Genomic DNA, 144,179 nt, shown 5'->3' with positions numbered 1-144,179 from the left:
TTGTTTATTGCTGTTCACATCATGGTTATGCCACATGAATTCCCTTTCACCTCTAGATTCAGGTTTCAAATACACTTTCTTCTGGATACGTTTCAAAGCCAGTAAGCCAGGGGCTTATAGTGCTGAAGAGGTTAGTCATAGCTTGGTCCAACTCCTGAACAATGATTAAGCTTATGATTTCTGAAATGTTTATGTGATCTGTGTCTTGTATTGTTTATTGCTGTTGTTGACACTAACACGTATGGTCCAGATGACAGAATAAGATCTGCATTTGAGATTATGTGATGTATTGTAAACTCAACTTTGCAGATGTACTTCTAACTAATCAAAGACAGAGGAATTGCTTTGAGTCACATGTTGGAAAGTTAATAGGGATGTTTAACGCAACTCTTCCATTTCCAGCTTGGAGAAGTTGACAGACACAAATAACTGGAGGCTTAGTGAGGCATTTCTGAAGCTACTAAAAGGCTCCTTTCTTTGGAAAACCTTAAGTGCAGCTGGAAGATACTGTACGAATTATTTACAAAATAAAATAGTAATTAATACCTGCTGGTGGGAGCAGACTTAATAAATACTGAGTGTTCTGAAAAGTGACCTAAACTGATTCCCTCACAAGAGTCCTATGAAATATGATAAATATGTGACTACTCCCATGGTGCAGATGAAGAAAAAGATGTGGACTTTCATATCATGGGGACATGACTAAGCCCAGAGCCTTGTTACCATGGTTTCCCTCTCAGTCTGCAGGGACAGCTAGATTCTTCCAGAAGCAGAAGGTTTGCCACTTCTTTACAGGCTGAGCCATGTATGTCTCCGAATAGGAGCATGTTTCACTCCCATTGACTTTTGAGAAAACTGTGGTCTGAACCAAGTATCTTGGATTTGTGTTAAAAACATCTGAGAGGTGGAATTTCAGCACTTTCTTAGGTGCATAAACTTGTACTAAGAAATTGGCATAAGACAAGAAAGTAATTTTTAGCAGAAAACAGTCAGAAAGTGCAGGCAGGACCCAAATGTAGTGCTCCCATTCAGCCAAGGCGGCCTTAGGGCAGGATAGAAAAGTTAAGTCTGTTCTTGAATTGTCAATACTTCTATGTCCAGTTCATTCACACTTTCTGTTGGGATTGCCTTCCTTAGCATTAGTATTTATTTGCAATTTAATTTTTATTTCATTTTGAGCTTTGCTTAACTGATCACAACAGTCTTGCTAGCCAGCTGCTAATGAAATCAGTTCATATCATGGCCCTGTGAACGGTGATGAGGTATCATCTGTGTCTGTAACAATAACAACACCAGCAACAACAGCAACAAAACCAGCAGAGTCAGGGTTGTATTTAATCTCAGCTGGTATTACAGATTTAGAATCTTTCAAGTCAATCTGAATCTACTCTATTGACATTTATGATTTTACTTGACTCGAAATAGCTCAATCAATAGCTGCATACCTCTAGGAGATAACTTATTTTTATGATGAATGATGGGAGACGGGTAATATTTTTCTGAAAAGGAACAACAAAGAAGTCAGTAAACTAGATTTCTGGAAAGGGTTAGGATCTGCAGTCTGGAGTGGTTGTTGTACCAGTCTGAAGAGGTTTCATCCCTAGTTTCCTGTGCAGCTCATCTTTGTTCTTATCTTTGTCGGGTGGCTGCTGGACATCCTCTGCACAGGGAGGTGACCTGTGCCAATTCCCCCCCTTCTTTTTTCTTTCCATGAACAGGGAACCATTTAGATTTCCTGTTTTTCCTGTTACACTAAGCTGAATGTTCTACAAACTATAATTTAATTAAGATCCTCTGTCCTGAAAATGATTTATCTGTGATAACATCTGATATAATTTAGCACATGGAACAGTGCATCTCTTTATGAAAAATATTTAACCTCTTTAGCTGTACTAAGGATTTTGCACAACAGAAACTCATCCTGTTTTCTACTTATCTCTTAGCTCTTTTTAGAAATTATCTACTTCTGATGTCAGTGCTTTTTTAATGAGAAATGTAGTTGTCATGCCTTTATTCTGGTGTTAGGATAGCCTTTTTATGGCAGCATAAAATTTGAGAATTTTTTGTTTATAAACCACATTGCCTTTCAATAAATTGCAAACGCAGTTTATACAGGAATAAACCACAGCCTAATTCTCAAAATCTGGTTCAGCCTTCTCTCTTACAGCTTTTGTTATAACTGTAGTATTGATAAAGCTTTAAGAAACAAAAGGAAGCACCATTTTTTTCTTAATAATTAACACCAGCTTTACATGTGTTTATGTGAAAAGTATTATGTGTTATGAGCAATCAAACAAAATAAATCTCAGTAGCAAAAGCCCCCCAAAGCCAAATGTATATATTTTGTTCACAGTCAAACATTTTGATTTATTAACATTTTAACATTGTTATGCAGAAATCACCAAGAATCTCCAGGTGCTAACATATTTATGAAATTTAGTTTTACCACAGTAAACATAGCAACTAGAACTTTATTTGGATTTCACTTGTATGGTTTGAAATATGACCTTGTAAAACTGGGTCACATTTCACCGTTTGTTTTTACATATCTCCCTTCAAATATAAAATCGAATTATACAATCAGGCTCTGTGAAACACATTGTTTTAGTACTAAAGCATTTCTCTAATCTCCTTTGCTGTTTAGTATGATTTGTTTTGTAAATATTTACAAGTTTGTTTCTAAAAGCAAGAATTTTAAATGAGGTAGGAAAGACAAACACAACAAAAGTAACAAATCAGGAAAGTATTTTTCCTTGGCTACAGACTGATTTGCTTCAGAAGCTGAGTGTTGCAACATCACAGTTGCAGAGAGGTAGGGGTTCCCTTTATCTGTCCTCCACAGCAGCTACATCTGTAAGTACAAGACATTTGTATCTTTGTCAGCTCATCTTTACATTCAATCACATTCTACAGCAGGTCTTTGTAGCTACTCTAGGATAGCAGAGCTCAGATGTTAACACAAACTTCTCCATCATTTATATTGGAATACATTGACCTTTTAAAGGACAGTTTGTCCTCCTGTTTTGAGAGAAACTTTTCTAAGTTATCTAGAGAGGAGTTTTATTTATTTGTATGTTTATGTTTGATTTCTACCACTTTTCATGAAAATTACATTGTGACAATTTCAACAAGACTGGTTTTCATGCAGAAGTTACTTATTATGTTGAAAGTCTAGCCAGAAATGTCTACAGAGATTCTTCTGAAAGAGAACAGAAGAAACTTCCACCAGATAGCACGCCATCTAGCACGTAAACAAGCTCTAGTGAGTGAGACTGTCCAAGAGGATAAAACTGAGTGGGCTTTATTCCATCTGAAAGAGGCAGAAATTCTATGTGAAATAAACAGGAGAAGCACTTGGAAAACTGCAGAAAGGACTTGTTGGCACTGGGAGAGCATGGCAGCTTTTCGCAAAAATTGGGGATGTGGCTGGACAGAGCCCGGTGAATATTGCTCATAAATATTTATTTGACTCAAAGGTGCAGACTCTGATTCATTCTCTTTTTTTCTCATTATTTGCAGCATTTTATGAGTAAAACTTTTTTTTTTTTCAGAAGTATCCATGGAGGAAGAATCCATTACTGTGTGGTGGATTTACTCATGCAGTCACATAGGAAGTATAGGCAAGCTCATTTTGAAAGTTTTTCATTTGTTTGAGGATCATGACGGTGGTAAAATCATATAAATCACACAAACAAGCCCACTGAATTCTGCACAGTGTAACTCCAAGAGCATGGACATTATTTAACAAGCAAAAGAAATGGCATCAACAATTCACGTATGTTTTAAAATGAAATAATTGACAGTAATTCATGATGGAAAAATGGCTAAAATATTTAATTTCTTTTTGGTATCCTTCAGGAGAAAGAACTCTTCCTGGATGGCACTGTAGCCTATTGTTTTCTGAGCCTCTCTTTGTAATAAGCTATATCCTTTTAATGGCAACTTCACAGCAGCCATTACAGCTTTTCATCTACTGTGCTATGTTCTGCTTGCAGCTCATGTTTCTGAGAAGACATATGGGATGCAAAGCCTTTCTTCTTCACAAGTGATTTGTGTTACTGTAAGAGTAGTTTTATACTTTAGCTAAAACTCACAGCAGCACTTGGTCTGTTCTTACATCTTAACTAGTCTCTTCAACCTAGTTTTCTGAAGGTCCTTCTCTTCAGCTCCACCCCACCTTGCCGGCAGACTAGGTTTTGCAGGGCTGAACCTTCAAGCCTGGCTGCAAGACTAATTCAGCCAAGTGGCTCAGCTTGTATATGTTTTCCTTCTTGACAGTCCGCTGGAGGTAGTGTCTGGGGTGCAATGCTAGGCTGTTTGTTTAGCTTAAGGCTGTTTATTTTCTTGATTTGTTTTACTTAGTCATTTTGTCTGACAAAATGACAAGATGGTAGCAAATGTTTCTTCAGGCAGAAACAGCTGCTTGAAGTCACCTTTTAGGGCGGTTAATTTGTAAATAGGGTCCCAGCTGCTCTGGTGCTGGGTGATATGAAAATTATATTTCTTCTTAAACTGCTAGATGCACAATGGCAAACACAGAGGTATCCAGCTGGTCATTAGCTCTCTTGCATAAAACTAAATCTCCTTCAATCTCCCCATCATCAGCTCCTTCATTCTCCTCCTTCCCCTCAAAATGAAGAGGAAATGTTAACCAACTTTAGACCTTTTGTCAGGGACTGCCTGGGAGAACTGCTATGTATAGTAGCAGATCCAGGAGATCACTTTATTCAACCAGTATTAGACCAAACAAGCTCTGGGCTCTTAAAACTCACATATACACACTTTGGGCCTATCAACAGGTGAGGTCTTGGGTGAAAACCTAGACAGAAATATGTCAGATTTAATGTTAGCTGTGAGCTTACAGAATCCTCCACAACCTTTTTGGTTTAAGTACAGTTTAGATATGGCTGATGCTTCTATAGCAATAGACTAAATGATCTCTGTTTCAGTCCTGTTATCTGGGATTCCTCTTTTCTGTTTAAAGAAATTATCCCAGAAAAGCTGGTGAGAGAATATTCTTAAAGTGCTTTCTCAGTATCTGCTTTCTCAAGTATCTGGTATGTTCTTGAGCCCACTCAAAACTGTTAAATACCAGCACTTCGAGGTTACCAATATGCCTCAGCTCAGCCTAGAGTATGGGTGTTTTCAGTTTTTCCTTCTTTATCCTCTTACATAATCACATTAAAGAACATAAAGATAGAAATATGTTGACAGTAGCCTCAGAGGCCAAGTTTTGCTGACCTGGGATGTGTTCCTAGTGTTACGGTTTTCAGATAACTGGCATAGAGCCGAATTCAACAATGTGGGCAGAAAGAAGTATACATGCACATTCCTTGTACAAAGCAACCAGTTGGAGATATACTTGAACTTAATTCTGTATAAACAGAAGTAACAAAGAACATAAAATAAATGCAAAGAATATCACATGCTCCTCAAGATATCATCCATTCCCAAGAAGAGACTTGGAAGCAGCAGGCAGGCTACATTTACAGTTGCCTTGAAAGTATGTGTGTGGGAAAACTTGTGATGGGGGACCTACTGTGGGGACAGAAGTGGAGGCACACTAGGAATGGTGGAGGAAGGACAAGTTCCAACACCCCATGGTGAAACAGAGGGAGCCTGTTTAGACACTAAATACGAAAATACAGGGATCATTAAATCTAGGTCTATAAGAGTTTAGTGAGAGGAAAGAATGATGACTGGTCATTGTGCTTGGATATGTGGGCAGGTAACACTGCCCACATTTGATAAAATGATCAGGAGTTAATTTCTGGCTATGCTATTTTCATTAAATGACTCCAGCTACCTCATAGCTTTATGCTTATTTTTCAGTGACTCAAAACTAGATGGTGGCTGGTGAAGAGAATACCTCAGAAACACGTGGTGGAGCAAACTACCCTCCTCCAGTTCACCTGGAGGGTGACATGTCTAGAGGTTAGGCCTGGTGTGGCTGATTGATCATTACCCTCACTGTGTTCTACCTACTCTGTAGAGAAAACGGTGGCAAACTCCAGGACCATCGAGCCCTATTCCTATAGGTTATGTCCATTTAGCAACACAAAGACAGGCTTAGTTTTCACATGTTCCACTGTGTGTGCTGACTAAAAAGGAGGAAAGTTGGAACTGATGATCGCTGAGGCAACAGAAAGACAGGCAACTTCTTGTCTTGTTCACAGCTTTTTCATTTTCCAGAGGACAAAACTCTGCTCTAAGAACTGTTGATCCTATCTCCATTTCGACATTTGGCTCTCTGCCTATACACAGGAACGTTAAATATAAAGATCACATATAAACACTAATCTACAAAGAAAAGAACAGAATGTTGCAATGACTCAAGAAGAATCAAAATGATTCTTCTGGGGGTTACTACCAGGATATTTTCATATTTCACAGTCAGTATGAAAAACGCTATAGTTTTGTTTAGGTATAAACAGTTCTTTTGTTGAAATAAATAAAATTATCTCATTTTCTGTAGGCCAGATTAGCATTGTTTTCAAGCCCTGAGTCTGAATAAACAGCAGACTGTTCTCATTCAGAAGTGAAATCATAAATTGTTTCCCCCCTTAAATGTCCCTGGACTTTTTGAAATGACATCACCTGCGCATTCATCAAAGCTCTGTGTTTGGCATATTTTTTCTGGTTTGGCAAAAAGTAAGCAATGACTTGAACATGGTTCACTTTGTATAAAAAAATGACTTAAAAAAGTACATGTGTTTTAAATTTGTCTTGAAGGCTTAGTAGCATTAAAGTTTTTATGCCATTATTTCCATACTTCTTTTCCCTCCTCAGTTTTTTTGGAACGTGGATTGTGTAGGATCAGAAATGTTTTCTTATTGAGCAATCTGTAAATCAAGGAAATAAACTGCCCAGAAACGTCCATGTTTTCCCTATAACCTTGTTTGGGAAAATGAGTGTTCACTCAGGCTGTGCTGTGGTTTCTGCCTGATGAGTGGATCAGCTGTGATGGGAGTATCTCTCCAAGCAGCTCTTGAGCAGATCATTGCTGAGAGGCCATGCAATAGGCAAGAGGTGTTTCCTGCATGCAGGATCAGACCCATGGCACTCAGCATGAGAGTGGGCATAGAACTCAGCTTTTATTCTGAGCTTAAACCCACCTCCCCCTAGCAAAAGGCAATAGCTCGAGTCTCAGGGTCTGCTACTGGATGAAAGAGCTTTGTCTAAATCCTGATGAGGGTGAAAAGGATCCACTGGCTCATCAGGCATTAGGTGTATGCCTCCGTGCAGATGGAGAAGCTGCATGCATTTAAGCTGTTTGGTGGACTGGGCACAAGTGTGCTGAACGTCCCTACCCATTTGCCTGCTGCAGGAGCTGCCTGCTGATGTGGAAGAGTGGTTGTGTCCCTGCTGACCAGGTCATGTCAGTGTCCTGATGTCACAGTAGGAGGAGGTTTTCTCTGAAGCAGCAGCAGGAGGTCACTGGGAGTCATTCTGTCCACTTGGAGTAATTTCCTCCTGCTGGCCAGTTCTGCAGATAAGAGGCACAGTGCCCTCCAATCCTTTACTTTCTGGTGCCAGCAAAGGGAGGTAGCAAACAATTCACTAGCCTAAATAAATAACTAGATTAACTTCTGGGTGCCAATATAGCTTAACATGGGAAAAGTCCAAATTTCACTCCTCAGTTTTTCTTGGTAATTAGATAATAAACATAAGCTTTTATTTTGTTTGATTACTTTTTAGTTTATGTAACATTACTGGACAATAAGAGACAGACTGTGGGCAAGTAACATTCTGTATTAAATTAATTAAAAAGGCCAGGCTGGAATTATGTAATCTTCATTCCTCATAACTGAGAGCTTGGTAAAATAATTAATTCTTTTCATAGCAGGTTTAGATTGGACCCAGAAGGCCAGCTTATTGCTGGAGTTAATGAAACCAGTATTGTTGCTCTGTAAAGTCAGATGGCTAAAAGCTGTGGGCTCACTGGACCAGGTTTTTCTTCTTGCTTGCACTTCGTAACGTAAGAACTGCCGTAATGAATCAGAGCAAAGTCAGACTAGCAAAACCTCATCTCCAACAGTGACCAATACTTCATGTTTAAATACAACACAAGAAACAGGGTTTGCTAAGAAATCTCTTTCCTTCTGTATTTTTATACTGCTTTTAATGAAGCTTGGGCTCAAATTTAGGCATTGTCAAGGCTGCATCAGGCAGTTTAATAGTCACTTGCAGAACTGCCTTTAACATCTCAATAACCCCATGGACTTCACTGGACTTAATCCTGCTTCTGTAGAAGGATGCCATGGCTGCATGTAACTACAGTGATAACAGTTTCTTTGTAATTATGTAGAAAACTCTTTCATTAGAGAAGCCCAGACTGGTTTCTTAATGTAAATGAACATTACTCCAACTTTGGGTGTTTGTACCTGTCTTTATTCTGCTTCTCTTAATTTTTCTTTGGACTGGGGAGGAGAAATCAGCTTCAGACTTTTGACTTACTAGAGCTGAAGGTCCAAAGAGTGACACAAAGCATATTAAAGACTGTAGTTGGTGAGCACCTTTTGAATTAGAATCTTTCTCTGTGGCCCTGAGCGTTGCATTTGAGTGAGCAAATATCCAGGATGGATGATAGACTTCTGGCGGAATTATGTCCTTTGACAAGAGAAGGTTCTTTATTCATGGGGAGAGTTAAGACTCCTTATTAAAAGTAGTGTCTGATGGGCTTAATAGCTGAACTGGAGAAGCCAAAATGACATTTGGTTTTGAGGGTGAAATTCATAGAACCTGGCTACATCTTCCACTCCTGTTTGCTGTTCTGACACATTTTTATTTGTACATAATAATCAGATTGACTTCTCCATAAATGCTTTCCTCTGGTTTTAGTTACATAAGATTTCTTTCCAGTGTGTTGCTAGACAGCAGCATGTTGGATCATGTACAGTGACATTTCTGCATGTTGAAGAGGACAAATCAAGCACCTGCCATTTCTCATACAGGTAGCTATAAAAAAAATAAAATTAAAATACTGTTCTTTGTGTGGGAGAAGAACTAACAGTGAATTTATGTGGCAGAGATACTGCCAATATCTAAAATATACTGCATTTTGTCCATTGCTTCACAATAGAGGAGAGCTTCATAAGAAACATTTGTGTTAATATATGCAAAAGACAGATGGGACATTCTTAATTACAATAAATTTCTCAACTGGAAGAAGTTACAAATATACTTGTTGTGTGAATTTATCTAAAATTGTGATTAAAAACAAATGTTATTTTAGAGCTGATGTCAGCTTTATTTTTTTTAAGTGTTATGTTCCTTATTTTAGAACTGGACAGCAAGTAACATGGGCATTTGGAAAACATTATTAAAAGGAGGCAAATGGTCAATTTTAAATACAGTAATTTTAGTTACATTTTGAAAAATAAACTCTGATTCTTGTTCTCAGCAGAAAATATGGAGAAAGTGCTAGGACATGTGGTGTTAGTGATTTCGTAAACCCCGTATTAAATTGTAAAAATGAGAAGCACAAGGGGAACATGGATAAAAGTAAGTGCATAACGAGCAAGAGGACACAGAAGCAGTGCTAGCTGGCACTGCCACCACTGAGAAAAGTGGGCTGGGAAACACTGGGAGAGAAAAAAGGTCATTTGGCAAATACGAATCCTGGTGAAAGAAAAGCAAGGACAGAAGTCAGATGAGTAGGAAGATACATGACAGAACAGAAAGAAATTGAAAGGGCAAACAGTGTGTCTCTTAAAGGGAATGTCATGATGGAGGACTGATATAGGAAGAAGAGAATACTTACAATAGAGTGTGGCACTCATGTAACAGAACCGATAGGTCCTTGTCTTTCCTCTATATTCTTTTTAATGTGTATTTTAAACCTCATTTATAGATTTAAGAAAGTTTTAATTTTTTTTTTTAAATGGAACATGTACTATCTAAAGAAAAAAATTAGGAGCAATGTTAGACTGTAGCAGTTTTGTAGTGGACCCTATAATTTGTGTGTTCATTTCTCCCTTCTTTATGATATTCTTTGCTAATCTTTCATTTTTGGTTTTTGCTCTCTGCACTTCCCAGTCCCACTGGGAAAATTCAGAGAAGTTTGGAGAAATACTTCAGATTTTTTTCTCTTGTCCTCCTCCTCCCCCGAATTTATAGGATAATGAAGCACAGATGCAGTCTTTTTTATAAGATATAAGCCTCTAACATGAAATCAAAATTAAATAGGGAAAATATCTAGCAAGTGGGGAAAATATTAAATTGTGTGGCCATCACTCTGTCAGAATGTTCTACTTTTGAAAAGCATTCAAGTGTGATTGCTTGTCATCTGGCCATTTTTTCTCTTTTCTCTGAGTGCCTACAAAGGAAAAATGCTCTGAATATAACTGAATTAGTAGCTAGTGAATTATACCCTGTCATAACTCAGGTCCTAGTGAGGTGGCTTTCTTCTGTCATCTCTTGGTTCTTTGCTTCACCCTAATGTGACCATTGACTATTCAGCAGCATCATTGCAGAACATTCAAAAAAGAAGAAACAGCTTCTTAAATCTGCATTCAAAGTCCAGTCTAGAGAGCTAAATATTGAGACAGTTTGGGGTTAAACTGGTTACATCAGAAAGCTCTTCTACTGTAACCAGTAATTGTTCTAATAGAAGTTCTCTGACTTTGCAGAAGAGTGGTCATTCCCTGAGGATACAACAAAAAAGAAGGGTGTCTAACTCCCGCACGGACCTTTGAACTCCTAAATACCATCTATCTCTCATAAAACATATATTCCAGTTACATCTATCAATTGATACACTGATGTCAGGTTGAATTCTGAAATGTGAAATGAAAGGAAACTTTGAAGTAACAAGCGTCTGGCCAAGAAGAAATAACAAGATTTGCACCAGAGCAGGATCCTGACAGTACCTCAGCAAAGAAAATTAGCAGCAGAAGCAGTAACCTTTCATACTAAATGGAGAAGGCACCAAAGCTGCCCAGTAGCTAGCAACCAAGGCAACATCATTAAACGTAACCACAGGAGCTAAAGGCTGACACAATGCCAAGTACGTAACCACAGTATCCACAGTAGCTAGTGAGTGAGGCAGCACAAGTAATGAGGCCACTTTCCAGTTATGCTCATGCCTTTTTATTGCCCATCAACATAGCCTACAAGAAAACCAGACAGATTTGGAATTTCTTAAGTAGCCTGCTACCTGTATTACAGTTGTGCTCACTCATGTTCTTCCTCACCTGGTGAGGAACGACTACAACATGCATAGCTTTGGGTACAATACAGAGTTGCATAAGTACAGGAACACAAGGCAAGTTTTAGTGGGATGAAGTTGAAATTAATGTATTTAAGAAAAAATGGTTAGTTAAACTTTCCCCCTCATCTTATATTTCAATAGCATAATTACTTCCATTACAAATAAACATAATGCATTCATTATAATACATGAGACATAACTACAAAGAACAATTCACTCATTTAGTGACTTGTCCTCATTATGGATACTACAGTATAGACTGCATCTGTTATGATTTCCAGCAGAACTGTATGAAGATCATATTTTTAAGAAGTGTAAAATCTCAAATCAAGGTCAAAACGTCTCATCAGTATGTCCTCATTGTGGGTTTTTAAGATTTAACATTGAGTAACCTAGTTAACAATTGAAAATAGCACTAAAACACAAACAGTATTATAAACAATTTATCTTCAACCATCTTGGTGTCCCTGTTTCCTTTTCAGGCTGACATATACATGCACACACTTGCCTTATTAAGGATTTAAAAGCTCATTGTTTATGATATTAAAATATTGCAAGTAGTAATTCTTATTTAGTTGATAAGAAGTCTTAAGCTTTTGCAGGAACAAGTTTGACTTTAGCTAAAGAAACAGATATAGAATGCTGAAATCTAGGGAAGATTAGTATCTATTAAGGGTTGCTGAGATGAGAAGAATCATTTGCCTGGACTAGCCAGAGTAAAAGAGCAGAAAACTAAAAGAAGTTTTGAAAGCTATTTCATTCACTGAAAAACACAAGATGCAGTTTCAATCAGAATTACTTGAGAACTCATGCAGCAGTTAGGGGATAATTTTGATTGAGAACTCATTACTTTTCTTTTTCCTGTAAAAGCTACACTTTTAATTTCAAAGGTCTCCAAATGGAAATGAAAAGTCAGCTTGTCACACAGCTCAGCCTCTGAGAGGTCAGAAGTGGGTACTGTACTTGTTATAGTGTTATGGAATATCATTACAAAGATTACACTAAGAAAAGAAAAAGACTGTGGTAGAAGTACACCAACTATTTTTACCTCATGGTGCGTGACTTGATCGAGAGTACTTTGTCTAATAGTATTTTGTATCCTGGTTTACTCTGTGACTGAGCACACTTTTCTTGAATAAAACTGTCACGTGAAAAGTGCGTGCTGTAACAAATACCTTATAATGAAATCTGCCAAGACTGATTGAAAAAGCAACAGTTCAAAAGGAGGTTGAGAAAGTAATTCTGACCAGGATATCCTATTTTGCTGGTTTGACTGCTCTGATTGAAACCGTCTGTGAAGGAACAGCCTTTGCGTGATAGGACCAGACACAAATTAATAAAATGACAGTCTGTTGACCTACTAAGCAAAAAGCACAACAGCCCAGTAACTACAAACAGACGCAGTTATTTTACTGCTTTGTCACCTCCACACCCCCCCTCCCCTCCCCGCCCAGACTGTTGTGTTGTGGCTTCTTCTGTCTGTATGCATATTATGCTGTGAAAACATAAACCTCCCCAGACAATCCCACCTGTGAATGATTGCATCCCTTAACCCTGAGGTTACATTTTCTCCTAGTAGTTCACCAAAAGGGGTGTTATTTTCTGTTTTGTTTTTAAACAGCTCAGTGGTTATACTGTATAAACCAAACTGGATGCTTGGGAGCTTGATTCCAAGGGCCAAACCTTTAAAGGATATACACCAGTTCTCTTCTCCTGGAGACCTCTAGTTGCTATTATGCTCTGCATCAGAATTATGTCATGCAACAAGTTAGGGTTAACACAACGGTCCTGTAATTTGAATAAAATTAGCAAGATACTGTAAAGATTCTGTACCCTCAAGGAATAAGTGAAATATATTTTTTATGTGATTTAGCACAAAATCTTTTATAGCATCAGAGTAGCTGTTAATCTGTTTCTAGTGTGCCTATGACAGAAGAACCCAGTATTGCCTTTGTCTGTGCATGAGATGTTACAAGCCTGCTGCCAGAGATATGGACACCCCAGCACTCTGGACATCATGTGTTTGACAATTTATTCCACTGAACTTGAACAATGTTTTTTTCATTATCCCTGTGTTTCACTGAAGTTTTTTATAACATTGTCTAATCTGTCTCCTAATGATATTTACAGCAGACAGTATATCTCAAGTGCCTTTTTTGCAAGATAGCTGAACACCTGGATAAGATCAATCTTTTAATAGTAATTCAGTTTTTAACTCTTTTGTTTCTAGCTTTTATTTGAAAAATCTAATTGTCAATATCAAGAGAATTAGACTGAACACATAAACAGTCATGAGAGCTTCCAAGAAATGCTTTCATAAGTTATATACTCACAGAATGGGGAACCAAACCAAATTGTTTCAGGATTTTAAGTATTAATCTCATTGTCAAATAGTCTACTCAATTTATGAGTTATTTTTTTCAATTTCTAAATTCCAAATTTGATTGGACTAATAGTTTCCATATTGAAGGTGTTTCACAGTATAAACAAAGCAGGCATTTTCCCACAAAAAGAAAACTAAAAAATTGAACAACATTGATCAGGCATGACAGAAATGAGAAGATGCAATCCCTCTCTGAACACAGAGGTCACGCAACCATGTGCCTATTCCATTCAGAACACTATGTGCCAAACTAGTTGATGCTCAACAACAAGACTCAAGGCACCAGTAAATATTAGCCTAAAACTGTCCAGCTGTGAGTCCTGAGAGTGATATGGGGGTTAATAAAGTGTCTTATCTATTTTATTTAAAAAACGTCATGGTATTTTAAATACTGTGTGAGGCTATAAGAGGCTATGATTTGAGATACCTGCCCTCCTGCAAGTGCATTTGGGAAGACCGTGTTGGAGACAAAAAATGCTCTTAGAGAATTATGCATTCAGGGTTTCAGTTATATTCATTCATATTATGCAAAAGAAAAAAAATAATGCAGAAAAAAACGTTTTTAAAATGTTATATAATCCAGTAATGTCCTAGGCTTTGATGAGAGATAGTTGATCAGTTCTAATTAAAAAAAAATGAAATATGAAAGAGTAAATACAGCAAGAACAAAAGAATTCATTTTCGGTATTTTTTTTAAAAGCTGTTTTTCAGTTTGACAGTTCCTGGAATTCCCAGAAGAGTTTTGCTTTGAGCAAAGAGCTTTCAGATAAGGAATAGCCTGCACTATTATTTTCGAATGTATGTTACTACACAAATTGAAGGGACTGTTACTGCTGTCACTGCAGCAGTCCCGCATGGGATAGAGCTACATTAATACATTTATCACACTCATCTGTGATATGCTGGTATGCATTCAAATCCTTCCTCTGGCTTGGAAGACATGTTTTGGTCCTGGACCTCCCATCGTTTGAGACGTGGTCTGTGCCTCTGCATTGAAAATTAATGTTTAGACTCTAGTGGTGAAGGTGTTTTATTTCATTGATGGTACATAGGAATTGGTTGGGCCAGAAGGAATGTGGTGGTGACTGCATTTATGGTGGTGATGCAGAGACCCAATCCTGAAACATTTTCCAAGCTGAGCAGTAGGAGTGTTTGGAGCACACTGTCCTGCATCTCAGATACTGTGATGTGTAAGCGGAGAATTAGCTCTTTTTAAATGTAAAGCCTGATCTGATTTAAAATGCCAAACACCAGGAAACAGTTCATTTCTGAGAACGCACATGTAGGTTGTAGGGTTAAATGTGTAGTCTCTTGAGGAAGATGAAGCCTAGAAATGCCTTTTTTTTTTGCCTTTTTTAACTTAGCCCTTGCTCAGTGCAGGAATTTCAGTGTTCATACCTCACAATTCCTGTTTTAACTGCTGTGATACAAATCATAGAACCACTTGAGAGCTGCACTTTATTGACAGCTTTTGAAATGTCTTTCATAACACAGAAATTAATTTTTTTACAATCTCCAGTGATAAGCACAGCAGAGCTCTCAGCAGCATCTGCCCATTCAGTCAGCTCTTTATGTTACTTGTGATTGAAAACTTTTGAGGCAACAAGTTCAGCAAAATGCCAATGGTTTTTATTTGTAGATGATGAGCCCTCCAGTGTCAGTAGGATTTCAGCACAGGATCATAGGATCATAGGATCAATGTCAAGCTGGAAGGCTGAAAGTTAACTTTAAGCTTAAATTCTTGGTTGACTGTAAACCCTTAGCATGCATATGTTGGGATCTAAACAGTCTTCTGTGGCATCCAGTGACCCGCAAACACATATTAAAAATCCCAACCATGTTACAGAGCAGGAAAGCAAGGTCTGGAGAATTTATGAGAGTGGCTCAGATAACACAGGAAGCCAGAACTAGAATGTAGCTCCTGACTTTTAATGATATTGACTCTTGACTCGGCTTTTGTCATGGTGATATCCACCACTACAGGAATGAAAACATGGATTTACTGATCACCAAACACACCAAGCACATTTTTGGTTGTGTAACACTGCTGAGAATATTTGAGTTTCAGTTAAACGATCACAAGCTAATTGATGTTTTAACTGTCACTTGCTTTTAATTTCTGGGGGCATGTATGTTTTTTTACTTGGTATATTGAAAATTAAAAAAAAAAAATCCAAATCAAATTCAAACAAATAGAAAGACTCTAGCCTGTGGAAGTAGGGGAGATCTATTATCTAAGCAAGATGTTTATCTCAGCAGAGAGTCTGACCAACCCAGCAGGACTAATATATACCTAAGGTAGAGCAGTGGTGTGACATTTTTCATGACACAAATAAGCATTACGTACGCATTATATGACAGTTGAAATATGGTACTTCCAGCAGTCTGGTATTTCTAATTCTGGCAATAAGCTGACATTAACCACGAAAGGAAAATACATCTTCCTGTAACTCCCAGGCTCTCTTATCTAATTTTAATTTGGCCTGAGTCCAGGACTTAGTTTATGACCTCTGATGAGCTCATACTAAAAAGCAGAAAAGACGTGAATTTCATAGACATAGTCTTACCCTTTTCCCTTTTATTATATTATTTCTCACTGTTTCTGAAACTTTCCATGCTTGTATTAACATTGCACAATTTATTGGCAATGTAGTTTAATTACCGCTTTTTATTAAGAATTAGTTGGTATTGGAACTCCATGCTCTGGGGTTACTTGTAAATGGAAATTTTAGTTTTAATAACTATGAAAAAATAACAGTGTGTAAGTTGAACTCTTTTTATGTGGCATATTTTGTAGGGGTTTTTCCTATCTCATCAACTACTAGTCAAAAAGCATTTCATGACATTAAAAAAATGTAAGTGGAGAATATCTGATGACATGAATATTATTTTCTTAAACCATAAGTTAAACTTAGTGTTTTAACATCATCACCTATGGTGGGTACATTAAGACATCTCACACCTTTCTCAACTGCATGCCAAACTTTATTTTTCCTATTCCTCTTCTTATTAAAATAAGATTCTGGTGTAATTTAATCCAAAGCAGTATGTTTTTTCAAATTGCCTGAGAGTTAATTAATCCACAAGGAGTAGAGTTTTTCTGAGTTAGCTGAGAGACTTAGTCTAAAGCAGCATTTTTCAACCCTGAGGTGGTAACTTCTCTGGAGAGCATTAAGTCTTGTAATAGAGACTCAAGAAGGACCTGGGCAGGGGGGGAGGGGAATCTTATAAGGTCTTTTCCTTCTGGGACCTACTAAAGGCTGAACTATTTATTGAATATCCTGTAAGCATTTTGGTTTCTGCATCCAAGTGCAAGAGAACAGCTGGCTACCTGCTGTGTGTTTTCTGGGGTGAATGAACTGCAGACTTGGTTGGTGGGGGAATTGCTCTTTCAGTTCTCTACCTGGACAGCCACCCCCTCTGCTCTGCATGGTGGAGGGAGATCTGGAGATAAGAGCAGAACTATACAAAGGACTTTTGGGAACTGACAAGGGCTTTAGGGTTTTGTTAGTATGTTGAAGACATCAGATCTGTGCTGTGATTGGCCAGAATTAGACATTCACATCGCTACTGTGGCATATGAGTCTCATTCACTGCATTGGAGATGGGGATCATTTTCATTCTGGGTCCTCTCCGTTTGCTGGCATAGATAAGAACTGTAAAGGTGGTTCAAAATATTGGCAGATGCCACTTCAATACTTTCTCAGTTTCTGCCTGTATTTTCTTTATCATACAATCTAGCATTCAGTAGGCTTTTTTGTCTCACTGTTGTAAAAGTGGAACATTCTTCAGACATGGCCAACCCATACTATTTGCCTATCAATAATTCTAAGATCTATTTGTGTGTAAATTCATATTATTTTTTCCAATGGTGTTGCTTTGAATTTCGTATATATTGAGCTACAAATATTCTGGGCTTTTGTAGATCTTCACAGGCTTCCATAAATAAACAGAGCCTGTTTTTTGATTGGAAAGTTGGATGAAATGCAAGTTCATGCAAGAATCTTTTCTGACTTGTAAGGACTGGATTATCTCAGATCGGTCGATACTGGCTTTGTATCTATTCTGCAAGACCCTCTGCATCTTCCATGTCACTGCCTATGAAACAAAAACCAAAATCTCCGGGCACATATATTTCCTGGAATGTTTGCTTAGATGAATTAGTTTCTTAATTTATGCAGTATGAGGAATTTTCATAGGCCTTTTATAAGTCAGTATTACTGATACAAATTTAAAGAGGAGTCATCTGTCCATGGTAGTGTCCAATAAATAAATTTATTTTATCCTGAAAATCTTTCCATTTTTTTAATGATTTCATGGCTATTCACTGAGTAACACAGTGAGGTCAGGAGCTTTTTACTCTGTGGGTAAACAGTGAAAGTAAAGGGTCCTTGCCCTTGACATTCTCAGGCTAGAGACAAACAAAGAAGAGCTCATTTAAGCACTGGTAGCAGCATGCTTAACAATGGAAGGGGAAAAATGGATGCATCAATGTAATTAAAATAGATTAAACAGACATGGAATTTATTAGTCATGGAAAAATCCCAGCTTCCAGCTCTTGAGGAGACAGTTTCTGGAAGGCTATTTTTGTGATATGATTGACTTTAAAATGAAATCCACAATGCTTTGAGAATTATCTGGAGGCAAGAACAGCAAGCACATTCAAACTACCATAGATCAGTGTTGGGAATAGGGACAATTTCTAAATAGCACTTCAAACATTTTCTGAAATGCCCTGCTACTTGGGAACTACTCTGGTTGCCTTCCCATCTGCAGACTAAGGTAAAAGGCAGTACCCTGCTTTCTTTTTTGTCTGGTATGGGGGTAGCAAGGATATGCTGAGTGGTTGGGTAAGGTGTAACAGAAGAAAAAGGAATAGCCTGTATGAGACTAGAAAAGTAGCAAGAAATCTAAAATTGCAAGTACAGCTGATCAAGATAAGTACAGATCTGTCCAAATACCAATGAAGTGATGTGAGTTTGATGATCATGCAGCTTTCTCTTTCTCTGCCATACAGTCAGAGTTGCATCTGCTCCTACCCAAGCTTCTAGGTTAGGTTTTTCCCTCCAAGTCAGCTCCTCAGTCTTCCATATCACCTGTTTACTTGAGACTTTGGGGAGCAGTGAAAGATTTGATCTTAATGAATTTTTCCACTGGGAAATGGTTTCCTCTTTTATGACTGCAAGTGTATCGAAGTAGTAATCATAATAATGCTTGTGCATTGAAAGCGTGACTTTTCTCTGATTAGAGACACTCATGCTCATCGCAGCTTTGAAACACTTTATAACCTGTTGTATGTGTGGTGCTTCATAAACAGAGTTTATGTCCATTGATTACACGATTCAAGGAAACAGATGTGTTTTATAAACATTTTTAACACTTTTGAAGAGAGTAAAATACTTTGAACAACACAATGAAAATATCAGCCATTACATGTCCAAGCCAATGCGCTAAATTAATATCATATTGCTCTCTATGTGAAAAATAAAAAACCTGATTCTGAAGCAACTTTTAAAAAATATTTCCCTAGTGTAACTCTCTTGACCTTAGAGAATTGCATGAGATTCATACATGAGCAAAATATGCTCAAAGTGGAATGTTATTTTTACTTGTGTGATGAGAAAGACAGGGGGAGATGAAGCCTTTTATGAAGCTGATACATTTTTCAGGCATCTTAGGACAAGCAGCAAAATTTAAAAGCAGAGTTGTTTATGATACTCTTTCCAATCTTAAGTTGCAGGGGCCTACCAAAAGGCTTTGAAACTGTCAACATGGCCCCTTATAAGTTTATTACTTGCCTATGAACTGGCATGTGTTTTAGATTTGTTAGAGGAAGTTTTCTAATGTACGCTTTCAGTGTTTCTCTACTGTAAACAACTTTTAAATACAGAAAGTTGTACTGTGAGCCAAGCTGGACTTTTACTGGTCACCAGGGTCAACTGCAGAACCAAGTCTGACCTCCAATCTCTGACTCCAATTAGTCACAGAACTAATTTATTTTTCATTTTCCAGGCCATTTGTCTTCTTGGAAACCACAGTGACTTATATGATTCCAAGAGTTGCACTTGGAAAAAATTATTGTAGTGTGTTCGTCTGTATTTAGTTTTAACACGTGTTCATACCAGTGATTTATACATTACAAAAGGTTCTAGTTTATTTTAATTAGAAGACTTGGTGGCTCTGTTAGTGTTTGTGTCTGGAATATGTTCTTTTCAGGATGAAGGTGGTTTGATTTTGATCTTTTTATGGTTTCCTAAGCATAGGTACATAGATATACTGGAGCACATGTCAGGTTGTCATGTTTTAGCTAGCTATTTAGTAAAATTTTCTACTGTTTTTATTATGAACAGCAATGCACTAATTTTTTAAGAATGAATTTGCACTAAAGTTAAATACCGTTGACTCTTGAGTGAAAAGAGTTTTCTCTGACCCTATTAGAGTCACAATAGCCATATGACTTCCAGAATTTAACAAATCATAGGCTGTAGTATACCAGCACTATTTTTTCACCACTGAAGAAGAATTACATTTCCTTTGTGGTGCAGTGCTGTGTACACACAATTATCATGAACAATAACTAGAATTACACACATTGCTCAACATGAAGTAGAGTAATAATAATCTCTAAATGTCTTTCTCACTCCTTCAATTCCAGGTAATATAAATAATATATACATACAGACACACATGAAAGGCAAAATTCAAAGTTAGTAGTGGAAATTTAGACAACTGATAATGAAAAATATCTTCAGAAAGAGTTTCTGGAATATACTTAGTAGAAATTCAAATTACAGGATGTCCCAGGACTGGCATCTTGATTCCATACTTTTCCTTCTAGGTAGCTTGCAGTCAGGCTGAGGTCCAAGCAGGTGTCCTGGATTGCACAGGATGGAAACCCAGACAAACAGGCCATGGGGAGCCACAGCATATTCCTTCAGTCTATACTTAGGCTCACTCTTCAGATGAAGCAGCTTTGCCACTTGTCCTGGGTTCAGCAGTATCAGTCATTTTTCTCCTTCTTAGTAGTTGGTGCAATACTGTGTTTTTGACTTTCAGCCTGGGAACAGCACTGATAACACCGATGTTTTTAGTTGCTGCTTAGTAATGTTTAGTCTGACCAAGGATTTTCTGAGTCTCATGCTCTGCCAGAGAGGAGAGGAAGCTGGCAGGAAGCAAAGACAGGACACCTGACCCAAACTAACCAAAGAGGTATTCCATACCACAGCATGTCATGCCCACTATATGAACTGGGGGCAGTTACCTGGAAGGGCTAGATCACTGCTCGGGCTGGGCTGGGTATCATTCGGCAGGTGGTGAGCAGTTTTATTCTCTTCCCTTGTTATTTTCCTCATCATTATTATTATTGGTGGTACCAGCAGTGGTTTGTGTTATACCTTAGTTACTGGACTGTTCTTACCTCCACCAGTGGGAGTTACATTCTTTCGATTCTCCTCCCCATCACTCTGGGAGTGAGGGGAGGAAGTGGGGGAGTGAGCGAGGGCTGCATGGCTGACTGGGCTTAAATCACAACACCACTATAGCCTGGTTTTAGGTTAAGCTACTGGCTATCTTGTAGCAAAAGAGGACTAGTTCGGGAGTCAGCCTCTCCATGAAAATACTCTGCCCTTGAGTCACTCCTGCAGCTATGATGTTCTGGCCTTTTTGAAGCTCAAATTTGCAAGTGCACAATTTCACTATTCCTAATTACAAATACCTTGCTCTGATCTGAAAACATGTGCACTAGCACACTGTGGTTTTCATAAATCTATGAAAAAACATTATTAGAAAAAATATCTTCTTGAATGGTAGCAATTTATATATTAATTCTATTTGTGTCAAGTTATTTAAAGTTTGGGCTTTTTGTTTTTTAGTGCTAATCTTGGAACACAATGTCCAGGGAGACAGACAACGGAAGAATTTTGAGGTTGATTTCTAAAGGCCTCCCAATTTCCCTGTTGGTAGTGACTGTGGGATTTTTTGGAAGCCGTATGGAATGCACTTTTTGCAGTTTTCCAGTGAAATGTCCAGTATGGGTGTTCTCAGAGCCCTTACATTCTTCCAGATTAGCAGCCAAACCTTCCCACACTTTGATATTTTAAGCTCACTAGAGCTTCCCTGGTAGATGTAGATGACATACGGCATTGTATCACTCGAAGTGACTTCAGCAATCATTGTATGAAAACACAGTACTATTTCTGTTTTCTTAAGAAAAAGGAAAGAAAATAAGAGGAAAGAAAATAAAAGGTACGCAGTAGCAAGTCAGTGAGAAGATGAGACCTTGGAGTTTTTCAGATAAGCAGCGGAAAAAAGCTAATTATAAGCAATCAGTGAAAAAATAACTCGTATGATTTAATGCATTAGATATTCTACAAAAAACAGTGGTTCAGAAATCTCACTGATGATCTAGCTGCTCTAAAGGCACCCTTGAGGCAGTTATTTCCCATTTTGCAGGCACTGTGGTAGTCTGCTGTGAAGATGTCTTTGGGGATTCTTCTGCAAGTCCTGTTGTGAGGGGCATGCTATGATGGAGCTGAGGCCCAGGAGCCTGCTGTTGTATGACTGCACTTTGGAGCACTGGCTGATAGGAAAATTCAGGTGCCTGATAGACTTGAGGTTGGAGTAAAAGGTAATATTTCAGAGGGCTTGAGTCATCAGAATAGGTCTGGAGGAACTTGATCATCAACCATTTGCTGTAGGAAGGAATCAAAGTACTTCCTATAGCAAACACTTCCTCTTGCTAGCATTCTGCAGGTCTGGCTATGCAGCATATATGCTTATGACACATAGAGAACACTTACTGAGAAAATATTTCAGTTTACTGAAAATAAAATAAGACCCTTAAAGCTATTATTTAAAGCCTACTGGAAGTCTAAATAAGCAGGAAAACGTGTGAGTGGATGCTACAAACAACAAAACAGCATAGAACATTTTCAGAGATAATGAGAAGTAAAAATAATGAGATGTGGTTAGTCTCATTGACTTCAAGATACTATTTGGGAAGAAAAAGGTCATGGATGTCTCATGATTCTTAAAATTCCAGGTTCATTGTTCTAGAAAATTAGTAGTACGTGCAAAAATCAATGTGAGAAAATGAAATTACATATGGATTTATGTTTCAAAGTAGAGCTGCACCGGAGCATGGCATTGAAGACCAAAGACTTTGAACGGTCTGGAAAGTCTTTTTTTTTTTTTTCTTTAATACAGCATGGGATTTTCTGGAAAACAACTTTTGGATAATAAGATACTTGTCTATGGTTTTCCCTGAAATATTTTCCTAAAAACCTAATTAAAAGGTTTCGCTGTTTCCACCTTTAGATCTGTATTTGTGGAAGAGATAATCAAAGTATCAAAGTCCTTATTTCTAAAGCCTTTGACATATATCCCATTACTTGGTAAATCCCTTTATTTATAAGTTGAGCTTAGGTGTCTGAGGTGTGGAGCCTGCTTTCTTTGTTTTAATTTTCACCCAGAAGTGTTTCTTTGCCTTTTCCATTCTTGCTGTCGTTTAATAATGACACTTTGTGAGGTCAGTGGAGTCCAGAATATAGAGAGGAGAAATCTTTGTCTGATTCCTAAAGATGTTGACCACCTGTTTTTCCACAAATATGAAAGGAAATGCAGGGATTTTTCACACTTCAGGTAATGACTTGCTCATTTTATGATGCTTTCTAAATTGCTGAATATTTCCAGTCATTTCCCACACAGTTATAGTCAGCCAATCAATAAAACAGAAGAGTGAAATACTAAAGAGGAAAACAGAAAAAAAAAAAAAAAGAGAACAATGAAAGGACCATAAGAAAAGTGCAAAATAAAGTGTAGAACAAGGAAAAAAAAACCCAAACAAACAAAATAGCAAGAGAAAAATAATCAAAGGAAGAAGAAGACAAAAATCAGAAGCTGGTGGGGGAGGTTTTCAGAACAAGGAATATGTGGAGACAGAGGACTATTATGTACAGAATTTGGAAATGCATACTAAGCATACAACTTTGGCTTAGCAGCAAGAGAGCCTGAGGCTTGAGTCAGTGTTGGATTCATATACCTCCCATATTGCTCGAAACTCAGAGCCTGAATTTACTAGCTCAATCTGTATTTAATATTTAAGTTATCAAGACTGCAACAATGAATCCTCTCATTCTCAAACCAGACACAGGGCTGTGGCACAGCTCTGTTCCCACTTAGCAAGGCAGTGCAGTCATGGACCAAGTTTCAGTCCACATTGGGGTGAGATTAAGTCACTAATTTTGGAGTGATATTTTAGCTCATCTGTTCCTCAGTTCTGGATCATCTATATCCCATGGTTTAGTTTGTGTTCTGTCATCCTTTTTCTGTCCATTATCTCTCTGATTATCACTATTAAACCTGGGGACAGGGCTGGGTTGGGTTGGGTTTGGGTTAAGTCCATTCTCACTTCTACTGTTAGCAAATCTTTAATGATTTCTCTCCCAAAACAGATGAAAATATTTGTTTACTATAGTCTTATGACAGGAATTTTACATAAAATAAATTAATTTTACTTTAAAATGAAAGCATCACAAAACCTTTTGCCAGTAGGATATAGTAGACAACAATAAATTAACAACTTTCACTTTCGTTCCAAATAATGGTGTCCTACTAAAACTCTATGGGGGAGTGGACTGCTTGCAAGAGTGTGGTTTTTTTTTTTTTTCTTTTTTACCTTGGAAAAAAAATTGTTTGTGGTAGTTTTCAGTTATAAATTATTCTTTTTTCCATTTCTTATGCCTGATTTTCCCATTCCTGCGCACCAAAACAAGGTTCCCAGCTTGAAGGAGGTTTCAGAACTTTAAAACCTATTTTGCAATAACTTCTTGAAATGATCATCAGACAGAAAAGGTGTATCAGCAGCTAAGCCTTATTGCTTCTTCTATGGTGCAGGAAGGGCTGTGATTAAAGCTGTTCTTGTAAAATTGTGCACTTAGTTACAATAGAAGGAAACAATTGTGCTCAAGTTAGCAGAGCTTCTAACTTAGTTCTTCTCTGTAACGTACATTTTTTACTCTAAACTGCTGGAGCAGTTTTGAATAGACTAGTCCTAAGGTAGTATCCCTGTAGATACTAACTGAGCTACAAAGAAATATGTAGCAGAAAGATTCCTCAGAGACGTATATGTGGCTTATTGTTAAACTGGATTTGTCACTGAAAGGGTAAGCTACCAGTTATCCTGTTTTTGGTTAAGTCATTGTGCTGTTGTTTTCTGAGCAAAGAAATCTTAATTTGCATTTGCCATTAGTCTCTGAAATAAAACGATTCCAGTTACTTACTACTGTTGTTGCTGCTGGCAACAAAATTACTTTTACAAGCCATGCAAGTAAGTATAACAGTAATATCTTCCTAAAGCTTGCTGTTCAACACACCTTTACCTTATTTAACACTGGGGCAAAGCCAGTCGGGACCACCCATTCTTGGAAATATAAGGGACCAGCACAAATTGGAAAAATGTTGAGTGTTGAATCACTGTGTGGAATATCCAGTTCCAGTTCCTCAGGGCAACACTTACAGCAACCCACATGGGATGCTGGGTAGCAGAAAGAAGCTCTGAGCTTGTCTGCGGTCCTGATTCAGGAAAACATTTTTATTCAGAAATGGTGCTTAAGTGTGTTCTAATAGTTAGCATGTGTTTTAAAGCCTTTTGGCTTCAGTGGCTTTTAGACACACTCATAAGGTCTTGTGGGCTAATGTCTAAGCCAGTAGACACCATCTTTCCTTGAAGAATTTTATGAAGTTTATGTGACCCTGTGCCAGCCTTTCCCAGCTGCTTATTTTTAGTTACTTTGTCTTACTCACACTTCTGTAGTGACATAAAAGTTACTACTGTGTGTTCAATTATGCAGATATAAAAGTATTACAATTGATTTATATCCTGTAGAAGGCAAATAAGTTTACTGAAATAAAAGAATCCCTTTTAATGGGATATCGATACAGCTTTGGTTTAAAATAATTCCATTCATCTGAAAAGCTGTCTGTAAAATGTGTGTGTAGACCAACAAGACCATGGTTTCAAGCAGAAATTATGAGGTCATTTAATTGGATTCATAGACTTTTCACTCCTGCTGGGAATTTAATAGAAAGCACCCTTCTCTGGTTTAGCTTTCTGGTATTTTTAATAGATTCCAGTTCTAGAATAATTTGCAACTCTCATGTTTCTTAATATGTTATCAGGATATGAAGCTACTGAGAATTTTGACAATGTAAATTGGTGAATCTAGCATTCAGGTATTTATATTTGGTCTGTTAGATGTCATAATGGATAAAATGAAATATTGGGCAAGAAGAAAGCAGTGGATAATGTCTCAGTGCTACATTTAATAACTAAGGCTACTTGGAGGGAATTTGTTTTTTTACATTAAATAACCCAAAGATAAGAGTGATGCTCATTCCTGTGCAGAAAAGCAATCACTGCCACAAGTCACATAGGATATGTCCTAGTCAGAAAAATTTTATTTACTTTTGGAAGAGGGTTCATAGTATGTCAAGCTCTTTTCATAGCACTTCTTACAAACAGACTTTAGTGGGATTCTGATTTTTCCTTGTGGATATAAATGTGTTCCATGAGATGACGATGTCTGTTCTGGCTGCAAGATCCATGAAATTAAAAATCTGGGATTTCTGGGATGTTTTGTTCTAGCTAAATGAAGACTATACACAAAACAGCAGCATGGTAGTGAATTATAGTGAGCCTTCCCAGAATTCAGCAACAGCCAGGAAGTCTACCGAACCACTCAAGCGGAACTTTTCCAAAGAAAGTCAGCAATGAAGCACTCAGCAAGGTCTGGAAAAGTCCTGGACATTTGCATGAGGTTTAAGAACATCAGAATAACACTTGCTAAGCCTAGCACATTTTCAAAGGGCACAGTGTCATGTTTTGATGCATAAACCATTGTCAAAGATTAGGATTCAAGATGAAAGCTAACATGACAGATGATTATCAAATACCTGCCTATGCTGAAATTCTTACAGCTTTCTTTGCTATTTACAGCTGTTATCTACAACTATTACTGATAAGGTATTGACCTCTAAGTCTGAATGGCAGAACAACTGAATGGCAGATGTTGGGATTGCTTAGAGATAGTTTATAATGATTATGTTTTTCAAAAGTATTACCCATGGTAGGAGACATGAATATCTCTGAATGTACAAGTACAGAGGAGTGTGTTATTTGGCTATTCTGTGGATTTTTGAGATTGTTTTAACACCCTTTATTAGGTGTATTTATTATGCATATTGGGTCTCTGACTAACTTACTTAATGCCATAAAGAATAAAATTTGTCATGGAATCATGCCACAAAACTTGGGTTTGATTATGAGGGGGGAAAAATATTCTACAAGATAATAGGTTTTCCTTTTGTTTTTTCTTCTTGGCACAACTGTGCAATTTCACCTATCTATGTGAAATATATGTATCCTTGACTTCTTTATGAAAAACAATTAGAAGCAATGAAAAGGTGATTAAAAAAATACAGAAAAAAATGCCCAGTCACCTAAGCCGTTAAATCATATTGAATTCCAAACTGGGACTTTTAAAAGTAGAGTAATTTAAACACACAATTTTCTTCCTGAAAATGAGATGATCTTTGCACATGTGATAACACTGCTGGGATCACTCCAAGAGAAAAGGAAGCCTATGTTCCTGCTGATATAGTCAATGTGTCTCTCACTAGAGAGAGTATGGCATGGAACAGAAATACCATAGAGCTAGAGAGCTCCAGGAAATGGTGAAGAAGTATTTCTTCTATGACTGTGGCTGGATGGAAACCTAGGGGAATGGACTGCAGTAAATACAATTTTGTATATCAATTTATGTTAGTGGCAAAGACTCAAGAATATATATGGTTTGCATATCATGTCTAAAGGACACATTGAAGATTTTGCTTATCTTTTTGCATCAGTTCTGCAAATCTTATTTTGTCCATGAATAAAAGGGTCCTTTTTCCAAGAATAAAAGGCAGCAGGAGACAATGAGGTATTTTATTATTCTCTCAGTACCTTAGTTCTCTCCCTGTATTTCCAAGGGAACAATTCATGTGGAACAAACATGTGCAAAGAACACAAGATCCACATAAAAGGGCACTAAGCATCCTGTTTGTGAATAGTTGTCATGTAGTTGCAACCAGCTGCCAGCATGTAATGATGATTTATGCTTTGGCTACCATTTGCTTGGCTTACTTGTGATTGGCTCTTAATCCTGCCTAGATGGAACAATTGGGTTGCTTTCAAAAAACATGGCACTGGAAAAAGAGCAGTTGTTAATGCTTTTCCTAATCCATCCATCATCTGAAGAGCTCTAATTAATCTGATTTTAACACTGGTGAACAAATCTCACAGTTAACATAGGTGGGAAGCAGGAGGCAGGTTCAAGGGGCATATTTGGACTGAGGGAGCAGCAGCCAAGACAGGTAGTCATGCTGATTTCTCTACTGTGCTTACAGCAACTTTGATTAAGAGATAATTTGGGAAAGATGCTTTATCTTACCAGAGAATATAATAGAAAGTATAGAGAAGAGGAAAAATTCTGGTGAAAAGCGTGCGTCATTGGTAATCATCTAGGCTGAGGACCAGTGAAATTCTGACTTTTCTTCTGTTTGTGTGAGGCCTCTGCTTAAATGGCCAAAAATAGTTACACATAATTACTAAGTTTTCATCTGAATAATTTGGCAGTGTTATGGAACATGTGCAGAGGATTTCAAACACCTCATATGGTCTTTGTGCTTGTGAAGGGTGAGAAACACTTAAACTGAACCAGTTCTGATGTGTGGGTTCTCTGCTGGACCAGAATTTTTAACTTAGTTTCCAAAGGTCAATTACTTTTGAGTTGGGAAGTTTTGCAAATTAATTCCTAGCCGACATGGCTTCTCAGCTTACAAAAACAAACAAAACGGGGACAAAAAAACTTCAGTAAGGGGAGCGCTACAAATTAAAACAAAATCAAAAACACCCCCCACAAAAAGAAAAAAACAAATCCAAAAAACCCCAACAAACCAGCAACACTTTAAAATGTCATAAGGTTCAAGTGCTGTTTCTGTGAGTAGAAGACCTTGGGAAAGACACACTCTACCCATGCAGCAGGGCAACAGTGTATGTCAGTTGCTCAACTCTCTGTGACTCATACATAAATTACCTAGAATACAGTACGAGGCAATCTGACCTAAAAATAACATCTACAGGACTTATAATATGTTCTAACTGTGGTCTGAAAATGTATAGAGGAAAAGGACCTATGTTCCTTTTCATTTCATTTTTTACCATGGATAATATAAGAATTCCTCAGAGTTGAAAATAGCTATTTTAAAGTCTTCAAGATGTCTCACTAGATTTTTCTTCCTGGACATAAGCCAGACATGAGCGGTTCTGTTTTTTAAGTGTATATAACCTCCACTTCCTTAAGCTTTTTAACTCCCCCTTTTCCCATTATTTTAGAATAAAAGGTGAAAAATCTTCCCCTCTCTTCCTTCCCTAAAATAATTATAAAAAATACAGTTCCAAATATCCCAACTCAGCTTCCAATTAATTCAAATGTGAAGATATAAAAAAATCAATACATTATTATTTTCAGACAAGATTCTAGGTTGTTTCTAGTAGATTTGTAGAATTTCACACGAAATGTGCATGAGTGTCTTTGGTGAACAATTTTAGTGGGAAGAAGTGCCTGCTGTATAGGTAATTAAGATGTTCTTTTAATTTTCTTACCATAAACCATTGACTGAGCACATAATGGGAAACCTGAAGTCACCACCAGTCACCACTGGGTTAGGACTTTGGGTCTCATTCTGTGTTAAGCAAAGCATGGAAAGAACCAGCTACTCTTTAAGAAGAAATTCCATGGAAAAAAAAAAAATTATATGAGGTTTTATGGATAGGAATTACTTAGAGGCTGAGAAATTACTGAAAGACTACTTTCAGTTTCCTTTTTGCCAGATAGGAAGACCCCACGTATAAGGTCTAGTTAAGCCCTCACAGAAACCATTTATCGTTTCTCAGCTGAGAATGTGAAATTATTTAATGATTTGGGGAGGATTTTTTTATTTTTCCCCCAGCTTCATGTGAAATTATTTCTTCAAGAAAATGAGAAAAGTTGTGATTTGGAAGTCAGTGACTTTCTCCAAAGTCTACTTAACTGCAGGGAATTTTAAATAAAAAAGTAAAACAAAATATGCAAGCACTGCTGTGCGTTGGAAATGGCTTGGTCAAAGCAGCTTAGATTTCCCACTTGAGATTCTCTCCTGGGTGCTGCCTTAAAATGTACAAGTAGTGAAGCATTGTGAGAAGTTAGATATTACATACAATATTTACTTACTAGATTAATTCAGTAGAGTCATAATTCTTTTATATTATGACAATAAACTGGAGAAAGAATAAGACAAGGTCAGAGTTAAATATAAAAAAAACTAGTGCTTAAGGAAGGATGAAATAAAAGCAGCAAGCAGTAGAGTAAAAGATCAGTATTTAAAGATAAGAAAAAATAGTGCATTTACAGGACTGACATGGTGGAATCAGGCATAGATATGCCTGATGTACTTTCTTTTCAAATTCATAAAATATTGGTTAAAAATGTTTTTTAGTACTGTGATCTATTGTTGCAATTACAAAGATCACTATAAAAAGTTTAAAAAAGCTGAATGACAGCTGTCATCCCCTTTTCCATGTGAAACCCAGAACTTCCTTTTTGTCGCCTCTATTTTTTATTTTACTTTAAAAAAACAACTAAAAAATTCTTTCTATTCCCAAAGGAAATCTTTAAAAACTGTAAGAGGAAATCCCCTCTCTTGGTTTTGTATAAGTTTAATTAGGAAGTTATAGAATGATTTTAATATAGTATCATTTGTTTCTGATCAATATCTAGCCTACTGACTCAGATAAGACATAATTTCAAGATTTAAACAAAAAATATCTTGTTGGAAATAATGTGAAAAAAATTAAGGTAAACCGAATATTTTATTTAAAAAAAATTAAAATTTTGAGCAACACTCCATATAACCTTTTCATATGCTTTAACTTTGTTAAGATTTGTAAGTAAAGCCAGGAAGAATAGAAGGTAATAGTTGAAGAAGAAAATATTTCGTTGAAGTGGAAGAACTCATGATGACATCAGTTGTAGTGGAGCTAACGTATAAATCATTGTTTGATTTCTAGACAGCCGAGGAGAAAAAATTTCAGATCATACAAATAGATTACTCTTTCAGCAACCCAGAGACTAACAAGTGCATTTTTATTTATTTGTTTTTTTTTTTTTAAATCAAATGTCAGTAAATTTCACTTGTTCGGGTAAATGCAACAAATACATAAATTAAGAAATGTCACCAATTTTAGATTTATTTATTTTACTTTTTATGGAAGATGGAGATTAAAAATGTACCCAAGAAATTCAACATACAGTTCATAGAAGTTTTATTTCTTCTTCCTTTTTCTTTGATAACAGATATTTCAAGACTCTTCTTCCTACAACTTCATGTTCAAAAGCTTTTTTTTTTTTTTTAAAGATCTTGTGCTTTTAGTTTTTTCTTTAATTTCTGAACAAAGAGCTGTTTGAATTTCGTGATGGCTTGGTGGTAAGGTGTTCCAGGGTTTTATAAGTCTGGTTTGTTTTCTTAGGACATAACAAGCCCTTTCAAGCTTGCAATCATGAGCAGTTTGAATGGCCAAAAAGCAATTAACTACCTCAAGATAAGGTCTTTTTCACTAGCATTTGAGAATTTCGCAAATAGAGCTAATTAACTTTCATCTTACTGTCAATTCACTTGAATCTAAGCACTAATTTAGGCTTTTAAAGTCAATAATTGTTCTTGTTGATTGCTTCTGACTAGACATACCCGAGGAGTAAATTTGTCCTGGAAGTAATTACTGTTATGGCCACTAGATTTAGAATCATTCACATGCATTCGATAGGTACTTACATTTGAGGTAGTCCTGAGGAAATTAGTTTCTACTAAAGGCTGGCGTTGCTCAAAGTAAGCAAGTGTGATGCAGTATGTAGCAGGATGATCTGAAGGTGTGGAGCTCATGTGATTTTATGTAAGTTCCCCAAGTGCATCTCCCTTGCTTTGGGTGAAACACCTGTAATGTAATGGCACAGAGGATTAGTAGCAAATACCTGTATGGGATATACTTAACAGCAGATCTAAAAATAAGAGAAGGAATATAAAGAACTGGCTTTTACAAAAGGACATCTTTCATTTTAAGGATGGTTATGTTGTAGTAATCTTTATTCACTTGAATTAAAGGGTGAAATTAATGTATTTTAACATGAAAAAAATGGTGCCGAAATTATATCAGTTGAGAAATGACACTCTGAAGGCTAATAAATTTTTAGACTAAAATAAATGTGCATTATTAAACTGCTGACATCAGGAAGGTGGTTTTTCACCTCATTTACATGTGTTATGCTTGCTGTGAAATGCTTAAAATAAGAGCCTTATTCTGCAAGCTGGACAAAATCCTATGGTGAAGTATAGCTATTGCCATCTAGTGAGTGTTGATGTGTGCGGAAAGAAGAGACCTAGTTTTCCTGCTAAGGTTTGCCTTTGATCTGTTAAACATCATTGGGTAAAGTCTTTCAGTCCTTCAAACCATTATTTCTCTTTCCACAGTTTGCTAATATGTTTGTTTTCTTCTTAGGTGTTTACACTGCTAGGGGCAATAGGGTGTATGAGGTATGGGAATTCATCATGGCTTACCTGGTTTAAGTACAAATACATGGAGTGTAGTAACAGCAGTAACAATATTAGTGAATGTATTAAGCACTGTTCATTACATTTTGGTGGTTCAGCCTAGCTGGAGTACTACATGTGTGAGTTTGCAGGATTATAGTTAAAGTCTGTAGAGCCAGTAAATCTGATTGCAAAATATAAAACAAACAGGCAGCCAGAATCCCCTATCCACATTACCTATGCATTGTGTTACTTAAAAGGTTATCAACAATTATTTGCGTTAGAAACAGCTTTTAAAATGTCTTGTTCTTCTTTTAGTGTTTAAGCCCTTCAGTTATCCCTCAGACAAGTGCAGATTATTAAAGCAAAGACCTTCCAGAGTCTTATGAAAGCACACTTGTCAGGCAATCTTTAAAATTATTTTAATTTCTATTGTTTCACAGATTGTTTATGTTAATTTTCTCCTGCCCTTTTTACTGTTCCAGGCAATTTTGTGGCAGAATTGAAAGTGGAGGAGGCTGAGACAGACAGCTTGAGGCATGACAGCCGCTCAAGCTCTCCTAGCCTGTGTATGGTTTTATGTGCTTCTAATTATCAATGTGTGGGAGTTTTGTCAAAGAAGCTGGGCGTGTGGTTCCTTTTGTTCTTCTCTGTCTGTTGTGGTTTATATTTTAAATGGGACACAAATGTGATTTATAATGCATGGCATGATGCAGTTAGGGAAATTTGGTCTTTTCCAGGCAACACAAACATGAGTAGGAGAAAAAGTGCACGTGAACAGTATGTTCCTCTCAGTGGAGAAGAAACACCCCACTAAAACTCACAGAGGTGGAGGAGAGTAAACAACATGTGAGAAGTCTTCAAAAAAAGGAGAATGCCAATGGCTTACTTCCACTGTGTCTAAAAATACATACCATGGAAAAGCAGAGCTGTGAGAGATCAAAGATAACAGTCTTTCAGCAGAATCACACTAAAGTGTGAAAAGCACCATGACAGCATGGAAAGTGCTGTAGACTCACCAACAAAGCAGGCAACATAACACAATGTCTTTCTTACCTTTTGATGAGCCCAACGCTTAAAGCAATCCTGTAAGAAGATTCATATGTGGTCCTGTCCTGCTCCCCTAAAAATGTGGAAAAAATTGTTTCCAGGCTAGCAGTTACTTTTCAGCCCATAGGACAGGAGGATACACTACTGTGGCAAGGATGAAAATGTCACAGATAAATTGTGTGATCTGGGAAATGTGAAGCATAGGAGAAACATGCTTGTTCCTGTGAAGAAAATCACTGCATAAACAGAGAGAGGTTCTTATGATTTATTTCTCCTCATGATGGATTATTGATGAAGCACACTTCACATTTAATCTAATTGAAGTATGCAGAAATATATTTGAGGGCTTGTTTTTTATACAGCTGCTGTTTCCTGATATATACTTTCAGAACAACTGAAAAAAAAAACATCCAAGGAAAAGCTAATAGAACACACTCTTTTTCTTCTCAAATAGAAGATTATTTTGCACTAAGGCACAGCATCTGTACTGAAAGGTTTTAGTGCAGAGGTGATCATCCCAAGCAAGTTTTTGGAATGGACTAGCCTTCTACTTTTATATATAATGCATAGTGACTTTAAATTCCCTCAAAAAGACATAACTCAAGCTGCTTGTTTTACTACTGGTAATTAAAGTAATAGACAACGTATGAACCTGAAATGAAACACAGAGACAATTTGTGAAAAGAATAAATACATGGATATGTAATCCAAAAGACAAAGATAGGAAGTAAAGATTTAATTAAAAGCAGTTCTTTCGAAGATTGCGCTTTGTAGCAAATGCCTGAACTCTGTAAAGCTCAGTCAGTGGGTGGCAGGTTGTTTACAGAAGCATTTTTTTTTTCTCTGTTTAATGAAGTTGATCTTGAAATAGGTTAAAGAATATTCAGGGTGTTTGGATTCTCACTAGATTAACTGTTTGGGAAGGACAAGACCAGACCTATGGATAACTCCCAGCCCTGGGAACGCTAGAACCCCAGTTTCTACATTCTTCTGCTTGGAGCCAAGGAAAAAGAAGAAAAATGTGGTTCCAAATTAAAATGAATTTTTGAGTGTGGCAGTAAAAAATAAACAAGCAATGCTAGTAGTATACATTGCCTGCAATCTGCATTATATTTGCATACAGAAAAATGCAGGGGAATAGTTTGGAGGTTAAAACAAGAAGAAATTCTAAACCTATGTGAGGGAAAGCAGAACTTTTTCAAGGCATTTTGGCACAGGGTTTGTGACCCTAAACAAAAACGTGCTCTTTAGTACCAGAAGTATCTGCAAAAGCCTTCTAGAATTCTGCTCAGCTCCTTGTTTTGAGTGTTTCCTACCTCATTCCAGACACACAACAAAATGCTGTGCTATGACAAGAAAAATAAAAAAAACTTCTGCCTCAGGGTATGCATACTTTAATTTACTCTATTATATTGCTTCATTCCTGACGTTTTGTCCACTTACTTAAATTGTTCACAAAACATTTGATTTGTATATATTAATGCCAAACACACTCTACTGGAAGTTTCATGCATTCTTATTCTTCCCATTTAAGGTATTTACTGTTTACAGCTATGGAAATTCAGTATTTTGGCACCTTTCAGTTCTGATGTCTAATGATATTTAGATTTTAAACTGACAGATTTAAAAGAACTGGCCTGTTACTCGTATGAATTTTTAGAGGAACTTTGTCTTGAAAACTTGCCCTTGTTTGAGGTGGCAGCCAATGTACATGAAACATACAGCTTCTAAACTGAAAATTTAAACCCCTATAATGCCAGAAAGAATACTGTATTAATTTGCCTTTCCTTTAAAAAATCCACTAACTCTACTAAATTTTTTTAATCTGAATGGAAATAGAAAGACCCTCTGTGAAATACACAATGGTTTATGCTATCTGTGGCCTTGTCTTTATCGTCTATTCACCTGCAGAATTTGATTTTCAAATTCGCATGTGGTACCTGCAGCTGTATGTTTACTTCAGACTGTCTATGCTCAATTCTGTTACATAGAGGGATAACAAATTCCACCAACTCTGCATGATGCTCTATTTACTTTCTTGAACATTTGAACTGGGAATGGACAAAATTTGCATTAGCGGAGATGTCACAGAACGCAGTAAATTTACCTGTGGTTGCACTGGGAGTGAGTATAGCCCATGGTTTTATGCTTTTTCTGAATGACATAAGGAGAGTATTTTAGAGCGAATCTAAGGGTAGTATTCCCAGCAATCCGGTTTATTGCAATACTGGTATTGCTTTGTCCCCGTATACTTCCCCTGTCCCACAGCCTGGCTCCAGAGCTCCTGCATGCTGTTGTGTTTTGCCTCCATTTCTGGCTTTTTCCGTCTGCCAAGCAGCACCATCACCTTGCATCCTTCTGAACTTCTGTGGAAACTGACTGTCCAGTCCTCCTGTCTTTGGCTAAGCCTCTATCCATCCTTGCACTGTTTGGTGACTCCAGAGAGGGAGGTCCTTACAGCGGCTGAGTCTGAGGCTGCCCATACAGACAGTGCTGCTCAAGGTCACTGAATCCAGGTTTGCAGTGACAGCCCCACGGCTCCTCAGGAAGGCTGGCTTCAGGGAGCTCTGGGAAAGGGCCGTCAATAGGATTATGTATCTCCCTTCACCCTCACTGTGCCTCTGACCTGCTATATGTTCTTGATTCCTCTGAACAATATGGCCTGTCCTGGAAGGGAACCCAGCTCCATTGAAGGCAAGCAGGAGCTGTGTCCAGTTGCTGTGAGGGGCACCCATCCTGTTGTAAGCTGCTGTAGGACTCTAATGCTCAGAGTGGCTGGTGAAGGAAGGTTAATGTTGCACGAGCTTAGAGGGAAAAGAGACTTTCAGCCTTTACGGAAGCCAGTGCGGCCTGGAAACAGAGCCTTACTGCCTCTGTTGTTCTTGGACCTGCTCATTTTGACGTCCAAGGTACCACGCCAAAAACAGAGTAGAAGACACTCTCTTGGAGTCTGCAAAAATAATTAAAGTTTGTTTTATTGAGTCACGATGACATTGCATGAAGCTTCTATCATTAAGTCTGTGTCATGGAGCTGAAATATCTTTCTCAAGCACATGAAATAGGTGGCTGATCCAGGTAATGGTCTACAGGAAAGTGCTCAGTAGAGGCAAATCTGAGGGGTGGGTTGGGGCTTACAGGCTCTGGTGTTTCAGGCTGGGAAAGAAAAGCCATCTGCCTGACCTCTTGCTCTTCACAAGCCTTTCAGGTTCACCTGCTTATGCTTGTATGGTGCCCATAAAGACAAAGCAAAATTTGTGCTTTATTTGTTTCACTAATAAGCTTGGCACAAAAGTATTAACTGAGGTCAGTGTGTGAAACTGCAGTCTACTATGTTGGTTTTGGAAGTTTTTTTTTGGCACACACTGGAAACATTTGGTTTGTCCTCAGTCAGCCATCTGGTGCCTATACATTATCACCTTTTGGGAAAGTGCCTGATTTCCATCAGGACAGAGTCTGTTTAGTTTGAGCTCTCTGAAGGCTGAATTCCTGAAGCTTGAACTAGCTTAGGAGTTTTGTTTTTAGGGAACAGAGGAGTTATTTTGAGACCAGTACTGCAACATGTAAGGCAATGTAATTACATTGAAATAAGAGAGATCGTGTACTTAAATCCATCTTTAGACATTCATAATTTATCCTCTGCTGGAGTAAATGCATGTTTTTTTTTTAATGGATATTTAAAATACAGATGAAAACTAATATGCAAGGTAAAGAAAATCAGCAACACAACAAGCTCAGGGTGATTGCATAACAATTACGAAGCTAACATGCCCCTTTTTGGAAACACTCATCATACTTTGATCCACCATTATGTTTATCTTGAAAACATATTGTTTACGTAGCAGATTATGTTGTTGGCTTCTGAGGTCACTGTCATATGGTAAAAAGTCCTGTTTGCTTTGTTGCAGAAACATTAGGAAAAAACTTGTAGGTCAGCCGGTATAAAGTGGAGAGTCAAACCATTACACACTTTCCTCGGAATAAATGACTAGTTACAGGTCAACACGTGCTTGAGGATTTCTGGCAGTTAGAGAAGGTCACCATCTGTTAAAGGAATTAAAAAAAACCTAAAACATTGAAAATTAAATAAATGAGGTTCATCACCTTTTCTCAGAGGAGCTCAGTTTTCCCTCAGAGCCTTAGTGGTTAGATTTAAGACAGTAGAAGACTGTAGAGTAGGGAGAATCTTGTACTTGCATGAAGTAGGCAGTAAGCATAAATCCTGAATTTAAGAACCCTAGTTGAAATAAAATTGGGCATGAAAAACATAAATATCTAATAGCCTTTTAAGTACTAGTAGGATTTAGGCAGTTGAGGTAGGGATTGAGTGAGTTGCTGCCTGATTCTGAGTTACTAGCTGGGCTTAAAGTCACAGCGTATGATTTTAGAAGTTAATACCTAGACATCTAAAGAGAGGTGCGATGTATCTGACCACTGATAAAAGCCTAGAGATGTATCGATCTTCATATTATGCATCTAGAGAACCATAAAGAAAAATGTATTTTTTTTTTTTTATGAGTACTGTCCTGTGTGAGACTAACATCATGTGATAGGAACAAGGGTAATGATTTTACACTAAAAAAGGGGAGATTCAGGCTGGGTGTTAGAGTAACTTTACAAGAAGTGTGGTACAATACTGGCACAGATTGCCCAGAGTGATGGTGGATGCACCATCCCTGGAGACATTCAAGGACAGGCTGTAGTCAGGGCAACCTGACCTAGTTTAAGATGTCTCTTCTAATTGCAGGGAGGTTGGACTAGACGACCTTTCAATGTCTCTTTCAACCCAAACTATTTTATGATTCAATGATCTTTTACAAAGCTGAATTTTCCTCTTCTAGACCTTTTTTGGTTTGACCTGGCTTTGACCTGGAAGTTTCAGCTTCTGGTTTCAGGTAAAATAACCCTCTTTAATTCGTTTCGCCATAAATTAGAATCAACATATGCTTTACAGAGACTATTGTTATTTGTGATATGTATAATGAGCAACCATAATCATAATATCTCTGAACATTACCTTCTTGGTTGCATCTGAGAAACCAAAAATTATGAGCTTGATAGTTTGTCTGAGTGGTTCAGTTGCAGATATAAATAGTGGTTTCTGCTTTGTTAAGAGATTTATTGGCGCATAAGTAAATTTCTTATAGAAATTGATTGAATGGAAGGTCCTTAAAGCTTTGGGAATATAGATAGTATTGACTGTCCAAGCACAGTTATGTGATCTGAAGATTGCTCTTCTTATAAATATGGATCAGTTAAGTAATCTTGGAAAAATTAAGCAAAATTGAAAGAGGTACCTGCTGAGGACTTCATAATGCATTTGTCTTACACTAGTATAACAAAACCTCCAAATCAGAACTTTATGGTTGCCTCTTGGGAAATAAATTCCTGTTATTATAGAAACTGCTGTATACAATTAATTAACCTCCTTAGAATTCTCATATGATTTGTGAATTCTGTTCAGAATTTCAGATTCTTACTTGAGTACCTTCCTGTCCAAGCCATTTGTCCCAGTTGCTAATATGAATGTTTTATTCATAAGTGATGGACAATGCCTTGGTGTGTGACCAGCCTCCAGAGAGTCCCTCCTGCTCCTTTTGAAACATACTCTGTCCATTAGTATATTGCCTGAGGAAGAGCAGAAAACGGTGAGAAGACCAAGAATCATCACAAAGCTATCACGCAGCAGAGATTTCAGCATTGCCGCTGAAAAAGCTGTTTATGAAAGTCAGCGATTGTTGATGAGCAACTTGGCTGTCTATGGGAAATATCCATTTTCTCTGCAGATGAATGAAGCTGTGAGTGGAAAATGCTAGTGTTTCTGTTCAATTCACTGCTCAATATTGGTAATGAGATGTTCAGCACTTAATATTAGCAAAGGGATGTTTACCTTTTGGTTTGAATCTCCCCTTAAACAAATTATATTCTTTCACTCTGTCCCCTTTTGGTGATTCATAATCACAAACTGTTTTCATGATCAGTTCTATATCCATTCATATGGTCTTCTTTAGGTGAATCCCTACCCATGCAACATCTGAGTGTGGATTCTTTGGACCAGCTCTTGGGGGTACTAAAGTGGCATACCCCATTTGTCTACTTGGGTATCATGCTGTTGTCCAGGAGCTTCTTTTGAATGCTTGCATTTTTCTACTACTAGTATTTTTGCCTTTTTCCTTCTACCAGTACCTCCCAGTGTTCCTATAATTTGTTCTTTTGTGACTTAAAATTCTGGAACAATAGAAAAAAACTTATGGAAATTAGCATTTGTTCAGGTTCTGCCTTTCATTCCACAGTTCTCTTGCAGTATAAAAACTGGAGTAAAGGTCATGTCCACTTTAATTTGCCTTGCTTACTATATGATTTTCTCAGCTAACCTGATGGAATACAAGCAATAAGGACTTTACTTATGGGTATGAAACAGCAATCATTTATAAACCTGCAAAATCCCTCAGAAGCCAATTGTAGTCTATTATCTCAAATTAGTTCTTTCCAACTAATGGGCTCTGTGAAAAGAAACCCTGAAGCTGTAGAAGTTCCAACAGCTGTTTTCCTGTCCTGGTTTTAATGATGACTATGATACATAACCCTGTGACTCACTGTTCAGCCTTCCACAAACTCTGGTCCATGCAGACCTAATTTTTGTATCCTGACATCTGTATCCTGGTGCCCATAACTCCCTGACCCCATGAAATGAACTTACATCACTTCCAGTGCTGTCAGGGAGATTTCACAGTGTCAGAAGCAAGATTTGTTCCAGTAGAAGTATTCAGTGTTTCTTGAAATTCATTTTTCTTTTACCTGTGAACACCAACTAAGACCTATTTTGGGGCATTGTAACTAATGCTACTACTTGGAATATAATCAATAAAGTAATAGAAACAGCTTGGGAATGCCACTCCTTTATGTTGTCTTTGGTATTTGAGTCACAAAGTCTGAATTGCTGCAGGGGAATAGACGTGTTTTCAGCTGCATGTAGAGAGAAGCCTGAGGATTAATAGAAAATTATACATCCCCATATATTGTACCAATTACAGATTCTTGGTTATGACACATGTTGCAGGAACATTTTGTTTAGAAGTCAGTTGCTATAATTTCAAGAAGCCGAACTGTGGAAATAGCATCCCTGCCTCTGAATACCTTGTTCGTATTAGTGAAGTCCACAGTGTGGTGACTGTAAAACCCATGCAATGATTTTGAGGCACGCCCTACTCTTCAGAAACTGACAGATCTTCTTTAAGCTTTGGCAGGATTTCAGGGAAGTTTGTGTCTGCCCATCACTTCCTGCACCACAAGACTGAAATGTGGTCAAATGTTTGTTTTTTTAATTTGCAGCTTTCAGTTGTTTCTCATAGTATTGAAGTCTCTTTTATTAGAGTTAAGTTAGTCTCCACTCCAGAAAATGATAACTATTTTGCCCACAAGAAACTTTCAGACAACAGCTTATTTAAAACAATTTTGTCTGTAGTCCAGAATACTTGATTCAACAACAGAACTTGGTAAATGGGAACACAATACCTCTCCTCCCTGCCTCCTCTTTTGTGTCTGTTAATTTAAATTCTTGAAGTCTGCAGGAGATAATCTTTGTCACAAGTACTCAATGGGCCAACTAGGAAAAAACGCCTTCCTAGACTTGCTATTTGTGGATAGAGGAGGACTCATGGGAGATGTGATGATAGGTGGTCGTCTTGGCTACAGTGATCATGAAACGGTTGATTTTCAGTGCAATGTGAAAAAATGGCAACAGAGTTGCTACCCTGGACTTCAGGACAGCAAAATTTAAGCTATTCGTGGAGCTATCTAGCAGAGTACCCCCAGAATCTGCTTTCAAGTACCTAGAGATGCTGGTTCATTTTTTTAAGAACCACTTTTTAGAAGACCAGGAGCAGTCAAGCCCATTGTATCCTAAGTCAAGCAAATGGGGCTGAAGACCAGCTTGGCTGAACAGTGAAATCCTTGTGGAGCTCAAGAGGAGAAGGAAATTGTGTGATCTCTGGAACACAGGTCAGGGCTTTGCAGGAAGGTTACGGAGCTATGTTTCATATACGCGGGGAGAAGACATGAAAGGCCAGTGCTCAATTAGAGCTTAGACTGGCCAGTGTTCTTACAGTTAACAAGGAGGGCTATTTAATGTATGTTTACAGCAAGAGGAAATCTAAAGAAAACACTGGACTGATACTTGTTGAAGGTGGTTATCTGACTAATAGGGATGAAGAAATAGTGGAGGCATCAATGCTTTTTTTTTTGTCTCAGTCTTTAGTAATACTGATAGAACTTAGGCTGCCCAGTCCCCTGAGGATCACAAGTGTGGGAACAGCCACTTTCCCTATGTGAACACTGAAGTTTTAAGGGATCAGCTGTGCCAGCTGGATGTGCAAAAGTCCATGGAGCCTGATGGGATTCATTCCAGAGTCCTGGGAGAGCTAGCAGATGTTATGGCAGGACCCCTTTTGATTATCTACTTAATGTCTTGGGACTCTGAGGAGGTCCCTGCTGCCTGGAAGCTAGCCAGTGTCATTCCAATCTACAAAAAGGGCATGAGGGAACACCTAGGGAGCTACAGACTGTTTAACCTCAGTTCCTGGAAAAACTGCGGACAGTACAACTAAAATGCATTTAAAGAACAATGCATTGTCAGGCACAGTCAGCACAAGTTTACAAAGGGAAAGTCATAGAATCACAGATTCACACAAGGATTTGGGTTGAAAGGGACTTTAAATATCATCTAGTTCCAACCTTCCTGCCATGGGCACAGACATCTACTAGACCAGCTTAAGTCCTGATTAACTAATTTGATATTCTTCTATGATGAGCTCACAGAGCTAGGTGAAGGGAAAGGTGGTGGATGTACTTTTTTTTGGATTTTAGAAAAGCTTTTGATACTGTCCCTTATATAATCTTTCTGAGAAAATTGTCTAATTAACTGGTTTGTGGTGCACAGGGCTCAGGCCTAGGGCCAGTTCTGTTCAATATGTCTATTGATGATCTGGATATAGAAGTCAAATGTACCATTAGCAAGTTTGCTGATGATACCAAATTGGGAGTTACAGTTGACTCTCTTAAGGACAGAGGTCTTGCAGAGGGATCTAGATAGATTGCAGCATTGGGCAATCATTAATGGGATGAAATGTAACAAGTCCAATGCTGGATTCTGCACATAGAACAGAGTAATGCCAGGCTCAAGATTTAAGTGGGAGAGGGGTGGCTGGAGAGCAGCCCTGCAGGTAGAGATCTGGGGGTGCTTGTTGGCAGCAGGCTCAACGTGAGCCAGCAGAGTGCCCTGGCAGCCAAGAGGGCAAACACACCCAGGGCTGCGTCAGACACAGCATCACCAGCTGGTCAGCAGAGGTGATTCTGCCAATGTATTCAGTGTTGGTGCAGCCTCACCTGGAGCACTGTGGGCAGTGCCGGGTCCCACTATTTAAGGAGGATATGAAGGTCCTTGAATGTGTCCAGAGGAAACAGAGCTGGTGACAGGGCTGGAAGAAACTTCCTGTGACGAGCGGCTGAGGGCTCTGGGCTTGTCTAATTTGGAGAGAAGGAGGCTGAAGGGTCACCCCCTTGATCTCGTACAGCTTCCTGAGAAGGGGAACTGGAAAGGGAGGTGCTGAGCTCTGCTCCCTGGTACCCAGTGACAGGGTGCATGGGAATGGATCCAAAGCTATACCAGGGAAGGCTCAGACTGGACATCAGGAAGCATTTCTTTTCTGAGAGGGTGGTCAAACTCCAGAACAGGCTTCCTGGAGAGGTGGTTGGTGCCACAAGCCTGTCAGTTGAAGAGGCATATGGAAAATGTTCTTAACAGCATGTTTTAACCTTTGGCTAGCCCTGAAGTGGTCAGGTAGTTGGGCTAGATGATTGTTGTAGGTTCATTCTATCTGAAATAGTTTATGTTATCCTAGTCTATTCCAAATTACTCTGTAATTTTGCTCATAAAAATATGGAAGCTGCATTATTTCAGACCATTTCCCTGCTGTCATTAGGTTGGTTTTCATGAGGAAAGTGTGCTGAAGAGCAGTTCAGCTTTGTAAGCCAGCAGTAATTCCACTGAAGCCATTAATTTTATGTTGTTTCTAGTAACTTATAAAGGAGAAATATCTCAGTCTTAAATACAGAGTAGAGAAGGCATTTTAACAAACATATAAGACATTCTTACAAACAGATGTAAGCTAGAAACAGCACCTGCTGTAAACAAAAGAAATGTAAATGCAGAATCAAGGTGCAGGTTCTGTCTTATAACTAATAGTTCTGCAATTCAATAACCTGATCTTATTTTATATCCCTCTAGCAAGAAACAAATTATCCAGAAGTCACTGGAAGCTTCAGAAAATATAACAAGAATTTGAGATGGACACCTGGTCAGGTGGCATGCTACTATCCCTTCCCAACATAAAAATTGTCCCTTGTCTTCAGTAATTCCCATAATCATAAAAGAAATTGTCAGCTATTTAGACCATACCAAGCCTTTTTCCACAAAGGAATCTGTTATCTGTTGCCAGAGGCTGGTTTGTGGCAGCCTAATGGATTCACACATTGTTACAGAAGTAGGGCAATGTTCAGGAATCACTTTTCATTTATAATGCCTATTATGATTGTCTATTGGAAATTTTGCACATTAGTTAAGTTGTTAGCAAAGAAGTTAGAGCTGCAGATCACAGTGATTTTATTCATTTGGCCAGAGGTTGTGCCAATGTCATAAACTCAAACTACAGGAAAAAATGTCTAGCAGATCCAGTCTCTAGTTCTGATTCAGCTCACATTTGCAGTCAGACATACATACACATGTGAGGAGAAATTGCTCTGAAGAAATATCTAAGATTTCTTGGTCAAAAGTGCCTTCTTAATGTTGTTGGGAATTAATTTAAGCAGTAAATTTTTCTTGTATTCTGGACAGGCTATGTAAATATAACTAGGATTATACAGGCATCAGTTTGCTGATTTAAATAAAAGACATCTAATTGGTGCATCTCCAGATGAATTAAGGTAGGGTCTTCAGACCTTCTGACATTTAATGTGGGATTCATCTTGCAGATTGAGACATCTGCCTTTAAGTGGTTACATATAGGTGTATGCATATAAACTGTGTATTTACAACTTGTATGACAACCAGTGGGGCTCTAGCTAACCTAAAACATACTCTAGCTGACTCTCAGCAATTCAAGACATCATATAGCTGATACTCTGGAAATATCTTCTTAATAGATTCCTCACTTCTTTTCCAATTTCAGTTCACATTCCAAACATTTTCCTAAGGCTCATCTCAGGCCATGAACCTGGACACAGTAAATATGCTATGGAAATGAAGGAACATATATGGAGGTTTTGATTTATTAAAGATTAGTGGTTCTTTCAGGCTTGCTTTCTTATTTCTTATCATTTCAAACTTTTTTTTTGACAGAATGCTAGTATAAATCATGTAAATTTGAAAGAACTAGATGGATAGCTAAGTCCACAACTACTTTGGAGTACATCTTTTTTTACATGCATACTATCCGTAATATTTTATCAGAAGTTGAATTTGCTCTTACACAATGGAAAAGCTTTGCAGTACCAATGAAAACCATTAGAAGCAGATCTGTAAGCAGCTAAAGCTTTTACAGAAACTGCTATAGTATCCTTTCTTATTTGATTAAATATAAAGTTAAATATGTTTGACTGGAGCATATATGCTTTGACTATAGTGCTTGAACCCTATTGCAAAGGCAGAATTGAAACCATACGTAAATGGAATGCAGATATGGATGACAGGAAGGATGTTCTCATAAACAAAGCATTGGAAGCCATATCTCCCTCCTCCTCCTGCTTGTTTCCATCTGCTGGTCAAGTACATCCTACGACTTAATCTATGTTAGTTACTGGAAATAAGTGTAAGAGTACAGTGGACCACAAGAAAGGTAACTACTTGAGCACAGCAGCAGCAATGATGGTGAAATTATTAGCACAATTGTGAATTTGAACAAACGGGTCTCTTCTGTGTAAGTGTAACCCACAATTGTCAAGGTAAAAAAAACTTTTTTGTGCCAATAGACATATTTTTCTGATGTTACATTTTGTTACTGGCAACAAGTACACAAAAAAAGCATTCTGTGTCAGGCAGTTAATCTGTCTTCATATAGGTGGAAGAATAGCTGTATAATGTACATTTGATTGGTTCAAGACGAGCCTCATCTGGAACTAAGAAAATGCTTACTGTGAAATGAACTCTGAGAAAAAATATTTTACTCCTGACAGTGCAAACAGATGCTTTTTCAAAATGTACTTACCTGCTCATATTATACACAAAGGAGACTGGCATCTATTTTGCTGCAGCTCTGCATTACAGGCAATGGAATTATTTTGCATGAAAACTTTTATTCATTTGAAAAGACTAAAGAGGCCTAGTACATACAAATACATTAAACATTATATGACTCTTCACCATTTTAGAAACATTCCTTGAAAGATTTTTCATCTCTGTGGCCCATAACTGCTGATTGACTGTCCTGTGAAATTGACAGTGCTTTAGACTCTTGTGGAGGAAGCCTTTTGAGGACTTTTAACATAAAGTAATTATATGAAATACCATTTTTCATGTTAAAGCAGAGGCAATAAATGAAATTTCCTATGATATTTAGGGAAGCTTTATCTATTGTTTGCTGGTAAGTGGGTCCTAACCTTGAGGATAACTGATAGCTGGGCAGTGATCTGAGTTTGTGTGAACCTAAGTCAATTGCAGTTGTAAGTCTATTATAGATGAAAATGGAAATGGTGGGACTGGAGGAACTGTAAGGATAAAGAACTGAGCCTTAGATTCAGTTGTTCCAGGCCAGAGGAATGTTTGAGTTTCTCAGGTGACCTCAGCTCTATATTAATCTCTTGGGAATGGGATGTTATAAAAACTAAAGGTAGAATACAAACACTTCTTAAAAAAGATGGTGATTAAGTAGCAGTTATTTCTAAAGAATTACTTTAAATATTTGAAGGACATACTTATAAAAAATGTTCTGACTAATGCATAAGCAGTGTGCCTCTCAGAATAGATCAACAAAATTTATGGATGAAATAATTTTATTTGATTCTGCTTTTGGTTTAATGCAAGTATATTCTGCTTTTCTCAAGGAAATTCTACTTTTTTCCAGGCAATTCTTAACAGAATTAAATTTTTTTTGGATATCAAAAAAAAAACCAGATCGGTCCAGAGAGAATACTTGAGGGGAAAACCAAAATTAATAGATGAAGTCTTCTGTGTTTAATGAGAAAAGATCTTTGTGGAAAATTCTGACATCCTAGTCACATATAGCAGGATGAGGGCATGTTTTAGGTAACTCTTTAGAAAGAAGGAAAGAGTAATTTTGCCAATAAACGCAGTACATCAAGAGAAATAACATTGACAATGAGCTGGATTTGGTTAGAACTTTTCCAGATTCTTCCTTGATATCATGTCCATTTCGCCTGCTTTCATATGCTGTCTGTTCTGCATTCAGTAAACTGAAAAAATTCTTAAAGGTAGAAGTTTTATTCTCTTCTGTGAAAGTAGTCAAAACCAAGCAGTTATGTTGATTCACAGCCTCAGCGCTTGCCCAGATAGCGGAAATATTTCCCAGAAATGGCTGTTGTGTTAAGACAAAAAAAGTCATTATACGCATGTCTTTCTATGAACAAACATAACTGCTCAGTGCTACCATGTCAAGCAAAACTACATGAAATAACTCAAGCATTTCCTTCATTGAAAATACCTGAGATTCCTGCCTGGGTACTTTGTGTAGAAGGGATCAGAGGTTGCGTCTTCTGTGTCTCCATCGCCACCCGCCCCCCCCCAAAAAAAAAAAAAAGAAATAATAAGACACTAAACCCCCCATGAAACTCAGGAGAAGTTGCATGGAACAGCTGGCGCACAGCAAACTGGTGAAGTTTGCTTGCATGGGGGAATCAGAATCTGCTTAGTTTGTAGAGCTGAACAGTAGATACTCCTCTAATGTCTTTAGTTCATCCTCAAAGCACAAACAAGTTTTCAGCTGATTTGTAAACATGAATGCAGAAGACCCAGCTGTGGGAGGAAATGACTAATAAGCAATGCATGACAACTTGACTTACTGTTGACTTTTTGAGTGACCAGTTCAAATAGCCAGAGGATATGTTAACTAAACCAACAACCAGATTCCAGTGGGTGGAGGTTATGACAACATTTGTCTTTCCAATCCCATGCCTGCTGACACAGACACAGGGCAGATTTTTGTTGTTTCTGAAGACTCTCTGACACATGGAGCAGCTCTGAAGTTTGTATAGCTCATTTTATCTTTGGATTGTAAGAAGAAAAAGGGTAAGAGTAAGGGAGAGTAAGTGAGCTAAACAAGTGAATAATAAATAGGTCCAAAACCAGACAAATTTTACCTATTTCATTTTAATTTAGAATAGATTGTACATTTTGGCACTCACCTAGCAGGTTAGAAGGAGAAGGCTTTATTTGTGCTAAGTCATTAAGTCAAGAAATTCCAGACAAGTTGATGCAAAGCATTAAAAGGAAGCATCATGATTCTTCTCTGATTTTTCCAACAAGACCAGCTCTTTCTTACTGGAGTATTGTAAAAGGACCTAAATTTGCAGACTCACAGAGGATATGGCTCTAAGAGACTCGTGCCATGTTTTAACAGCATCGTACTGGTTATGGATTTTTTAATGGCAGAAGGCATAGCAGTCACTTTGGGGACTCTTGTCTTAGTCACTTGTCTCTTGTTTTAGAAGAATAATTAAAAAAAAAGAAAAGCTGTGTCATCATGACATAGTAGCATGCTATTGATACACAGCCACAGTTTTAATCCCCTGCAAAAAAATTGGCTATTGTATCCTTTCATTTTAATGGCAAAACAAAGTATACAGCCCTCAGTTTTGTGGTGTTATAATGCTTCATGTGAATAAATTTTATCCTAAGAAAGCTTCTTAGGAACTTGGAGATGTTGCCTCATTTTTATTTTTTTTTTTGGGTGAAATCTGAGGCAAGTGTTGTGGGAAAACAGCCTATGGTTATGTGGAAAGTCTAAATTAGAAATTATGTTCAGGTCACCTAAGTGCCAGAATGCAAGGAAATCCTCCTTTCTATTGTGTTATTCTTTGTAATTTTTATTTTTTATTTTTTTTTCATTTATTGAAAGAACAGATTCTGGGTGATCATGAAAATTAAGGCCAAGAGCTTTTAATTTCCTTCTGAAGTAGATTAATATCATTCTGTCTTCAGTCACGTAACTTTGAAACTTAGCATTTAACTTTCAAAATCATAAGGAAATTGCTTTTGGCAGGGATATAGGTCTCAATTTCCTTGCATATTCTGGTTATTGCTTTTCCTTTCAAAAAAGCACTTGGAATACAGAACGGTTACTTGGATGCATAGTCATATCATAGAATCATAGAATGGCTTGGGTTGGAAGGGACCTTAAAGATCATCTTGCTCCAATGTACCTGCCAAGGGCAGGGCCACTTTCTGTCAGACCAGGCTGCTCTAAGTCCTATCCAACCAGGCCTTGAACACTTCCAGGAATGAAGCATCTATCATCCCTGTGGGCAACCTCTTCCAGTGTCTCACTATTCTCACACTAAAGAATTTCTTCTTAGCGTCTCCCCTTTGCCAGTTTAAAGACATTCCCCCTTGTACTGACACTGCATGCCCTTGTAAAAAGTCCCTCTCCAGATTTCTTGTAGCCCCTTTAGGTACCCGAAGCTCCTCTAAGGTGTTGTGGGAGCCTTCTCTTCCCCAGGCTGAGCAAGCCCAGCCTGTTTTCCTAGCAGAGGTGCTCCAGCACTCTGATCATCTTCAGGGCCTCTCTGGGCTCATTCCAACAGGTCCACACCCCTCTTATGTTGTTGCCCCAGAGCTGAAGGCAGTACTTCAGGTGGGAGAGAATCACCACCCTCAGTTTGCTGGTCACACTTCTTTTGTTGTAGCCCAGGATCCTTGACTCTGAAGATTCATTTCAAAATGGCACCTTCAGCTGCCTTAGCAGGAGCTTGAGTCACTTCAGAGGAGCAAAAATACAGCGGCTGTTTCACTTGGATTTCTGCTTCATTACCCCAGACACAACTAATTTAATAATCTGATACGAAATATCTTTCAGACCTTGAAAGCTCCATTTCCACACTTTCCCCATACATCTGTCAAAATCAAATCTGTCTCACTAAAATATATGATTGTCTTGAAATTCATAAGATGTAATAAAAGGCCTTCTGGGATTTTATGTCCACTGTTTGCAGTTTTCTGACTTCAGGTGTTCAAGGTTTTTCTATGAAGGTATAAATGCTAAAATAAACATGATTCTTAAAGAAAAAAACAAAGTTATCTCCTATTCCCATGACACCCCTACCTGGCTCCGTGCCTCAGGAAGTGACAACTAATACTGTAAACCAAATAATAAACTTGTGATTTGGATGTATTCTGGAGTTTCGTAGTAAAAATGCAATAATTGATATAACTTTAAAGCTGTATTTGCATATATAAATGAAAACTATACAAAACAGGTAATGATGACCAAATCCTAGTTTGTTGTTTATTATATAGTTGACAATATAGACTATAAAGTGCCAATGAATTTAAGCCAAAATATTGGTACTTTTAAAACCAAGAATTATCTTAGTGTTTTCTAGCACAAATCATTACAGCAGCATTTTCTGTTGCTATTATCCATTGGTGAAGTTGCAGGTTTTTCTTTTGGTAGGTTTCATATAAACTTGCACATTGCTCATAAAATTTGTGTGCCTTTTCCTTAAAAACAGTTTATGTATCAGAGCTGCCCCTGCCTGCCAATTCCATTGTTGTGAGTTGATTTGTGGGCTAATGATAGTCCATATAACTAGAATCTATACCATGTACACTTAACTTTAATCTCTAACTTTTTTAATATTTTTTCACATTACTGTCTTATCTTGCTTCTGAACTAAAATAGATGGACAAATCACAGGAATGTGTTTTGACAGTTGTGTCTTTTTGCTACTTCATTGTGTAGTCTAAAATTGATGTTTTTTTAAAAGCTTTATATAAAAAGTGATGTGTGGTTCTCTTATCTTTGCTATGTGCCCAGCAGTGGATACACAGGCTGAAGTGTTTTCAACTGTCTCAGCAAAAAGGACCTTTTCTTACAAACTTGACAAAGTTGACAAACTTTGAGGTTCACAATGGGTGGAGCTGCACTCGGTGCTCCCTGGTGGAGGTCCTTCTGCAGCAGGGGCTGAGCTGCGGAATGCTGTCAATAGGCTGACGGATGTCAGGGAAGCTGAGAGGAAGCAGGAATGCTTGCTCCTGGCCCAAACTGTGCAGGGGCCTCAAGCGTCCACTGTAGCTCATGGAGGAAAGAAGGAGGCCGTTAACCTGGGAAGCTGGGAAATAGTTAAAAAAAAAAAGACCAGCAAAAAAAGTAGGAAGAGGACAATTAAAAGCAAGGGGCTTCCCCCTAAACCCCCTGTCCCCCCGCAGAACCGCTTTGCTGTCCTGCAGGAGGCTAACGAGGAAACACATTCGTACCAGAAACAGCCGGCTGGTGCACTGGTAAAGAAGATCTCTACTGGTGCTGCCAGGAAAAAGCGTCAGGTCATAGTAGTAGGGGACTCTGAAAAGAACAGAGGCACCCATCTGTCGGCCTGACCCCGTCTCAAGGGAGGTGTGCTGCCTACCAGGGGCATGGATCAGGGATGTTGCAGAGAGGCTGCCTGCTCTAGTAAATCCCACTGACTATTAGCCACTTCTAGTGATCCATGTGGGTGCTAGTGATATAGATAGCAGTAGCCTGGAGAACACAAAGAAGGACTACAGAGCCCTGGGAGAGGTGGTTAGGGGCTCTGGAGCTCACATAGTCTTTTCGTCAATTCTCCTTGATAAAGGGGAGCACCTTAAAAAGGCTAGGAGGATTGGTCAGGTTAATAAATGGTTAGAACAGTGGTGTCATAGTCAAGGGTTTGGGTATTTAGAACATGGGACTCATTTTAGGAGGCCAGGTCTAGTGGGGGCTGGTGGAGCTGGTCTAAGGGGAAGAGCGGTTTTGGTAGGAGGCTTGCCAGACTGGTCAAGGATGTTTTAAATTAGATGTGTTGGGGGAGGGGAGCACCATTCCACCCCAACACACCCAGTCAGTTGCCAGAACCTATAATAAATGCTCGGAGCAATGTAGAAACATTCCAGCTGCTCCAGCCAATGAGCCGGCTTCATATGGAAATCAGCTCAGATGCCTCTATACAAATGCCCGTAGCATGGGAAGCAAACAAGAGGAATTAGAGATATGTGCACGTCTACGGGGGTATGATATAATAGGCATCACAGAAACATGGTGGGATGGCTCCTATGACTGGAGTGTTGGAATGGAAGGTTACAGGCTCTTTAGAAAAGACAAGCCTGGCAAACAGGGAGGGGAAGTTGCTATTTGTGTTAAGAATAGGCTGGAAAGTATGGAAATCTGTCTGACTTTAACTCTGCTGATGAAGCACTCTATAAACAGATAGGAACAGCCTCACACTTGCAGGCTCTTGTCCTAATAGGGACTTCAACCACCCTGATATCTGTTGGAGGAACGGTACAGCCCAGCACAAGCAATCCAGGAGGTTCCTCGATGGTGTGGAAGACAACTTCCTTCTGCAAGTAACAGAGGAGCCGACAAGGAGAGGTCCCATGCTTGACCTTGTGCTGACCCAGGGAAGGGCTGGTTGGAAACTTGACACTCCAGGGCAGCTTTGGTTGCAGTGATCACGAGATGGTCGAATTTGAGATCCTCAGGACAGTGAGAAGAGCGTGCAGCAAACTCACTGCCCTGGACTTCAAAAGAGCAGATTTTGGCCTCTTCAGGAACCTGCTTAGTAAGGTTCCATGGGATATAGCCCTAGAGGGCAGGGGGGCCCAGGACTGGTTGGTTGATATTCAAGGATCACCTGCTACAAGCTCAGGAGTGTTGCATCCCAACTAGAAAGAAATGCCGCAGGAGGGCCAGGAGACCTCCTTGGATGGATAAGGAGCTGCTGAGGAAAATTCAAATGAAAACAGAGGCTTATAAAAGGTGGAAGCAAGGACGGGTGGCCTGGGAAGAGTAAAGGGATGTTGTTCAGGAAGCTAGGGACCAGGTTAGGAAAGCTGAGGTCCAGTTAGAGTGAAACTTAGCTAGGGATGTGAAAGATAACAGGAAGGGCCAATCCCAGGCACAACTACAGGTTGGTCAGAGAAGAGATTCAGAGCAGCCCTGTGGAGAAGGACTTGGGGGTGTTGGTCGATGAGAAAATGAACATTAGCCAGCAGTGTGTGCCCTCAGAAAGCCAACCGTATCCTGGGCTGCATCAAAAGGAGTGTGACCAGCAGGTCGAAGGAGGTGATCCTGCCCCTCTGCTCTGCTCCTGTGAGACCTCACCTGGAGTATTGTGTGCAGTTCTGGTGTCCTCAATGTAAAAAGGACATGGAACTGTTGGAGCAAGACCAGAGAAGAGCCATGAGGATTATCAGGGGACTGGAGCACCTCCTGTATGAAGATGGGCTGAGAAAGTTGGGGTTGTTCAGCCCGGAGAAGAAAAGGCTGCATGGAGACCTCATAGCAGCCTTCCAGTTTCTGAACAGGGCCTATAAAGATATTGGAAAGGGACTCTTCATTAGGGACTGTAGTGACAGGACAAGGGGTAATGGGTTAAAACTTAAACAGGGGAAGTTTAGATTGGATATAAGGAAAAAAATCTTTATTGGATATAAGGAAGAAGTTTTTTCCTGTGAGGGTGGTGAGGCACTGGAATGGCCTGCCCTGGGAAGTTTTGAATGCTCCATCCCTGGGGGTGTTCAAGGCCAGGTTGGACAGAGCTTTGGGTGCCATGGTTTAGTGTGAGGTGTCCCTGCCCATGCCAGGGGTTCTGCTACAGGAAGTCCAGATAATGGGTGTGCACCTAATTTGTTCTCGGGCAGTCCATAGGGACTCAGCACCCTCTTCCACTGTCTATGCACAGCCACAGGGAAAAAGATGCAATGCCCTGAGATCACAATTTATTGCCTCATTGCTGAAAGGAAAAAGAAAAAAGGTTGGGCCTACCCATTAAATTGGCACTGTCTGTTAGAATTCCTTTCAGCTTTTCTTTCTATTATATTGGTTTTTCTTAAGTAGATTAATAGTAGTACCTATTTGGGCCTCAAAGGAAAACTCCTTTATCAACTTCTTAGCTAAGAAAGAAAATTATCCTTCAGTACAAAGAACACAGCAAAGCAGAATTAAAGCTAGAATCTGTCCTACGTAAGTTACACAAGGCATGAATCTTAGAAGATATAAGGAGTGGTTTGCAAATAGAACAAAACATCTAACTATATGACTCAGTGGTATTTATTTCCAGTAAAGGCTGGAACAGATGATCCTTGAGGCCCTTTTGAACCTAGTCTTCTATGATTCTTAAGCATCCACACAAATCATTGTGATTTTATTAATGACTGTAATTGTGTTGAGAGAATAGAAAATATTTTCATGTTCACTGATAGAATATAGCACTAATGTAAACAAGGTTGGTTTGCATATGCAGCGCCATTTACAAGCACTTAGAGTAGAATTTGGCCACTGTAAATCAGTGAAATTCTGACTTGGAGATTTGTTGATTTATCCTAGTTGAGGACTATACTTGTTAAAATGTAAGTCCCATATTTTTTTTCCTGAATTGTTATTTTAGTATCTGGTAAGTAAGCTGCAAGTGGCGTATCAGTGCCTTCTGACATGGCTGTGTAGTTTATATACAGAGACATCACATATAACATACATGTACATACTCTCTGAGAGTAAGCTCTTAAAAGCACAGTTATAGCACTGGGGTGGGAGTCAGGACATCTCAAGAGTGTTGGCCATACTTATGAATGAATGAGAACAAAAGATAGAATATTGCAGGTAGTTATTGCAGCACTATGTTCACTTTCATTTTACTTTCTAATGAAGTCTATCCACAAAACGCAGGTTTTTAACTTGTAAAGGACAAAAGACATACAATTTTCTGTTTAGAATACCAAGGGATATATTTAATTTTAAAAGTATACCTAGGGGATATATTTAGAGTTTAAAGCACCTGGGATACCATAGTGATTAACAGAGAATGAATACCTAAAATAACAAAAGGGCTTGTGTGCTCTGAAGTTTTTGTATTTTCTGATTAAAGCTAAAGCCAAACTGGAAAAAATATTAAAATCAGATGTACTAACAGATCACAGGGAAATAAGTTATTTTTGTCTGTCTGTCCAGAAATAAAGACATGCAAAACCTTTGGAGAATGCACATCTTCGTGTGATTTTTACAGTGAGACCTAAGAAGGAAAGGAATTTCAGAAATATACAATAAAAAACAGATTAGCAAGCCTGTCACCAAAACCTCTTAAGGTTTGAAAAAGTTCATATTTAAGGTGGCAGTTTGGATTTATTGCTGCTTTATCTGATCTGAGCTGCCATTTCCAGAGGAGTGAGTACATTGTAAATATTTGTTTATTTATAATTTTTATGTTTCTCTAATATTTAGAAGAGCTATGCAACAAGAACTGGAAAAGAACAAAGTTTTTTAGATGTGTAAACAGGGCAAACAGTATACTTTTTTTTTTAATGGAAAAAAAAAAACAAAATACCATCACCACCCAAAAAAACCCCCAAACAAACAACAAAATAACAACAACAACAACAAAAACCCCAAAACCCAAAGAAGTTTCTGAATTTATATGTTCTTCCATACTTGTCTGACTCAAACATTGCACTGTTTTTTGAGATGTAATTTTGCAAGTCCTCCCAGTCCACCCTGTAGTGGTACATTTTGCTACTAGGAGAAATAAACATTTAAAAATAGCTAAATACATCATTTTAGAAACACTGTTCCTGAACATGTTTAGCCACAACATACTCAACCAAAAATGTCACACAGTTTTAAAACTACAACATGTGGAATCTGCATTGAGACATGTAATAATAAGCCTCAGCAAGGGTGCACATTACAGACTGTTGGTATACTCCTTGGATGTGTTGTGAGCATGGAGACCAAAGGCTGAGAGATTTCAGTATCTTCAGAAGTTTGTTAATAGCATGCTGCTGTACATCTTGACATACTTAATTTATCTTAAATACAGTTTGTTGCTACGATATTTCATTGAACTCTTCCTATACTTCGTCTTTCAACTATGAACAATAAAGAACAGTAGAAAAAATAAAAGTTTTTAATAATTTCTCTTTATTCACAATATTTCTTTTCATCCATCTTGACTTATTTAGTTCCTTTTGATGAATTCTTTTTGCCAGTGAAGCTGGCCTGTTGTTTTAATAGTAGCCCAAGATGCAACAGTTATTCTAAAAATTATCAGCAGCCAATTTTGAATATTGAAGGGATCTGCTTCGGGTTTTGCTTGTGCAAATTTAACTGGCTATTAATGCTAACTCTTATGGGCCTAATGTATTTTGGTGTAATTTCCACATAAAAGACTTAAAACTGCCATATTCTTAAGGCTCTGCAAATGTTTCAGGTAGTTTTAACTTGCTGAAAAAGTACAGCAAATTCAAATGCCATATGCCTCTTCATGAGAAGAACACAACTACCCTTAGCTCTCCAGTTCTTAAGACTGCACGTAAGAAGAAGCAGTAGGATGAAGATTTTAGTTTTCAAAAGAGATATATGCTTAGAAGTGACTTCCACAGGGGTATGCAAAGTGTAAACATACCAGAGGTATTTTGTAATCTCCTTTACTCATTCTGCCTGTGTCCAAAGAATGCGTATCAATATATCTGAAAATACACATTTCATTTTGTTGGAAAACTAAGGGTGAGATTTTTCTCTTAGTCTGAGTGACTCCTTCTCATGGTCAATGGAGGGAGGTTGTCACCTCTGGAGAGTGACTCATACCATCTTAAAATATAACTTTGTATACTGAGTAAGGAGGGGTCCCCGTTACCATTTAGATGGCTAAAGATAAATCAGATGATCCTGTATCTGGAAATCTACTGATATCACCTGAAATAGCTGGTTGAAAAATATACTTTGAAAAAGAGTTTTCTACCTAGAATACTTTTATTTAATTAAAATGTAGGAAACCCCCAAATATACCACCTCTGAAAAGGAAGTAGAAACTGCAAAGGTATCTGATAATGAGATAGGACCACGTAGAAAGATGAAAGTAAAGTATAACTATTTACGTCTTTGCGGCTTGACAGACTGTCCATTGTAATTAAAGTAAGATAAAACTACAGCTTTACAGTATCACTCCCATAGAAGTAGATACCATTTTTCTAAATGTCATATGCAAATGATAGACAGACTAATACCAGTTTATGTGATAAGGTGGAATATTTGTATGCTGCTTTTCTCATAGTGTGAAATTACACTAATGAGTGGTATTGCACTGGTTCTCCTAAATGGCTGAAGAAATAGCTCGATCTTAAGGTCCTTTCCAACCCTAACTATTCTATGATTCTATAAAAAGTATGCATGTGCCCTCTAATTGTAATTAATTTTTAGCAGAGTACAAACAAAATAAAGACTTGATTTTAAGGTGACATAATCTACTAAACTAATGTCTAGAAAAAAAGGATTCATCTTGGGGGCTTCCAGCCCAACTTCAAATTCTTTGTAAGGGTCATCTACCTCTGAAAGTGCAGCTACATACAGGTAGGTGTGAGCTTGTCACAAAGAATTTTTCATTATGTTTTTGGAATGAAGAATTAAAATCTTCTAAAAGTTGCTTGATTTATGTAACTTTAAATCTTTGCTGTCTTCATTTTCTGTGAATTGAATTTTGACCTTTTTGACCTTTGCACCTTCTTGTGTGCAAAGACAGCATCCATTTTTCTTTGAGTGAGGCTAGAAGACAAAGCACACGGTTTCTCACATGGAGATGCCTTTTTTTATACACTCATTTTGTGGCTTTTATTGTGTGGGAGAGCTCAACACAGATTCAGATTCTGTCTTGAAGTTAACAGAGACACACTGAAACAGATTATAAACAGGTATAAATCAGCATAGATGCCACTTAAGTAAGTGGAACAGTATCTCATGTCAGAGAAGGGCCTGGTCAAAGGTTTCTCTCTGGGTTCTTTTAGACCTGAAATCAGAAATAAGCTTACTAAAAAATATCCAAACACAAAACAAATTCAAACAACTTTCATTCTGCTATTCAGGATGGATTCAGCAGGAGTGGCTAACACAACTGTAGACCCATGACCCATGAACATGGCCTTTTGCCATGCATGCATTTCCAGATGGAGGGAGAAGCTGTGCTTCTGAATTGCCCACAGCAATTTTGTGGCTGTGCGCAGCCCTGGTACTAATAAGGAAATAAAAAAGAAAATGGTAGGAATGACTGTTGGTGGTTTTTCCTCTTTTCTTTCTTTGTTTTTTTTTTTTTTTTTTTTTTTGTGGAGGGGTTGTTGGGTTTTTTTTTTCTTTTCAATGAGTCAAATGTCAATATTTTGAAATCATGCTGGCAAAATTAAATGTTGCCAATAAGGTCAAACTATGGGTCCGGTAAGAAAAGATGTTGGCTTCTTCTTCTACGTGTGACCCAAAAGTTAGCAGTGTTGAATCTAATATTAATTCAGTACCCACCTCTCCCAGAGTAGCAACAAAAGTGATTATTAAACACAGTGTTTGAGCTGTAATGCTGTCTGTAGCACTTGGTGAAATGGAAGATAGCATTTCTTAATAGACATTCATACTTTTGAAAGTAAAGCATCATCAAGTTTTGCAGTATCCATGTGGATTATTGTTCCTGATTTACTTTCCTAATAAAAATCACTTACAAAACTAAGAAAATTGTCAGCCTACAATCTACAAAAAAGAAGTCAATTCTCCCGAATGATTTTTTTTTTTTTGTAGGGAGTAAATATTTTTAATAAATGAAAACACAGTATTTCACAGCTATCCCTTTTTACCATTTTCAACTTTAGCTGAATAATTTTTTCCAGAATTTCCTTTAGAAACTCCAGGGACCTTTGAATCATACCTTTCAGAGAGTGGGGGATTACACTGTACACTGGCTTGCTACAGTGTAGGTAGTAGTTACAATTTTTAGAAGGTATTTACTGTCCAAATGTTTTTCTTTATGTTGAAATATAAAACTATTCTTGCACAAGCTACAAAACCAACAGCTTACTGTCAACTGGTAAGCTTTGGCTGTCATTTCATTTCATATGACTGTGCTGAGCTAGTTTAATTTCTTCTTAAAACATTTTATTGATATGTGAAATAAATGGGATATGGTTTCTGCATACAAGTTTGGTCAGATAGTATAGATAATTGGAATCTGAGTGTACCACTAAGTAGAAAATAGGAAGGTTTGTCCATCAGATCATTTGGTTATGTATTTTTCTGAAGAACTTTCAGCTCAGTATTTCCAGCAATTTCATGTTAGGATGTGGTCTCAATGGGCAGCAAACTTAAATGTCCTACTGTTGACTTCTCTGTAACCTGCCTTTTGTTTTAAAATGATTTTTCCATCACTGATCCTGTTTCTAGATCTAGGTATCATGCAGCTGAGCAGAAAATCCTCTACCTTTGGAGTTGTTTGTAACTTACAGACCCAGAGCCAAAAAGGTAAAAAAAAGTGGAATTTGTCTGGAGTTGTTTTTTCAGATATCTCAGGTGAAACCACTTTTGATATGCTTGTTAACTGGAAATGATTTTAAAGTAAGTAAACAATGCAAACAAGAAAGAATAATTGTATTAGTGAAATTAGAACATCTTGAAATAACATTCTAAGATGCAAAGCTTGTACTTCTGAAAAGTAGTTCCTAAAAGTAACTGCAGTAAATAAGTGCTTGTGCCTTTGGGTTCTTTGTGATATATTGTAAGAATCCAGGGGTACCATAATTAACTGCTACTTGCCAATATTTTCCAGCACTGTGTAAAGTTAACTGCACATATAAAACATCTTGTCTCCTGCTGCTGACTTTTTATTGTCCTGTGTCTGTATTAAATGCTAGACTGGTATGCTTAAGGATATAATTTTGTGCAGGAAACCACAATAAGGTCTGGGAATAATTGCAACACAAGATCAAGATTAAAAGATCCACTTTTGCAAAAATAGTTTGACACTTCTATCAAAAGGGTTTCTCTGCAAACCAGTGATCTGTCCATGTATAAAGATAAATGTTAGCGAGAGTAACTGACGTTTAGTGTTGCCACACACCAAAACAGTTACATCAGGCTTGATCAAGTCATGACATTACCTTGTCATCTGGTTCAACACTCTGCTTGAAAAACATTTCATTGCAATATTTTACAATCCTTCTAGGCACGAACAGTTTGCTTTTAAAGAGTATGTTAGATACAGAGTTTGGCTCAGCCTTCCACTGATGCTGGTAAAGCTATTCTCAAGGCCAATTGCAACTTCTGGAGATCTATACAAGACATGGTTTAATATAGTCTGCCTTCCATTATAGCTTGTTGTAATGGAGATTTTCTTTCTGATATATGAGGTCAGGAGAAAAAAATCGTTTTATTCAGGATGCTTCCTCATGTGTTATTCAGGCCTTCTATCCTTGATGCAAAGTCACCCTAGCTTCCCTGACCCTTGCCATTTTGGACGAAATTCCCCTTGAAGTATTTTTTCTTTAAGATGGAGAAAAGTTGATTTATGGTTCCAGTGTTTCACAGACAATTCAAACCAAGCCTGCAGCAACAGAACAAGCAACACTGTAATCCATACAGCATGTGCCATCTGTAGAGGATGTAATTGCAACAGTGTTAGAACCTCTTCTCTGTCGGCCAAACATGTGAAACATCCTCAAGATGCTATGCTTGGCTGAAAATGTTTAATGTCATGTATTTTGAATTGGGATGAACAGCCAGTAACAATGTTCTATTCCTAAGCATTCAACAACTGTAACAAACACAGCATTTGAAGACGGGCTTGTAAAAGACAAGGGCTTATAAACCCTATACAGACCTCCTTGGGGTCATAATGGAGGAGCTGCGATTTAGAGCTGTAGTATGAGATTCATGAATTACGCTTAACTGTGTTTTGGTAAACTAACCTCATCTTGATCTGAGGACTTAACTCATACCAGTGGTTCCAGTTGGACCAACGAAAAAAAAAAATTAGCAGGTATTTTCTTTTTGTAGTGGGCAAAGAACAGGAAACGTGCATCAGTGCTTTTTGCTATTAAAATGGATTGCTAAAAATAATGTATAAACTTAAAGAAATCATATTAAGAACACCTTAATTGGTATTTGTTGCCACAGAAGCTTCTGTCAAGATTATGGACATTTTGTGGAAGGAAATGGCACATAATAAAGTCAGTACTTTTCCTGAAGAGATAATAGTCTTAAGATGGTATGGTCCACCTTTAGCTGTAGGAAAGTTAGTATCTAGTCCAAGCTGGATTCCTAGACTTCTGTTGTAGCTAATGTGGTGACAGCTGACTTCTCAGGACGCACATTCCAGGCTCAGATAAATTTCTGCAGAGTTTAGTGTTAACCTGTATAGAGGTAACCTCCTGGGGGTTTATTCTTGGGAACCCTAAAAACAGTGATTCCATACAAGATGTGTTTTTATTTTTTTTTTTTTGTTTGGGTTTTGTTGTTGTTGTTGTTTTTCTTCTTTCTTTTTTTTTTTGTTGGTTTTGTTTGTTTGTTTGCTTTTACGTGAAGGGCAATAAAGCAGAACAAGCTTGAACATGGATTTTCCTCTTCCTTGGCACATGATATAACCTGTAGTTTAGTCTAAGCAGCAAGTTAATCACCAAATGGTCCTACATGGGTCAAGGGCACTGTAGAATTTATATACGAGCTAGAGGCAGGTAACTATTGTGAAGTACCAAAAGCAGAAATTTACAACCAGCTGTTACTCTGAATTTAACCAATTAAATGAAAAATACTTAGTTTCTTCCTTAGTAATTGCAACTGCAATATGATGGACAGAGAAAGTGAGTTTGTTCCACAAGGGTAAATGGATTCTCGAAGAGATCATGCTTATCAACATTCTGACAACACTGCTCTAAGTGACAGATAGAAAAAAAGCCTGGCCAGCCACTGTGTTGTGGAAGACAGCACCCATAATTTTTGTTGATTTGGTTTTGCTGATGTGAGATCAGCTTCCCAAATCCTCATCTCCCATTAATAACTCACAAAGGAGAAAATTATGCTTAGGAGAGAGCTTGAAACTGACATGGTGGATCAGAATAAGAGATAAAACACATACAGTGTAAAGGATCTTGACCAAAAAGAGAAAAATGACAACAGGGTTCAAGAAGCAACCAAGTGAAGGTTGTCAGATTATAAATTTTGATGCAGGCAGCTATCATCTGCCACAGACATCTGAATCTCTATTTTAGCCATTTTTTCTTACATCTGTCTCTACATGACTTGCCAAGGTCATATATAGCCACTCTGGCAGCTGGGATTTGAGGTCAGAATACAAGTCCAGTGCCTTACCCACAAGATTGACTTTATGCTTAGACACTAGAGGCATCTTTGAAAAGTTTGGTCTGTGGTTAAGATTGCAAACAGATTTCCTGTCTTCTATAGTAAACATTTCAAAGAGGGATAGCTTTTGGTTTGAGGTGACATGAGGATCTAGCACTCAACAGTTGCCCTTCAGAAGTGGAGCATAAGGCTGTAATAATACTTTTAATATGGGGTTTCTCATGTTCTCCCCAGCTTAGGCTGGAAAGATAATTTCATTCTGTCAAAGCCAAATAAAATCAAGTTTTCATACTATTTTACCTTTTTTCCTTGTCTGAGGCTCCCTAGCACTGCGGTGCTCATATGACTCTAAGAGCATGCTGAAAACAAACTGAAAAACATGCTTTTTGAGGCAGTAGATTCAGGATTAAATAGTTGCAAACCTAACTAGCCATTTTGTAATTAAATATATACATTTAAATCACATCAGGGCACCAGCCTTGGCATATTAGTTTCAGCATCAAGCAAGTTTCGGTAAAGCACTGTTTATATTCAGCAACCTGCTCTTAGCATGCACCATAGCATCAGAGCCTCTCTAGATCTCTAGTCTCAAAGATAAGCTAATCTTCATATGACTCGTTTATCACCAAAACACAATCTAATGTGTTTTAAAGATCTGTCTCACTCCCAATCTCTCCTGCCACCCTGTATCGTGAATATCTTAAACTTTTGTTTTACTGGAACAGTGGCATAAAAAATATCCCAGGTGGTCTGTAGTGCTTTCTAAAATATGTCTTGCAAAATTGGAGTCTGCCTCCTTTTTATCTATAAATCTTCAAAAATTAAACAGCTTGCAGCTGATGGTTTACTGTTTTTATTCAATCAGTTAAGCGAATCTCCCAAGTATATTTTTAGACTAAAACGGAATAGTCTATCACTAAACAACAGAAAATGAAGACATCCCCCCATCCCATTTTTTGTCAAAAATAGTATTTACTTTGTTTATTTCCAAGGCAAATGGATACACATATACTGGCAAGCACAAAGAAAGTAAAACTGGAAGAGAACAACATGGATATTGTAGAGGGGAAGCTGTGCCTTTATGAACTATAGAAGTTCATAGCTGTTCTTATGAACCATACAAAACCTATGTCCGTCATATTTGAAAAGTCATGGCAGTCAGGTGAAGCTCCTGATGACTGCAAAAAAGGGAAATATAACCACAATTTCAAGAAGGCAAATACGGAAGCCCCAGGAAATTACAGACCTGTCAGTCTCACCGCTGTCCTGTCAGGATCAGAAAAGACTCTCCTGCGAAGCATGCTAAGGCACATAAAAAACAATGAGGTGGTTTCTGGCAGTCAACACGGCTGCATTAAGGACAAATCCTGCCTGTCCAATCTGGTGGTCATCTATGATGGGCCTACAGAACTGATGAATAGGGGCAAAGCAGTTGATGTCATCTACCTGGACTTGTGCAAAGCATTTGACACTGTTCCCCATAACATCTTTGTCTTTAAGCTGTAAAGACATCAATTTGATGGATAGGCTACCCACTGGATAAAAAACTGGCTGGATGGTTACGCAGAGAGCGTTGTGGTCAACAGCTTAATGTCCAACTGGAGATCAGTAATGAGTGATGTCCCTCAGGGGTCAGTGTTGGGACAGACTCTGTTCAACATCTTTGTCAGTGACATGGACAGTGGGATTGAGTGCACCCTCAGCAAGTTTGCCAATGACACCAAGCTGTGTGGCTTGGTTGATATGCTGGAGGGAAGGAATGCCATCCAGAGGGACGTTGACAGCTTCAGAGGTGGCCAATGCCAACCTCATGAAGCAAACCAAGCCAAGTGCAAGGTCCTACACCTTGGTCAGGGCAATCTCAGGGACAGCTACAGGTTGGGCAGAGAAGAGATTTAAAGCAGCCCTGCGAAGAAGGACTTGGGGGTGCTGGTTGATGAGAGATAATATGAGCTGGCTTCAGTGTGTGCTTGCAGCCTAGCTTGGAAAACAGAAGGCTGTGTGGGGACCTCATAGCAGCCTTCTGGTATCTGAATGGTGCCTACAAGGATGATGGAGAGGGACTCTTCATCCGGGATGATCATGATAGGACAAAGGGTAATGGGTTAAAACTTAAACAAGGTAAGTTTAGATTGGATATAAGGAAGAAATTCTTTACTGTGAGGGTGGTGAGGCACTGGAATTGGGCTGCCCAGAGAACTTGTGAATGCCTCATCCCTGGCAGTGTTCAAGGCCATGTTGGACAGAGCCTTGGGTGACATGGTTTAGTGTGTGATGTCCCTGCCCACGGCAATGGGGTTGGAATTAAATGATCTTAAGGTTTTTTCCAACCCAAACGATTCTGTGATTTGATGATTCTATGTATAATGTGATATAATTGATGCACAATACTAGTGTGATATGGTATACCTGTGTTTTCAAAAAAAACACATATACCTCTGACTATTTACAGCTATATCTTTGCTATTGAGTTACTTTATTTCATCTTGAAATTTCTCATATTTTTCATGAGATCAGTATGGAATTATTGACAGATTTTTTTTTGTCCAGTGATTTGTATTTTCTTGTTAAACATAATAACAACCATGGGCACACTCACTAGCCATATAGGGTGCATTTCATAAGTATGCTGCATCCTGATCCTTCCTGTCCTAAGGCAGAGAATCAAAACGTAAAAGACTTTCTAGTCCTGACCTCAATTAATTTGCTGCTCACAACCATGGCAGATGTTATTGTTTTTTTCTAGAAGTAACATTCAGAGAATAGCCTGTTACAGCAGAGAGGCTAGCTACCTATTTCCAGAAATTTAAAACATGATATCTGGGATTGTAGGATGCTTTAGATTATTATAGTTGCAGTTAGCTGTCTTATACTGAGGCTTGGCAAGTGTTTGAATAAAGTAAACTTGTTACATGTGTTACATGTTAGAATAGGCTAACTAAAGTAAACGCTTGCCTAAATAAGGTTTATATGAATGCCCAGCCAATTTAGCTTGACTTACTTTCTGGATCCCAAGAAGCAGACCTGTTAACTGAATTGTTAGAGCAGGAGTAGGTAGATAGGAGGTAGATAGGAGTCTGCAGAGTAAGGTTGGAGGGCAGGGAAAGGAGATTCTTAGTTTATATGAATTTTGGCTCTTGATGGGAATTATCAGAGTGTGGGTTAATATTTATCTGCACTAGTTGGATGCTTTCACTGCAGTCCTCTGTTCCGTGATCAAGCAAGTTAGAAGCATATGGTCTCAGTGAAAGTGATATAAAGTGAGCTCACATATGGTAGAAAAACATCTTACCTATTGTACATGAATAGGATTGGCTGGGCAAATGCAAGAAACAAGTTTGGGATGCAGGTGCAAGTGAATATTCACTTATAAAAGAGGTAAATGTCATTCCAGAAGGTTAGTAAATGAAGGTTTCTTCTCAGGTTTAGAATGTCTTTATTTTGTGCTACCTGTTGTTGTTGAGCACTTTTTTGGGGGGAGGAGACACTTTTTCTGAAAGACACAGAACTGGAGATAATTTTTCGTAAATAATATGGATTACAAACTGTATAGAAAACATGACCTCCAAAGCAAGTGTGAAATAATTTCATTTGTTTAGTCTGGAAAAGAAAAGAATGAAGAAGGATATGATGACAGCTTTCAAATGCATAAGAGGTTATTGCAAACAAGATGGTGATCAAGTGTTTTCACCCCTGCAAAAGGCAGAACATGAATTAGTTAGATTAATTTGTAGCAAAGACCATTTATATTAGATACTAAGAATCTAAAGCAGGCTACTTGAAGAAGCAGCCAGATTTCCATAACTAAATATGTGGAAACTGTCAGATGAACTTCTGTCTGGGGTGGTTTAGGTAAAGGATTATACATAAGAAAAAAGGCCTGGAACAGAAAACTATCAGTTTTCTATCTCCAGATCACTGATAAAAGTAACAAGTGCTAGGCAAAAAGAAAATTAACTGCAAATTTTCAGAGACATTCAGTAATTCATTGCTTGATTATTTTGCTGGATAAGCTAGCAAATTTCCTGTGTGACTCATTATTAATGATTCATAAGCAACAAAACCAGCATTTTCTTCTTTCTTCTTTGTAATGTTCTTACAGCAAGCCACTGTCTTAATGATTAGGTGAATAGCCTTCAGCTCATTTGCAGAGTCAATGGAAGTGGAGATGTGAATTCGGCAAATTAGGCTGGATGCCCGCACAGAAAGAATTGTGGTCAATGGCTCAATATCTGGCTGGAGACCAGTAAGGAGTGGTGTCCCCCAGGGATCAGTGTTGGGACCGGTCTTGTTTAACATCTTTGTCGCTGCCATGGACAGTGGGATTGAGTGAGCCCTCAGCAAGTTTGCTGATGACACCAAGCTGTGTGGTTTGGTTGATACCCTGGAGGGAAGGAATGCCATCCAGAGGGACCTTGACACGCTTGTGAGGTGGGCTGATGCCAACCTGATGAAGTTTAACCATGCCAAGTGCAAGGTCCTACACCTGGGTTGGAGCAATGCCAGCCACAGCTACAGGTTGGGCAGAGAAGAGATTCAGAGCAGCCCTGCAGAGAAGGACTTGGGGGTGTTGGTAGATGAGAAACTGAACGTGATCCAGCTTCAGTTTGCACTCACAGGCCAGAAAGCCAGCTGTAGCCTGGGCTGTATCAAAAGGAGCGTGACCAGCAGGTCAAAGGAGGTGATCCTGCCCCTCTACTCTGCTCTTGTGAGACCTCACTTGGAGTATTTTGTGTAGTTCTGGTGTCCTCAACATATAAAGGACGTGGAACACTTGGAACAGGTCCACAAGACGGCCATGAGGATGATCAGGGGACTGGAGCACCTCCCTTATGAAGATAGGCTGAGAAAGTTGGGGCTATTCAGCCTGGAGAAGAGAAGGCTGCGTGGAGACCTCATAGCAGCCTTCCAGTATCTGAAGGGGGCCTAAAGGATGCTGGGGATGGACTCTTCATTAGGGACTGTAGTGACAGGACAAGGGGCAATGGGTTAAAACTTAAACAGGGCAAGTTTAGATTGGATATAAGGAAGACGTTCTCTGCTGTTAGGGTGGTGAGGCACTGGAATGGGTTGCCCAGGGAGGTTGTGAATGCTCCATCCCTGGCAGTGCTCAAGACCAGGTTGGACAAAGCCTTGGGTGAGATGGTTTAGTGTGAGGTGTCCCTGCCCATGCCAGGGGGTTTGGAACTAGATCATCTTAAGGTCCTTTCCAACCCTAACTATTCTATGATTCTATGTTTCTATGATTCTAATAGGCCTGGATGGAAATTTAGACCATATGAAGTAAATTAGATTTTCTTTACTAAGGTAATGAGTTTGATAAATAAAAGCATGTAGATACATTAAGTTTTATAAACTTTACATTAAGCATCATATTACAGTTACAAAAATCAACATTATGAAATAGTAATAAAATACATGTTAAATGATTTACAAAGTGGCAAAAAGTAGCAATCAGAGAAAAAACAACCAAATAAAGAAGTTCCAGAAGTGAGCATATTAGGCCTGATGCTATTTAGGATTTTAATCAATGACCTGGCCATAAACATAGATTTCTTACATATTGATACAAACCAAGTTCATAAGAAAGCACTCTGTGGCAAAAGGTGAACTAGTCTCATCCTCAGACTTATATGTAGGGGCAATAAAACTAGAATTTTTTATTTTGCTTCTGCATAATAGGGTACTGTAGGCACTGTGGATGCTGCTACACGACGAAGTCTTAAACATCAGAGGAAAAGCACCATGCTTTATGATGAGCAACTGAGAGTTCTGTCTGTTTAGAAATGTTGAAAGTGAACTGATCGTTGTCTTTCACAGAGAGTAAAGCACTGGATATCACTGCTTTTTAGCTCCAGTGCAAAAAGATAGAATTGAAAATGAGATTCATGTTAAAGCCAGACAAAGACAAATTTTAATTAAAGCATGTCACTGAGATAAAACTGGACTCACTCACTTTTCAGATACTCCTGTCAAGATAAGGTCACCCACCAAGAAGAGATGCCTTAGTCAAATACAAATTAGGCTGTAATTAGTGACAAACTGGTTGAGATGAATATAAACACAATGTGAAGATGAAATGATATTTCCTTCTAGTTTCATGTTTTCTGGGTGCATGAGAGAAAGATGAACAAGATAATTGTTTTGTTTGCAAAAGCAATTACTGAAAAGTTCCATATCTGAATATATGTGTAAAAATATTGGTCAAATGTTGTGCCTAATTAACAAAGGCAGAACAGTCGTGGGAACATGGAAGCAGTCATTCATTAAATAGTGTAAAGTGTTTGCAGTGAAGAATTAGATAATTTATTGTACTGATGGTGTTCTCTTGGTCACTGCAGACAGTATGTTTAAGTACAATCACACCAACCCAGGTCTGTCAGCCCACTGTGCAGCCAGCTTCCTGCATTTTTTACTTCAGCCTTTTTCCTCTTGTGTCTTGACTTCATTATTTCTTTCTGATCTTTTCTCTTTTCTTTCTTATGTTGTTCTTTGTAGGAAAAAATGGTTCTAGTGGAGTTGTTACCTGAACATGTCATATAAAACGTTGACTACATCAACTGTACTTGCCCTGATTCCACTGTATAAACTACTTTCATTCTTTCTTTATGTTGCTGTTTTTTCAAAGAGTGAAGCGTGATGTTCTGTGGCAACAAAAACCAGCTGCTAATGCGAAGAACTTCTTCCGTAATGGATTTTCTAAGATCAGTGTTAGCGATCTGTTTTACAATGCGTGCTAAACTGCCTCAGGATCTCCTATAGAAGCTCCTGGTTTGGTGTGGGCTGCATATTGGAAGTGTGGGTTAACACAAACTGCTACTTAGTCCCACAGTCAATGCTGTGGCTCTGTACAGTACCAGCTATGTACATCTGCAGGGAAGAGTAAGAGTGAGAGTATGTCTTCTTCATTTCTACCTAGGTGGCAAGAAGTCTGTTGTGGATTTCATGCTCAATAAAAACAGACGGGAAATGGCACAAGATTTCTATGTATTGCGATGGTGTTGCCAACTGTCCTCTGTTTAATTAGGGATGTACTTGTTACATAGTGCTTGTTTTAAATGTGATCTGGCTCAAGTTAAGAAAATTCTCTGTGTTTACATAAAGCACAATAATGTTACCAGTAAAATGTTTACAACATGGACAATCTGAGAAGGACTGAAACAAACAAAAATCACGTTTAATTTAATAATTAGAACCAAATAGCAACTTTCTTCTAGAACTGGATTAGAAGAAAATTTGAACTTTTCCCTAAGGCTCAGGCACTGCCCAAAACTTGAATATTTTCTGTGAGGTTCTACAGAGCTAATTTAAGTCATTCTTCCCAATACTCCTTATTACCACTGCTGTACTTTTTGGTGTAGCCACACTTAAATTCTTCTGTTGCTTTTGTGATATGAAGCCTGTCATTGCACAGCAGTTTTTTTGCAGTTATCCTTTATACATAAAAATCCTTATATTACCCTGTGGCACTTAGGGCATACTTGCTAATATTAAGGCTGTAATTTTGCTCTACAGTGCTGATATGATGCCTTTTATTCTCTTGTAACATAGCTTTGAGCTAACTATTTGTTTAAAGAAAAGAGGTAAAACATTTTCAATAAAAGCTTCATGTTTGGCTCTAGATCTATCCCTTCCTGCAGCTTTTGATTGACACAGTTTTTTCTGTCACTTCTGAACACTGAGCATTCATGTTGGTCATTACAGTGCAGTATCAAGATTCACGTTATGCTCCTCTGAGATACATTGATATTTATAAGAAAATACATATAAAGAACAGCTAAATTTGCGTGGCTACTATGTTTTCCTCAAGAACTTTATTTTCAAAATAAAAATAATGAAGTACTATTTAGAGATGATATTTCAAATGGCTAAAAGTCAATTTGCTTATAACTCTTTCCTGAACCTATTGAATGAGAAAAATGCACATTGTTCTGAGATGACCATCATGATCACATACATTAAAGATTATGTCCTGTTGCTGTTTGGCTTGGATGACAGCAATGCATCCCGTCATTAGGAGGCTCAAGGACACAGCTGCTAAAATCATTCTTCCATGACAAGCCTTGGCACCTTTTCATTGTCTTTCTATCTTTGACCTCACTTAAAGAAAAGGGACCTACTGAGACTTTCCCTGATATTATACGACTTATGATAGTGTGATGACAGTAGCTCTGATTGTTGTTTCTACCTTCAGCTCTGATTGTTGCTTCTACCTTCAGTACGTCTGAAGGGGTTTTGCTCATATTCCTTCCTTTGGACTGACAACAGAGTGTGAGAACAAGAAGCTGTGGCTGTCTGAGCTGTCCCCAGTGTGAGTAAAGGGCTTTATATGATGCAGGGTCAGTGTGTCATTTGATGAAACCACACTCACTTTAAAATAATCAACAAAAGAAAACAAATTTCAATAATCACTACAAATTATTTACCTGACATCAGACAAAAAAGCTTGTATTAAATAGAACAAATTGATTTGCTGGTTAATTTATAGCACTGTTAGTGATAGCTGAAATAAGTGGAGGGACAGTATCTCCAAGTCAGCCAATACTAGAACATAGCACATCTCGAGGAGGAGTGGGTAAATAGAGAAGTTTGCTCACTGGGGCATTATTCTTGCAAGAACCACTGAAAAAATATAGCAATTATTCATGAAAATTATCTGTTGATTTAGTTACTAAATGTCAAAAGGAGGTGGACATTGACCTTTGCATATTGTAACAGCGTGGGTCAGTCCTGTTTTCTGCAACCAGTGTGCAATGGCAGCGTGGGTCAGCCCCAAATATTCTAACAGTGAGCATGAAAGTGTGGTAAGGAGGTGGAGCAGAAGAATAGAGCAATTTTATAGTATTTCCATAAAGTACACTTCCAAAGTCCAACATTAAGAAACTCAAGAAGTTCCTGAGCCAAAACCTCGTGTCTTGTTTTAATAGTCCTTAGTGGACAAGCTGAGTCAACTGTCCAAAGCTCACTGAAGTCCTTTATGCAAAAATAAATTACAAGTTTAGGAAAAATCTGATATATGTAAGGATTAACCCCAAGCACAATACCTGCACATAAGAGCTGAGGAGTAGTCCGCTTTTATCTCTTGTCCTGTTTGTCACAGACAGCTCTCAGCAATGTGTCTGCAAGGTGCCAACTCCAAGTTTTCACTTGAGATTTTTCACTAGTGAATTTTCATCCTTAGTACCTGGTACAGATAAGATGTGGCGCTAGAAACCTCATACAGTATTTCATTTCAAGCGCAATAAAGAAAAACTATGTTTGTGTTAGGACTTAGAGAAGAAGCCTAGGGAAAATGTTTAGGAGTGTCGGGAATGAAACACGGCTGCCGCAGGTGACTTAAACTGTTGCTGGTCACTTTCTGACAGTAAGTACAATTTGCACCATGTTCTGCATCTGTACATGTAATCCAGGCAATTTTGTTGTGACTTAAATCTGGAGAATGGTTAAGACACTAGAGCAACCAGGGGATCAGAGGGCCTACCACTGCTTCTGGAGAACTGACTTTTTCAACTCTGGAGGCCTTGGCGTTCATTTACAGCTCAATGTCAGCTTTCGGTATAGGTGAACCTTGCTGCAGGATTCCGCACTGAAATAATTTAGCTATCCTGACACTGTACTTTCCCACTCCACCTCCCAATTGACACAGAAATGTAACAATTGTAGCTATTCGCAAGACTTTTCTCTCACACTGTATCGTTCATCTCAGAGCATTTAAGAAGCAATCAGTTAAATAGATGAATGGATTAAATCTTATCCGTCTTTGTCAGGAAAAAGATACAGTTCTCATTTAATAGGATAAGCGGAACCATATCTCCTCTTCCAAAGCTGGAATCTTTTAACATAATCTATATTTAAGTGAACATAAACTGTGTGCTATATCAGTAGCACTCAGTAAGTTAAATTGGCTGACCATAAGGAGGAGAAAGAGGCTGACCCTTCTTTTGCAAGATTGCTGATATCTCTGTTCTATTTCATCACGGAAATAAGATCCAGTCAAAGACTAGCACAGGTCATGTACTGGCTACCAATGAAGAAAAGCATTGAAGATTTTAAATAACAGCAACAATAACAATAACATATCCTTTCCTTCTATTTCCATTTCCTTGACTGAACCATGGAAAGGTAAAGAAAATTGCAGTGTATCTTGTGCACAGTGATTGTTATAATATTCAAGATATTCTCACAATGCATATTCAACTTCTGAACCTAATTTGCATATTTGCTAGTAAGTGTATGAGTAGTTTGAGGGCAGTCAAGGATTAACAAAACACTACAGTATCATTGGATCTCTGTGTCATGTTCTACAGAACCAGAAATGAGTCGTATGTTTGTAGACTTATTGACAGTTTACTGCAGATATCAGTCATGCAAGCTCCTGAAGTGAAGCATTTATGAATCTGGCTGTTTGGATGAATGATTACATGTAAGAGAAGGAAGAAATCATAGGAGATTATCATAACTAGATGAGAAATATACGGGTTTAGCATGTAAAAGAAAAATGTATGCACGGGTTTAGCAGTAAGAGTACACTTAAAACTATATTTTTCAAAAAGATAAAATAACTGTTTTGAGCTCACATTTGTAGTGCAAATTTAAAAATTTAAGATACCTCATGTGGAAAAAAATCACAGAATCTTTTGTGTTGGAAGGATCCTTAAAGACATTCTAGTTACAGACTTCTGCCATGGACAGCAACATCTTCCGCCAGACTATGTTGCTCAAAGCCCTGGTCTTGAGCACTTACAGGGATAGGGCATCCACAAGGCCTTGGGGCAACCTCTTCCAGCAGTTGCTTCCATCAGCTTCACAGTAATGAACTTCCTAATATCTAATCTAACTCTACCCTTTCTGAGTTTAAAGCCATTCCTCTTTGTCCTACCCCTACATGCTCTTGTAAAAAGTCTCTCTCCAGCTTTCTTTTAGGCCCTTTTAGGTACTGGAAGGCTGCTATAAGGTATCCCTAGACCCTTTTATTCATAACTTATGTAGTGATTTTCTTTACACCCAATATATTTTTTTCTTTGATTTGTTAGAACCGTTGCCTAAAAGGTCTCTATTATCTAGAAGATGCTGAGTTTTTTTTTCCAAGATTCTGCTGTTCCTGGACTAGTGCTTCTGCAATTTAGTATAAATAAAATAGTTTTTTTTCCAGTAGTCATTTATACCTGAAATATGCTACTAATCAGTACCCAACTGATATAGATACCAGTGGACCAAGCTCAAACATTTTGATTGTCCTGAATGGATTATTTTAGTAGACTTTGGAAAGAATGTTGAACTGTATGCACAGGTTCCTGATAAGGCAGTTCCTTTTCTGGTTGCTGTCTCAACTTGTTAAAAAAACAAACAAACAAAAGAAAAACAACCTAAGCCAAAAGAAAAAAAGTGCTCATACTCTTTCGTTAAGTACATTTTTTGAAACATGGGGAAGTGAGACTTCAGGAGTATTTCTAGTGCAAGAAGGTATATAAATTAGCTGGACATCATGAAAATAATGGAGTCAAGAGATTCCTTTTTTATCCCACTCAGATATACTTCACTGAATAAGTCAAGTTCCTCCGCGTACAACATTGAAAGTAATCTGGCTTTTTTCAGCTATTTATAGCTAGGAAGAAAAGTGCAGATTCAGGTGTGGACCAGCATTTGGCCTTTTTCCATACTTCTGTGAAGATATTAGCAAATGAAAGGTTTAAAAGTTCTTTAAGCAATTAGTAATACAGTTTCATAATCAGAAAATCAGATAACATAATTTAAAACAGGCCACAGAATAGCTTGGATGGTGAGATAGTGTATCTGGAGCTGCAATGAATGGCTACACCAAAGGTATGCACACTTTACATTTCAGCAACATTAAAGACCCTGTAATGCTTTGATTCTTTTTTTACTACTTTATTGCAAGATAAATATAGTGTCTGAGCTTTGATGTGAATATAGACACTGTTTTTTTCACTGTGGTACCTATATACCATCAGTGCCCTAAATACTTTTTTGAGAACTGTACAGTGGAGTACTTTCTGCCATGTTTTTTCAAGATACTGTGATTCTTCATATCTGGACAATGGTCTGATAGGACATGCATTTCTGATGTCACCATTGGCATATCCATTTATTCAATTTCATGAATTAGTATTTTGAAACAGTGTACAGTGGCATCAATAAATTTCTTCATCAGAAAAATTGCATTAATTAATTCCTGGCTCAGTGACTGGTGTCACTTCAGAGTGGTTTTTTTTTTACCATGGGTCAGTCTACACAGTATGAGGCCTGCTGGTGGCAAGTGGGGTACGCCTGCCCCAAAAGCGGGAAATGGATTCTAGCCCAGAAGCTAGCAGGACTTATGAATGGAGCTTTAAACTAAGTTCAAAGGGGGAAGGGGATAACACCCGGTTCACTAGACATGAGCCATTGGGTTGTGTGCTGCTGCTGGAGTCCAGGTCCACAGGACAACTTAAATGCATTTATACCAATACCTGCAGCATGAACAACAAAGAGGAGGAGCCGGAAGTCATTGTGTAGAAGGGAAATTGTGACATAATTGCCATCACAGAAATGTGGTGGAATGATTCACATGATTGGAGTGCTGCAGTGGATGGCTACAGCCTCTTCAGAAGGGATAGGCAAGGAAAAAAATGTGGGGTTGTACTGTATGTCAGAGAGCGCAGTGACTGCCTTGAATTCAGCGTTGTGAGTGAGAAGGCAAGGCTGGTCTGTGTGTAAAGATCAGGGGGAAGGCCAACCAAGCTGATATCCTGGTAAGAGTCTGTTATAGACCACCAAGGCACGATGAAGTAACAGATGAAGTGTTCTTCAAACAGCTGGGACAAGTTTCATGATTGCTTGCTCTTGTCCTTGTGGGGGACTTCAACCTACCAGATGTCTGGTAGTACAACACAGCAGAAAAGAAACAATCCATGAGGTTCTTGGAAGGTGTGGAAGGTAACTTCCTGATCCAGCTGGTGAGTGAGCCAGCTAGGAGAGATGCATGGCTTGATTTGCTGTTCGAAACAGAGAGGACTGGCGGGTGATGTGATGGTTGGAGGCCGTGTTGGGCAAAGCAATCATGACTGAATTTTCAGTCCTTGGAGAAGTCAGCAGAAAGTCATCAAAACGTCTACCTTATTTCCAAAGGGCTGACTTTAGCCTGTTGAGGATGCTGGTTGGCAGAATTTCTTGGGAAACACTGCTGAAGTACAAAGGGGTCCAGGAAGGCTGGACCCCCATTCAAGAATGAAATCCTTAAGGCACGGGAGCAGGCGGTCCCTGTGCACTGAAAATCAAACTGACAGGTTAGAAATCAGCCTTGCTAAACAGGGAGATAGTGCTGGAACTCAGGTAAAAAAGAGAATCTATCACCTGTGGAAGAAGGGACTGTCACCCCATGAAAAGTACAAAGATGTTGTTAGGCTGTGTAAAGTTACAAAGGTGAAGGCACAGACGGAACTAAATCCGGCCACTGCCATAAAAGATAATAAAAAGTACTTTCACAAATGTATTAGCAGTATAAGGAGGGCCAAGGAGAACTTCCATCCTTTATAGAATACTAGGGGAAAGCTAGTAACCAAGGACGAGGAAAAGGCTGAGGTACTTATGCTTACCTTTGCCTCAGTCTTCAGTAGTCACACCAGCCATCCCCAGGGTATTCAGTTCCCTGAGCTGGATGGCAGAGACGGGAGCTGATTGAAGTCCCTGTAATTCAGGAAGAAGTGGTTACCAACCTCCTCCTCCAGTTAGACGTAGGCAAGTCTATGGGGCCAGATGGGTTAAACCTAAGAGTGCTGAAGGAGCTGGCAGAGGAGCTTGCCAAGCCATTCTCCATCATCTATCAGCAGCCCTGGCCTAATGGGCAGGTCCTGGAGGATTTGGTGCTAGCCAGTGTGAAACCTCTCTACAAAAAGGGCAGGAAAGCAGACCCCAGAAGCTGCAGGCCTGTCAGCCTGAGGTCAGTGCTGGGGAAGGTCATGGAGCAGATGATCCTAAGTGAGATCACAAAGCACGTGTAGGAAAATGGAGGGATCAGGCCCAGTCAGCACAGGTTCATGGAGGGCAGGTCCTGCTTGACCAACCTGATCTCCCTTCTACAACAAGGTGACCCATCTGGTTGATGAAGGAAAGGCTGTGTATATTGTGGCTTTGGTTGATGAAGGAAAGGCTGTGGATATTGTGGCTTTGGTTGATGAAGGAAAGGCTGTGGGTATTGTGGCTTTGGATTTAAGTAAGTAAAGCATTTGACACTGTCTCTCACAGGGCTCTCCTGGAGAAACTGGCTGCTCATGGCCTGGATAGGAGGATTCTTCACCAGGCTGGAAACTGCCTGGAAGTCCAAGCCCAAACAGTGGTGGTAAACGGCATCACATCTTGCTGGCAACCTGCCACTAGTGGTGCCGCTCAGAGCTCGCTGTTAGGGCCAATGTTCTTTATATCTTTATTGACAATCTGGATCAGGGGATCAAATGCACCCTCAGTAAATTTGTGGATGACACCAAGTTGGGTGGGAGTGTTGATCTGCTGAAGGATAGGAAGGCTCTGCAGAGGGATCTGAACAGGCTGGATTGATGGGCTGTGGCCAGTGGAATGAGGTTCAACAAGGGTCAGTGCTGGGTCCTGCACTTGGGCCAGAACAACCCCATGCAATCCTACGGACTTGGGGCAGAGTGGCTGGAAAGCTGCTCTGCAGAAAAGGACCTCGGGGTGCTGACTGACAGAGCTGAACATGATCCAGATTGTGCCCAGCAGCCAAGAAGGCCAACAGCATCCTGGCCTGTATCAGCAATGGTGTGGCCAGCAGGGCCAGGGCACTGATCATCCCCCTGTACTGGGCACTGGTGAGGCTGTACCTCCAATCCTGTGTTAATTTCTGAGCCCCTCACTACAGAGACACTGAGGTGCTGGAGTGAGTCCAGAGAAGTGCAATGGAGCTGGTGAAGAGCCTGAAGCACAAGTGTGATGAGGAACAGCTGAGGGACCTGGGGGCATTTAGTCTGGAGAAGAGAAGGCTCAGGGGGGACCTTATTGCTACCTGAAAGGAGCTACCTGAAAGGAGATTGTAGTGAGGTGGGGGTCAGTCTCTTCTCCCCAGTAATAAGCAGTAGGACAAGAGGTAACAGCCTCAAGCTGCACCAGGGGAGGTTCAGGTTGGATATTAGGAAAAATTTCTTTACTGAGAAGGTGATTAGGCATTGGAACAGGCTGCCCAGGGCAGTGGTGGAATTACCATCCCTCAAAGTGTTCAAAAACCATGTGGATGTGGCCCTGAGTGACATTATTTAGTGGTGGACTTGGCAGTCCTGGGGTAATGCTTGGACCTGATGATCTTAAAGGTCTTTTCCAACCTAGACAATTCTATGATTTCTGCTGAGGAATTTCAGGAGTGCAAATTATCCTTATTTATACTGCAGTAGCTTAGAGATCAATGATCCCATATCAGTTACTTGAGGTTTAGTCATGGTTCCTTTATTTTGCCTTTCGCCAGGGTGTATTTTCTTTACATTGTTGGGCCGGGCAAAGGACATACATCTTTTTTTCTGGGACTAGTAAGTGAAAAGACATTAATCAGATATCTGAGATTCACCATGCTTTATTAGAAAATCCCCAAAGTTACTCCAAGAAAATTTCCATATAGTTAAACATGAAATTCAAATATCTGAGGAGGTTAAGCGTAACCATAAATCATAATCTGATAGGTCCAAATCTAATTGATTTTCCATATTTGATTTCTTGCTTACAATATGATGGGAAACAACTTTTTATATCTTTTTGCATGTGTTTGTTACTTGCAGTTGCACCAGCATTGATTCAATCAATGAGCTTTTTCTGAAAAATACCATCAGTAATCAGGCATTTACTATCTGCAGCAAAATATGTGTTGTCTTGCACTTCCTTTTCTCTAATTTAATAGAAAATTAGGAGGATGAATTCTGCCCCACAATCTAACTTAGTAAAGTAAATAACGATACTTGATACTACAAAAGAGGGGCTGTCTCCATGCATTGGTTACAAGATCACTCCTTGAAGCAGTTATGACTGATAGTGTGAATAGAGACAATCAGTTTCAGAAGGGACAGAAATTACAGTTGTGCTGATACACTGGTAGTCTTTTATTACTAAAAGTTACTAACCCTTAGTGAACTTCATAACATGAAATGTCTTGAATAAAGTCTTATATAAAATGTAACTATTTTTCCATGTCTAAAGTTTACTTTAAAAATGTGAGTACATGTTCTTCCTAAAGCCCTTCATTCTTTCATCAAATGTACTTGCTTTAAATTCATTGCTTTTTCCACTTTATAAACTAAGTGGATTTGAATACTTACAGGAAGAATCTAAAGCATTTGGTTGTTATTAGTGTGGAGATAGCTGACTCACACATGCAAAAAATTAAAGAAACTCAGAAATGTTCAAGTGATATTTGTTTTGTTTTGGGGCTATACAGCACCAAACCACATCCTGTAGTACAATGGGTATTTTCCCTTTTTATTTTTATTGTGCAGTATCTTTTCAGGTTAATAAAACAAACATGGACATTATTTTTATTCTCTATCCCCACGTTGATTTTTTTTTTTTTAATATAACATACTATGCATTGTTGCTCAGTGATTTTTATTTCTCTTTTAAAAATCCCTACCCTTATATTTCTTTTGCTCAGGAGTCTGTTATGCGAAGGGTGACATAAAACAGAGCTTATGGTTGAGGATCTGTGATACTCTAGATAGAGTGTCTGCAGTTTCCTCCCACGACAGTATATCAAACACACAGGAATCAATGATTCCTTCAAGGTCCTTTTATTTTGGTTAATTTTCAGAAACCACTATTCATGCCACAAATGGTTCTTGATTCACTTTGGAAAAGTGGTATTTCCTGATTTTGGCCTCTGAGCAGCATGGTGTTTTGAGTACTATGATCATATTTATGCAGAATCCTTTCCCTGACCAAGTCATTTAGGTAATTCTGTCAAAAGAGAAATTCATTTGTACCCTATATGTTCTTTAAGTGGTCATCCAATACTGCATTCATCCAAGCTCACATTGAATGTTCTCTGTGGGTGGTCCTTTAGGTCTTGTCAGTTTTAATTAGTGATTACAAATTTAAACAACAGAAACTTGTCTTTATCATGGCAGTTAAGTTTTGCTATGACCTGCAATTACATTTAAGGTCTGAAATTCTTATTTCCCTTTCTACAAAAATCTCATTTGTGAAGAAGAAAGCTGGAGATAAAGTACCATGAAATACAATGCCAGCTATCAGCTAAAATGTCTCTCAAAGAATTCTTGGGTTGAAACAGTTGACTTTATATAAGGACAGGAAATACAATCTGACTATTTTGTATTTTACGGAAAAGCTGTTTTTTTTTTTCTTTTTGCCATTTTTTTGAAAAAAAAAAAAAGAACAGCTAATATTTAAATAACAGGTTAAGATCGAAGTGCTGGTTAAACATTGACTTAAATAACTTACAGAAGATTCCAACTACACCAGCCTTTATAGAGGTTAAACATTCTCAAAAAGACACATTAAGCAAGGCTCTCCCTTGTACCAAAATACAGCTTCCAAACAATAAAAATAGAACCAACTTTTTCACAACAAGAAATATTGAAGATAAAACTGCAGCATCCATATAATCTCATACTTATCAGTTAAAGTATTTAGAACAAAATAATATTATACTACTTTTGTTTCTTACTAAAGACACTGAAAAAGGCTTATTGATTTATTTAGTGGAATACAATGTGAAGACAGTGGTAAAAATTGGTTGATGTACTGTTTTCTATTTACCTGCTCTAACAAAATGAATCTCAATATGGTTACATTGGTGAGCTATCCAGAGCTCTCTAAAATTACAGAGTAAAGCAAAACATAAAACATACCTTATGTACCTTTAATTGAACAGACTTCATATTATGCTTAACTTTATTATACTGCAGTTGCTCAAGTTAAGCCATGGGACTAGTAACACTTCATAAAAATGTGCTGGATACTATGTATTTTAAGCCTTCAGTTACTATGATGGATATGAAAGGCAGGCTAAAGCTGGATAACCAGCACAGCTTTCTGGTTGTGTCTCATATATAATATACATGTGAATAATAATCTCTGATAAATGCATGAGTATGACTTTGGATCTCCTGTCCCTCAGTCCTTACTTAGGTATCTTTCCCACTATATGCATGTGATTCTACAAGCTGATAACTAGAACAGATGTGCTGAATGGGTGTATTAGTTGAGTAAGCAGTGCAGGACTGCGTGTCCATTTTTACTTATGTTTCAAATGCCAAATTTTACACTTGGGAGTTACACACTCTAACATTTGTAATCTCGGTGACTTTAACACGGCTGTCAACATCTATGTTCCAGCCCAATGCCTGCTGCAGAATATTTCACTGATTGCGATGCATCAGATCTTCACACTCTTTAACATTTGTAATCTCAGTGACTTTAACACGGCTGTCAACATCTATGTTCCAGCCCAATGCTTGCTGCAGAATATTTCACTGATTGCAATGCGTTGAATCTTAGTTTTAAATTGGAATCAGTCAGATGAATATACACATGCACTGACACCCAAGTACATATGTGGCCCCTTCTCTCTATTTCAACAGAAAGACCCTTTGAACAAAGTATTTTTTGAATTTTGCTCTTGAGTGTTGATAACTAAAAAAAGTTATCCTCTCCAACATAAAGACACCCAATACCACAAATGCAAGCACTGCTTGTTTGGTCTTTTTGCTTAAGTGCAAGACAGTTTAGGAAAAAAAATGGATTATACATATTAAATTCTGCCTTTAAAGCCTTGTCTACTACTTATTCTCAGAGTACTTCTGAGGTTTTGACATTTAAATCTATCAACCTCTGTGTGAAGTACTGAGAAAAAGGGAAAATAACAGAGAAGTAAATGAAAATATTTCAAATCAGAAAGATATTTAACATCCTATTAAATAAATAACTTAAGAGAGAAATAAAAAGAAATGAATTTTGAACATACAAGCAAACCATACTATTCATTTTGTTAGAACAGTTTTATACTACTTTGCTTATATTCCTTAAGTCTATCCATTCGTCCACAAGGCTCCTCCAGAAATGTCATAATTTGTGCATATGACCCAAGTGCTTCCAGTAAATGTTTGTGTGTCTAACTGTTCATTGGATCATTAGGCTTGAACGAGCAACTAAGGTCTTTGATACGAGTTAGTATTCCATAAATAACTTTCCCCATGAAGATCATTCAACAGATTGTCTCATGTTCGTTAAGTTCTGTTGCAGAGATAAAATAAAATTAAAAAAAATTGTTCACACTGGCAGTAACTTACATCCCCATTGATCCAGCTTATATCTTGATTATAAGATATGACACTGAACTGATTAAAAGTATTTCATATGCCAGTAATGAGTACAAAACCTTCAAATGCTTCCCCTGCTCTCTTTTCAAACAAGCAGATGTCTGCACTATTTCTTTGCATTTACTCTTCAATAAGATTACTGAATATTCTTGACATAAGAGCCTTTGGTTCAACTGTATCAATAGAATAGTTCCTTCATCTATGACATCACTACCATTGGAAGAAAGTGAGCTGAAGTGTTTTTCCTTCTTGTTTTCTGTCCTCTCTTTGTGGCTCCCCTTCCATTCAGGGCCACAAACATTTGCCTTCCGTTGTGCTTCCAATTTAATGACGCATATGTGTTATATCCATTTTCTTCTATTCTTTCCTTCAATTTGCAATCACTGTTAAACTCCTTCTGTTAAAAGAAGAAACCAAATACACAAATTCAGAATAAACATAATCTGTCAGAGTTGCAGTATAATGAAGGTAAATAGTTTCTAAAAGTGTTTTGGAACATTTGAGCAGTGTGTATGCAACACACTTTTAGAATTCTACAGTGTACTTAAAGAAAAGTTTCATTGTGTGCACAGCATTTAAAGCAACATTAGTTAGACTGTAAAAGGTGAAATCAACATAAGACTTTTTTTTTTTTGGTGCATAATTACAGCGGTGAAATTATATAATTCACTCATAGCTGAATTTAAACTCTGTGTTGGAATATAGCAACAATGTTAAATCATATTCTCAGTCATAAACTCAAAGTATGAGGTAGCAATCTTGGAACCATTAATCATAACAAATATAACTCTTAAATATCTTGAATGAGATTATTGATACCATATGTTAAACAAACATTCATGGCATAGGCCTACTTCTTATTTAAGTAAGATCCTTTACACCACACTGGCATTTCTGGATGTGTGCAAGTCACTGTTACACTGCTGTTACGATGCATGTGAGGCTTGTTTACTTTGCAGACCTGGAAAAGGGCTTAGACTAAAGAAGAATCATGGATGGTCCTGTATCTTATTGACTAAATAAACCTGAAAGCAATTTTTTTTATATGGTGCTAGGGATTAGGGTTTTTGTTTATAAAGGAGAGCCAGTTGACAGTTTGCTAAAAAAAAAATACAAAAATACAAAAATACAAGCTGGTGGAAGCATGTAGGAGAAAGACCATTTTTGTCTATAATGTTAAATGCACTTTTATACATATCTTCTGTACAATGAAGATAAGAATGCTTTGTTTCAACAAACAAGTACTTTCTACTTGTTTGTAGTGGGTATAAAACTCCCTAGTTTTATCAAGTTACTTGTATTCCACTTAGAAGGCTTTTGAAAGTGGAATAATTACAACATACTTTAATTACAACCAAAAATTTGTATTCAGAAAATGAGATGTCGTTTCACAGCTCAGGCAGAAGCATGTCACAATCTTAGAGTGTGATATATTAACTACATGTGGTATGTTTACCCTGTCTATGAACAAGACAATAAATACGTCTCAACAATAAAACAATTTTCATGGCACAGATAAGAATTTTAGGGGCATTTTATCTTTTATTATGATCAAAATCCTCAGATATTCAGCTAGTAAAGATATAGAAAATATCCACATGAATAAAAAAGGATATATTTTAAAAATATATTTTTCATTCCTATTAATTTAAATCAGAATTTTTAAACTGCCAATGATCAGTACTTTGATATAGTAAGAACTTTTGGGTCTGTAATTAATATTTCATTTATTTGCTGCTAAGGCCACAGAATGCTTATATTTTCCTAGCAGAATTTTGTATATTCAGACTTAATTTGGTTCCCAAAATGTTCTTTGACTTTGGAATTAGTAGTTAGTTGAACAATGTCTGGCACGATCAAGAGAAGACTCTATATGACCCTTGATACTGCCTGTATTCATAAAGATATACATAGCTAATTTAATATTTATTTACTGCAACATGCCACCTCTGGTGTCAAGATACTAAGGAGGCAGGTGACCAGCAATCAGTTCTAAACTGCAGTAACTTCTGTCATCTGCTTATTTTGTTAAAGAAACCAAATAGTCTTCTTTTAGTCTCTCATTCTAACCAAAGTAAGTCAAATGGAAAAGTATTTGATAAACATAGAAAGTCTTACTTAACTTGTTTTCCCAGATGCAGAACTGTACTCAAATCCAAACTTTTATCTCTATTCTTAGATAATAAAGAGAGAACAGATGATGTTGTGATGTGGTTAAGAAGTCTTATTGGCAGGGGTCTGAGTGTCAGCTCAGTACTGCTTTGCTCATTTCAAACAAATTTCAGCATAAACCTACACCAGTGTCTATTGTGCACATGCTCAAGAGTGTTTTTAAAATTGTTATTGGTTCTGGTTTTCATATTCATCTGCAAGCTGCCACATTGTAGTAATATGAGTCTAACTGCAAGTCTTGGGAGGATGGGAAAAATAATAGAAGGATTCTTGAAATCTCTGAGGTATTACGGAATAGGTTTTGATAAGCCATTATGTTGTGATTTTATGATGTGAATATTGAAAAATTATCTCAGCTGGAATTAAAAAAAAGGCTTTCCACTTTCGTATCCTCCTGTCAACACTATTTCTAATACGCTATGAATTACTGAATCTTATGGAAGCAGTTTCCACCTAGGTACCTGAAAGCTGCTTTGACTTCTTTTGCGTGCATATAGGGTTGGGATGGATTCTCACCATATACCAGCTGTGGCTAAAACATGGGTAGAAAGATCTTTTCTCAAGCTTTGGGAAGGACCATCATAAATGACTAAATCAAACACTGTAAAATGAGATGTGTCAATTGAAGATGATGATTTATGCTATCACCTTCACGTAAGTGCAGACGCATATCCACGATCAATTAGTGTAACTTAAGTTACAAAAGGTCACTTTGTCAGCAACTCAGTATATCTTACACCTCCCAGTGGTGCAGGACTGAGCACTGATTATCCTGTATTTCTGACTAGTGTAATACTAGAAATTAAAATACACATTTACAGGAGTTTAAGAAAAATTTCTTTGTTTTGGTCTCTCCTGAATGTGATTTTTCGACACTGTACAGGAGTTTAGAAAGGAGTGACTAGCTACAATGCAGATCAAGAAGGACAGTTTATATAGTTTGTATGAACTACACCCAACCCATAGAAACGCTTCCTTAAAACACAGGACCAAATGACTTTAAGCCCCTGGAGTTGCAGTTGAAACTGGCATTACTTCATTCTTTTCAGCAGAGGTAAGAGGCTTAGCTGTATCGCCTGAGGATAAAGCCAGCCCCAGTATCTATCTGTGACCTGCTCTTTTTTAAGCATATAGGTATTTGAAAGCAATCTAAAGATTGGTTCATAACCTTTGCATATGACTTGAATAAGTTTACATTTATGTGGGCTCATACTCACTGGAACTGGCAAAACTGGCCTAACTACAGGCAAAATTACAAACCAAACCAAATGTAATACTAGAACAATCTGGTATTTGTGTAATCACATGGATGTGTGAGGGTACACTTGAGTTTAGTAGTCAGATTTATAGATTATTGTATCGGACACTCTTCAAATTATACCCAAATTCTGCTCAGTCAAACCTTATCTGCTTATATATAAGTTCACATCTGTCTGTACTGCCCATAATCTTGTTTGTTAATTAGTACACTCAATTGGAAGCTGACTACTCTAGAAATCTTCAAAGTTGTAATTTCATATTGGATGTGTCTGCTTCAACAGCTGATGTTTCCAAGATTTCAGGTACACTTTATCCACACATAGTAAATTACTGATAAATGTGACTGCACTGCAGAAAACCAGAGAAAAACAGCTTTAAAGATTACATTTTGTAGGATCCTCTCCATTGGCCACTACTTAATAAGAAAACTGACTGAAGCAATAAGCACAATAACTCCCAGCAGCTGCTTTGGTGTGATACAAGCTTAACAAACAAAGGGGAGATTGTGGAGAGTGAGGGTGCTGGTTTACCAGAGGATGAAACAGCTTATTTCAGCTCTCATTAGTCATAATACACAGTATTAGGGTTTTCAATAAGTAAAAAAGAGAACTATGTGGATAACTGAAATCCATTCGGAAGGTTAAAAAATACTTACAGAGCCGTAGACTTTTCCTTTCTTGTTCATGGCTAAATAATAGTTGCTCTTAATAGATTTAACTGCCACAACTCCAATTTCTACAGATGTTATTTCCAATATGCCTAAAAAATAAAAATTGAGCTATTTAATCACTTCATTAGAGGATTTTCTTACTATAGAAAAGTCAATAAGCCTGAAGACTATTAAACTTCTAATATTCAGAACCAACTGACCAGCAAACTTTTGTAAAATTCTTTAAACCATTGCAAGAATATACACAAACATTGTTTCAATTAATGTTTCCTTTGCTAACCCTGCATTTTAAACCCGACAAATACTGAAACAGCTTTATTCTTCTTAGCATAGATCTTAATAAAATTTATCATAAGAGACATCTGAACCACAGCATTAAATTAAATCTACAGCATATGTCAATAGAAATGTTAGATTTCCCACAATCTTCAAAACCAGTGGTAAACTATTTATTTCTTGTAGGACATTTAGATAAACTAAATCTCTTGGCTGAACTGAGCTGATAAATTCGCTTTTGGCAAGTGTGTTGACATTCTGGGATATAGTAAGACTAACCCTAACGGCCACACTATCTTTGTCTTTCAGATATCAGAAACATTTTGCTCTGTTTGTAATAAATATGATTAATTTTTTTTTTTTCTTTAAAACAGACTCTTTCTGGTATACTGGATGGCTCAAGGGGCCAGTAATGGGAGACAGGAATTTTCATCTCTATGTTTTCTGCCCAAGAGCATGCTGATTTGGGAGCAGTAGAAGTTACTTGACTTTAAGAGATCTCTTTTCAAATATTGCTAGAGTAACTGGATGGCTATGCTGTTTTATCATTGAATCTTAATACAGGATAAGTATATCTCCAACCAAATAACTTCTAAGTTGTTTATCCAGGTAGTATGCCTGGCTCCAACAATTCTCCTGATATTAAAACAGTAGTAGTCAGAACAATTATACATCTAAATCAGTAGTCACTAAGGGTCTAACAATAGGGAAATTACAGGAAGGGCAAAAGTGTTTAGAAACTGTAAAGAACATCCTAGACCAAGTAGACCAAGCCAACAAATAATGTGACAAATAGATCAGGTGGAAAAACCTTGCTGAATTGCTACCTGCTTAAAAAAAGAAAAAAAAAAAGAATCTGCAATAATTTCTTTCTCAATATATTCTATGTTTTTTGTCTGAACAAGGTAGTACTGGAAAATCCATATATTTTTTCATTTACTTAAAAATTCCTTTTGGTAAACACAGATCCACTGAACCCAACAGTGTAACTTGGAATTCAGGGCTTTTCACGGAAATGCTGATTTTCTGTCCCTGAAAACTGAATGCAGTCTGTTCAGAATGTGGAACCATGTGGACTTTATTGTGGAGCAGATGTGAGGAAGAAGTTCTTTTGCTGTAATATTTTTTTTAAATGGCTGCTTTATATACAATGCAAAAGCCATTCTGTATGGGCATTGAACTCAGGAGCGAGGGTGCTACTTCTTCTCTGACTGGAAGTAGAGACTTTCATGTTAGCTGGGCAGCAGCTGTTAGTCAAGCATGAGAAGGCAATAGCTGATTTTTATTGGGAAGTAAACTGATGATGCAGTTTATGTGTATGAAGGAGAGAGAGAACATCAAACTGGCCAATTTAACATGAAAGACCTCCTTTTGTCAAGAATGAGTGGTGGCTTTTCCTGGGTGCATTTTTAAATATATATAAAATTCTGTATTTATATAAGCTGCATAATATTTTGATATTAAGATATATAAATTCTAATGCAATAACCAGAACCTTTGTTTTTACTTAGTGAGAAACATTAGGCTGGCAACAGATACAAGGTCTCTAGTCTTTACATGTAAGAAAGACTTCAGTGAGAACTGCAAGATAAACAGTAGGTCTAGGACCTATTGAAGCCCCTCACAAAACGGAACATATTAAACAAGAAATAATGGGGAAAAAAAAATACCTTGCTCAACTCTGTAACGAGATGAAAGTGAAGGATTCCTTTGTTTAAATATTGGTATAAAAATGCAAATATAAATGTTGACAGACACATCAATCATGTGCAATTAAAAAACCCCCAATTGATAAAGTCTGCTGTTGCAAGATTTTTATGATATGATTCTTATTTGTAGCATTATAAAAAATCAGCATTGCTATGGATAGAGTTCCATTTATAAACTAAGAAAACTTTACCTTTACTGTGAAATATCTGAATATCCACTGAGCTTCTTATAGCTGCCTGAGAACAATTCTGCATTAATGGCCTCTCAGTCTTGAAACTCAGATTTGAAAAAGCAAAGTGAATGCACAGTTGCATACAGAGCTGCAAGTCTGCTGCTTGTGAGAGAGTAAAAACAGTTCCCCAAATTAGCTTATTCCATCCTCAGTGGTACCCAACAGCAGCAAAGGCCTCTTCAGTAGCTTGAGGTGCTTAATTACTGCCAAGCAGAAAAGATATGGCTGGCTGTCTAAACAAAAACTCTAAACACGACTTCCAGTAGTTGTAACTAATGTTAACTTGAGAATTAGCACAAGATGCTTAGATGGAAATAAGAGGAGCTACAATGTGGGGAACTCTGTAATATAAGAAGACTCGGCAAATGTGAAGGAAGAGTCAGTTAAGACCCATGACCTACTTTGAAGGCTAAATGGTCTACTTTTGCAAAGGAGCCATATATAATTTTCCATACATAAGCTGAAAAGAATAATGCTCTCTCATCTCAAGAGAAGTTGTGAAGGCTCCTTAAATAGGTCTTGATAGTCAGCTCATATATACCAAATGTCATGCCATTGATATAAGCAGATCAGAGAGTTCATACTAGCCAAGGCCTATCATGTTTATATTAGTCTTAAATTCACATTTTCACGTTTTCACACTTTCAGAGTAAAGAAAACTCAAACTTGCTTTCCTGATTTTCTGTGAGAATATTAATACAGAACAGTGGACTTTAATATTTCTCCCATGTGAGACACGACCTAAAGTATTTATGCTGTAAATGAAAAAAAGTTAAGTAGGGTGCCTAAAGTTATGTGGGTAACAAACTATCAGATAATAAGAACGCTGTGCAAACACTACCACAGTGTTTTGCTGTGTTTTTTTTTAATTATATTTTTCATCCAAAAAGTGATGCGAAGAATATAGTCAATTCTTTCTACAGAAATTTATTGCTGCATTCTGAACTGTGTCACCAGCAAAACTAGGCTGGGTCCACCCATTTCTAACAAGGGCAGCAACCAAAAAAAAACCCCACAAAACCTCAAAGATACTGACATAAAATGTGCCATTATTAATCTTTACGTTAAAATGGATGTTATATTTTGAAATGAAGTTATATTTTGTCATATTATCCATGAAAATAACACCATGTTAGACCATTTCAAGTCACTGTTACACCTGAAGCTGAAGGAGAACAGTTCTTAAATAAGAAACTTGTACTGAATAAACCCATTTTAAGTGTCTTGCACTTGAATGATGGAAATGATATGTCCTCTTCAGTACAATACCTAAGCTAACACAAGTATTCATATAATAAAAGATAGTAATTTTTTGTGGTGAAGTTTGTTTGCAATCTTACGTTCCATTATATCCTCAGTGGAGCAGTTGAAAGGAGGTAATCAGGCGTAATGTTATTACATTTACATTTTGTCTTCAGTAACTAGCTTAATTATACCTAGTTACGCTATTTAACTGGAGCCAAATGTAGCTGAATTCTTCAGAACTATTATCAGTTTGATCTCATCACCAGTGTTCCTGGATTTATTGAGTGTGTTTTGTGTATTTGGAAGTTGAAAAGTGCATAATTTTCCATGACAATTTTGCATAGTCTAACCTCTGCAGTATTTGGTGGGGAGGAGGGAAAATTTTATTGAGTATTTTTCTTTTAACTTAGTTTAATAGTCTTGATCTATCACGCTTTAGTAACAGGGACCTAATAATGCTAAAAATGGTAATTTCCTACACTGCTACTCTCTATATGTCCCGGATACCCCACTGGAATTACATGATAGTTACAAGAAGAAAAGTAGCTTTTGTCTAGATTGCAAATTATTCAGTATTATTTACAGATTTTCTCAGGAGACTCTCTTATGAGTTTGATACAAATCTATTGAAGACAAAAGGAATCATTTCCTAGGTGCCAGTGATGTAGACGAAAATTTCAAAGGTCAGCATGAGAACACCAACGCATCTGACATGGATCTACAAGCAGAAGTCCTTAAAACCTTTCAAAACCTTGGAATAGACGGGATTGAAATCAAATGCCTTTGATGTAAGGGTGAAAATATGCATTTGATTATTCTTGAGTCATTGTTAAGTTCAGCAGGAATGTATAAAAAAAGAAATTGAGACATAACAGTATGAAGTTTAAAACTAGTGTTTTCCCCATCTAACGAAACTGACTTTGATGGCAGAGCAAATTTTGTATTTTCCTCAAGGTCTATGCAGTAGAGTCATTGGCTGTGATTGCACGTCTATACTACTGCAATAAAAAATAGGCTGTCAAGATTAACGCTCTAAAATTTCATATTCTTCAAGTGCTACAGGCTTGGCGGTAAGAGCCTATGTGTTGTCATAGACAGTATGTCTGAAAGGATGACAGACCACTGTGGGTACTCCCCTGGCCTTAGTTAGGAGAACAACACTCGACAGATGGTTGCCCTCAGACACCTTCAAAAAATTCAATTCTATGACCTGCCAGGTAAGCTCCTCTCCGTCTACATTAGAAAGTGTTTTAGAATCCAATCTGCAGGTCGAAGGAGGTGATCCTACTCTACTCTCTTCTCGTGAGACCCCACTTGGGGTACTGTATACAGTTCTGGTCTCCTCAACATATAAAGGACATGGAACAGTTGGAACAGGTCCAGAAGATGGCCATGAGGATGATCAAGGGACTGGAGCATCTCCTGTATGAAGATAGCCTGAGAAAGTTGGGGATGTTCAGCCTGGAGAACAGAAGCTGTGTGGAGACCTCAGAACAGCATTCCAGTATTTGAAGGGAGCCTACAAGGATGCCAGAGAGGGACATTTCATCAGGGACTGTAACAACAGGACAAGGGGCAATGGGTTTAAACTGAAACAGGGGAAGTTCAGGTTACATATACGGAAGAAGTTCTTTACTGTGCAAGTGGTGAGGCGCTGGAACAGGTTACCCAGAGAAGTGGTAAATGCTCCATCCCTGTCAGTGTCCAAGGCCAGGCTGGACAGAGCCTTGGGCAATGCGGTCTAGTGTGAGGTGTCTCTGCTCATGGTAGTGGGAATGGAACTAAATCATCTTAAGGTCCTTTCCAACCCTAACCATTCTATATTTCTATGATTTGAAATGGCCTTCTTGTAATTTGAGCCTATTAATTCTTGTTTAAACTCTAAACTAACTTGGAAAATGAGATATTTTCTTTGCAGAAACCTTTTACATATTCAGTATTTATTATCACACCTACCTAACTAGCTACCAATTTCTGCTCTCTAGCACAGTTTTTCAATGTTTTCCTTAAAGCTGTCAGGTTTTCTAGACCTTTGGATACTCTTGTGCTTGTGCCCACAGAATGGTCATAGTCCTCTTACTGAAATCTTACCAGTATTAATACATGAAGGAACATTTCATATTTCTGCACAGAATGTATGCATACTCACACATTTATGCATGTTTACTTTTACATTAATATGATAATACTGATTCATGTTTAATTTGTGATACACCACCTCAGATACATGGAATAAATGTAAGCAATTATTCCTCATTCTGTAGTTGTAAGTTTGATTACTTCTGATTAAATGCTGTGCTTTGAACAGGTCCCAGTTAAATGCCCATTTTTTTATTTCATAGTTTGTCTAATTTGTCAATATTGTTTTGAGTTCTTATTCAGTCTGCCAAAATATTTGCAACTATTATAGGCTTCATATTGCCTTCAACTTCAATAACCATATTTTTCGTCCTTCATTCAAGACATTAATGAATTTCTGATTAGGAGATATCCTGAAGAGAGTCTTGGAACTTGGTGCCTCTGTTCAGGTTTGCAGTGAAAACCTGCTAATTCCCTAGTATGGCTGTAAGATTTTGCTTGCTGATCTTACTTATGAGGATATCATTAGAGAGATTAGAGTCAAAAATCTTTCTGAAATTTATGATGTCTACTTACTTCTTTCCTATAAATGAAGATTTTTATCTAATCACAACTGAAAATTAGGTTGCTATGGTATTACTTCTCTTTGATTAATTCTTTTTGGTCAGTAATTTCTTTTGTGTTTATAACCATGTATTTAAAAATTATTTTCCCTGTATTTTTCTCAGGATATGCTGACTTGTCTCTAGGTCTTTGTTTTTCCCTTTTTAAAGAAATGTAGCATATTTACTGCTTCCTCAGTTATCTGAGGAGTGTTTCTTTTTTTTTTCCACAAGTTTTCAGAATGAATCTCTATAGACTTTTGGCCAGCCTACTCAGTAGAGTGAGTAAATTTTATCAAGTTAAAACCAGATAAATCATCTAACTCATTTTGATCTTGTTCTTTTTCTGTTCCAACCAATATTAACTTTTCTCTGGAGCTCCTGTTTCTTTGCTGTGAAAACTGAAAAAAAAGTGAAACTTCAACATACTGTGATGCTTGTTTCTTATACCTTCTTTTATAACATTGCTTGGGCTCAGGCATTTCCATGACTTAAAACTTTTAACTCCAAGAAAATGTGTAAGGTAAAAAATTTCCATACTATAATGTGACTTGTAATTAGGTGTGATAATAAAAGCTATCAAAAATCAATATTCTTGGAGGAAAATTCTTGTTATTAGTGACTTGTTTCTGGTTCCATGCTTTTTAGGAACTTGGAAAGAAAAATAAAATAATTAAAAAAGAAATGCTGTGGCCTCCATTATGGTTTTAAAACAGATAGCACGCTGTTATTCTACAGCCGTGATTCTGTAAACTTCAACAATTACAACTAATCCCCTTTGACCACATCCACTCTAAAAGCATAGCTTTCAATAGCCAAACCATTTCCAACTCATTATAATTAGAAACATTTAAAACATCAACTTGAGATGTGCCCTGTAGCTATGCATGTGCTGTCTTTACAGGTCCCAAAGGCTAGAAACATATTCCCAATAGAAACCAAATATATTTAACTTAAATAAACTGTATTTTTATAGTTTATAAAAATGATCATTATATAAATAACAAGGCAACAGAAAGCTGACTGGCTGTCTTTCTCTGCACAGAGGGACTGTAAAAAGTACTAGTGAAAAATTGCTCTTACATAATTCTGTAATTCTAAATGTCCCATGTTTTTATAAAAATTACAGTAATTTGAAACAAAAAGTTTCCTAGAAATATGCTAGAATATGAGCAAAAAAAATATCCTAGAGCTTGAGTGAAACTATTTCAAGTAATCTGATAGGACATTTGACAGAGAACCAGATGCATTATGAAGGCAGTACTGCAATGGATCCAAACATACCCTGCAATGAGAACCACTTGATCCTGTGACCAAATACAACTTGTCTGCAGTGAAATGAGGCAGTGGCCATTTCTCTACAGCTGCATCATTTGTGTAATAAGTTCTTAAAAAGCACTTTAAATGTCTGTAACTCTAGTTGAAGTCCTTTAACATAGAGAAACAGGACCACTTTGCATCTTCCTTTCCTTTTCAGAGATTAGCCCATATATGAGGCAATCCACAGGCACTCACTCCCTCCCTTGCCTGCAGAAATACTGCAAATGAGGAGTGAATTCAGCTGGATGGAATGTGATCATGACTGAGAGCTTCCAAAACTTTCCAGTTTCCCAAATGGTGACAGGAAGCTGCTGCTCTTGGTGGGCAACTGGAGAGAATGGAACTTCGTAACATTCGTTTGAACTGATTTTTCAGAAATTTTGTTTGTACACCCTCCAGTGAACTTCTCTGAAGAGGTAGCTTTGACTGGCATTGGTTTGCATCAAACAAAGTCACTGAAAAGGCAAAACATTAAAGATTTAGTAGTTCAAAAAGCTCTCTTAGTAGGTATCTTGAAAAAGAGTGGTTTGAAAGCAATAAGAAAACAGGTTGGATGTGGTTCATGAAAGAGTGAAGTACTAAGGAATGAGAGGCCACTGACAGTGTTTCCACTCTGTTTCACCATTTACACCTGTGCAAAGCAAGCTGAAAACATCCCCAGGTGACAAGTTATATTGTTCTTATCTTTTCTTTGTTTTGTATAAGAATTACTGACAACAGAAAGCCAAAGATGATGGAGTAGAAGATAGGAAATGGAAGATGGGCTAAGACAGACTCGCCTTTGGAAGTATTTTCAGCAAGAAAAAGCAGTTCCATTAAAATGTAATCTTACAATCTTACAGATTTTACAGTAGTCTTTGAAGGCAGCTTAAGATACAAACTTATGTTGCCATGTAAATGATGCCACACTTATGGGCATAAATATCAAATAATAACCAATGTGAACCTTAACTTGATCCTTTACTTAAAACTAAAACTTCATGTGCAGATAAAATCAGTTCAGTGCTTTTCATTATTATTTAATATTTTCTAAGACCTCCACCCTTCCTGCTCTAAATCAGAAGTGAAAGTACTGAAAGATTGCAAAGCAAGTTGCTAACGTGTCATCTTTAGATCAACTATAGCCAAAATTCTAGGGTCCCATGAGGTTTCCAGTCCAATTCCCACATCTGATGATTTGGATAAGACTGAGATATGCATCCAAACTTCTGGAAGGCTGTGGGAACAGGACCTCTGAGCCTTCCTGCATTAGCACAATATCAGCATAAGATGTGAAATCTCCATGGTGCATACATACCATGTAAAAGACTAACTATTAGAGTCTTTTCTCAGACCCACAAGGGGATTATAGGAAACTAAAGTGTTCCTCATTTCCTTATCTACTGCTTTTATAGCTTTAATATCATAGCATAACAAGGACCACTTAGCAGTGTTCTGTAGACCAAGTAAATGGAAGGGTGTCAGAAGCAAGAGTACATGGGAAGAGAGAACTTCATTAACAATGCAATAGTGAGAGCTGTTGATTAGCAAAGGAGGAGTTTAAGTTTAGCTACAAGAATGACAGGAATCATTTTAGCTAGTATACACCTGACACTTAACAGAAACAATCCAGGAACAGTTATCCTACGTTTTTCCCTCTTGTCAATGAAGAGAGGCATCTCCAAAGAACAGTTCTAAACACCACCAATCTCTGTAAAATGTCCAAAGTTAGATGAGATAATCTTAAGTAAAGGAAGTTCTGGAAGCGACTCTGGGGACATATCAATGCTGTCAGTTGAATTCAGATCTGCACTCTACGATGCCTTGTCCATCACCTTCATCACTAACGTGGAAGCATGTCATCAGATTTAGCCAAAGTTCTAGAACTATCATGCAGGAGGGAAGATAAACAGTTTGCTTCCTTCACATGGATTTAATTCATGCAGTGGAGATGGGATGGCTACAGGTAGAGCCAACTGTACTGAGCTCATTAATCAGAGATCAAGATTTCTTGAGCTCTATGCTTTGATGGAGATTAGGCATAGACAGTGTCAGAATTCATTAGCCGACCTGTTTCTGGGATGGAGGTTTTATAACTTACGACTCATACTGACCGAAGAATGGTAGCAGTTCATACACCAAGAGAAAAAAACAACACCCACCCCAGTATATATGGTTGAATGCAGCATTGTAGTTATCTGATTTGTTAGATTTCTTGACAAAGATGGCTTAAGGAGTTCCAGCCCTCCCCTACCCCGGATACATTTTCCTGCCTCTGTGCTGAAGTTCACCAACCCTTCAAGTATAGCAGCACTATAAACAAAATCATTGGAATGATCTGTCTTGGAAATAACTCTCAATAGAAAACAAATCAACCTAAACCCCTAAGGACTAAACAATCCAAGTTTTTTGTAGTCATTCCTAGTAGTATATGTTTTCTAGACCTCCTATTGCTCTCCTGGTACCTTTCCAATTGGCCAATTTTTTAGAAATGAGGTGCCCAAGACTGGACTGATGTACTAACAAGGGCCTGATGGGTACTGAATTGAACAGAAAGATTACTTCATGTGTTTATAAGGAAACTTGGATCCCAATCCAAATCCTAATCGAAACTTGGCAGTCCATATATGTTTCCATTTAGTAGACAGGACCAGGCACTCAGGATTTCTGCCAGATCTTAAATTTTTAGGTCTCCACAGAACTACACAGGAGAATGAAAAGCATATAAGAGACTAGTAAGAGACTAGAGCTCAGTAAATTTTCTCAGCTGCCTATTTCAGCCTGGGTGGAATCCTGAATTACCTTTCACATTCATGATCATTACATTTACCTCTTGCATTTTACCATTTATTTAAGTTTCAATGTGAATATTTGCCAACTGGAATAAACTGGATGACGTTAAGGCTGTTCATTGACCATCCTAACACACAAGGAAGGGATAATACATAAGTAGTGGCATTGCAGAAGAAACAGTCAAAACACATGGTGACTGCCAAGAGAAGTAGCTGTCCACCACCTGCAATCTCAGGGAAGGGAGGTCTTCTCTGTTCCCGCAGTCAGCTGCTGCTCAGCCAGGAGCTTCTAGCAGATACAGTAAATATATTCACAGTTGGGGTACAAATTATAATTAAATGGAGCCAGTCGCTATTTACCACTTGCAGGTATTAGCAGGCGGAAGTGAGACAGGGTGTTAAACTGGTCAGAGGATGTATAAACATGAAAAAAAGTATCCCTGTGAGACATATGGAGGTTTTGAGGCTTAAGAAACTAAGTGTGCTGCTGACGGCCTCTGTTACTTGTCTGTCAACAATCTTTATTCCCATTACAGGTTTGTTGCCTCCTACTGAGACTATCTGACATACGGTAACTGTTCCAGCTAAGGCTGCTCAGCTGCACATCAAAACAAGACAAGTTTCTTTCAACAGTTATGTTTAATTTGGGGCCTTATTTGTTTTTGTGATGAATCTCAACTTGATTCCCCATTGTGCAGAAGAACAGGACTGGAAAAATATAGTCTGCCTTTTGCTAGTCTCAAATACTTATGTTCTTGAGAAATGTAGGAGAGAGAAGGACACTCACTGCATAACTGTACAACAAAGCTCGGCAATGTGGGTCTCACTGTCTGTGCTAGGTAGGATCCTCTCCTAAATTTGTATGGGCTTAATTACCTAATAATAGGGTAAAAGAAAAATCGCAAAGTTCAGCAGGCTCCTCTTTAAGAGACTATGACTAGGTACAGTTCCTAGCAGTATCCTGCTGCTGCTATGTTTCTCTGGAGGGAGGGAAAAAAAGGATGTTTTTGTGTTTTTCCTACAAATCAGAAAGCTTCCAAGCACACTAATCCACCACATCAATTAGTTGTTGGTTCTAACGGTTTATGCCTGTCTTTGCCTCATACAGGAAAAAGGAATTCATGGTATTTTTAAATATGGGATCCACATGTTTATACTGCAAGACTACCCCTGGACAGTTATAATGATCACTCTTTTTCACATAATTATCTTTGGTGGCAGTTACTCATCAACACTTTCAGCAGTTTTCTTCTACAATGCCAGAAATATTCCTAATATTGCTTGGTCACAGTAATCACTTTTTTTACAACAAATTTTATAATGACTCTGGGAACAGAATTAACATCTGAGAAATGTAGATTAGGGTTGTTGTATGGTCTGGGAGATGAGTATTAAGAAAATGACTGCAAACAATAGCTCAGTATATCTTAAAGTTCTTAACTGTTGCTTGTCCATTGTAGCTTTTTTTTTTTTTTTCCTCCACTAAATTCTTTTCTTAATGGACATGGAAGTGATCAAATTAAAGGCAGGTCTCTTACCCTAATACTCATATTTACATAGTTTGGGTCAATGTTGTATATGATTTTAAGATGCCCAGTCACAGTCTGTAAGTATCTCATAACCCTGTGAATAGTCTGCAAACAAGCTACTGTTAAAACTTTTCCAGATAAAATACTTCTTGAAAGACACAATTATTATAACAATTGTTATTGGACAATCTTGGAGTAAATAAACAGAGATTAATTGCAAGTTTTTACTATATGAGAAGATGTTAAGGCCCACAGTTTAGCAATTGAAAAGAATTCAGTGAGTTCTGATTACCAGTTTGCTGCTTTGTCCATTTTTTTTTTGTTTTCTCTGACACGAATATAATACTTAATTCATCCTAAATTACAACCAATCAGAAGACACCATTTAATAACCGCATTATTCTTGTTATAATGCTGTGTGATCAGCTTCTCACATTTTAATGTTAGGTTTGTACTTTGTCTTACATGTTTTGTACTATTCTTTCACCATCAAAGGTATGCTGAAACACCAAAGCAAGTAACAAGGTCTGTTCCCTTGTACACAGATGTAAACTATTGCCTGCTATAGTGTGAGCACCTGATGTATGTCTTTCACAGTGTTTTCATCTTCAGTACTTGACTGTCTCCTAACCTGGCTGGACCTGGTAACTGCAGTCCTCTAGTACAAACAGTTTTTTTAAAACTTTGATGAGCAATGATAAGTGCTGCCTTCTTAAACATTCATTCAACACCTCATCAAAAAGCAGGATGACAAAATCGTCAATCTTGCACAGAAACTTAAAAGGCTGATTTGAAAGAGCACAATCACTTCACACCCTTCTGCTTTCACTATCCTCAAGTCTCCTTCTATATTGCTTCCTATCTTCCTTCCTGACATCCTCAGCAGCTAACAAGCTTATTTTGCACACAAGATTGTATGATCTAATTGCACTTGGTTGTGCCACATGTCTTGTTCTTTTACTCAAAATCTGATTCTCTAGCCTGGGTTGCTGAAATCCTTTTGGTTTTCCCTTTCCTTGAACTATGTAAATCTCTTGCACAAATACAACACTGTGCTTGGGACAGTTAATGGACAATAAAATTCAGAAGGTTTGATACATTCTTTTCAGCTTTTTTATTCAACCTTTTGTATTAAATTGCTCTCAGGAGTTAACAGCACAAAATACCACTCAGCCAACCAACCCCAATCAACCACTGAATTGACAGCCAGTGCAGTTTCTGCTGTGATCCCAGTGGAATACTTGTCAGGGGATGTGTAGAGGGTAGGCAAAGACCCTCCTATCTTTTCCATATACTTTTATGTCAGGCTCAGAGATACTTCTGCTTACACTACTGTCTAACATTGCAAAGAGCACCTGGTCCCCAAACTGTTTGGTGAAAACAGGCTGACAATCATATTTGCACCTTCTAGGGTGGTCTGGTGCATCCCTGAGAGTGCTTGGTTAAAATTTCCCTCAGACTATTACCTCTAGAGACATTACCTATAGCCCTCAGACATGTCTGTGCTTTTTCCATTCTGAGTCTCCGACATATTGTGAAGACTGTGTGGTAGCCCACCAGTTTGCTGTTTGCATACTCTGGTGCCAAGGTCAAAGCCAAGGTCATAGAGACATCCTCTTGCAGGGCCTGGCGTGAGAGTGTATAAAATGAAAGAAACCAAGTCTGGCTTGTTCCTGTCCATATTTCTGCTTAGTGTACTTCCCTGCAGTTAACTATTCTGAGAATTCCCTGCAGAGAACTATCCTGAAATTCTGAAGCTCACTCCAGAAGGAAACAGTTCATGCCAAAAAAAAGCAAAGTGTGAGCCAGCATAGGCAACTTGAAAGGTCAGAAGCTCTGAATCCAAAAACCACCTGGGGAGCTAAGTTATTTAACAGTGCAGACCTAGTCTTAGACTGCTATGGAGATGATCAGCTGAAGGACAGAGCTGCCGTGTTTCTGTCTAGGATTTTGCATGTGGAGACAGATACTTCTGGGCAATGTCAGAGCAATAGTGTGTGTGCTGCTTCTATAGCCTGGCTACAGACAATAAATATAAAACTATGTACAATGTCTTACTGCTTGTGCATGAACCAGCTACACAATTACATTCCAAGAAGCATCAACTTTTCTATACACTTCTTGTATAACTGATGCATGTTAACTATAAATTAATAGGTTAAAAATAGGGAACAAAATTAACCATTTTTCTCAGGAAGGTAATCAGCAAATTACTGTGTTTTCTGTGCTCAACATATTCATTAAGGAGCAACAGTAATGCCATGACAAACCCTGCTGATTATACTAAACTATTCAGGGTAGTAAATCTGAAGGAGTTAACTGTGCAAGTATCTCAGGATCCAAGCTGACAAGGCAATAAAATACCAGATAAAATTCAGTGAAGGTGGATGTTGTAAAAAGTGTTGCACAGAGGGAAAGTAATGTTAGGTTTATAGACATGGAATGTGTTACAGAATGGCTTATGGCCCTGATATCACTTCTTGGTCTTAGGTAGTAAAACAAAAATTAGGAAGGTAGAGGACTGTGCTAGTGAATGTTTAGGAAATGGGAAGTATAGCAACGAAGTTTAAATCCATCTGTGCTTTTATTTTGAACACTCACTCTATCCTAGTCATCTGATAAAAGATGGAACAGAACTGGAAAAGCTACAGGAAAGGACAAGAGGCATGATCAGAAATAAGGATTAACTATTGTTTGAAGAATAACTAAAACCTAGGACTTTACAAGGTAGAACAGAAATGGTTTGAGGAGGGGGAATCTATAAAATTGTAGACCCACCTCAAGAAAATGAAGAAGCAACTATGCACTGAATCTTAAATAAAAGAATTGGTCAGACATTTAAAACAACAGAAAGTATTTTTTCACATTTGTTAGATTACAGCAGTCATTGGTGGCATGTCAGTTTACACGAACTGAAAAAAATCAGAACAATTACTTAAAAATATTTGTTCCTAGGACAAGTTAATAGATAATGTCATTAGTCTCTAAATTGCATACCGATGGATACTAAAATAAAGTATAATAGGCAGTTACCACTGCATGCTTGTTCTTCCTCCTCTTCAGTCTTCTACTGATACTGTCAGAGATAGGAAACCAGACTGACCTTTAGTCTGAAGCAGTAGACTTGACCTTTAATTCTCATGTATACATCTCCTCATATAGAGAAATGGAAGAAATTGCTGAAAAAAGCTAACAAAGGTTTGCCAAAAGCAAATTCTGTTAAAACTTATTTCATGACAATGTAATAGGTCATATAATGAAAAGAGCTATGCAGTTAGGCTTTTGACACTATCACATTACATTATCATAAATACACTAATTTCATACAAAACTGTATCGTAAGTGGGATGAAAATCAGTCTAGAAAACATTATTTACAGAACCATTCTCAATGATTTACTGCCAAAACAGAACAAATTACTCACAAATGTAATTTGAAGATGAAGAATGAGACAGTAATTTTACAGAAGAGTGTCTGGGTGGCTAGTGCTCCACAATATGAGCTTGAGTGAACAACACGGAAAGCAAACATACTCCTAGCATGTCTAAGCATGAATATAAGTGCATGAAATGCAAAAGAAAATCTTTCCACATACTCCAGCATTTGGAAAGCTTCTTCTGGGCTCTGGGCTAATTTCAAGGTATGTCTAAGGAGGGTAACCAGCATGGTCATAAGCCTAGAAAATATTATTTACAATGGAAAATTAAATAGATTCATCCTGTTTATCTTAAGAAGATGAGAGTTGGGAAGAGAAAGCATATCAGTAACTTTCAAATACTTAAAAGAATATCTGAAAAGAGGAATGCAATACTCCTTGCAAGAGGCAACAGAAATAACAAGCTCAACAGCACAGAAGAATAAGAGAGGATATTAAGAATAATAAGATTTTAATAAGGGTGGTAAAAAATCTCTGTATTCACTAAACTCGTTTGGAGTGTGTGCAGTCTTTAACAGCAAGTGATAAAGGGGGTTGGAACTAGACAGTCTTAAGGTCCTTTCCGACCCTAACTATTCTATGATTCTAAAGTTGTCCAGCAGAGTTGATGATAGGTATTATCCATATGTACAATGTGAGACATACATGGATGATAGGGATGCACCAAAAGATCTTTTGAGATTTCTTCCAAGCCTACGAAGCTGTGTTTCCATACATAACAATTCAAACCAGTGTTTCTGAAAATCTTGGACTTACTACACTACAGACCAGTAATCTGCACAGTGTTGTCATAGGAAGTCAAACATTTCTGGAAATGGATGGACTTGCAGTGCACATGGTGTGCAGCAGATGTCCTGAAACATTCAGGATTTTTGGTTACACAGAAATCAGTAAAAACTACTCCATGATATTTCTGATCAATGTGCTGGAATTCAAGAAGAAATGCAAAGAATCATTAAAAGGCCCAGGCAGCAGAGGTCAGTCCAGATGTGTTAGATCTAGGTGACAGTAGAAGTGTGATCATTTAGATTTCTCCCATAAAAACTTCAAGAGTGTAAATATTTTTTATAGTGCATGGTCTTTATAGATTCTGTAAAAACCTTGGAAATCTTGCCCCTGAATTGTGAACTTTGTGTCCCTCATACTCACGTTATTTCCAGGTTTGTACTTACTGATCCTAATTGATATCTGGTCAAATGCAATGCTAATCGTAATTGCTTTTTGCTTTAATAGAAATTATTCAAACACTGTAGTCAGTGGTGATTAGAAATCAGATACCTATTTACTTCTGTCAAGGAAAACATAATTATGACAACAATACTACGCCTTTTACACTGAAATCTGAAGGGAATTCTACTTACAAAATAACAAACTTGCATAGTGAGGTACCCTAAAGAACCTGGGATTCAGAATCTGCAAGCTGGACTCCTAACTGCAGTTCCTACAAGACTTAGAAATTTGTGGGAAACTTTTTCACAAATCAGGCTCACAGGCAGGAAATATCCTACAAAGCAAAGCATGAAGATAACAGAACCACTTCTGAAGATGTGATTCTTTATGTCCGTTTTACTCTGCCCACTTCCAATTAATTATTTTCTTTATATTCCTAATTTTACTGTGGCCTCTTTTTCCCCTCAATCCCACACTGTAATCTCTTTCTCTCACCTTGTGGTAGATAACTAACAAAAGAACTTGATAAAAAAAGAGTAAGTTGAAACATACAACTAAGAATCACAGTGGCTTCCTTTAAACTGTCAGTGTATTTATTTTCTTTATTTACTTTACTGGTTTGAAATCTGTGTGTGCCAAGACCACACTTCAGGAGCTCCTTGCTGTGTATAAACTAACACAATAATCAACACTTACAAGTCACTGCTAAATCTATTGTGATGCATCTGCACAATCATAACTCACTTCCATGCAACTACAAAGCAACTGGACTGCCTGACCCCACTCAGTCCCACCAGCTGCATTGTCAGCTGTCTATGAAAAAATGAAAGCCCTCAGAGAAAAGCAGGAGATAATAAACCAGTCTCTGGTAGGAAAGATGGAAGAAATTTTTATATCGGGATAAAATTATATTGAAAATATTTCCTTTGTTATGGCTACAGAGTAAAAACAATATATTACTGATACTATTTACAGGTGATTTTTGATTTCCATGTCTCATATATTTCATGTACGTACTGAACAACAGCTAGAGCTCTCTAAAATCTTTAAAAGGCCAGTTGGTAAACTACCTTCTCAGTTGCCTAGTATCAAAGTGTAACAGTTCTGGTAAAAAGATTTCTAGCATGCTGCCTGAAGGTACTCGAATATGTCAGTGCCACTGCTGCAAAAAATGGGTCTTGTCAGCTGACAAGACCCATTGCCCACTGACCTCAGAAATCCCTTCTATTTGATCCTCACTTTTTGAATACAATCTTATTTCCAATGTAACAATTCCAGTGCTGTGGGACACATAGAAAGGAGATCTACGGCCACCTTCCCAAACTGAGGCAGACTACCCACAGTAAGGAAGACTGGAAGCTTCCAAAGGCTGACTTAAGTTCATGCCAGATCTACCCTTCCTCCTTAAGTCCCATTTCAACAGGAGATGTCAGACAAGTCAGTAAGTGACCAGTCTGGCACAGTTCTCACGTGGTTCACCATTATTAGCTCAAACTCAAGATTTAAGTCCAGTGCTCAGAAATAAATTTTAACAAGCAATATGCTCTAATTTGTGAAGCCTTATCTCATCTTAGTTGATGTATAACACATAAAGTTAGTGATCACTACTCTTAGAAAATATACTGTAATCATCTGCTAATACTTCAGCAACTCCTTATGCCTCAGCTGCTTCTGACATATCATACATAGCTCTGAAAACTAACAAAAAATGTTCTTGCAGATCTGTGGCCTGAGGTTGATTAAATCTATCATTTCTCTTAGCTCAAAACTAGTAATTCGTCACTTCCCCGATTGCTTGCCTAGTATCTCATAACAGCTATATCTTTGTTTACATGAAAACCCTTGAGCTATAAGCTACTCATTAACAAACCTAAATGAGAATTTCCAGCAAATGCAGAAGTTATTAGGAGACGACAACCACCATAACTACTTAAACATTACTTCTTCAAGAAACCTGGCTTACTTTTTAGTAACAAGTGGGCTAAACCAAATCACTAATGGATTTGTTATAGGACCACTCTGTAATGTCTTCCCACTCAGCCCTCATAAAATAGTTTTTACCATGTATATTAAAAACAGGCTATTACTTGTTTACTGTTAATAGACATACTCCTGAATGCCATTTCCCCTTTATATCTGTGTACATGTTACAATACCCAGAGTGAGTATGACCCACATTCCAGGACTGTTAGAGCCAGTAAGATCAGTTTGAGAAGTGAGTAAACACTGTTGAATCACGACACTGATAGCTTTCCAGTAGTGACCTAGCAGAAAAATAGCTAAGCCTGAAAGAGGACTGAGCTATCTAAATCCTATGTCAGTGTTTTATCTACTGAGGTTACAGTATCTAATGAGAGCAAGCTTTCCTAATTACCTTAAAAGATCTGAATATCAACCACTGATTTCCAGCTTAACATTTCCAGTGTTGTGGGACATAGAAAATATTTGTAGATGCCTTTTCAATTCAGAAACAATTTATGTTGGAAAAGGCTTTTGGAGGTCATCTGGTCCAAACCCCAGAGACAAATTCAAAGTTTTGTTAAGTTGTTCTATTTCTCCTTTTTGGTATCTTTGTTAACTCTGATGTGTCTGTCCTGGTAAAGAGTTGACTGACTTCATGTTTGAGAATCATTAGAATTCATCTCCATCAACAGTCTCTTCCAAAACTTAATCTTCCCTGTGCAAACTGAAACCTAAGTGGAAGCCACTCTAGTACAACTGGCATCAGATTCAGAATCTGGTCTTGATTCCACTGTAAATGAATTAGGAGCGTTAAGCTTGCAGAAGATCACTGACTTTTGACAAGAAGGTGGCTAATAAGGCACTAGAAAACATGCAAGAAGACAGTGACAGCTGATTCTGATTTCTCTTCCAACATGTGGATTATGTTACATCCACCCAAGCGCTAAGCTTTCATCTCAAGCAATTGTGAAGGTGAAGGCTTCTGGGGTTTCATTCTTTAATTACGCCTGACTTAGAAATCACTTAACTTAGACTAACATGGATAGGAAGTCAAGTTCTGTTAGCTGTTCCACCTTTCACCTTACCACACATCTGGGAAATATTCAGATCAAGATCATAACCTAGCATTTTGGCATTAGCTACCTAAAAAAAACATTAAGATATCACCAACAATTTGCCTTTGACTGGGAAAATTAGAAGCATATTTGAGATGTAAACACTATTGTGGCACTAATTTTACTGGTAATGATTAAAAGCTGCTACTTTAACTATAATAGAATAAAGCAAAACTGACAGGTGTAGTCCATGCCCATTTTTAGTTTAAACAAGATAAGGAAATCCCAGTGGTATATCATATTCTGAATGAAACAGAAAGCTGGGAAAATTTAGAAATGAGTATTTTAGACAAGGTCTACAAATGGAAAGCAGTGTGTGTAAAATACTGTAACAAATTTGTGGTTACAAAGCAGAAGTGGGGATATGACCCAGCTTTTTCTGCTCTAACAGGCCTCTCTAATGCTTGATCTTAGGAGTTGTCTTTAAATGTAAACAGGGTAGATCTATGCATACCCTAGAGCTGACACAGTAAAGGGCAGCATTCATTAAACAATTTATTTTATATTAATTAGCCAATTTATTAGATGTCATTACGATCATTGTTTTTTTACTTCAAGAAAAAATATCAGAAATTAGAAGCTGGTAATACAGGAGTTCCAGGGAGAAAGAAGCTGAAGCTATCCAAATGCAGGAATGAGGAGACCCAAATTCCCTTTCCCCTACTGTTTCCAAATCAAAAGTCAGAAATGAAGTCTAAAGTTGGGCCTAGGTTATGAAGGATTTGCTTTTACTATCATATTGGCAAGCCTTGCTCACTTTTAGGATTATATCTGTGTGGAGGTTTCTTCTCAGAGGTGCAGAAGAGATCAAATTGTAAAAGCTGAAGACAGGAAAATTCATTATGGATGAAAGCACTTTAATAAAAAAACCTGATCAGGCTAAAGTACCAGCTATCAAAGAAAAAATGAAGATTGTCTACACCAAGACTAATGCCTGTCTGGGATATAGGATTAGCCAAATATTAGCTATGCTCAAACTGGAAGTTACTATTCTCTCTGCAGCATTCACTGTAGGAAATAAATAGGCTGCAATACATGTTATAAGAGATGCTATTGCTCTTTCCATACAGTTAAGATTTCTAAGATTTGCTGTATATTAGCAATTTACTATTTACTTTTTATTTTTCTTCTATTTATTTTCTTTCTTGGTTTTAGGTTAGAATTGTTGTAAAAAGAAAAATTTCCCCTCAGAAACAAGTGTTTCCTACTGTATCATATTTTCACATCAATAAGCACCAAAATAGTAATTCTGTCAAATCATGAAGCTGTATATGCTGCTAAAGATGTTGAAATGAGATACAGCTCAGGTTAAGGAAAGCATCTGTCTCACATGTTTGGTTTCTTAAGCCTTTGATGTTTTTCAAATATCAGTAGAGCCTTTTCCTCATCTTCCCTATTGCAGTCTAAGTTCAAAGAAAATACATCACAGAAAAGCTGAATTGTAACAAAAGTTTCCTAGGAGCTTTGAATTGCCACATACAGTTGCAGCATTTACAAGAAATGCTTTAATATCTGACCTGAGATCACTGAACATTTTTTGCTAGTTTGTGACCACTCATCTACCACAAGAAAAATAAATGAGGGTGGTGGAAATAAACTATATGTGCGTGGGGACATTGGAAGTATACATATAGGCCATTTACTGGCTGTAGGATTTGCTGTGAAAAATTCAGTTCCATATGCTGTATATGCTTTAATTTAATATCAAAATTTAGTGTTTGCTCCTTTGAGATAAGTGTGCCCGATTCTGCCATCTTAACACTTTAAGATTTTTCCCCACTCTCCTTCTGTTGCTTTGCCTGAAACCACAGAATGAATCAGCATTGTAAACAAAGCAGCACATCTACAATTACTTCTTGGTACACGAGGCTAAAACAGTGAATACTGACTTAATACTTAAACTAAACTAATTTTGGCGCTTATTTCCTTCAAACAAGCATTGGTTTCAAATACAGTTTTTTGAACATCTGTGACAATAAAATTCTGTCATACATATGTATGATGTGCAGAAACAACATGCATAATCACATGTGTAGGTGCTGAAGGTAGAAGTTTTCCTGCTAGGGAGAAATGAAAATACCACAGTATAAACTGAAAACAGCTCTTCTGAAATCCTTGGAATTCATTAGAGTCTGTGACTAGAGAAACGTGTGTAACATCACTTACCAGACCAATTGAAAAAAAACTACAGTTTTTGCAACTGTTGAGGCAGTACAGAAATTTTTTCCAGAAGAACATGATTTGTCTGTTTGTTAAGACAACTCAGGATCTGAAAGAGCAGCCCTGCCTCTGTCACAGGCTCCCTCACAGGCTAGGAACCTGTGCTGATTTATTTAAACCATTTGATTTGAATGGAATGCCTTTAGAGGCTTCACACTGTATCTGATAAAATATAAAACCCAAGCAAATAACATGTTTAATGACATCACTTTTTTCAGAGGAACTGTCACTTATTTTGTACTTTCACTGTGTTCAGCATGACAGTATTGGCACCACAGAGTTTAGGTGCTCCGCAAGCAATGTGTTGGCTCTACAGTGATTCAGATTAGTAGCTTGATTGCTGCTAGCTAGTTTAAAGCTAGCTTTAACAGCTCTGCAATACCATAGTGAAGAAATAATTTGTCTCTTCTCCAGGATAAACCTCACCCTTTGTTTTTGACTCATTCTGTTTCTCAGTGCTTAGCTACTGTCTGGCATTTGACGTTATCTTTTTATGGACCATTTGTCCAGTTGACCAGTATTGTTTCCACTTTTTTCCAGTCTTCTTGTGTCTTCAGATAGTACTTAGAAACTGGCATCTGGTTGTAAGGACTGAGTTGCTGTGAACAATTCAACATGCTCCTTTACTTAAAAGACATCAGAAAAAACAAATTACTTTTAAGTTCAGCTACAAAACTGAACTGATAGAGGTCACATCTTTATCTACACACTTGCCAGTATCTACATTCATCTTGTTCCTACCGCACGTAGGAAAAGGTTTATTTCACATGTATTTTTTTGCACAGGTATTAAACATATGTATCACTGTATACACATGTATACCTCACTCTGTCTCTGATGCAAAAAAAACAGATCCAACCGTATGAATGTTAGTTACTGAAATACTATTTATGAAGACTTCTTATATAGAGAGAACATTTCATATATAATTTAGAAATGTACTTCCAAACTCTGAACTACCTGTAACTGGATGTGAAATCCCTGGTATATTTCCTATCAGAAGTCAAATTGCTGCATAGATATCAAATTGTTCATACACTCAAATTATACTGAACATGTATAAAGCAAACTAGTTATTAATATTTCTGATCCAGAGAATGCTGTAGAAAAAGAAAAGTTACAGGATTCTACATGCGAGCAAAATTACGGTGACCTCTTGTCAACAGTTCTTGTAATCCAAGGGCACAGGGTGAATTTGCTTCTCTTAAAATTTGATGCATTTCAGCACAGGCATGAGACACCATTCATCTTCCCTTCTCATATTTCTACCCACAAGACAGATGTCAATGTTGTCTAATGGATAGATCTTGTCTAAGCTACTTCCCATCTGGAGGCAGGTCAAACAAAAGAAATAACAGCTAAAACCAGAGACAGATTATTTCAGAAAGTATTCCGAGCTCTTCACTTTTCAGCTCAGCTGTGTTTAGCCAACTTTTAGAAAACATCTGTCAAAAATATGATTTAGTTTTGGTGACATCAGATGATAAATATATTTACATTGATATATCCCTAAAGATAATAAATAATATATACTAGTAATAATCTAGTTGATTAACATTAAGCTCATTAATGCAGGTGTTTGCAACTCGCTCCACACCACAGAAATTTCTGCCAGTTGTCCAAACGAATGATTTTTTAGTATATATATATTAAAGTAAACAGAAACATCATCAAGTTCCTGTAAAAGAAAATAAATACTGAAAACTGAAATTGATGGACTATATTGCAATGCGCAGTTCTGCACAAGGCTGAAGTGTATTCACACAGCATGCTCACAGACTAACTGCAAATACATCACAAGTGCATCATCAAAAAATTTGTCTGTACTGAGACACTTCATTAATAAAGAAGAGATCGCAATGAAACATTTGGCTGGCTTTGCTGAAAAGAATTGTGAAATGCAATTATGAAATGCAGTGTCCGAAAATAGGTGCACAAAATGGCTGAAGTTTATAGTTTTTCTCCCTGTGAGCCATGACCAGAGCTGGCAAATGCAGTGGTGACAGCAATTTTAGTAGAGATGTGTCAGCTATAGCTAAATCTCAAGTTTGCTCTCTGACTTCTCCACATAAAATACTTTCACTTTACATCCTGGAAGTCTTGCCAACACTGGAAACAATCTACTACTTGAAAAAAAGCTCAGGTCCCTGAAAACATCATGGATAATAAAAATCAGAGCTTAGTGAATACTGCAGAATCAGTAGATATTGTAGTACACAAGAACATTTACAGTTCATCATACAACAACCAAGGCATCATTATTTTCCTTGCTTATTGCAGTAATATTTTATTTGTGCCAGTAGAGTGGGAAATAAGATAAATGCACAGTTACATTTAAGATTGGCCTAAATCTAAACAGTTCATTCTTGTGCTAAATCTGCTTCCACTAAAATCAATGTTGAATTTCTTTCAACCCTACATGCCACTATCCCTTTATAATATTATGCCTCCTCAGTATTTACTGATGGAGCTTTTAACTCTTAGATATATAAACAGATATTACTTTGATTGTAGTAGGATGTAGAAAAGTCTAAATAAAACACGGGGTTTTGAACTGGTTTTGACTGGAGTAGAGTTAAATTTGTTCATAGTAGCTAGTGTGGAGCTGTGTTTTGGATTTGTCCTGGAAACAGCGTTGATAATACAGGGACATTTTAACTATTGCTGAGGAGTGCTTACACAAAGCCAAGGCCTTTTCTGCACCTCACACACCACATGACCTGTGAGCAGGCTAGGGGTGCACAAGCAGTTGGGAGGGGACAGCTGGGACAGCTGACCCCAGATGACCTAAGAGTTATCCCACACAATACGGTGCCATGCTCAACAACAGAACTGGGTTGGAGAGTGTGTGGCTAGGTATGCCATCACCTGCGGACCAGCTGGACACTGGTTGATTGGTTAGTCGTGAGCAACTGTGGGGTTTTTTTGTGGGATTTTTTTTTGGTGGTTTTGTTTTGTTTGTTTTGTTTTGTTTTTGTCGTTTTTCTTTTTTCCCTTGGGTAATTTGTTTGTTTGTTTTGTTTATTTTTAATCTAGCACTTGTTTTCCTTGGGTTTCTTTTCCCCTTTATTGATTTCTTTCTTCCTTCCTTTTTATTAACTTTTAAAAAATTTAAATTATTAAACTGTTTTTCTCTCAAACCACGAGTTTCGTCACATTTACCTTTCCAGTTCTCTCCCTGTCCCACTGGGCGGGGGATTGAGCACTATATACAGCTTAGCTGCCTAATGTTAAGCCATGACAGTTTTGAATCATGGAAGTTGATCAAGCAATTATTCCAGACAATACTACAGCACTCCCCATTATTAAACCATCTACCCGGTCTCTCTTTAGTATATAAATGGCAAAAAAATACAAATCTGTAGCTTTAGAGTTGTTTTAATTAAAAAATAATCAATTATTAAGACTGACACTATAATCATGATGTTAAATCATGGAATCATAGAAAGGTTATGGTTGGAAAGTACCTTAAGATCATCTAGTTCCAAACCCCCTGCCATGGGTAGGGATGCCTCACACTAGACATGCTGCCCAAGGCCCTGTCCAGCCTGGCCTTGAACACGGCCAGGGATGGAGCATTCACAACTTCCCTGGGCAGCCCATTCCAGCACCTCACCACCCTTACAGTAAAGAACTTCCTCCTTATATCCAATCTAAATCTCTCCTGTTTAAGTTCTAACCCATTATCCCTCACCCGATCACTACAGTCCCTGATGAAATGTCCTTCTCCGGTATCTTTGTAGCCCCCCTTCAGATACAGGAAGGCTGCTATGAGGTCTCCACGCAGCCTTCTCTTCTCCAGGCTGAACAGCCCCAACTTCCTCAGCCTGTCTTCATACAGGAGGTGCTCCAGTCCCCTGATGATCCTCATGGCCCTCCTCTGGACTCGCTGCAACAGCTCCATGTTCTTCTTATGTTGAAGACATCAGAACCGTACACAGTACTCCAAGAAGAACCTCGTAAGAGTCTCATAACTGTAGAGAGGAAGGATCACCTCTTTTGACCTGCTGGACAAACCTCTTTTGATGAAGTAGTACACTTGCTGAAGTTAGGTATCAAACAATTGAATTATAAAGCACATGGATGAAACATTCTGCACCAGAGGTTTAGCAGGCAAAATTTTTGATATTTATGATTATTATTTATTCATTACGATTTATTCAACTTATGTCAATAAGTCATCCATTCAAAGTTAAGAGGTATTAGAAATTTGAAAGATAACAAAATTTGTAACATGAAAGAAATCAATGATTACTAGTAAGATGTCTGAAGATGAGTTCTACTACTTTTAAAAAGCTGTAATCAGAAACAATCAGTTTAGTACAGTAACTGCATAAAGTTCTTTTACTTAATAATTTAGTTCATACTAAATGCAAAGCATGTTTTGACAAATTGCTCTGTGTTTCCAACATAATGTCACTTGGTGTAATTTAACTAACAAAACAATGTTAAACTGTTGGGCTTGAATTTTTTAGGTCATGCTAATTTATTTCCAAATGTGGCTTGACAAAAGCCATATGTAAATGATTATCTTGTAAATAACTAACTTATCTTCCACCATTTTCTAGCAATACCAAAAAGGAAAAATTACAAATCTGAATAACTCTTCATTAAGCCACATAACACATATACAAATCTGCAGATACTCTGTGGTTAGCAAAGAGGAGTGCACCGAGCAGTGAGAAACAACAAAATGACTAAAACCAACAAATGCAAAATGATTGTTTTTAAATTAAATATTCCTGTTGGATGCTTTAAATCATGGTAATATGCAGTGGGTTAGTAAAGCTGAGCTACTTGTCACGTAAAGCAACTGCATCATATACCCATTCCACAAACTTATAAACCTTAATGCCTGCTTATTTTTTGTTGAAAGTGCAAGTCAAAAATTCCTGTATGGTAGTGTTAAAAAATACAAATTCCAGCAACATTTTATAAGGGTCAGTTTTTACCTTTTTCTTCTGTATGAGTATTTTCTTCTAGTTTAAAGAGTCATCTTGTCTCTTTTTCTCTCAGTGTTTTTTTTTCTTGGTTAAGCATTTTTTTGTATTTTTTTTTCAGCCTCTCTGGTAAAGCTGTTTCTCTCCATTGCAGAGCTCTCCACAGATTCATATCTACCTCAGCTACATTTCCATTTTTTCTCAACTAGAATAATGCATTTTATTTCAAATGAGCTCTTAACAGTGCCAGAATGGAACTACAACTGCTCCCTCCACCTTTGCAGGAACTCTCCAATACAGAATACTAGAGACATGTGTTGGTATTTTTTATGGCTGCATCACATTAGAAGTTCTTATTCATTCTGTGAGGAAGCTATATGCCAAAAATCCTGCTTTCAGATTAATTGATAGTTGCCTGTAATATATATTCTCGTTACTAGCCTGTAATGATATGTCTTGCTTTCAAAACTATCAAATTTCCTCCCCGATCTTATCAAATACTGTCTATATGCTGCTATTGCTATATATTTTTGAGATTTCTCAATGTCACACCACCAAATTTAATTTAGTTGTTGTCCAGTTTACTACTGAAAGCACTGAAAATGTATCAGTTCTCCTGAGGTTTAGCCAGATAGATGTTATTTATTTTCCTTGTCAAGAAAAAACACTCATCGAAGAAAGATACCAGATTACTCTGACATTATGCCCTTTAGGAAAATAAATGTTAAAATTTGTCCCATTTTGTATTTATTTCCCTGGATGTAAAATGAATATTAAAGAAGAGAATAATTATACCCTATGATTTTAAAATAATCTGCTTTTAAGTTGCGTGGATGAGTCAAAAAGGAAAAAAAGAATGGAATGAGCAGAAGGATCTCAAAGCAGTCAGATCACTAAGAGCAGTCTTCCTTCTTCCAAACCAGCAGTAGATCCCTACACTGCTGAATTTTTTTGCCTGATAACAGCCAGTGGCAAAGCATTCCATTTCTTCAATTGATGCCTCGCAGTAAAGAATATGTAATGGACAGATGTGGCCAACTATGTGGGACAGAAATCTCCGGGTACCAGTTTTTTTGCTAAAACCTGCCTTTAAGACCTTATGTCCCTTGAAAAACAACTCAAGAGGTTTTTTTTCTGGGAAAAAAAAAAGGAAAAAAAAAAAAAGGAAGGGAACTTAAAGATCATTGAGTTCAAACCTCCCTGGCATAGGTAGAGACACCTTCCACTACATCAGGTTGCTCAAGGCCCTGTCCAACCTGGTCTTGAACATTTCCAGGGATAGGCATCGACAACTTCTCTGGTCAACATTTTCCAGTTCTTCACTGCTGTCCCACAGTAAAGAATTTCTTCCTTACATCTAGCCTAAATGTACCTTCTTTCAATTTAAAGTTATTCCCCTTGTCCTGTCCCTACATGCCCCTGTAAAAAGTCCCTCTCCAGAGTTCTTGTACACCCCTTTAGGGTACTGGAAGGCTACAAATTCTCCCTGAAGCCTTCTTTCTGCAGGCTCAACAACCACAACTCTCTGAGCCTGTCTTCGCAGAAGAGGTGCTCCAGCCCTATGATAGTCTTTGGGCTTGCTCCAACAGCTCCAACATCCTTCTTATCTTGGGGACCCACAGCTGGATGAAGAACTGCAGGTGAGATCTCACAAAAGTGGAGCAGAGGGGGAGGATCACCTCCCTCAACCTGATGGTCACACTTCTTTTGGTGTAGCCCAGCATATGGTTGGTTTTCTGGGTTGCAAGCACATATTGTCAGGTCATACTGAGCTTCTCATCAATCAATATCCCCAAGTCCTTTTCCTCAGAGCTGCTTTTAATTCATTCTCTGCCACCCCATACATCATCCTATAATATTGTTAAAAACTACTGTTTTAAAAATAGACTTGTCCTGTAGGTAGGAGATGTCCAGTGAGCTCCATGAAATGAAGGAAAGCTCTTAACATACTGATGCCTACAGTCTTCTTAAGCCCTATGAGTTTGATGAGAGTGGAATAGCGGTACTCCATGAACCTTATAAAAGAAGGAGGGGTAGCTGCATGCTGTCTCCAGCTGCCTTTGGACAAGGCTGCAATGGAAGCCCACAGTGTGCATTAAATGCCTCTTGCACCCTAGGTCTCAAGTGAGGGCAGGATATATGAACCATGCCTTACTATTTCCCTTTCCCCCCACAATATAATAATATTCCCTCAAAGGAAGAGAATAAGCTACATTTGCCAAAAAGGCATCTTCTAATTTAGTTCAGATCTTTATCTACTGGACTGGAATCAACAGTCTTTTCTCAGCCCCTTGGAGCATATCAATAACAAAAGACAAGTACACATGTGAAATTCCTGGATTCAGCTCACAAGCTAACAGGGCAGGATATGTGACACTCAGTCCGGTTCTGGACAGTCTTTATCCAATGGAAGACACTTTCAAACTGGTATTTATCAATTTCAGGATGACCCTGCTGCCCTCATACTGTTGTGCCATGAATTTCAAAGGACTGCTGACCTCAGAGCACAAAAAAATGCCAAAAGTTGATTGCTGTCTGCCCCCTGCTATGTACACAGAGCACTGCAGTGCTCTCATCTATAGAAGTCAGCCAGAGGACTCCGCTTTTGTTGGTTCTTTGCTTTCTGCATGGCTGAGGTTTTCAACCCTTGGAGAGTCACCGATTTGCCTTCAGGCCAGAGTTTGTAATGAAAGTCTGGGTGCCAGGATTTTGTACTTCTATTCTGCCTCTAGTCAGGATGAGGAAACTTTAAAAATAATTATCCAATTTTAAAGACAAAAGTAACAAATGGGTATCCAAGGAGCTATAAGGTTCAATATAGGCTATTTCTTCATACAGTTAATATCGGCCTACAAACACCAGGCCTAAGTTTAACAGTGATTAAGATTGTAAACGGCAGAGCAAAAGAGAAATAAATCTGTATTGAGGAAATCTGCTGTGGTGGGGAAGCTGCCCTCTACACATTACCACCCACAAAGTCATATGGGGATTCCATGGATAAATATATGACTGCTACTGAGAGCTGGGTGGGAAACCATCCCTCTAGCCCAGGAAACATTTTAAGATTTCAAAAGTGTTCCCATTCTGCACCAAGGAGGCTGACCAGGCCACTGCTACCAGAGAAGTGGGTATTTGAGTCCAAAATAAAATATGCTACAGAGCAAAAAAGATAGTGGTGAGATAGTTTTCAAAATCTACAGAATTGGGGGGAAAAAAAAAAAAATCAGACATTCTCAGCAGTGGAGTTTGAGAGTGAAACTAGAATAGGAAAAAACTAATCAAGTTCCTGATTTGTCAGATTCCTGACAAAAATAATGTACAGGAGAATGAACAAAGCCTACAGGAGATACAGCACACTTCCCTTTTCCCTTTTCAAATGTAAATTCTTTAGCGCGAAGCATCTGGTCATTGGATAGTTTACGACTGGGGTGAGAAAAACCTGAATATCACAGGGCAAATCCAGAGCACCATAATCTACCTGGTGGCTGGTGCCCCGCTGCCTTCTTTCTCGATGGCCCTGTGACAGTAGTCACAGCAAAATGTGACTGTTCCTGATGAATACTATTGATCAAATCATAAACACAATTCCATTCTCAGGTCAAAGAGATGGTGACTCTCAGGTTTTTCAATGCTTCTCTACTTTTCACTAACTACTTTTCACTAACTCTAACCAAATGTTTTCATCACGGATTGACATCTGCATTAGCAGACTATTCATGAAGTATCTGACACCACATCCTACAATTGCTCTCAATAAACAAATTCCATTTCATATTACTTATAAACAATTATAATGTTTCCCTAACATGAAGACAACCTTCAGAATGACATGAGAAATGAAAACTTTCTGTGAGAGCTTCACAGGGCTACTAGGTGTAAAAGGCAAATTCCCTTTACATCTGTCATATTCCTATGATTTTTCATTGATATCAGACAGCCCAAGGAAGTCTGGAAGCAGAATAGGCCATAAACTGGGAATGGTGCAAACAGCAATTATGCTACCAAGTGAATTTTCTACATTTTAAACAGATATTGATGGCAAAAGCCTGAAATATGGAACACTTCATAGGGAAAAATTATGGCTCCAGTTACCACACTATTACTCCAGCTAATATTCAAGACTATTTCTCATGCAGACATGTAAACTGATTATGTTATCCCACTACATCAGATTCAAAGCACTACAGGACTTTTATTGCTTCCTGTGCTTCCAGAACATTAGTTTATGTTGCTATAGCTTTGAAAATCTGAAGTACAAATTGTAAATGTTATTCTGTTCAACAGGTTGATTAGTATTACATTTAATTTCACAGCTTTAATATTTCAAATTAAAAAAACATGCAAAATTCAGGATGAAGAGGTTCTTTGGCTGGTGAATTGTGCTTGCTCTGTATTTCTTTGGCGCACCTTGTACGGAAAAGAAAACAATACTTTCTCCAAAGTCTCCTGATCTATAAAAATGAAGAACAGACTGAAGAACAGCCTCCTCTAAGGATAAATGACACCTTGGAATGCTGTGTTTGAAGTCAGTGTTACAGTATCATCTCAGCTAAATGTTCCTCCTGTATATATAGGAAAGAAACCATCAAAGCACATGGATGAACTTGAGTGTCTGATGTATACAATGCAAATATTTTAGTAGCAGTGAAACATTGTCCAGCTGTCTCTTCTAAGCTTTCAATCCAGTTTAGCAGGAAGCCAAATGGTCCTAGGCTGTTACATAAATTTGGTGACATCTGAAAGAAGTGGTGTGCTCAGCTGGACAGACAGGTTTTGCATGGGAATATGTCGTATTAGGAAAGTTATAAAGCAGCTGGAGATTTAATACAGAATCTGTGATGGATAAAATCCAGGGCTACTGGCTGTGCTACTGCCTGCCCTTAGTCACACCATCTCTACTCAACCAACACATGCGACATATTAACAGTGCAATAATTAGTACACATTCCTCTCTGCTACTTAAAACTTCACTCCCAGATGCTGCTTTGGTCTGATCTCAATTTTATTACCTTTGATGATTTCGTGCACTTTGTAATGCCAGGCTCCATTGCTATTCATTAGTCCCAACAGTGGTTAGGCAGACGCTATCAAGGTTTAGCTTGACTCGAACAACAGAAAATACTTTAAAATACCTTTATCTGCCTACTTGCTTATTGCCACAGCAAAATATACTGAGTAAAAGGGAACAAAAGCCCCAGTTGCCTAGTTTGCAACAACTGGAAATATTCACTGGAAAGACAGAAATTGTGAAGCTTAGCAGACATTGACTTTAATGAACGTTTTGGGATTGAACTGTTGCAAGTGTTTATACAAATCATTCAAAAAGGAACAAGGCTGGTATTTTTGTCTATGTGGAAAACTTTCTATAACTTGAATTTTCTTTCAACATTTTTATTCAGTGAAGCCCAAACTACAAAGCTAATGCTTGGAAGAAAGAGCAGTATACATGTACATTGACAGCACAGGCCCTTTACAGCTGCCGTTGTTAATTTTCAGAGTTTTATTTCAAACTGGCCTAAATACGTTCTATTCTCTATTTTCAACTTACTTTCTTATTTCCTAGAATAACATTTAATTTCATCTTCAAAGTTTAGAGATATCCCTAGCTAAAATTTCAATCCTCCCTCTCTTTTGCTGATTTAATTTAGAACATTGTCATTTCTCATTGCACAATCAACACGAATTTAAGAATGGTGCAATGGTTTAACTTCTGTTACCCATAATAAGGAATTTTTCAGCATGGCTATTTCACATCATGTTCTGTTTCAGGATGCATCTTACACTGCTCTACTTACTGATGGGATGGAAGAAACAAACAAAATCAAAAAGCTACTCAAATTCCTCTGATCGGACAATGACTAATTAAGTGTCACCAAGAAGGGTGTCAAACTAAACAAGGGACGAATGGAGCTTGTTTGCCACACTCTTGATCAAAATCTACTTATGAAACATGTAACTGGTCATCTTGATAATGGAAAAATAAACAAGAAACATAACTCATTATAGCTGGGGTGTGCAGAATTTGTCCAACTGAAAGTGCCTGGGCAACTTGCAAGGAAACCAAAGCTGATCCTGCAAACTCCTCCATCCGAGTGAGATTTAACCTCAAGAAAATTACCCAAGTACCTACAATAGGTTTTTGATATAAAGAATGAGATCCTTTAAATGGTATGTGCACTCTAATTTACAAAAGAAAGGAAAAGGCTGCACTCATTCTGAGAACCAAAGTCTTATTTGAGAGAAGACAGTGCTAATTCTCATGGGCCTCTTCCTACCACTGATTTGGTGGTAGGAAACTCTAATTTTTTTTACTTTTGCTGTGAGTTAAAAGAGCTTTTTCCCAGTGCATTGTTCTCCTGGGATCAGCATCATCTCACCTGTCCAAAAGGGAAGTTAGCTACACAGACTCTCATTTACATGGAATCAAAGTTCCACTTTAGACTATTCCATTTTAAATCAATCTCTTTCCAAGTTGTCTTCTTAGAAAAACTGCTATTACATAGCAGTTAATTCCTATTTACAGGCATTATATTATCAACAGCTTAGTCTGTTTCAATTAATATGAAATAGAATTCAACTCTCCTTCCACCCACTCTCCCAAATCTAATATTAAATATAAACTCAATTTAACACCACTCTGCCAAAATTTAATAATTTAATTAACTTGACTACCTAACACTTTTATTACACAATATACTAAATTATATAAACATAATTTTTGGCACATGTGCATTTTAATTCAAAATCTGAGTTGGACAGCACAACGCAACAATTGGCAAATCACAGTCTTATCTTGGCTTTTGTAGGAATAATGTCTAAACAAAAGTAGACATTTACTGGCAACAGCAAATAGCCGAACTTGTGTCTTTTCCTTTTCACAATTCACGGTATCATGTTGGCAGTTGTTATACATTTCTAAGCACATTTTGACAGCTAAAAATGTCCCACATCATATCTCAATGTAATGGCTGTTTTACATTATATTTTTGCATCTAATCCACTTAAAAAAAATTATGATCCAATTATTTTTGGTACAAAAGAATTCCTTAGAAATTCTGGTAATTAAATCTAGCAACCTAGAAAATTCCTTGAGTGTCCTATGATTTTTCTTTTTTCTGTGATCTCATATGGACAAAGTCAAGACAGCTCCTATGCAAGCAATGTCCAAGTTGCTTCAAGCATATGAGCCTTATCAAACAGATTTAAAAGATTATTGTGCTGCTGCTCTGAAGAAGCAGGAATGAGGTGAGACAGAAGTGAATTGCCACACTTCGAGCTCACTGGCTGACCTTCCAACCCTTCCTCAACTTGTTTCTGCACACTCCAAAGCATAAAGCTGCTTTTCTCTTCAAAAAGAGTAAAGAAAATGGTGTTGGAATGTAAGAAAACATTGTAACAAGAGAGAGAGGGAAGCAGGTACTTGCACTTTAATCTTTGTTTTGCACAGGAGTTAACCGATTTCACTAGAGTTTGGTTTGAAACAAAGTAATCTTAATCTTTGTTTTGCATAGGAGATAACCCATTTCACTGGAGTTTGGTTTGAAACAAAATAATCTTAAGCGAGACATGATTGCCCTGAGACTGCTTTTGTTTGAAAACCTTATGCTTTCTTTTTTTTTAGCGTAACACATACAAGGATTCTATTAAAGAGAGAGCAATGATTTATCAGTATTTTTTTTTTTTTTTTAGTACACTTCAAGCTTGACAACATTTCTGTTTTATTAGGTTTATGATTTTCTTAATGAAAGCTTCTGGCTTAATATGGAATTTTCATGGGAAAGCACAGAGAAAAGTATTTCTTATACTAGTCTTATACTAGCAAAATGTAATCACAGAACCTTGGAAGTTCTTGACAAGTACAATATATGCAGGTGTTCTACCAAGAATACTTCAAGCTTTTATTAAAAAAAAAAAAAGAAAGATTAGGTAATTTAAATTAAAAGAAAGCTTTTAGAAAGGTCTATTCAGGTGTTAATTTTTTGTCGGCTAGGTAAGAATCTCTTTCCTTGTATATAAGAAAGAAATACCACACAGCATGTGCAGCTGACCAACAAACTTTTTCGAATGCATAAACAACTCATGCAAAATGTACAACCACCTGGGAAGAGTTTGAAATGTGAGAAGATAGTGCAAGGACTGGAAGAGTGGGGCACTCAAGCTTTGCTAATGATATCTTCTCCCAGACTGCTTATGAAGTGTGCTGAGAGTGTCAACCGATCTGGATAGTATTGGAAACTTTCAGGTGGAATTAACCTCTGCAGCCTCTTAATGCAGTTTCACCTATAATCCTCAGGTCCGTATCAGAGAAGAGCAAAGAGTTTTTTCAATTGCAACATTTCACAGAGAACTCACTGATTAGAGCCAGACATACAAATGGTAAAAGGAAAATATGAATAAAAAAAATGTCATGTGTTGCCCATTATCTCCATGTCCATGTATCAGGTGCAACAGTCCACACTTCTGTGACATCTTGATGTATCAGGGGAGCACTAAAAATAGCTTTGGTTGATATATCTTTCTTAGAATGGCAGAAACAAGTGAAATTATACTTAAAAGCCTTGGGAAATACAACACTGAAAAGATCTGTCACAATATGAAAAAAAAAAACAAAAAAATTGTCAACACATTCTTTTCACCCCTCCTCAAAACAGAAGCAAGAGACCTGTATGGATTATATCAAATGCAAATACACAGCCTCATAAAACAGTTTTCTAAAGTCCGTTCTAAATACAAATGTGTGTTTAGCACACAGAAGAATCAGCTTCATGAAAAAAGTTGTGGTTGCTCAGCTTGCATTGTATTCAGAGCAAATGGCAGTTGTAACACTACTCTAAAAAAGTCAGGTGAAGCAATGCTTTGCTTGGGGAGCACATTTCCTAATGTTAACCCTAAATCCATTGACAACACTCGGGAACGAAGCAAGGAGGAAAGGGTAGAGCCCTTTTCCCTGTATATGTAGGACACAGACATAATGACCCATGGGTAGGTTTCCGTATGAAAAGAGACAGTCCTCTGCACAATGTTAAGCCATTATGGGTATATGCCTTCATTCTCAAGTATTTCTAATTCAATAACTCAATAACTGCTAGGGACTGAAGCTATGAAGGACTAGCTGGAACTGTTTATTCTTTCAGTCATACAGACACCAGTGCCTTGAGCCTCAAGTATTAACTTAGACACTTTACAGATGGTCAAACTGCTTGTCTGGACCAAGAACTTGGACACACGCCTGTGTGAAACACAACACAGTCATTCTCTGTGTTTAGCATCACGTCAGTGAAGGCCTAATTATTTTGGAAATGAATACTACAACTCTTCTGAGCATTTATTTCCTTGCTCTCCAGTTCTTTTCCTATTTTGAAGTTAGTAAGCTATAGATAGAATTTTTATGACCAAGTATAATTTCATTTGAAAATATCACAGATTTTATTTTCTTACAGAAATAACAGGCTTCAATTAAATTTTAAGTTCAACTTTCTAAAAATTATATTTTTTTAAAGGGGAAAGAGAAATCTTAAGATTACTATAGCAAAAAAGAAAAAAAAATAGACAATTTTTATTATATATTTCTAACTAATTCCCACAAAATGTCATACTTCATCTAAACCGGCATTATTTTGGCCTTTGATTTTGTAGAAAAGTTAGATGCAATATTCACTCTAATTGGAAAGTGCTTTGGCATTTCAACATCTTTAAGAAAGTGGGGAAAATAAGTTCATTCCACAAAACTTTCATAAACCAATATTCTTCTCTCAAATTTCAAAAAAAAGTCTTGAATTAATGCAAATTAATGACAGTAAAACGCCACAAGATAAATTGCTTCAATTCACCTTTTCTACATCAGCTGTATGTATTCTGAGCATCACTCTTAGCAGAGTACTTCAACCTTTCAACACTGCCCAAGTAACAAGCACATTGTAAACCAGGCCCATTTCTACAGTTCACATTTCTTTTGATGTTTGGGCAAAGGCATCCTTTGCTAAGCCGCATATGGGAGGTCTTTTTGCATGTTTGCTAGTTTCATCAATCTTGGAATTCTTTTAGGTCTGGGACATGTTGTACAGTTCTGGTTTAAGACCAGGCATCTAGAAGCTGCTCTGAAAAGGCAAGATAATGAAAGTATCTTATAAAAAAAGAGTATGTCCACATAGAGCCAAACAGAAGACCCACAGGGACTACTTCAAATTAAATTGTCACAGTAAAGCTATTAATCTTGGGTATGAAAAGCAAGACAGCTATGTTTTCAGGGTGCCACACAGGACTTGATATTCTCCATCAAGACACATAGCTTATTATTAGCCCATGAGGATGTAGCTAGTTGCTTCACATCCAAAACCAACAGGAAGATGGTGGGGTATGTCTCAGCTCACTGTTCTCAGTTTAGCAATGAACTTGGCAATCTAAGTTTAGGAGAGGGAAAAAAAAAACAACACCTTATTAGCTTTTTTATATTTAACTGCTTCCTACACATACTTGTGGCAGTGGATTCTAAAGAAGAAAAGCTGGGGAACAGCAAAGGATACTACTGGGCAAAAGAGCAGGAAGAGTAGTGCTGCTGCTGAATGTATTTTAATAGAAAATAAGAATTATCTGTAACTCTTGCAGGCATGACATTGTGGAACATACTTCAGATAAACAGTATGGTAAGCGAACCTGCGTGGTACTAACTGAAATTGGTAAACTTCTGGACAAATTTATATGACCAGCGCTGGTGATAACACAGGCTATATTATGGTTCCCAGGATGCTTCCTTGGTCCGGCTTTTCTGTGACTTGACACGTTTTTAATTAACAGACACACACCAGCCATGTATAACATATGCCCATGGTGAGGTTGCGCATGCAGCAGAGCTCCCCTGCAGTGCTGGCTGCTTCCTGATCCTGGGACACAAGGCCTGCTAACCACTTTGAAGTGGTCCACCAAAAGCCGATGTTAAAAGAAGCCAGTGAAGAATGGAGAGGTTTTTGGTACTATAAGTTCACTTATTACATGGCTTTGCAAAACTTCCCTCCTCTAGGGCAAAAGACACAAACCACTCCCCAACTACCTACAGATCTCAGTGTCGTACACTGAATGTTAGTAGGTGGGAGGGGCCACCTGGAACTGCCTATCTTGTGGATGAGAGAGTGTTCTGGAAGTGTAGTGAAGATGTGCTTGATACTGTGCATAGAATCTAGTTCCACAGAAACCGTCTGCTAAAGCTATCCAGTACGAATAGTTCCAATATTAATGTTTTACTTTTGAAACAAAGTAAGACAAGATTTCTAAGGTAGTTGCAAAGCACAAAACATGAGGAGCTTATAGTGAAAATTCAGAGTGATCCTGCCTCCTCACTGCAGCTTGTGGCATGAAGATTTCCTCTTCCTCTTTATCCCATAACTGACCTTTTCCTTTGGCTATTTCAGCCTCCTGTAAAGCTGACATCTGCAATTTTTCCAGAATTGGCACAACTCATAAAGTCAACTGGTATTTTCTCCTCGACTAGGTTCTAAAGTGATATTATTACTTTTGTAAGGTGCTGAAATGATACTCTTGATAGCAATTGAAATCACAGTGCGAATAAATTGGTTACTTTACATTGACAGTTTCAGAGAAATACGAGGAACGCATTAACTGAGATCCTGGACTGCTGCACTTAGGTACATGGTGAAAACTTCATCCTCTCTGCTCAAAGTCTAAATGATTTTATATCAAACGTCACTTCTAATACACCCCCCCCCCCCTTTTTTTTTTTCTCTTGTAGAACATCCCTGTTACTAAGGGTAAAAAAAATAATAAATCTATACCAGCCTGATTTTATGTGATTTCCCCAAATAAGAGCTTAGCTGCTCTCCAAACACTTCAGTGTACACTTGCTTCAGATAATATCGACCAGGATAGCTGAAATCTTGTATTTAAGGCAGTAAAGCAAAGGTGTGTGATTTGGGATGGGGCAAGTTATGGGATGCTAACATAAGCTCACAAAATTTAGCAGTCTTCAGCAGAAGAGTTAGAACAAGTTGCTGGAGGGTTTCTCCTCTACCCAGTCACTTCTGGTAGTGATTCCCTGCTTGCAATAGTCTCTTCATTTTTTTCAATGTCAAAGATGTTTCTCCTGCCTTTCTGTAGGCAACTTTCTTCTGTTCCTGAGTGAATAACTTTTCTTCAGTTAAATCTCTCCTAAACCCTTACTCATACATAAAAGCTTAACAACATGAGACGGAAGCAACTAAAATTAGGAATTTAGAATCTATACGCAAAATAGTCTGGTTTTCAGACTGTGTACTTCCAAAAGGACACACTCTCCAGCTGTTATCTATAGTGAATACATTAACAGCACTTAAAACATTTATCTTTTATGATAAAACAAATGCAGTTCTCAAACTCTTCCAAAAGATAGCTTATGGGTTCCCAGCAGCTCTTAGCTTTGCTCATGAAGAGCAACTCGTTTTCAAACATTGACAATTTTCTTGACTCCACTGGTTGACATTTTTACCAAGAGAGGACATTTACCAATACATCTGTCTTCAGACAGAATTGTCTGCTGTTTCTTTTCAATCACTTCTGTAGACTTTCTTATACTTTCTGTATCTTCATCTAGTCTTAAAGTTGTCACTTAATCTGTCATACATCTACATCTATGTTGGAGACGTATGATGCTATACAAATTAAATAGTATTACACCTTACCCTGCAAGTTCCATTTTTATAAGAACATGAATATCATCCTTTGTATTGTGAACATAAAATAAGGAATAAAGAATCCGTTCAGGGATTTCTGGTGGAATAAGCATGAATCAAGATAAAAGAGAGAAAATCCTGGTCTTTAAACTTTCTGCTAAAATTCCCTCTCTTGAGGAAGGGGAAAATAACACAGCCATATTTCAAGATTTGGTTAGCTAATATCTGTGGAGAAGAAAAAGTCTAACATTGAAAAGCAAACCTCAGATCTGTAGCACCGTATTTCTAGATTTTCTTTAACACTTAAGAATTTTAACTAATCCTTGCTTTCATTTTTGCTGCAACTCAACAAACTTTCTGCCACTACTTATCAAAAGCATACATGGAGTTACTGTTCCAAGTATCAATGTACCACTACATTAAAACAGTCTGTTGGCCTAACATAGGACTCTGTAATACTGTCTTTTTCTAGAGTCCTTATCCAGTTGAAAAGTTTACCTTACCATATCAGTTATTTTTGTTTGGAGATATTTTAACTTTTTGTTTCTAATGGAAGCCAGTTAGAAAAAAGAGGGTGAGGGGTTAAACATACATCTGGTCTCCCTATTTAACATAGAGGTTTATTTTTTGCGTGTTGCTGATGATAATTTGGGGGGGGGGGGGGGGGGGGGGAGGGAGAGACAAAAGGAAAAGAAAAACTTCCCTGCCATAGCACTTGTATATTTTTGTTATGAAAATGGCAGCCTCCATTTCTCATTTGACATATGAGATAGCTCTGCCATAAACCCCTGTATTTTTTAGCTTTCTGTTTAATTGTTGGAGCCAAGAAAAGGAGGTGAAGAAATAAGACAGATCTTTCTTCGGCTGATACTGTTTAAAAAGTAGGCAAGCATGGCTCTCATTATATTTAAGTGAATTAGCCTGTTTCCTTTAAAAAAGAAGGGAGGGGGAGGGTGGGAGTAGGAGAGATTAACAAACCACCAAGGGCCTGCTGTAAGATTTTGACACTTTTAGTGGCTTGTGACATATGACTTGTGAGTATCAGCTCTCCTTCAAAATCAGAAAACAAATCTATAATTTGGATAAGGAATGAAAAAAAGAAACAGCAAAAAACTCTGCTACAAGGTCATGTTAACCACGATTCATTAGCAAGGTATTTATTGGAACAACGGAATGAGATATGATCTTTAACTAAACTCTGAAATTATTATTAAATATCTGGAAGTCTCTAACATTTATCATCCTTTCCTAGCTAAAGCACATGTGATGGACCTCCTGAAGACATTAATCTAATGTGTCCAAATACTGCAATAATGACACAAATTTCTACATGTTCTCAAGATGCTTCACATCATGAGCTTTTACATCATAAAATCAATACAGAAAGGTCTCAGAGGAGCTTACAGAAATAGCTGCACAACTATTACACCTGAAAATGTAAGCGTACTTTTCAATTAGGGCCCTTTCAGGTTCTTCGGAAACTTCATCTTAAGCCGTACATAACTTGCATCATCATACAATCTACCCTTCTATTATGTCTGTGAGTTTGTAACAGGAGTTTTGCATGTAGAACTTCTATAGCTTGGCACACAAAACACATGTATAAATGAAGAGCTTACATAGATATTTATGACTGGTTACTGTGAAAAGCAGAAAGATTCTGAAACTACCATGAAAAAATATTTAGTTGAAAAAAACAACCATATGAATATTAGAAAATGCCAGACTGAAGTTTACTCAAACACCAAACTTACGTTCCCATCACCATTAAGGTCTTAATGAGAAGCACCTGGTAACCTCAACTTTAACTGAGGTAACAGGAAGTAGTTAGATGTTTTACGTACTGGTTTTCCTGCTCATCATCACAGATACAACTTGAGTCTGCAGTGGTGTGTGAGCAGAGGTATCCTGACATCTGTAATTCCTTTTCTAGGGGTTTTAAACTGATTATAGTCTGGAGGTCCCTAGATAAGAGTGCTGACTAATACTTCCTCCATCCACACAGTGGCTGGTTGGAGTTTTTTTTAGCATTATTGAATTTGATACTTCAGACAGCACTAAAGATATTCCTAAATATAAGCACTGGGGTTTGCCTTTTTTTTTTTTTAATTTCATTTTTGACACAGGAGTTACTGCAATTCAGTCTGTACTAAAAGCTACATCAGTCTTGTTATGTCCCGAGTACAGCTGGAAACAAAAGGTTACATCTTGTTTACCTTTATGGTCTACTGTTTAAATTTATAAAATCAGCAAAAATAAAAGGGAACAGTTCCACAGAAAAATTATTACAGATATTTTACAATAGTGTTTGTCTCCGAATCCTCATCTTTACAAAGTGTTTCCTGTTTCATAAGCAGAATCATCTGCAAGCAGAGTCCACAAATGCATGTGTGGTAGAACTGAAGGAATAAAGCAAGCATGGTGAATTTTGAGCAAATCTGGATAATGCTTTGAGGAATTATTTGGTGTGTGGTCTGAGGCAAGAAGCCACAGAGAGGCGGAAGTTAATCTTATGTTCTCCCCAGCTGCAGATATGTTCTTTTCAGAGCAGACTGCAGGAGGAGACACAGAAGAAATGACCAAGAGACCAGATTAATTCCACATGAGCCAAGTGTCAGCCTCATTATGTGTTTTCACTAAAGTTGAAAAGACTTTAACTTGGATGGCTGTCATTTCAAAGAGGAGTTGTGACATGTAAAAGTAACTGTAATAAATTAAGCTGAAAGAATAATGTCTGTAACACTAAAGGGAAAGTATCAATAATAATTAATTATAATAATAGTAATAACATGGTAGTAAAAGAAAAAAAAAAAAAAATTCCAGTAGTTCAACAGCAACACATCTGCAGCATTTCATGGAAATTAGGGTAGTCTTAAAAATATATAATAGGGCCAAGTACAATAAATATGAGATGGAGGTCATATGCTCAGATTTCTTTGACTGATAAGCCTACAGTAAGAGAGTGAAATAGCAATTATATTTTAAGTGTTTAATCATGGAGATAATATAGGTCCTTGAGCTGAAACCTCTTAATATTCATACTCTTAAAGCAAAACAAATTTTGACATCACTCATGATTATAATGTTCACACAGCACAATCAGTTCTAGAACTCAGCTTGACAGAAGGACAGATCCAATTTGTGCCTAGACCCATGCTGTCTGGTTAGAAGCTGTTTTGTTGTTAACTTTTGTATTATGCTATGCAACAAATTTGTTGAGTAATCTTGACAGAGTGCTTGCAAGAGTGTCTACAGAATACGTATTTTTTTTCCCCTTGGGAATCTTAAGTTTTTTCTGGTCAAAGGACAAACATCTAAGTGTGCTAGAGTTAAGAATTAAGCCTAATCTTTCCTGTTCTATAGGATGACAAAACTGCCCTTGCTATTCCTTACATCCAAACCTTTCTGTAAAAAGAGAAGGATTACCCTCTGGGCAGGCTTTTTTCCCCTGGCACTCACCACAGTGTTACTGGTGTGCTTCACAAATAATTTGCTTTCATAACACCCTTGCTCTTGCAGGAAGTACTACTATCCTCATTTTGTAAGCAACAAAAAGCCAGAGAGATTAAAGTCAAATACATTGAAAGATTTTGAGGTACAATGGATAACATATATAGGACCTGATATTTCATCATATTAGTACTTTATGGCTAATGAACCCTAAGTTCAAAGTTTAGTTCCCTCAAGCTATCCTTGTGCCAAATTTTCAGTCTTCTTCCCTCTCCCCTAAAGAAGATTCCTCCCCTGTGTTGCTTGATCACCGTGAGGAGCGCAAGGAACTCAGAATGAGTCCCCCTGCTGCCTTTTTATGCTGAGGATATCTTCACAGCACATGGTGAAGTATATGAGCCTTTAGTTTCCCACATCCTACATCATTATTCCAGCCCTTAAGCATTTCTGTCTTGTTTCGATAAAAATTTAAAAACAAAAGAAAAAAAAATTCACTGTGGTCATCTTTCTAGATCTTTCAGAATTTTTTGGAAGTTCAAAATTCCACAAACTCTTCTACAAACTTGTGTTGGACTTTTTCTTTCCCAACCAATTCAGTTGCAACCTTAACACACTAGCTGTTCTATGAGGTACGTGCAGCTGAAATGCACTTCCTCATTCAAAGCAATGTATTTTATACACTGTATTTACTAACAGTAGTCTTTCTGTCTTCCATACAGTGACCTAAAAATGTTTTAGCAATGTCAATAAATTCAGTCTTATAGCTCTTAATACACAGTTATCATCAGCTTTGAAGCAATTGGCAGTCACTGTTCTTGACTGGTTTATGCCATATGAGAAAACTACCAAGGAATAACTAATTAATATATAGCTGTTACATAATTTAAATACCATGGGATGTACAGATTGGGTTCCAATTACTACTCCTCAGGTTATTCAGGTACATGAAGCTGTGAAGAAATATCTTTACACAGTACTTTGAAAAGAGGTTTTTGTTAGTATTGCCCCCCTCCCCCTGTCCTGCAGTATCTCCCACTGTATATTGTCAGTACGAAACATCACCATTGCCAGGATAAATAGAATTGCCAGTCTGGATAGAACTGCCAGTCTGCATGATCCCAGTACTTCCCTTCATGCTCCTTAACCTAGGACTACCCACAAAGCAAAGCCTAAGGGAAGGAGCAAAACTGCTTGAATCGAATCTAATTTGGACCTCAGAAAGGGCATAATTTGCACCTTCCAGTGCTAACCTTAGTAAATTTTGTTTTATCTGTTTAAGTGGTGTAAACTATGCATTGCCCTAAAAAGTGAGTCATTGCTTGTGTGCACTCATGGGTGCCTGGAAGCAGAGGTGATGCTGGTCTGTGAATAAAGCAAACAGGCATGACGGTAAATTTTACTGTTGGTAATAATCAGCACACTTACATATGTTCCTTCACCCAGCATCTTCACCTGCAAGAAGCTGAAACAGTTATAACTTCCTTCCATTTCTTACATGCTAGTCACTTTCTAAACTATTTTTGTCAGAACCAGGTGAAGTGATAATTTACAGAGTTTGGATGTCTGATCAGAACACCCAGTGAAATTCAGCTCTTACTAATGTCCCTCTTCAGTTTACACACAATGGAGCCTTAGCTTAGCCCTCTGGCCAAATTGCCTGCTGCTGACCCAGCCAGCTGGTAAGGGTACCACCAAAACCACATATGTGCCTTCTACAGGAGGGGGTTATCTTTTCAGCGTCTAACAAGCAGACTAACAAAAATTGGCCCCAGCTCAGCTCATGTGGCTAGCTCTAGACTGCTTCTGCTGCATCTTTTCATACTATCACTAGTTTTGCAGTTACGTATCCTCAGTAAGCGCACAGTTGCTGTATTGCAGTTATTAGCACTAGTGTTTTGAAAGGAAAAGTGTCCTGCCATCAGAATGTGAGCCACATGCACCACTCTGCTTCCCCCAAGACAGAGAAGGGCACAGTGAAGTCAGATAAGGTTATAGTTCAGGGGGAGGTTTTCATTAGCCTCCTTGTCTCCACACGTCCTAAGCAGAGACTAAGCAGGTACTTAATTTGGCTGGGAGAGGTACTTCCAGATGAGTATGGTTTACATTTCTAATGTTTACATCCAAGAAAACCACAGAGGCAAAATGTATAACTGGGAAATCAACAGAACAAAGTTTGTTCTCAGTGTAAATCAAAAGACTGTTTCATTGATCATCAGGAATTTTAGCATTTCCTGAAAGATCATAAAAATGTATGAAATAAAGGCATCAAAACTGCAGTCTTATAAAACACACTTCATATTACAGTCATCCCATATTCTAGTCTAGTCTGTATATTCCCCTTCTCACTGTAGTAAAAAACTTGTAACTATGTAACTACTTTAAATCTTAAAGATAAGCTAACAAAATATGACTCGCTAACATACCAGTCAAAAAAATACCTTAGTCCACTTGTAACCCTATTCCATCCTCAGAAGATTAAAACACATAGAAGTTTAGAATATCTTTCTGTCCTTCATATGTTTCTCATAACAAATATTGTTGATAGTACTGGCATAGTAAAATTTGAAAAAAAATTGAAGAAAACCCAAACAAAATACCAACTTTTTCATCAGTAACAGTGGTTTGCTTGTGGCTGTTTCAAATAGCAATACATGTGAGGGCAAATTTGCCCATCTTTCTGCTTGCAAGTAGCCTGTACTGACTTTGACACTAAGAATGAAGTAGATTATTAATCCTCTTGAAGAGGACAGGATGAAAAAAATCGCAGAGCGTGTACCTCGTAGTGTCTAGCATCTATAGTCCTATAGATAAGTACCACAGATATCTATAGTATCTATCAGAGAAGACAATGAAATTGGGAGTGGGAAGAGTTTATATTCCAATTCCAAGCACACACTTTTAGACAAATTCAACAGGCACCTTAATGGCTTCATAGGTTCAGTCTGTGAGCAAACCAATGATGCAGTGAGATGACATGGGACAATTCCATCACCAATAGTTCACTGCTGCCAAAATGGGTAAGTCACACTCCTCCTCTCCCCACTTCTCTCCCACTCACGACACATGCTACACCTATTTCTTTCTTGTCATTCTTTCTAGTGTTGCTCTGGGACTTGTCACACTTCCCATCCCCTTCCTCTAATGTGAACACGATATAATTTATTTATGCCCAGCCTTCACTTAGCACCGTAACTTAAATCCCAACTAAACAACATCCTGAATGCTTCGTCATTCCTTTCCCAACTCCCACACAGACTGCCTACAGCTGCACGGATGTGCATCAGGAGCCTGAAAGAAAACTTGTATGTTCTTTATTTCTATGCAATATTTGAACCTCTAATATCAGTGGCAGAGGAAGGAAGAGCAACTGGACTCCTCAAATCCCCCATTTTCACTTCTGCTCCCCACGTAGGAAGAGGAGTCAGGAACTGTGAAAACCAACTAAGTTTTTGTCCTAAGTATATGTTTTCCACCACGGAAGGAGTAGGCATCATATTGCTTTCCTAAATCAAGGTTTATGAAAGACCCGATCACTGGTTTTATATAAAATTTATGAACATTCATGTTTCTACTGCCTGTAGACTTTTCCTCTTTTGCACAACACCAAAATTATGGAAGAGGGAATGGAGAAAATGAGTGAAATTTTTTTGTGACATTTCAACATTTCCCTTTTCTTGAAAGTCAGCTTTGGTGCATATGAAAATTCCCATTTAACTGTAGAAGATACACACTACTGAAAGATTATTTAGAGGTAAACGTGAAAAGGGACAGGCTAATAATTCTTTAGGCTAACTATAAAATAGAATGCTTTGCCGCTGACATTGTGAGTATATCAATCCAGTAATTGGATGCACGTGTTAGGAGCAGTAAAAAGGCACTGTCCAGTTGTCCACCTTACATGGGAATCTACTTTGAGTGTATTCTTTGATTTACTGTTGCAATTAGAACGGAATGTTCAAAGTAAGAACACAAGTGACCTAATTTAAAAACAAAGAGTGCCTTTAAAGCCATTATTTAAAGTGTGACCTGGCTCACTTGTAACCATTTCTTTCCCCTCCAACTTCCATTTGTTGCACTGTATTCATGAAGTAGCATAATCAGTTTTAATAATCCACTCATCTAACGAATTCAGTTGTAATATCCATTCAGTGATTAAAGGTTAAGCCACTTCCTCCTCACTCCTACCCTTGAAGATTTTAATTTTCTTCATGAACAGAGTTCTCCCACACTGAATTTCCAAAACTTCATGCAACAAACACTGTTTCCTATGTCCTTTTTACTCTGTTGCAACTAATAGAGCTGTTTTACAACTGGCACTACAAACAGAAACAATACAGCTAAGGAAGGGTATTTATAGTTAACAGAACTAGTGTTTACAAGTCCCATTGACTACTTTCCCTTGTTCAAAGCATCTGAACAATGAAAGGCTGAAATATATTAAAATATTGTATCAAGTTGTTGAAACACAAGAAGGAGTTGTTTGGTAGGTACACACAGACTAGCGATACCAACATACTTATCAACCAAAAAACCATATATGTGCTGACATTAACTGAGTGAATTCTTTATTTCTTAACTAGTAATTTCATTTTTATAAGCCAAAGCAAGCAAAGGTTACTTTTCCATGCAATCTTATCTAGCTGATGGTGGTTGTAAATGCTGATAAACATTCAAACTATCTGCACTATTCAAAATGGCAAAGAAGTCATTAGATGATAAACCCAGAATAATAGGCTAAGGTAGCTCAGTATCTTATGGCAACTGCAAGCAATGGTAGCAAGTGTTCAAATTTTACAAATTGGAATTTCAGATCAGCGATATTTTACAGAAGGCGGCACTGGTTCAGAAAGCTCTTCAGGAAACTGCGAAAACAAATAAAATGGGACATGAAGGGAGCATTATAACAAATCCCAAGTCAACCAAATAATTTCTTTGCTTTGCTGACACTATTTCTATAGTCCTAAATATTAAGCTTTACAAGTACAATATTGTTTACAAAGAGGTTTTTTCCCTATTTAGAACCTTCCTTGTACAACTGTATTTCTTGCTCAGACTAAAAGTCAAGAATCCACCACGACAGGAGATGTTGCTCTATGTTCATACAGGTACCTGCTATTTTTAACTTAAGACACACAGGTTAAGAAGATTTGCTCACAGAATGGTTTTTCTTCTTCCAAAATGAAAGACTCTGCAGAATAAATGAAAACTCCCCTATTGCAGGATCTGATCTGACTCCCATTTGAAGTGAAAAGGCCCCTATTCACACACACAGCTCAAAGACATCTGAAAGTCATCTTAGAATGCCTTATTTCAAAATAGAGGATCTTATCCTATGAGTGAATGCATCCAAGATGTTTCAGAAGTGTAAGCACATATTCTATATTGCTCACTCAGCTAATGCCATCTTCAAGGGAAGTTTCACTGAGCCACCTGAGAACCCTCCTATTAAAACAGCAACACGGCATCTATAAGCCTGCATGCCCCTTGATTTCTTTCTTCTGAGGTTTTAAGATCAAACTTCCAATTACCCCCATTTTTATTTTTTTTTCTAAAAGTGGCTATAAGTTAGATTTATGAAGACAAAAAGACCTCTTACAACTGTGTATTTTGAACAGATTTATGACAGGACTACAGTATCAGCATGGAGGGTCCACAAGGCAGGAATGCAGTAAGGGTAACATGAAAGTGTCATGTAGATGTTAAATAGCACAATTCTTTCCACATTCATAAATCCTAGGTGTCTAAGGTTGTATATTGCTGGTTATAAATTATGTGAGTTCTGCAGAAGAAAAAAAAGCCTTAAAGTGAGAAATCATCTCCATGAGAACTTACCCATTTTGTATTAAAGAATTTCCAAGTACTTCACTGAAACAGTATTATTTCCTATTTAAAGTCTTTTGATTGCTTAAAAAGTAAACCAGATATCTATGGAGAATAAAACAACAAAACATATATGTCTACTAATCAGTCTTCAGACACACAGGGAAAAGTTCTCACATTAATTTACAAACATGAGTTCATAAGGAGTTGATAAGCCCCAAAAGGTGGTTTCAAAAATGTTTAGTAGGAAAATAGCACATTTTACCAAGTATTCCAGTCTGGTTTGAGCTTTACAGCTGAGGTTAAGTGACCTAATAAGCTTTATGATTTCATTACGCCTGAGGTATAGTAAAAAAAATTAGTATCAAACTGAGTATACTTAATCAAAACACATTTAATGCTATTTTTATGTATATAACCACAAATACAACACAAACCTGTATTTATATGTCATGCGTACAAACACACACTTAAACTCTTGATAATAACGTTCAGCATTTCTAGAAGACTGGTTGTTTACAATCTTTTGGGCTACACAATGGGGCTTAAAATTTTCTTGCTACAGTCACTGAGTTGCTAATCTGATCCCACAATAACTAAAGTAAAACCAAAGACTGTTAGGGACTTCAGCAGATCCTAAAGCTATGTATAAAAGATAATTGCATACTCAGGGAAAAACCTGGAATAGGTTAGCCGGTGAGAAGTAGCTAATTATTTCATGCTAGGTCCCTCAGTAAACACTTTTACTCTGCAACTGCAGTGCCTTTGCACTGTTTGGATTAATTCACTTTGGATGCCTAGAAGGCCGATTAATAGAATCTTGGTTGGTGTAAGATCTTTCAGCTTTCCTTGGTGTAAATTAGCTCACATAGCTGAGGCTCCAGCCCCTTCTTGTCCACCTTCTTTGACCGAGCAGAGGTGACACTAGACAGTGGCTGTACCGCCATCTACTGTAGGTTTTTAATAGCACTACTTGGTCTACGCTCGCAGGAATCGCTGCACCAATTCCTCCCACTAACATCCAAGCTCAATGACATAGTCTCCGTTCCCTAAACACGTACTTAAATAATGGCCTGATCCTGCAATCCTTGCTCAGGCAGGACTCCCCCCTACAGACTTCTGGTTGGCTGCTACTAATCAAGCATTGAATATTGTGCTACTGTTCTTCAGCTACTAAGATCTGTTCTATAAATTAGAAATCTGTGCTTCATAGCATTATAAACAGTTGTTTTAAAAGTCAACTGAAAATAGTATAATGCTGGAAAATACATTCAGATTTTCCTGAACCAGCTTATCATGTGTTCCACAGCCTGACGAATGCTATTCATTGAACCCAAATTTTCACTACCTTCAAGAAAGCTTTCTGCAAAACACTTCAAGCGAAGTCAGAATCTGCACACATGCAGCTCTTTCTCAGTTTAATATATGGCTTAAGCTTCTCTTGGTCATCCCAGGCCTCAAGTTATACTGAAAAATTTTGTAATTCCTCTTTGGAGGTTTTTTTGGTTTTGTTTTGTCCCGTCCCCACAACTACTTAAGTCACAAGAAAGCAGTACAGATTTCCTTATTCATGCATACAAATGACTGTCAAGAAGAGGGGCAAGAAACTTCACAGCTGTGGTGTTGAGGGATGAGGTAGTCCCAAGCTGCATTTTGAGGACAAAACTTGATATGCAAGGAACTATAAACCAAAACCTAAAAAGCGTCCTACTTCTATCTAGTGACACACACCCTCCAGCTATGCTAAATGCTGTTAAGTTCCCCCAGCCTCCTGACAAAGTACTCAGAAGCCACCTTTGTTCCCATTACCCGATAGGTAGAGAAAAGCTGATGGAATAGTTAAAAGCAATCAAGTTGGAAAACATCTGCCAGAGTAAACTTTAATTTAGCACACTCTACACAATATTTATAAAGAAAATCTATGAATGCTGCTTGAGTCATTTAAAAGCTGGAGACTAAATTCTGTTTTCTGAATGTTTATTCTGACTCTCCAACTGTTCTTCTTGACAGTGCTTAATTGGCAGACAGCCACGAAAGCTGTTGTCTAATTACACAACATATAGTGATCTTACAGCCCTACAGATAAGACTTTACTGCAGCATAAATGGATTTTAAACATTAGCATACAAGAAAAAGAAAATTAGCTTCCAAATGAGGATATTTCAAAGTCTTGTGTGTCAATAGCCACTATTACTTAGGAAAGCATAATTTTGAAAGAGGAACTTAGAGAGTAATATTTATGTTAAATGGGCTACAATTTAGTTGGCTGGGTGGTTAACTCTATGCATGGTGGAGTTCTAGTCATACCTAATTATGTATTTTAGACTATCTTAAAGATACAATATATTTGCATGGATTCAGTCCAGCTGGGGGTTATGGAAGTGTTATGATGGCAGAGCTACACATGAGGTTATGAAAAGAATAGCTTTTGTGAATCACCTGCAACATTTTGCTATAGAGACACCCTTGAAATAAAGGCACATTAAACATATTCTTAAATTGTCTCAGGCGAGGTACTTCTGCAGAATGTACAATATCACATTGCAGATTATAATGACTGCTAAGGAACATAAGTCAAACAGGTTTATCTTCTGCTAACAAGATCCTAATTGTTTTGTATTAAAAGATGTTGTACTCTACATCTGACTCTGCGATTTAAGTGTGGTTAGCCAGTTACAAGTTTTAAGATGATGGGAGTTCTTTCTTCACTGCACATAAAATTGAGGGACAGGATACAACTATGTATAATAAAGGCATTGTTTTGGTTTTATATGAAAAAAATTACATTCTCCTCTCTTTCAGCAGATACTCTGCAGATGTGACAATGATGATATCACTGAGAATGACAATTCTCTTTCTGGTGTACTGACTGAAGAACTAGGGAAAGAGAATCATACCACACAGTTGCAGGGGGCTGTTCTTGCATGCAGACTTAACAAATAGATGTATACGTGAATTTCAGTGTAGCTTACCTTTTCTTGGTAAGATCTTGCAGAAGCTCTTGCACGTGTGCAACTGAACAGCTCTGCTGGTTAAGTGGGACTGCTCAGAGCATTAGTTACTTCTCTGAGTACACTGTTGTCAGATTGCGCTCCTTACACAGAATGGCTTGATGCTCTCAGAGGAGTTTTCAGAATCCCACTTTAGGGGAATTATGACATCCTCCTCCACAAACAAAATTAATCTAAGAAATACGGTGCTAAGACCTCATTCCAAACAAATACAAAGTGAAGCCTTTGTCAAACCTTTGTTTTTCAAGAACTTGGCTTCCTATGAAATACAGACAGGGAGGCGGTAAGATTCAGCTGCTTTGGCACCTAAAGCTTGTACAAACATTAAACGTGTGATAAAGTATGAAGCTGCAAGGTGGAGCAAGTGAAGTAGTGACATACGATACTGCAGACTTCTCCTCCCTGTTTCTAAGCCTATACTACATGTACTTAAGAGAAATACAACTGAATTAACAGAAATGTCTATCACGCGGCATAGCAACCTGCTGAAGAACTCCATACTTTACACGTTAGCTAACAAGGGATCTACTTAAGTTCCCAGGTTTATCTGGATTTATATAAACCAACTCAAGAACCAAAACGTGGTTTTCCACCACTGAAGTGGGTCAAGAGAGTTTCCTCCAACAGTGGCATAACAGCATGCTCCTATAGTGGGATGTAGTCACATGAGAGTTACAATACAATATATTTTGGTTTGCTACATACAGTTACTTCAGTTTGAGATTACACAAAAGGAAAACTGAATAAAGGCTACATTTCTAGCACTGACAGTGAAAAATACATTACCAGAAGCCAGTTAGTACTAAAAACCTAGTTAGTGCTACAGAAAACTTCAGCCATGGAGACAGCCATATGACTTTTGCTTTGAAATACTTTCTAAAAAAAAACAAAAACAAAAACAAAACCAAACAAAAAAACCCACCCCAAAAAACAACAACAAAACAAAACCAAACAAAAAATTCCCAACCAGAAACCCATCCGACAATGAAACGCGTGTGAGGTCTAAGGGAACGCCGCCTCACATGTTTACAATGGGGCAGCAGCGGTACGGCGGCGCTGCCGCCCCGGAGCGGCGGGGCGCACTCCAGGGACGCAGCAGGCACCGGCATCGTCGCACCGCGGGTGGCTCCGCGGCAGAGCACCGGCTGCCGAGCCCGCCGGGCACCCCCACGGCGGACAGCACACTCGGGGCAAAGACCCAGCCCTCGGAGCAGCCCCTGCTGCTGGCTGGAGAGAGGGCAGCGGGGGAGACAGATCTTAACGCTGCTCAGGGAGAAGAGCGTGTGTGTGTGCGTGTGGGAAACCGATGCATTGTTTCAATACAGCGTTCTTGTCAAGACACTCGTATGACAGGGGATAATGATTTTCAGATTCGGGAGACAATGCCCCCCCCCCCCCCCCCCGCCCCGCTCCGCGCCACATCCTTACAAATCTTTCTAATTTGCATTTCTGCCAGGCAAAGAAACAAACCGTGCTCGGTGAAGGCATTTGCAGAACAAATGTAACCGGAGAGATCTGCAGATACGGCCTGGCGAGGAGCGTAGTCCCTGAGGAGCCCACCCTCCGTTCCCCTGCCGAGCCGTCACCTTCCCCTTCCTTTCCCTCCCCGGCTCGGGATTGCGGGGCCGGGGCTTCCGCCGCCGGGCGCTTGGCTCGGGGGGCAGCGCACCGGCAGAGTCGTACTTACTGAAGGGGCAGTTCTCCTTCTTGGTGCCGCTGACCTTGCCGTTCTTCTCGATCTTGAGAAAGTACTTGTTGTAAGAGTAGAGCTTCCTCTTGCGCACATCTCCTTGGAGGTGATTGTAGCTCCGCACGTGTCTCCCCGCACTGGAAGGAGAGGAGAAGGACGAGGGGAAGGAGGAGGATGATGAAGAAGAAGAGTTGGTGGCCTCCGGGGACAGCATGTCCTGGCTGAGGTCATGGCAGGTGACAGGCACAGAAGACACCAAGAAGAGCAGCAGTAAGCAGCAACAAGGCAGGTGGGAAGAGGCTGAGGCACCATTTATCAGTATCCATTTGCACATTGTACTGAAACTCTGGGCGCTGGAAAATGTCTTATCAAATGAAACATACTGGAAGGGTAAAACCTGGTAAAAAGCAAGTGGCGAGCCGGTGGTTGCTGCTTCTGGTTAGATTCCTCTGAGCTCTGATCTGGCCTGAAGTAAGTGTACCAACATCCATAACTCAGGGGACAAATCGCCTCAGAAGTTTCTGCCTTTTAATCCTTCGAGTCCTCCCTCAGAAAAAAGGCTGTTGGATTTTTTTTTTTTTTTTTTGGGGGGGGGGGGATTGCTGTGGTTAATCCTCTTTCCTTATTCTCTTCCCTCTCCACCCCCCCCCACAAGCACATACACTCCCCAACCTGGTTGGAGACTTCCCAGTAGTTATTTTGTTCTCTTCCTCACTCCTTTCTTCACCATCTTAGATGCAGAAAGGTCTGAAAAATAGATGACACCAAAGTGAACAACAATAACAACAACAACAAAAATAATGAGAGGAAAGGGGTGCCAGGAGGGATTTTTCACTCATACCCCTTACAAACGCACTCACACTTTGTGGCTTTGCACCTTCTTCTGATCCCCACCCTCTCGCCTTTTGCAAATCCCAAACCAGTTGCACGACACGTCCTTTCTCACTGACAACCCCAGAGCAGGGATTGTCTTTGTTTTGCTTTGAATCCTCCAGAACAGTATTAAAAAAAAATTAAAAAAAAAAATCGGGGGGGGGGGGGGGGGGGACCCGAACTTGTTCCCCCCTCTTCCCTTTCTCCCCCCTCCTCGGGTTGTAAACAGGTTGGAAGTTGTAGCCTAAATGTCAGCGAATACAAGTCAGAGGTGGGATGTGCCTCTGGTGGTCAACCCTTATTTGCAGGGGGTCAAGCAGCAGTGGGACATCTGAAACCCGTTTGCAGCTGGAGCGAGCGGTGCCTGCTGCGGACGCAGCCCCGGGAGCTGCCCTCGTTTCCTCTCCGCTGCAGCGGCAGCCGCCGCCGCTGCCTTCGGCTCGCTGCTAATTGCTCCTAAAGCGTCCTTCTCCTCGGAGCGCCGGCCACCAGCATGGTTTAGAGACTCATGCTTTACTAATTTCCCTGTCCTCCAGGCTGAACCAATCCCCTCCAGAGAAGCTTCCCTCCCCCTCCACCCCTACTCTCCCCCCTCGCCCCCCCCCCCCCCCCCCCCCGAAAATAGAAACTTGTTTCCTAGCGGAGGATTTTATTTTATTTTTTTGGCAGTGAAGTGATTGAGAAAGCCACCTGGAGCTTGTTGCCTGCTAGATCTCCCCCTCCCCCCCGCTGGAGGAGGGGTTGGGTGGAGAGGTTGGAAAGAAGTGTATACTACAGGCAGACCCTGGAAAAACAGATTATATGCTGGTCAGAGAGAGTAAAAAGGGAATAGGCATAATTAGCTCCTTTTCCCTCTTTGCCAGCTTCCATGGAGGTCTTTCTCCCTCCTATAATGAATCACTGATTTCTCGCTTCCGTTGCTGAAATAAAAAGTTCACACTTTAGCCTGCTCTTCCTTTTAAGCCTCTCAAGATTTATTGAGTCTCTTACCCCACCCTCACCCTCCTTGTCTCAAAAGAAATCAAGGCCCTAAGTGACCATTTTCTAATTGCTAACATGAGTCATTTACTGAATCATGCATCTGACTTCAAAGCAAAAGGGGCTTTATTGGGATTGCAAAGGTTTCCCCATAAAATGTCTGAATATTTTTGCTGTCTTTTTTTATTTTTTTTAACTAATGCAGTTCCCTTTGCCAGAAAGAAACAAATTTTCCATTTTCAAGGCTATTTTAAAGCGGTTTTTCAAGCTATTATTTTGCTGGAGGGGCATATGTTGTTGTTTTTCTCTTTGATTTCATCTTTCCTAATGGATTTGTCATTTCACATACTGAATGTTATGACAGATTCGTATTTCTAGCCTGTCACTGAACTGTCAACTTTCCCAGTAAGTAACAGGCATCTTCCATATGATCTTTTCACACCAGAATAAGGGATCAGGGACTGACAGGATATGGGCAGCATGCAAAACAGTAGGTTTTAGTTCAGTATTTAGTGCTGTAAAATAACTGTTTTGGAACGCAAGTAGGTGGAACTTTCACTAACAGAATGGAGTAGCAAAGGAATGAAGTAGTACAGAAACACAGTGAGTAGCTCAATACATAAAACCAGAACTTTTTTTAAATAGAGGCAGTTTAATAATGTAGCTCAGTAGAATGCAATGGAAAATGGCCTATGCAGTTGCATTTGGCATTTGGAATAAATTTTAATTTAAACAACAGAAAATGCAGAAAAGAACAAATAGTTCTAAAATTAGATTGATTCATTAGATTAGGATGTTAAATATATTGATAACTTCACAACAGAAATTAGAAATTATCTTCTCCAATTGTGTTTATTCTGGAGAGAGTCAGTTCTGAAATTTATGTGTTCGGCTTCTGGAGGCGACATTTAAACAGCCTTAAAAATGAAACAATTTAATGCTAGAATCAATATGTTTTATGGTGTTGTTTATAGTACTTCAGAGTATTCTGCATATATTTGCACTGAGAAGCATTTCAGATTTTTTTTTTTTTTTGTGAATCTGGTTTTAGGCTTTCCTTTTTTGGCAACTCATAATAAATAAAAAATAAAAATAAAAATAAAACCAAAATGAAAAGCAAAAGCCTGCTTTTTGGTGAACACCAGGCAGCTAACATGGGAATACAAAGCCAATGTCAATGTTTGCTTGCTGCCTAGGTCATGAAGGGTACAATACATTGTTTCTAAAACTGAAGTTCCTTTGATTCCAACCGCTTACATCATAAATAATCAGTATAATGTCTTAAAAGTATACACCTGAGGAAACCTTTCATTTTTCTTTTCCTGTCAAATGCTGGAAAATACAATGAATTGGTATTTTAGGATCTCTGGTGGCAGGAAAAAATGGTAGTTTGGAGGTCAAACAGATATTTAACACCTACTCATTTAAAAAATAGGTACTGTCATGAATTTACTCAAGAAGAGTTCTGCTTAGACCTACTTCTTGTACAGCTTGTGATTGGCTGTATGTTGATCTTGTGGTCAAGAACAAAACCCACATATCTGGAGTTTCATATTAAATCTGCTTCTGGCAGGTGCAGTATTCAGTGCAGTTCTTAAAACAACTACAACTCATAGAGTCCTTTTTTACCCTGTGTGATGACAGTGAGGGCATTTACAAAACAGAGTCCAAATGAAAAGCTGACATAGCTTTTTAGATTGTATCTCATTCTTTTTTCTACTTTCTGTATAGCCTTTCTTTTATAGCACAGTTGAATCCCTAAATACCCCACTACTTTGTATTGTCAGGTCACCTTTTAGGTTAGCCTGAGAAAGCCTGAGAAAAGTTCCACAGGAAAGATGCACTATTTAACGGAATTCAATCTGTCCCAATAGATTTGAATCACTAACATAAATGTATGAATGTAGATTATATCTCTGTAATGAGGCCTGAATCATTCTCAGTCACTTCAAAGGACTGAAATTCAACCTTCCTTTTTAGCAGCAACAATCAGACCTTAATGGGTTCCTTTATTAATTGTTCCACTGCTAAACTTGAAAAGCAACTACCTTCAGTACAGGTCCTAGACTAAGAATGGTACCTGCTGCTTTTAAAACGTTTCTGCCTTGCTTTATACCACTCTAAGATTATGTGAAAAGCTTCTGGCACTGCAGTTTTATAAATGCTGAATTACATTGACCAAGGCAGAATGAAATAATAAAACCCCTTTTCTAAAAAACTGTGCAAAAAATAGAAAATATATTTTAAGAATTTTCTTTTGGGGCTGTTTTCTTTCCAAAGAATATTCAGGGAAATTACTTGCACAGATGAATTTTAACGAAAAATACTCTAAACAAATTATTATTTTTTTTTTATACTTGTAGTAAATGTTTTTGTTTTCTTGATAGGCAAAGAGTAATTTATTTTTCTTTTTTGTGTGAGGTAGGTAACTTGAATCAGAGAAGCAGTATTTTAAGGCAGTTGGAACAGATTTTGCCATTTGGAATAGATTTTGCCTTGAGTGTTAATATGATCAACTCACTCTCAGATGTTACCACCCCTTAGTTTGAATTTCTAGATAGCAATCATGGCCATTTGCTCTTTACAGTATGGTGAGAGATGCACATGCATCTTGTGGTCATGGGACCCAATTCTGTTCTTATTCAAGGTGTTGGGAAATTTGCCAGTGATTTCATTGAAAGAGAAGAGAGATTTGGGTCAGAAATGTCACTGCAAGAGATGCAAGCCTGCCAGAAATGAGGCAAGGAATGCCAACTGCCAGTGGTGGCCTGTATGCCTCCATTTGTATGTCAGTTCTGAACTGCAGAATATGGTAGTGTTATAAAACACTAATCTTGGTTATAAGAAAAGGCAGTGTCACATAGTACACATGATCATCAGACAGCAATGAGACAAGCTCTTCGATTTGAGATGCATCACTCCTTACTGAAATCTACAGTGTGGAGTTCATGCCCACCAATAGGAAGGATTGAAGGCCACTGTATTTTATCGGAATAAGGTATGTCTTGAAGCTTGAGGCAGAAAATCGTTATAGTTGTTTTCTTCTGAGAAATCTGAAAAATCACTATGATTTTATTTACCCCTATTATTTGCTATATCATGTACCTCCATGTCGTTTAAAAAGTGTCAAAATACTAATATTATTCTCATTTCATGTACAGAATTAGGTATAAAATAAGCCCTTAAGTGGTCAAAGATCAAGACTGAAGGCATTGTAACTCATCTGTGAGTTGAAGCTGGAATAAGGCTTATAAAATCAGAATACGATTTCAGCTGCCTGTAGTGGAATTTGGTGGTGTATGGAGCATACTGCTTGGCTTCTCTACGCGCAGCCCTCTTCCAGCTCAGTATCTGTAACTGGAAAAGAACTCTTGCAGAGTTTAGCAGAGTATTTCTAGGTCAGACTTAACAACAGACATGAGCAAAGTGAGTCTGAGATGACCAAAACATAGTTCAGCCAGAGATGCTTCCACCCAGCTTACATAGTTACTAGTGAGAATGGCCAAGAGCCCTGCCCAGAATGAGGCTAGTCCTCAGAAGGAGTAAGATGGTACCCACCCTGTGAGACCTGGTGGAAAAATGAAGAGTTGGCTGGGCTAGTAGTGATTAGCTGGAATATGCCCTATTTTGTGTTTTAAGAAACAGAATCAAAATATGGCAGCTGTTAGGACTGCACAGGTCATCTTGTGAACACACATTTGAATTGTGGGACCAGGCAGGATTTGCCCCACTTCTTAGTAGTATGTGTTTCTCTCTCATGGATATATTGGCAAAATTGTCTGAATGCTGTGCTTGAAGTAGACAATTAAGGGAATTGTTTATTCTTCTTAAAATGCTAATTATGGCTATTCTCTTAGAATGTATTTATAGTTCTGCTATGTCTGAAAATAAATTACAGAGAGGTATGACATTTGAAATATCTGTATGATTCTTGCATGATAAATAGAGCTATTAAAAAAAGAAGAAATAAGTAAAAGAATGGATTCTATGGAGGTCAGCTAGAGGAGACTACAGATCTC

At 38.0% G+C, this 144,179-nt stretch overlaps 1 protein-coding gene and 1 long non-coding RNA gene across 2 annotated transcripts; one reads left to right on the top strand and one right to left on the bottom strand.

Moving 5' to 3' along the window:
- The first annotated feature begins 64,519 nt into the window (after positions 1 to 64,519).
- Positions 64,520 to 111,855, top strand: LOC134165222 (uncharacterized). The gene is made up of 3 exons (XR_009965440.1): positions 64,520 to 65,020; positions 92,694 to 92,883; positions 111,801 to 111,855. It is a non-coding gene; the product is annotated as an uncharacterized LOC134165222 (long non-coding RNA).
- On the bottom strand, positions 77,201 to 138,888 carry FGF10 (fibroblast growth factor 10). The gene is made up of 3 exons (XM_062621780.1): positions 138,307 to 138,888; positions 85,058 to 85,161; positions 77,201 to 81,367 (listed from the first exon to the last, which is right to left on the bottom strand). The coding sequence occupies exons 1-3, from the start codon at positions 138,641 to 138,643 to the stop codon at positions 81,170 to 81,172; spliced, it is 639 nt and encodes a 212-aa protein (XP_062477764.1). The 5' UTR covers positions 138,644 to 138,888; the 3' UTR covers positions 77,201 to 81,169.
- Positions 138,889 to 144,179: the final 5,291 nt, after the last annotated feature.

Source organism: Pezoporus occidentalis, unplaced genomic scaffold (assembly GCF_034315485.1).
Source record: "Pezoporus occidentalis ecotype Australia unplaced genomic scaffold, CSIRO_AGI_Poc_V1 ctg234, whole genome shotgun sequence".
Taxonomy (NCBI): domain Eukaryota; kingdom Metazoa; phylum Chordata; class Aves; order Psittaciformes; family Psittacidae; genus Pezoporus; species Pezoporus occidentalis.
Note: the sequence above shows the minus strand (reverse complement) of the source record. Positions and strands in the feature narration are given on the sequence as shown.

Excerpts from the sequence above, each read along its gene's own strand:
- FGF10 (XM_062621780.1), bottom strand. The coding sequence starts at position 138,643 with ATGTGCAAATGGATACTGATAAATGGTGCCTCAGCCTCTTCCCACCTG. Across the intron at positions 85,162-138,306 it reads GAAGGAGAACTGCCCCTTCA|GCATATTGGAAATAACATCT; the intron begins GTAAGTACGACT and ends TTTATTTTTTAG. Across the intron at positions 81,368-85,057 it reads AAGGAAAAGTCTACGGCTCT|AAGGAGTTTAACAGTGATTG; the intron begins GTAAGTATTTTT and ends TTCTTTTAACAG.